Below are 133408 nucleotides of genomic sequence, written 5' to 3'. Positions count from 1 at the left end.
CAGGGGGATCTCAACCTGGAGCTGAGATTTGTGGATAGGTTCTAGGCTGTCTGTGACCTGAAATGGGAATTTTCAAACCATTGCCAGGTCTAGGTAATTAATTTCATCTATATTTTCACTAGCTTTGGGTTTCCTTTGTAACAGGAGGAATTTTAGTCTAAAAAGAAGAATCCACTGGCTGCACCTGACTGGCGAGTTTTGGCATTTTCTCTGTCCCATGTCCTTGCTGACTACATTCTAAAATAATCTAGAAGCAAGACATAAGTCCGTGACAAAGCAGAATATAGGTGGAGATGACAGACCGAGAGCCAGCTCTGCTTAAACAGAACCACATTCATGTTCAAGGGAAGCCGATAGCCCTTCCCCCCCACATTCAGCTTGGTACCCCTACCCTTAACTACCCCAGGCCATCCCCATAGGAGCACATGGGTCTGACAATGGTTTCTATTGGAACTTCAGCCCTTGCTTCAGTACCTACAGCTGCTGCAGGGGAGGTCTTGGAGACCAAGAGACTGTCAAATGCTCATTCTTGGAGGTCTTGTTAAAAGATAAGATCCATCAAGAAGAGGATCCACCCTGTGCTGTGATCATGGACCACCCTCTGATTTGCAGAGGAAATTGTTTATGTCTGTTATCCATCCCCCAATCAGTACAATGTGAACTCCTTAGAGACCAGGGCACCTCCACCGGTCTCCCTAAAATTGTGCACAGTTCTTGTCACATAAACACGCTGTAGTACTTAATTTCCATTCATTCATTTATTCATGATAGACCTCACCTTGGGAGAAATATCTTCCCCAAACCAATTTTTTTTTCTCTGACTTTTCAAGAATTCCTATTTCAATCTGGTCAAACAGCTTCCTCTTTGAAAAAAAAATATATATTCATATATATATGAAAAAATATATATATATACTTTCAATTTCAAATTCTCCCCCTCTCTTTACTTAAGAGCAACCTCTCATGAATGGATTAAATTAGAAGACATTCCCATTCTTAATTTGATGACTTTTAAACAAGACAAACTGAGGGAAGTCTGATTAAGGCTTTGATTCAAATGAGGTGAAGAATTTTAGTTGGGGACATAGTCATGATATTATTTCTTTTTTTTTTTTAATTAATTTATTTATTTATTTTTATTTAATAGCCTTTTATTTACAGGATTTATACATGGGTAACTTTACAGCATTAACAATTGCCAAACCTCTTGTTCCAATTTTTCACCTCTTACCCCCCCACCCCCTCCCCTCGATGGCAGGATGACCAGTAGATGTTAAATATATTAAAATATAACTTAGATACACAATAAGTATACATGACCAAAACGTTATTTTGCTGTACAAAAAGAATCAGACTCTGAAATATTGTACAATTAGCTTGTGAAGGAAATCAAAAATGCAGGTGTGCATAAATATAGGGATTGGGAATTCAATGTAATGGTTTTTAGTCATCTCCCAGAGTTCTTTTTCTGGGCATAGCTAGTTCAGTTCATTACTGCTCCATTAGAAATGATTTGGTTGATCTCGTTGCTGAGGATGGCCTGGTCCATCAGAACTGGTCATCATATAGTATTGTTGTTGAAGTATATAATGATCTCCTGGTCCTGCTCATTTCACTCAGCATCAGTTCGTGTAAGTCTCTCCAGGCCTTTCTGAAATCATCCTGTTGGTCATTTCTTACAGAACAGTAATATTCCCATAATTTTCATATACCACAATTTATTCAGCCATTCTCCAACTGATGGACATCCATTCAGTTTCCAGTTTCTAGCCACTACAAAAAGGGCTGCCACAAACATTCGTGCACATACAGCATGATATTATTTCTTAATATGTTACACCACATACACTATTATGATAAAATTTTATTGTTCTATGGTAAATGATGAGCAAGATTCTCTCAGAAAAACCTAGAAAGTCCTCCATAAACTCAAGCAAATGTCAATGTTGTAGGATGATTAGTTGTGAATGACTTTGCTATTCTCAGCAAAGTCCATGATTTCTTTCAAGGATATACGATGAAAAATGCTATCCATAGCCAGAGGAAAAACTGATTGTGTCTGAATACAGATCGAAGCATACTTTTTAAAAATTTATTTTTCTTGAGAGTTTTTTGGGGGTGGGATAGGGGAGAGCTATATTTTCTTTCACAACATGACTTTTATGAAAATGTTTTTTATACCTTTACATATGCCTTCTTACAAGCTCTATCCACTGGGCCTTAGGAGGAGTGGGGTGGGAATCACTCTGAAAAAGTTAGGACCACACTAGTCGAGCCTAAGTCTTTACCGTTGTTATCGCTTATCCTTCTCTTTTGAATAGGTCCTAACTTTTTTTAGAGTTTTGGACTCATTGGGACATCTGATAAAACTGATGGATCCCTTCTCAGAATCATACCTTTAAATGTATTCAATAAAATACAAAAGATTGCAAAGGAAACCAGTTATATTGAAATATAAATGTTCAAAGAACCCACAGATGGCAGGTTAAGAATCCCCCGCCTTAATTCTCGATGCTTCTTGAGCCCAAATTCCCTGTGCTTTAACACTACCTCAGGTAGCTTGGCCCAGGTGATATGGCTCAGTAACCGTAAGGTGGCACATGTGAGCGCCTCAGAGGAGACACTTCATTTTTGGATACTCCCATCTTGGGTAATAATGCTTACTCACCCAGGGTGACATCATGCCCAGGACTTGTGCTGTCAACAAGGGTTGTGAAGTGGGTGAGCAGTCTGGCCAGATGATTGAGGGCCATGAGTAGGTGGCCAGAGCCCGGCCTGGAGCCTGTTGGAGATCCAAGGCAAGGCCCAAAGGAGACCAGGAACAAGGGTCCCAACTCCTCTTCCAACAGCCAAGAGGATGACACCAAATCCAGCAGCCGGCAGCTTCCCCCCTTTCTGGTTCTCCTGGTTTACGGCTTGTCCCGTTCCCTATGGGTGAATTTCTACGTGCCCCTGTTGGGCCTCTCCGTGGCCCTGGCAGACCTGGCTTCCTCCTACCTGTCCCTCTCTGTGGTGGGGTTTTACATCCTATGGCGCGGCAGCCTGCAGACGGCCGGAGCCCTGGTTCTCATCCTGGCCCGGAAGCTCTACGTGGAGGTGGCGGTCCCCATGTACCAAGCTGTGTGGCAGCCCTGGCTGGAGATGAAGGCTTGGTCTCTGGCCTTCCTTTATACTCTGGTCCGATGGGCCTGGGGCTGCACCTGGGATCTGCTGAGAAACCTGAGCCACAAGGTAGGCGGAGCTGTGCTCTCGTGGGTTGAGGGGGCTTACGGCAGCCTTGTCAGCTTCTACCAAGACAAAGGCCGAGCCTTGGAGATCATCTTGGGCAGCATTCTACAGCAGCTGGTCTTCACCTTGCTCATGAGCTGCTTCAAGGGCTGCTGGGCTGTTTTTTCCCAGTGGGGAATGGTGCTCCGAGAGAAGTGCTTTCAGCTCCTGGACAGCGCCTGGCACTGGTGGAGTCACCACTCCCTGAGATCCTCCCTGGAGTCCTGTGCCTCCAGCCTCTCCAGCAGTGGCGTCCCCCTGAGCCAGCGCTTCCCGGGACCGGACCCGTCCACCTTCAGCTGGCTCTCCCCAGATTCGGTCAGCCTCCATTCCCTCGTGGTGCAAAGGGACGCGGAAGGGGGGGCCTGGGACTGCCCCTGGTGGGGCACTCCTCGGGGGCCTCTGAGCACCAGGTTCCAAGGGAGGAGGACCACCTCCTGGCCATCAGGGCAGGCCCTAGCTCGGCAAGTGAAGACCGCCTGCATCCTTGTTATCTTACTCTACATCTATGGCGCCACCCTCTTTATTCAAGTCTTAAAATAAAGTGACCCATATTGAAATGGCTTCATTTAACCCTCTGCCTCCAGGAAGCCTTCCTTCCCTCACTCACTTTGTTGGCTATAACCGGCACCTACAGAGTTTCCCAGCCCCTCTCTAATGCGCTTAATGTGATGATTTACTTTGCGTACCATGTTTATCATCATTTGTCATTGGTCCCCATGGTAGAGAACTAGCTCCATGAAGGCAGGGACGTGATCTTGTTTTGGGGGGTAGAAGAGAAACCTGACCTGGAGAAAGGACAGCCAAGTAAGTCTGCCGATCCTGGCCCTGACATTCTTCACGGGAGTGATGAGGGACAGAAGGGTGTTGGTTTGGTCAGACTCCCAACTTTGCTTCTGCTCGCCTTCCTGAAACTGGCCAAGATCCTTCCCTTCCCTCTGATGACTTGGTTTCCTCATCTGTAAAATGAGACATTTTGGCCAAATGACCTCTCAGGTCCTTCCAGTCTTCAAGCCCTCTGACCTTAGGGCTAGCTGCTCCCCCTCAATTTCTTCATCTGTATACATGCTCTGGGTCTCTTCCTATTCCTAGAGGCTATTATATTTGGTAAACCACTTCATCCTGATGAGACTGTTCCTTTATCTGGAAAATGGGTCTAAAAGACACTATAGATCTACTTTACAAAGCTATCATAAGAAGAGACTGCACAAACTGGAAATCACAATGGAAGCTTGGGCTACAGTCTGAAATTTGTATCCCCTTCTCTCTCCCTGTCTCCTAGCCCCAAGCTCTGTCCATGTAGGCTCTTCTTAAGTTCCTCTCCATTATCATGTCTCTCCAGAATGGGAGCATGGGCTGGTGAAACAACAAAATCAGACATATCATGACAGCCTGGAACTACTTCTAAGATCCTTCCCTGCTTGGATCCCATCCCCTTCATGCCCTATCTCTAGAGAAGAGTATCAGCAGTGGCCGTTATAGGCCATTGGAGCTAATAAGCTGTATAGCTGACAAACCTCAGCAAAAAAGGGCACCGTGGCGGTAGCTGCGTCAACAACTGGCTAGGGGATCTTAACCTGAAAATTTAAACCATGATGCTTTGTCTGGATCAACCTTAGCACCTCTTCCTCTTCCACCATGTGGCTCCTTTCTGCCTGACTGTATTTAAAGGATCTTTGCTGATCCCTAATCACAAGGATCCTTGATGTCCCAATCAACCAGAGAGGAGCACGTTTCAAGGCTAGATTGGAGCTCTTCAAATCTCTTCCTTCTTTTTCCCTCCCCTTGAGACAATCTCGAATTTGGGAGGGAAAGGGACTTCGCTCTTAGGTCTCAGTCCAGTAAAAACCAGATATCTGGGAAGCAGCAGGTGCCAGGAAAGTTGAGGATTTGCCAGGGCCTGCACCCCACATTTCAGGAAGGACTTTGACAAGTCTGGGCAAATCTAGAGGAAGGGTTGTCTGAAGCAGAACTCCTTTTTCCTAGGCTTTCATAGAGAGCAGAAATCTATCACTGTTCAGAAGAATTCTTTGGTAGCAAATGGAGACTTAAGGTCTGATTTACTATTGGTTAACATTATAAAGCACTTTGAGGTTTGCAAGGGGATTTATTTTTTTATTTTTTTATTTTTTTTTACATGACCAAAACATTATTTTGCTACAAAAAGAATCAGACTCTGAATTATTGTACAATTAGCTTGTGAAGGAAATCAAAAATGCAGGTGTGCATAAATATAGGGATTAGAATTCAATGTAATGGTTTTAGTCATCTCCCAGAGTTCTTTTTCTGGGTATAGCTAGTTCAGTTCATTACTGCTCCATTAGAAATGATTTGGTTGATCTTGTTGCTGAGGATGGCCTGATCCATCAGAACTGGTCATCATATAGTATTGTTGTTGAAGTATATAATGATCTCCTGGTCCTGCTCATTTCACTCAGCATCAGTTCGTGTAAGTCTCTCAGGCCTTTCTGAAATCATCCTGTTGGTCATTTCTTACAGAACAGTAATATTCCATAATTTTCATATACCACAATTTATTCAGCCATTCTCAACTGATGGACATCCATTCAGTTTCCAGTTTCTAGCCACTACAAAAGGGCTGCCACAAACATTCGTGCACATACAGGTCCCTTTCCTTCTTTATAATCTCTTTGGGATATAATCCCAGTAGTAACACTGCTGGATCAAAGGGTATGCACAGTTTGATAACTTTTTGAGCATAGTTCCAAACTACTCTCCAAAATGGTTGGATTCGTTCACAACTCCACCAACAATGAATCAATGTCCCAGTTTTCCCACATCCCCTCCAACAATCATCATTATTTTTCCTGTCATCTTAGCCAATCTGACAGGTGTGTAGTGTATCTTAGAGTTGTCTTAATTTGCATTTCTCTGATTAATAATGACTTGGAGCATCTTTTCATATGACTAGAAATAGTTTCAATTTCTTCATCTGAGAATTGTCTGTTCATATCCTTTGACCATTTTTCAATTGGAGAATGGCTTGATTTTTATAGAGTTAATTCTCTATATATTTTGGAAATGAGGCCTTTATCAGAACCTTTGACTGTAAAAATATTTTCCCAGTTTATTGCTTCCCTTCTAATCTTGTCTGCATTAGTTTTGTTTGTACAAAAACTTTTCAGTTTGGTATAATCGAAATTTTCTATTTTGTGATCAGTAATGATCTCTAGTTCTGCTTTGGTCATAAAGACCTTCCCTTCCACAGGTCTGAGAGGTAAACTATCCTATGTTCCTCTAATTTATTAATGATTTCATTCTTTATGCCTAGGTCATGAACCCATTTTGACCTTATCTTGGTGTACAGCGTTAAGTATGGATCAATGCCTAGTTTCTGCCATATTAGTTTCCAATTTTCCCAGCAATTTTTATCAAACAGTAAGTTCTTATCCCAAAAGCTGGGATCTTTGGGTGCAAGGGGATTTATATAACTCATTTGATCCTCAAAATCACGTTGGGAGTTTAGGGACTCTACTTTACAGAGGAGAAAACTGAGGCAGACAGAAGTAAAATGATTGAATGAGGGTCACACAGGAATTATCTGAAGCAGGATTTGAATTCAAGTGCTATATAAATGTGTATTCCCCTTCCTCTTCCTTCTAACAAAAATAATGGTTAATATCCATAGAATATTCATTCTGTGATTCCTGGTATTTCTGACATTCTCCAAAGTATGCAACCCCATTAAAATTTCTCAAATCAATCAAATGAGCTAATATTTATAAAAAGAGCTTCTCCCCAGCATGAGAATTATCTCTCCCAAACAGACAGAGATTTTCAGGTATATGCAGATAACTATGTAAATGCTTACTTACATAGGGTGACACTCAAAGCATGGCAGCTTTGGGTTGACCACAAATACATAAGACAGAAATTGGGGTATGATAAAATAGAATTTATAAAGAGTAAAGAACTTTACATATTTTATCTCCTTTGATCGAAACCAAGGTGCTGCAGCAGAGGTCAAGTACTTAATTAGGTCCATCTACAAAGTTCTCCATCCCATGAATCAAAAAAAATTCTCAGGGTTAAAAACTGGGGGACAGAGCAAAAGTGTCAGGTGTAGAGAACTCTGAACAGTTTGTTTTTTTTTTTTTAAATAAGAGCTTTTAATTTTCAAAATACATGCAAGAAGTTTTCAGCATTCACCCTTGCAAAATCTTGTTTTCCACATTTTTCTCCCTCCCTTCCCTTCACCCCTCCTCTTCTAGACAGCAAGTAATCTAATATAGCAATCCACAATTCTTCTATATTTCCACATTGATCTTCCCCGTTTTTCCAAAGGACAACTTTTAAAGTTATACTAAGTGAAAATTATTTCATTCAGTAAATAAGAATATTAAGTAAGCAGAATATTTAACAGGGAGTTAAAAGGAATTTCTAATTCTAAAGCAGACTGAAGCTTTTGAGAGACAAAGTTCTTCATGAGAAGACTGAGAAATGGGAGGGATACGGACAATTGACTCCTGACGAAATCAAATTTCAGGGTTGGAAGTGGGAGAAGCCATCTCCACCAACTTCCTTTATAGGATCATAGGATTTTAGAACAGGAAGGAACCTTGAAAAATATCTAGTCCATAAGGAAACTATGGTCCAGAGAATGGAAGTGATTTGCTCAGGATAACATAGTGTGCGAGGGACAAGCTGATCCACATGGAAATAAACATCCTACCATTTTGAAAGCCAACCTTCCCATTTGGGCTGACAATGTTCCATACTGACATCACTCCTCAGGCCTTTATGTTGTCACTAATTGTTAAAATGCCCCTCCTCTGATTGGGTGTCCAGATAATTGGAGGTTATGATCTGGTAGCCAGAGCCCATCCCTGTGACTGGTGGAAACCACAACTTGGGGGCTCAACTCCCCTCTTTCCCAGCCAAGGGAGTGATGCCCCAGGGAGCCTGGGCCCCAGGGACTGAGAGCCACCTCACTTTTTGGTCAAGGTCTTGATTACTTGAGTGCTTACTGTATACAATCCAGTCCCTGTGGGGGAAAATCTCCATGTTGTTGCTGGCGCTCTCTGCAGCCATGATGGGTCTGGCTTCCCACTACATCTCCATCTGTGTGGTTTGCCTGTATATCCTGTGGCGTATCCAGCAGGCAGCTGAGATACTGACCATGAATACATCCAGGAAGCTGTTTGAGGAGGTGCTGTCCCCCATATTCCAGGCCCTGTGGAGCCCCGTTCTCACTGCCAAGACCTGCTCTCTAGGCATGCTCTGTGCCATGTTCCACTGGGTCCAAGACAGCAGCTTGAGGCTGCTGAAACATCTGAGGAAGGAGGTGAGAATTCCGCTGCTGTCTTGGGCCCAGTGGGCTTATTATGGTCTGGTCAACTTCCACCAGAAGACCAAGGGCACTGATATCATCCGGCAAATCATTCTCCAGCATCTCTTCTTCACCTGCCTCTGGGGCTGCCTTCATGTGTGCAGGGAGATGGTCATCCAAGGGATCCAAGCCATGTGTGCTCATGGCTTCTGGCTCCTGCATGATTCCAGGACATGGTGGGCTCCCCTATCTACCTATGACTCCTTGGAAGCTTGTCCTTCCAGCCTCTCCAGTAGCAGCATCCCCCTGAACCAGCGCTTCCCAGGACCAGACCCCTCCACCTTCAGCTGGCACTCCCCAGGCTCGGTCAGCCTCAGTTCCTTTGTGGTACAAAGGAATATAGGAGAGCAGACCAGGACCTGCAGCCTTGAGTCCCCAGGGATGCTTCCCACCCTCAGGTGCCAGAGCAAGAGGACCAGAATCACCTCTCCCTGGAAGGAGACCTTGGCTAACCACCTCAAGAGAGCCTGTCTCCTGCTGCTGCTGCTTTTTGTCTATGACCTGATGGTACTCCATGGTCAGGTCAGAAAATAAAGTGGCCAAGTGTGACATGAACCAAGAATCTCTTTGTCTTTATTCAGACTTGACATGGACAGACAGACCCACTGGCAGATAGAATTCTGCTGAAATTTCTTTTTTTTTAAATTCGTGATGCTGTATTTACATGGTATTACCCATTTCCCACCTATCCCATTATTGAAACCCTCCCTTTGATCAAAGAAAACAATTTAGCAAAGATATTTGATAAACATTTTATGACAAGGTATACAGTAATGGCTTAGAGAGTTACTATGTCTTTAGACCTAAGAGAGCTAGACAGACAGAAATTTGTTGAAATCTCACTAATCCTTTACAATCTACTAACCCTTTTTCTGGGAAACCTTCCCAGCTTCTCAGTAGAAGTGACCTTTTCCCTTATATCTCTGGAAAGTTTTCCCAAAGTAAACTGTGGATGGAGACAAAATAAGCAAAAGAATTACTGATTTAGGGGATTGATCTGAAGCCTGAAAGCAATCCTAGTAAACCTCGACCTTTAATTGGATTATCTCAAAATTCACCCAACATTTAAAACTTCCTTGTAAAAATGCCTTGTATTTTCACACATTTGCCATTTCTGTATAAACCTTCAAGCCCACTATCTTCTTTTTAATGGAGAAAAACAGGTAAGTGAGCAAAATTAATCGATAAAATGATCTCGTCTTAAAATGTGAACAATATGAAATCTTCCTGCCCTGGCCTCTTTGAAAGAGTATGGAAGGTGTTTTTCTGAGGAAGTAATTAATGACCTGTTCTCTGAAACTAAACTGGTTTTTCCTGGTCTTGTCATCTACAGGATTCTCATCATTGTTCCTATCATTTTGATGAGGGTATGGTCCCTTTAAGAATTGATTATTCCTTTCTTTTTGATTCCCAACCCCACCTAGTTGATGCATTATCAATCCAGGACCTTTTGATTCACAAATCCTGGTCCCTTTGAATTCCAGTAGATCTGGGCCTGTCCCAGCCCCACCCGGATCTAAGCCAACTTGGGACTCCACCCACAGGCTCCTCCAGCTGAATCTCTCATTATAAAAGAGTTAAACTGGAATCCTCTTTGCAGAGGTTCCAAACATGGCAGCCTTATTCCTGCCATGCCACTTCTCTGTCCACTGGAACCCTGTTTCCAGTGCTCTTCTTATCTCTTTATGCTCACCTATCTCCTTAACTATATTTTAACCTTACTTCCAAACCCCATAATAAACCTCTTTTATCAATCTAGCTTTTTGGGCCAATAAATTCCTTTATTGGGGACTCGCGCCGCTTCTAGACCGCATTTAACTCCATATCCTTGCACTGAATCCAAAGGGATTGCAGGGGAGCTCTATTTGACTCCCCGTACCCCAAATCTGCCACTAGATCTCAATTAAACCTAATTTCATTTAGGTATGCCATATCTAGACCTCATCAGTTTTTCTGGTTTTGTTCCTTCCATCCTGATGAGTCACTTTATACAAACCTTCCCTTTTTGGGTCTGAATTATTGTTCTTTCATGTTTCTTATTGCACAGTACTCCGTCATGTTTATATACCATAGTTTGTTCAACCATTTCCCAAAGAATAGGTGCCTTACTTGGTTTCACCAAAAGTGATTTTGTAAATGTTTTGTACAACGTTGTTTTTTATCAAATTTATTTTCAATTCTCAGAACAAAAGAAACATTTCCACAACATAGTACAATTAAAAAAGTGATTGTACATGAAACTACAAACCTACTAATTACAACTTGCATACGACAAACCTACAAAGTTATCATATACATTTCTTTTTTCTTCCTTCCCTCACCACCCTAGAGACGACTACCATTAGACACAAATAAGAATATATATATACAGTACATGTGTATGTGTATAAATGCTTTTATGGATACTTCTATTTATAAGTTCTCTGGATGGAAATAGTATCTTCATGTCTTTTAATTTTTAACTTTTAATTTTAATAGTCAAAATGACTCAGTTGTTCAAAGTTCTTTTTTTCTCCAGATTTTATTTAAAGAAACAGAATAGGAAAAAAAAAAAATCAAAAGAAATACAAAATAAAATAAAACAAAAGAGAACATTGTCATGTCCCTAGCAGAACATCAGGAAGGATTCAAAATATATTACAACAAATACCAGTTCCAAAAAAAAAAAAATATATATATATATATATATATATGTAAAAGAAATTATATTCATGAGTGTCCAACTTTTCTTTACTTCATTGTAAATTGTTCTTTTGTTCTCTGCTGTGCACCTTTTTTATTTTATTCTTGCCCCCTCTTTCATCCACCCCTCTCACTATTCCCAAGCAGGCTATAGTTAAGAAAGGACGTGTTTATATATACATATTTAGATATATACATACACACATACATTACCCTCACACATAGACACACACATATCTTTCCTGTCTCTGGTGACCCTTTGCTTTAATTTGCTCCTAATTTGTTCCTAACTTAACCTCCTCCCACCCATGGATCCTTCCCTTGTTTTCTCTCACTCTTTGCTTCCTTATTTCTTTATAGATTTTGGAAGGTGCTATATCCTTCATAGCATATATATATATATATATATATATACTGCCTATTTAACCCATTCCCGATGTGAGGTTTTCAGAACTATGAGACCTCCTTCCTCTAATGCCTCTGTGTCTATCCTTCCTCTTCACCTAATTTGATGACATCATTACTATTTTTACCTTAACTCTGTCCCAATCTTTCTTTTGAACTGTTGTATTGTTGATGTCAATCTTAAACATATGCTATAAATTTCCCATATTAAAAAAAAAAAAAAGCAATTTATGCATGTCGAGTTCCTTGAAACTTTGGTGTTAAATTTTTATTAACTTCCGGTTTGGTTCATAGAAAGTCCTGAAATTCTGCAAGTTCATTGAATATCCATTTTTTTCTCATTCAATATTATAGATAATTTTGCTGGATATGATATTTTTGGCCTCAGGCCTAGTTCTTTTGATTGTTGGTAGATATGATTCTAGGATCTGTGGTCTCTTACTGTGGTTGCTGCTAAGTTCTGTACAATTCTAATTGCAGCTCCAGCATATTAAAATTTTTTTTTCCTGTTTCTTGCAATATATTCTCTTTGATCTGGGGATTTCATAATGTTCCTATATTTTTCACGAAGGATCTTGTTGAGGTGGTGATTGATGCATTTTTTCTATTTCCACTTTCTTCTTGTGTTTTATCACTTCAGGACAATTTTCTTGGATTATTTCTTGCATTATTATGTTAAGGTCCTTTTGTTGGTCACAATTTTCAGGTAGTCCAATTATTCTTGTATTTTTTCTTCTTGATCTGATCTCCACATCTGGAATTTTAAAAATAAGATGTTTCACATTCTAATTTTTTATTCTTTATAATCTGTTTTTGTTATTTCTTAGTCTTTCATGGCTTCCCCTTGCCCAATTTTAATTTTCAAAGAGTTATTTTCATCTTTGAGACTCTGTACTTCTTTTTCTAGTTGCTTAACTTTTTTTTTTCATAATCTTTTGGTTTTTCTTTTCCTTAATGTCTCTTATTTGACTTTTAAATTCTTATTTTTAAGTTTTTTGATAAATTCTCTCTGGGCATGAAGCCATTTCAGGTTATTGTTTAGGTGCAAGCTTTTTTTACTTCAGTGTCGTCCTCTGAAGATGAACCTTTCTTCTCTGTTCCCATAGTATGTTTCTATGGTGGAGTTCGTTCACCTTTGCTAGTTCATTTTTTTTTTTTTTTTAATACGAGGTATTATTGTAATCCCTTCTAATCCTGGGATAGGGGGGAGGTAGTGTTTTTAGCTTCCCTTCAGCTCTTTCCTCTGACCAGGAATCCCAAACCAAAAGCTCCACCTTCCAGCAAGTGCCTGCCGCCAAGAGCATTCCTGCCCCCACTGCACTCACTGAGTGTGCTGGTTCCTTCTTGCCCAGGACTGCGTCTCAGCAGCACAGTTGGTTCTGGCATTCCTCATCAACGGAGATTCCCTCAGTCTTCCCAAACTCAAATCCGTACTGGACAAATAATCTAGGAGGTTAAAGTTCTGTGGTTCCTGCTGAGACTCTAGCCACACCCAGCTAGCCCTCCGGGTCCCCATTTAGTGTTTCTGCCAAACTGGCCCGTAGGTGTTTGCATTTCACTTGAGGTAATCTGGGCCCTAGGTCTTTACTCCGATCTTCTCTAGTCTTTCCTCAGATCTTTTCAGGTTGTATCTGGAGGACCACTGTTCTACCTCTAGTCTTCATGATTTTTCACGAATCTATGTTCACCTTAAGGCACAAATTTGTTGGGGAAGTGGGGAGAACTTGAAATTTACCAATCTACTTTACCATCTTCCCAGAATCCTCTCCCAAAGTTGTTTTTAAAACAATATCACCATTGTGTTATATGAATGTTATGGAATATTATTGTTCTGTAAGAAATGACCAACAGGATGAATACAGAGAGGCTTGGAGAGAATTACATGAACTGATGCTAAGTGAAATGAGCAGAACCAAGAGATCATTATATACTTCAACAAAGATACTGTATGAGGATGTATTCTGATGGAAGTGGATTTCTTCGACAAAGAGACGATCTAACTCAGTCTCAATTGATCAATGATGGACAGAAGCAGCTACACCCAAAGAAAGAACACTGTGAAATGAGTGTAAACTGTTTGCATTTTTGTTTTTCTTCCCGGGTTATTTTTACCTTCTGAATCTAATTCTCCCTGTGCAACAGGAAAACTGTTTGGATCTGCACACATACATTGTATCTAGGATATACTGCGACATATTTAACATGTATAGGACTGCTTGCCATCTAGGGGAGGGGGTGGAGGGTGGGAGGGGAAAAGTCGGAACAGAAGTGAGTGCAAGGGTTAATGTTGTAAAAAATTACCAATAAAAAGTTATAATTATTAAAAAAAAAGAAAAAACAATATTACCATTAGTGTATACAATATTTTCTTGGTTCTGCTTATTTCACTCTTCATTTTGTGCAAATCTTTCCATTCTTTTTAAAGAAGGTTTCATTTCTTATAGCATAGTAGTATTCATCACAATCGGGGATATCCCTATAATTTCCTGCTCTTTGTCACCACAAAGAGAGCTGTTATAAACATTCTATTCACAATTAGAGTTATAATTACAACTTGTGAATTTCCCTCACTATTTTCTTTCTCAGCCTTCATTTTTACCCTTTGTTTTCTTATCTTTCCCTTATCTTCCACCCCATCACATCACCCACCCTTCCAAGAGTCCCCCATTCCCTTTCCCATCTCCAATCTTAATCCATATAGCCTTCCAAAAATCCTCCCTCCTTTCCCCTTTTTCTCTCTACAGAAGTCATAATACTTCTACCCCCTTCCATATTCATACCTTGTTTCCTCTTCATATGAGTGTAAAGTTCCAATATTACCAGCCCTCTATCCCTACCTGCTTCCTCTCTATCAGTTCTTCCTTTTTCACTCCATTTTTATAATATATTACCTTTCCCTACCAATTCCTTTTTCTAGAATCCCCCAATTCAGCCTCAAACTACCTTAGTAATGATAGTTTTAAGAATGCTAACATTCGCAATCTGGAGTTATGCCCAAAAAGTTATCAAACTACGCATACCCTTTGATCCAGCAGTGTTTCTACTGGGCTTATACCCCAAGGAGATACTAAAGAAGGGAAAGGGACCAATATGTGCCAAAATGTTTGTGGCAGCCCTGTTTGTAGTGGCTAGAAGCTGGAAATTGAGTGGATGCCCATCAATTGGAGAATGGTTGGGTAAATTGTGGTATATGAATGTTATGGAATATTATTGTTCTGTAAGAAATGACCAGCAAGATGAATACAGAGAAGCTTGGAGAGAATTACATGAACTGATGCTAAGTGAAATGAGCAGAACCAAGAGATCATTATATACGTCAACAACGATAGTGTATGAAGATGTAATCTGATGGAAGTGGATTTCTTTGACAAAGAGACCTAATTCAGTTTCAATTGATCAATGATGGACAGAAGCAGCTACACCCAAAGAAAAAACACTGGGAAATGAATGTAAACTGTTTGCATTTTTGTTTTTCTTCCCAGGTTATTTTTACCTTCTGAATCCAATTCTCCCTGGGCAACAAGAAAACTGTTTGGATCTGCCCACATATATTGTATCTAGGATATACTGTAATTTATTTAACATGTATAGGACTGCTTGCCATCTAGGGGAGGGGGTGGAGGGTGGGAGGGAAAAATCGGAACAGAAGTGAGTGCAAGGGATAATGTTGTAAAAAAAATTACCCTGGCATGGATTCTGTCAATAAAAAGTTACTATAATAATAATAATAAAAAAAAGAATGCTAACATTCATATTCATATATATATATATATATATACATATATATGTAAAGTTTGACCTTAGTGAGTGCCTTATAATTAGTCTTTAATGTTTTCCTTATATTTCATTTCGATCTTTTATGTTGCTTTTTGTTACAAATATGTGAAAATCTTTCATTTTGTCAAATATCTATTTTTTTCCCATTCAGGATTATGCCCAACTTTACTGGATAAATTATTCTTGGATGCAACCTTAGTTCTTTTGCTCTTTAAAACATAATATTCTGTTTGTGGCAGCCCTCTTTGTACTGGCTAGAAACTGGAAACTGAGTGGATGCCCATCATTTGGAGAATGGCTGAATAAATTGTGGTATATGAATATTACGGAATATTATTGTTCTGTAAGAAATGACCAACAGGATGATTTCAGAAAGGCCTGGAGAGACTTACACGAACTGATGCTGAGTGAAACGAGCAGGGCCAGGAGATCATTATATACTTCAACAACAATACTGTATGATGACCAGTTCTGATGGACCTGGCCATCCTCAGCAATGAGATCAACCAAATCATTTCCAATGGAGCAGTAATGAACTGAACCAGCTACGCCCAGAGAAAGAACTCTGGGAGATGACTAAAAACCATTACATTGAATTCCCAATCCCTATATTTATGCCCACCTGCATTTTTTGATTTCCTTCACAAGCTAATTGTACAATATTTCAGAGTCTGATTCTTTTTGTACAGCAAAATAACGGTTTGGTCATGTATAGTTATTGTGTATCTAATTTATATTTTAATATATTTAACATCTACTGGTCATCCTGCCATCTGGGGGAGGGGGTGGGGGGGTAAGAGGTGAAAAATTGGAACAAGAAGTTTGGCAATTGTTAATGCTGTAAAGTTACCCATACATATAACCTGTAAATAAAAGGCTATTAAATAAAAAATATATATATAATATTCTAAGATTGCCATTCTTCTAGAATATAAGTTGCTAGATCTTATGAAATCCTCAATGTATTTCTGCAGTATTTAAATTGGCTTTTTTTTTTTTTTTCTTGTTGCTTGCAATCTTTTCTTCTTAATCTGGGAGTTTTGAAGCTCAGCTATGGCATTCCTGTAAGTTTTCCTCCTAGGATTTCTTCAAGTGATAAATGCTAGATTTTTTTTTTTTCTATGTCTACTTTACTCTCTTGCTCTAGAACTTCAGGGAAAATTTTCTTGCTATTTTCTTCTAATATTGTATCCAGATTCTTCTTATGATAATAACCTTTAGGTAGTTTGACAATTCTTATATTGTTTCTCTTTGTTCTGTTCTCCAGATCAGTAGTTTTTCTAAAGAGTTGATTCAGAATGTCTTCTATTTTTTTTTTCCTCGTTGATTTCTTGTTGTCTTATAACATCATTCAATTCCTCTCTCCTAATTCTAGTTTTCAAAGAATTTTTTTTTTAAGATTTTGGACCTCTTTTTCCAGCTGGTTGATTTTCTTTTAATAATCTTCCTGAATTCCTTTGTTTTGTTTTTTTTCCTTAATCTTCCTTATTTGATCGTTTATTTCCTTTTTAAGTTCTTCCAAGAATTCTTTTTGGGCTTGTGATCATTTGATGTTACTCTTTGAGGTAGGAGTGGCTATTTTTTAACCTCACTTTCTTTCTTTGAATATAAATATAAATCTTTTACATCAAAGCCCCTTATCATATCTTTCCCCCACTCAGCCATCTGCTGTTCTTTGTGAGGTGAAAGTGTGTGAGGTAAAATTTCTTGAGTCTTAAAACACTTCCTGAAAGACTAGCCTGCTGTTTGTTGATTCAATGGAATTAGTCTAGAGGTGTCTACACTTCAATTAAGCTAAAGCTCAACTACAAGAGACTGGTTTTTTTTTTTCCCCCAGAGGTCCTCTCAATTTATCTTATAAGAACAACTGCTTTATCACTTTATTTTTCCTGCTCTATGTTCATTTCATGGCAATTTTTCTGTCTGTTTTTGGAGGAAATCTGGAGAGCTTGGAAATTTCTGCCTTACTCTGACTTTACTTCCCAAATGCCCTACAGTATTTCGTTTTTATGTCTGTCTGTATTTTTCCCAGGAGCAAATAATATTCCCCAAAGTGAAATTGATCATTACACAAAGGAGATGAAAATTTTCTAAGATCATTTCAGCTCTAAACTTCTGTTTCTGGGACTTGCACAAGGATATATGTAGTGTAGATAGATGATAGTAAGGTGTTAAAGTCAGATTCAATAGGCTTCTTTTCATCTCAGCTACAAGCAAAGACAAGGACTACTTGAACCTTAGCATTTCTTTATTTCTTGTAATTTATTTTCTAATTTAAACTCAAAGTACTACCATATTAGAGCTATAGAATATGTCTTAGTGTCTTTTTTTCTGTCCCTACCCCATTAGACTGTGCTCAGGGACCAGGGAAACTATCTTGCCTAAATTTTGTATAATCCCCAGCATGAAGTGCTTGCACAATATCAGGGGTCCTCAAACTTTTTAAATAGGGGCCACTTCACTGTCCCTCAGATTGTTGTTTTGTGGGCCTTTTAAATAAAGAAACTTCATAGCCCTGGGTGAGGGGGATAAACATCCTCAGCTGCTGCGGCCCGTAGTTTGAGTATTATTAATGTAATTAGGGATAAGGCAGGTTGGGAACATGAACACTTGGTGAATCTGAAGAATGATAGACCTTGGTTTTCCACTTCAGAATATGTGTAGGAATATTGAGACAATTTTGAATGGGTTTACTCCTTGTTTTGTTGATTGGGGGTTGAACTAGAAGTGAGAGCATACAAAAGACAATTGGCTGGCTGTAGTGGCAAATATGCCTTGGAGGCTGAAATTGTTGATTTCTTAAAAACTAGAGCTCTCAGACATTTAACCTTGGGCAAGTCACTTAACTCAGCAAAAAAACAAAACAAAACAAACAAAATATCCTGAGCTCTGAGCTTCACTGGGCTTTATTAATCAGATATTCATATTAAACTCTATTATTAAACTCTAATATGATGAACTCCACTGAGCAGAGAGCCACCAGCCTGCCTAAGGAGGTGAATTGACCAACTTTGGAAGAGAGAGCCAGTCACATCTCCCAAGCCAATCAGTACTGGGGTTGATTTGTGACTAGTAGCTCCTGTACTTCTAGTGGGGTTAAGATAATGAGACACATACTCAAAAAATGAGCAAACAAAACCAAAAGACTCCCTTGGTTCCAGAGGACCAACCAGAACCCAGGTTCTACTTGAGGGTTGGACCTAGTGAATTGCCTACATCGGAGAATTGTACGAGAGGAGAGAGAAACTTTGTTCATTTAGAAGGGGATTTAGCAAAGTGGGCGCTTTGTGGAAATCACTCACATGCCAGAGACCAAGAAATGAATGCAAAAGATAAGGATGTGATTCTGGGTGCTGGGGAAATGGTTTTGACTTCTGTCTTATCTGTTACTTCTCAGTAAACATCCTTTATAAAAGTTAATTGATGCAAAGTAAATGATTGTAGCATGGATGATACAGGGGAAGATACTTTGTTGGGGATGGATGATGCACAGGAAAGAAGGCTTAATCAAATAATATTAGAGTAGAATCACTCCCAATGCCTGTGGAGTAGCCAGTCAACTCTGTTGACCTGACTATCAGTGCAAAAGAGACTTTGGTTAAGAAACTGAACTTTAGAGCAAGGAACTGGAAACTGAATGGATGCCCATCAGTTGGAGAATGACTGAATAAATTATGGTATAAGAATATTATGGAATATTATTGTTCTGTAAGAAACAATCAGCAGGATTATTTCAGGGAGACCTGGAGAGAGATATATGAACTGATGCTGAGTAAAGTGAGCAGAACCAAGAGAACACTGTACACAGCAACAAGATTATGTGATAATCAATTATGATGAACGTGGTTCTTTTTAACAATGACGTGATTCAGGCCAGTTCCAATAGAATTGTGATGAAGAGAGCCATCTGCCTCTGCCCAGAACTGAGTGTGAATCACAACACAATATCTTCCCCTTTTTTGTCATTGTTTTTTGCTTTTTTTCCTTTTTCAATCTGATTTTGTTTTGTGCAGCGTGATAAATGTGGAAATATGTATAGAAGAATTGTATATGCTTAACATATTTTGTTAACTTGCTGTCTAGGGGAAGCGGTGGGGGAAAGGAGGGAGAAAACTTTGGAACCCAAGGCTTTGCAAGGGTAAATGCTGAAAACTCTTTGTATATATTTTGAAAATAAAAGGCTATTAAAAAAGAAAGAACCCACACTTTATAAAGGATAAATGTCTTTACCTACTTCACATAACATTATTGGGGAGGGAAAATCCTGAGCTACAGAATATGGTAGCTGGAAGAGACCTGAAATGCCATATGATCCCACTTTCGGCCTAATAATTAGATGCTAGGGCTCACTAGAGCTGGAAGGCACCATAGATGGCAACCGATTCATAAGGAAAATAGTCTGAGTAATGCTGGCTCCATAGGGAACCAGATAAGCTTCCATTTTGAAAGCCATTTAGGTTTGAGCTGACACAATGCTTGCCCTCCCTGAGGGTGACATCACTCTCCAGGCCTTTGTGTTGTCACTGACTCTTAAGATGTCCTTTTTCTAGCTTGCTGTCCAGCCAGAGTCCAGCCCTGTGGCTGCTGGAGACCACAACTTGGGTGCTCAGCTCCTCTCTTCACCAGCAAGGGAGTGATGCCCCAGGGAGCCTGGGCCCCAGGGACTGAGAACTACCTCCCTTCTTGGACAAGGTCCTGATCACTTGAGTACTTATTGTATGCAACCCAGTCTGTTGGGGGAAATCTCCATGTTGTTGCTGGCTTTTTCTGCAGCCATGATGGGTCTGGCTTCCCACTACATCTCCATCTGTGTGGTTTGCCTGTATATCCTGTGGCGTGTCCAGCAGACAGCTGAGATACTGACCATGAACATGTCCAGGAAGCTGTTTGAGGAGTTCCTGTCCCCCATATTCCAGGCCCTGTGGAGCCCCGTTCTCACTGCCAAGACTTGCTCTCTAGGTATTCTTTGTACCATGTTCCACTGGGCCCAATACAGCAGCTTGAGGCTGCTGAAACTTCTGAGGAAGGAGGTGAGAATTCCGCTGCTGTCTTGGGCCCAGTGGGCTTATTATGGTCTAGTAAACTTCCACCAGAAGACCAAGAGCACTGATGTCATCCGGCAAATCATTCTCCAGCATCTCTTCTTCATCTGCCTCTGGGGCTGCCTTCATGTGTGCAGGGATATGGTCATCCAAGGGATCCAAGCCATGTGTGCTCATGGCTTCTGGCTCCTGCATGATTCCAGGACATGGTGGGCTCCCCTGTCTACCTATGACTCCCTAGAAGCTTGTCCTTCCAGCCTCTCCAGTAGCAGCATCCCCCTGAACCAGCGCTTCCCAGGACCAGACCCCTCCACCTTCAGCTGGCACTCCCCAGGCTCAGTCAGCCTCAGTTCCCTCGTGGTACAAAGGAATATAGGAGAGCAGACCAGGACCTGCAGCCTTGAGTCCCCAGGGATGCTTCCCACTCTCAGCTGCCAGAGCAAGAGGACAAGAATCATCTCCCCCTGGAAGGAGACCCTGGCTAACCACCTCAAGAGAGCCTATCTCCTGCTGCTGCTGCTCTTAGTCTATGACCTGATGGTACTCCATGGTCAGGTCAGAAAATAAAGTGACCAAGTATGAAATGACTCAAAAAATCTCTGTCTTTATTTGGATTTGATATAGACAGCCAGAGGTAAATCTGTTGAAAGCCTTAGTCCTTTCTAACTCTAATGATATTTTCCTCCTCTGAATTCAAGCCAGGAATGATCATTTCCTTTAGACCCCACCTCTGTCATGCTTCTCTTGGTTTGCCCTGTTTATGTCCCATCATTCTTCTTGCTTATAGGTTCCCAGAGAGCTTGGGACATAGTCTATGTCTTTTTTTTTTTTTTTTTTTTTTTTTTTCAATAGAGGCTATGGAAGAATAGTGACAAGAGCCCCTTGATTGAGAGTAAGACAACCTGGATTCTGAATTTGGCTGTAACATTGACTGGTTATGTGACTGAGTAGTAATAGACCTGGAATGATCCTGGTAATCATTTATTCCAAATACCTATTTTAAATTTTTTCTTCTCTAGGTTTTTATTTTCCTTTGGACTTTTCCTATAATAAGTACTATAGAGAATTGAAAAACAATTTGACAGATGAATTGTCATTAGTATTTATCACAACAATCTTTGACATATTATATATTTGAAAAGAGTTCCCAAATCTTTACAGAAAGAAACCAGAGGTGGAAATGGGAAGATTGTGGGTGGGAAGGGAAAGAGTTTGGAACCACCCCTAGGCCCCTAGAGGCCACTCTAGTTCAGTTAAGATGCTACAGCATCAAGGAAAAGATCCTTGAAAAATGGTCCCTAATCTGGAGGTAATCAGAAAAAACTGATTCACTAGCTTCACCAAGTGAATTTTTAACTAGCCCATCAGTTGGGGAATGGCTGAATAAGTTATGGGATATGGATGTGATGGAATATTATTGTTCTTTAAGAAATGATCACCAGGATGATTTCAGAGAGGCCTGGAGAGACTTACAGGAACATGAGTGAACTGAGCAAAACAAGGAGATAATTGTACCCAGAAATAATATTATTCAATAATCAACTGTGATGGACTTTGGCTCTTTTCAACAATGAGGTGATGTGATTCAGGCCAGTTCCAGTAGACTTGGCTTGGAAAGTGCCATCTGCATCCAAGGACAGGGTGTGTGGAGACTGAGTTTGGATCATAACATAGTCTTTTCACTTTTTTTTTTTTTCTGAGGCAAATGGGGTTAAGTGACTTGCCCCAGGGTCACATAGGTAGGAAGTATTAAGTGTCTGAGGTCAAATTTGAACTCCGGTCCTCCTGACTTCAGGGCTGGTGCTCTATCTACCGCAGCACTCAGCTGCCCTATTTTCACCTTTTTGTTGTTGTTGTTGCTTGTTTGTTTCTTTTTTCTCATCTTTTCCTTTTTTTGTGCAGCATGATAAGTGTGGAAATATGTTTAGAAGAGTTGCACGTGTGTAACCTATATTGAAGAAGTGTGGAGTTGGGAAGGGAGGAAGAAAAAATTGGAACACAAAGTTTTTCAAGGGTGAATGTTGGAAACTATCTTTGCATGTATTTTGAAAAATAAAAAAGCTATAAAATTTTTTTAAAAATTGAAGAAACAGACAGTGAAGTATCCCTGAGAACTGTCATATGGGGAAACTCCTCAGACCTTGATAATAGCAATGGGATGCTACACTCAACACTATAATGTTTTGGTTTTAGTGGGAGTTTTAACTTTCAAATTATTCTTTGTTCTTCTCTACTTTGTTGAATTTGCATCCTAAAATGCACCCTAAGCTATCCATGAATAAATATTCCTTTCAGGTCATGTGCCTTTGAAAATGAGATAAGAATCTCAGTGGGATGGGGCCTGACCCATGATACATGTGAGCCATTATTACATCCCCTTTTAACAAAAACACATGTGCAGTCTAGAGACTAAACAGTGAGGGCTGAAATGGATAGCCCCTAAGTTCCCTAATTGACTCTTTCAAAGGTCTCAGTTGGACTGTTTGGGCAGGACCAGATTCATGCTGGAGCCACAGGACTAGACCATTATGTGATAGGGCACCCGCTGAAAAGAGGTCAAGACTGTGGTGCCCCTAGTAGAGGATCTATTGTCTCTCATGGTATTAAAGATCTTAGGAGTGCTGTCCAGGGTGCTAGAAATATAATCGCTGTCTAAAAAGAGAAGGGGAATTTTAGGAGAGAATGCTATTGATGAATCAACTTATGAGCCAAGTAGATGGCAGTGAGACAGTAGATTTAGACCATTCCCTGCCTCTGATATTGGGGAGGGGAATCAGTAACAACTGGTCTCCTTTGTCAAAGGGAGGGGTGTGTGTGTGTGTGTGTGTGTGTGTGTGTGTGTGGTGTGTGTTGTGTGTTGTGTATGTGGGTTTTCAAGTTCCAAGTTCATTACATATAAAACTCAAGAGAAGGGGCAGCTAGATGATGCAGTGGATAGAGTACTGGCCCTGAAGTTGAGAGAACCTGAATTCAAATTCAGCCTCAGACATTTAACACTTATTGTGTGAGCCTGAACACAATTGCCTCACAAAAATATTAAATTAAAAAGTAACGAGTCCTGGGAAGCCATCTCCTTCATCCCCCTGGACTTGATCATAGATGATTATGGAATTTTAGAGCTGGAAGGCAATTTAGAGATCATATGAATTCATGTGCCTCAGTTTACAGAGGAGTAAATCAAGGTCCCAAGAAGGGCAGTTCCACCCGTCGTCCATGGTGCTTTACTGGCAGAGGGCCAGGTATGGATCCCAGGGCATTTTTCATAGGCAGTCTTCCCGTTGCCAGCCAACAATTCCTCATACTATGGCATGACATCACTTTCTGGGTCTTTGTGCTGCTGGTGATTGTGAGGAGATGTAGAGATAAGTTGAGGGGTGTGACCTGAGCCAGATAGTCTTGTGCCTAGTGGGAATCATAACTTGAGGGTTCAGCTCCCCTTGTACCAGCCAAGGGGATTAGATGCTCCATGCAGCCTGAGCTCTGGGAGCTGACAACTTCCTGGCTTTTCAGGCCTGCTGTGTATTTGTCCCGGAAGTGTTGAGTGGAAAACCTACATGCCATTGTTGCTGGCTTTCTCCACATGCTTGGAGGACGGCTGGCTTCTCCCTTGTTCTCCATCTCTGTTGTTCACAGTTATATCTTATGGAGCAGCACTTGAATGCTACCGGCAGCTCAGGAATGGGCAGGAGGCTCTCCATGGAGTTTCTCATCCCCATGCACCACACTCCGTGGCAACCCTTCCTAGAAGCAAGTTCCTGCTCTCTGGGCTTCCTTTGTGTTCTGCTCCACTGGGTCTGGAATGCCTTTGACTCCATGCTGCAGCTCCTGAGACACCTGAGTCACCGTGCAGGGGACACAGCCTTGCTCTCTCCTCCCCGGTGGGTTTACTCCAGGCTGAGGATGCTCCATATCCCCATCCAGGAGAAAGGCCCCATTAAGCTTGTCTTTGGTGCCATCCTACAGCACGTACTCTCAAAGTTTCTCCTGAGCTGCCTGATCGGGTCCAGATCAGGTCCACTGGTTTGCCAGTGGTTGAGATCAGCCAGGCTCCGGGGCCGTTGGCTCCTGGAACACACTGGCCTAAGGGTGGGGCCCCCTTTCATCCTGGCCATCCTCCAAAGCAGCAGCAACATCCCCCTAAGCCAACGCTTCCCAGGGCCAGATCAATCCACCTTGACTTGGCGTACTTGCCCCTTGCTCTGCTCCTTGGTGGTGCATCTCGATGTAGTAAAGGGAACCAGATGCTGCTGTCTTGAGGCTACAGAGAGGCCCCTGAGCTCAGTCAGGTCCCAAGGAAGGAAGCCTGGCTTGTCCCCATTGCTGTGGTGGTTTCTAACTCAAAAAGTCAAGGCTGCTTGCTTGCTTTGTGTGCTACTCTTCCATCTTTGGCTCAAAGCTCTTTGATTATATCGACAAATAAAGCAGTTGAACGTGAAAATTAAAATCATAGGAGAACCCTATGCCTTCCTATCAAGCAGATAAAGGTAACCTGTTCAATTTCTTCTACCTGTCCTTTAAAGTTCAGCTCAAATGGTATTTCATGGAAGCATGAAGCCTTCCTGGATAAGCCCTACCCAGATTTGGGTCTTCTCTTTCCCTTTAGATCTTAGAGCATAATGCTTTTTTTTGCCCACCTCACTGCTCTTGATTATATGAACCAGCCCTTAACCAGCTCTTCACTTATTGACTAGGAAGCTCTTACCCCTCCTCTTTTCCTTAATCCCTAGATTGAGGGAATTATAGACTAGTATTATTATAGTTAACATTTATATAATGTTTTAGGTTTACTGAATACTTGACAAATATTATCTTCTCCTCACAATCTCCTTGGGAAAGCAGGTGCTGTTTAGCCCCCCATTTACACAAGTTTTTTAATATCCAAGACAGGATTTGAATTCAGATCTAGTGTTATCTCCTGGACCACCCAGCTGCCTAACTATAGAATGCATTGCTGGAAATTCCTAGCCTTCTGTCCCTAGGCTCTCTCATCCTTGCCAAGAATCTAATTCTCTAGGGCACAGGAAAGAGCTACTAAGAATAAAGAAGGATTCCCTTATGGTTCTTGCCAATTAGACTACTATATTATAGCTTTGTTGCTTGTTCAGTCATGTCTGACTCTTCACCATTCCATTTGGAGTTTTCTTGACAAAGATAACAAAAGTGATTTTGCCATTTCCTTCTCCAGCTCATTTTACAGATGAGGAAACCGAGGCATAACTTACCCAAAGTCACATAGTAAGGGTCTGAGACAGATTTGAAGTCAGGAAGATGAGTCCATTCTACTATAATTGCTTCACATCCTCCTAAACTGCTATGGAGATCCCAAGTGAACACATTTGCATTCTACTCTTGCCGTACCCCTCTAACCATTCATCAGAATCCTTGGGAACTGGAAAAACAAAATCATTTTAGACCATGCATGATGTGATTAAGAAATATGTGATATTGTTATAAAATAATAGCACTTATGTAAGTGCTTACTATGTGCCAGGTGCTTTATAATTACCTCAATTGACCCTCACAATAACCCTGGGAGACAGATGCTATTATTATTCCCATATTTTGCAGATGAGAAAACTGAGGAAGACAGAAGTTAAATAATTTGCACATCTAGTAAGTGAATTGAACTCGGGTCTTCTGACTTCAGATCCAGCACTCTGGGTGCAGTATTACCTAGTTGCCTAGAAAAAAGGAAAAGTGGACAAGCCATCTTAATATGCCAAAGCTGGCATCCTGCCCAGAATGATGCCGTCTCATGAATCCTCATGACCCATAAGGGAAGTCCTATTGCTAATACCCAACCAACTGCTGCCTGCCCCAGCTTCTGTGTGCGCTATAGCCCAGATGGTGAAGGGAAGGGGAACAGTAAATCCCCTTTAATGCTTCTACTCAATCTGTGGCAGTGCAGACCCTCCCCCACTGCCCACCACTGGTCTAATCTGACAGCTCAAAACCTCTTAGGCAGAAATTGGAGGTGAGTTTCCTATCTCCTTCCCAGCCCTAATACTGCAGGGTGAAGTATTCTGCTTGTGCTCCATCCCCACCTACCCCACCCTAGCCATTGTGCCTATCAGCTCTTGAGGCTGATGGGATAAACCATCTCCCCATCTCCCCATGGTGATACAAAATGGAGTCCAGAGTTTGAGAGAGCAATAGCTCAATCAGGTGGTTGTGAGATTCAAATTAGATTAAACATGTAAAAGAGTTATTTTTGCATACTTTAAAGCACTTAAAAGCCAGCCATTTAATAATGTTGCTTTATCATTCCTCCTCTCTACACCACACAGACAAGGGCCAAAACTCCCCTGAGGCTCAGCTCTGGATTCTGGCCTAGCTCACCCAGCTCTGGACCTGGCTTACAGTTCTACTTGTCCTTATTAGTGGTTTAAGTTGGAGATTGGAACAACCTCCCCTCCTCTCAGGAGAGAGTCGAGACCTCCCAGAAGAGTAAACATCACTTACTTTCATGCTTAGATGAGAGAGTTTTATTGAATCAATTTGTTGTTTTTTTTCTTTGTTACAAGAAAATGGGTTTGATTCTTGGAAATGATCCAGAAATGACTTATAAAAACTAAAAGAATATGTGTCTGTGTATACACACATATATACATAGGTCCATTTATATACACAATGATATTTATAATATACATACATTTATGTATAGAAATTGGAGAAATATTAGCTTAGAGACAGATAATTTAAGCCAATCGTTCTTTAAAGTGAGCATTAGCTCAATCAGATAACTAAATTTAGCTTGAATAAATTCTAATGGTAAACTCAATTTCAATCTAAAATCATTCAGCTGACAACCATGTGCCCAGGGCACAAATACAGAAGGGATAGAGATGAATAATGGGATAATAAGCTTAAAGATTCCAGGTAAGTAAAGTAAAAACTAAGCAAGATATGGAGTATTGGGATATAGTGGATGGAGGCTAGAAACCTGAATTTCTGGAGAATCACTCCTGGGATGATTAGGATCAGACAATAAGAAAGCTTTCCAGGACCTCACTAGATGAGTTCTTGCTAGGCTATATTGCAGCAATTAGTTATTAAAAAAAAAAAAAATCTCCCAGAGTCCTCAGAAAAGGTAATAGGAGTCTGAGGGGACTCTCCAAGCCAGAGAGAAGAAAGGGAAAAAACAAACATGACATAAAATTACTCTTCTCAAAAGTAGCAACAGCAGGAGAGAAACAGGTGGAGAAGAAAGGTGTGAGGAGGATCAGAATAAGGCTGCCTTTATTCCTTGGCATAGATCTATTTTTCAACCTGGTGTGCTGGTAAATATTGGTAAAAAAAAAAAATGGTAAACCAGCTTCTCCCCACCCCCAAAATGCTAGAGAGACTTTTATGTTTAATCAGCCCCATTACATTTTCCTCCATCACTAAAGTCTAGACATCAACGAGACAATAGATCAATTCTTTATTTGTATCATTTGCTGATTTTTGGGGTGGAAATACTCCCACTGAAAATTTCACACTCCAGATGTCTAGAGTTAGAATGAGCCAATTCTAGCACGTGGCTGTTATATAACTGGGTTATCATCCCTAACTTTCCCATAAGTTTGTTGTTGTTCAATTATGTCTCATTCTTTGATTGTTGGCAAAAGATCTCGACGTAGTTTGTCACTTCCTTCTCCAGATCGTTTTACAGATGAGGGAACTGAGGCAAATAGGGTAAAGTGACTTGACTAGACTCATACAGCTAGTAAATGTCTGAGGCTAGATTTGAACTCAATTCTTGATGTCAGGCCTGATCTCTCCTATAAGTTGGAAACGTGTCTTCTTTGTTGTAGTATTTATCTCTTCAGCTGTCTGATCTTGCAAATATTTAATTTATTTCTATTAATACAATTAGATAGCATTTGCACTCTTTCTGTTGTTGTTTGCTTGCATTTTTGTTTTGCTTCCCAAGTTATTTTTACCTTCTTTCTAAATCCGATTTTTCTTGTGCAACAAGAGAACTATATAAATATGTATACATATATTGGATTTAACATATAAAAAACACAATGAATTTAGAAAGTCACACAAAAGGCCTTTCTAGATTACTTTTAGGGATCTTCTTAGCCTTACCAGCCCAATAGTGTGGGATGGGGGAAGAGAAAAGAATTCTTTCTATAATAGTTTGTGTACCACACAATTGTCTGGTCATCAAATTACAGCATCTTTGAGTATTTGTCCAACCCCTTGTTTCTTAGACAAAAATAAAAAAAAATTTCCACAATTGCTAAGACATGCAATGTTTATTCATTTTAATCAAAGGGTATGATGGTGAGCAATTAGGTGGTGCAGTGGATAGAACACTGGATTTAAGAGTCAGGAAGAGCTGAAGTCAAACCTGGCTTCTAATACTAGCTAAGTGATCCTGGGAAAATCAGTTAATTCCTATTTGCCTCAGTTCCTCATCTGTAAAATGGGGATGCATCGAAGAAGGAAATGGCAAATCATTCCAGTATTTTTTTTTCTTTGCCAAGAAAATCCCATTGGGTCACATAGAGTCAAACATGACAAAACAACATAATATTGAAGCCTTCGGTCAATCCTGACTTCAGGGCTGGTACTCTATCTACTGTGCCATCTGACTTCAGGGCTGGTACTATCCACTGTGCCATCTAGCTGCCCTCAGCAGGGCAGGGAAGTCAGGGAGGGAAAACTAGGAGCTCTTTAGCAAAGTCTTACAAGTCATCTCCTCCAAAAATCCCAAGGGTACTACTAGAATCCTTTTTCTGATTTCTGTGTATCATCTGGAACTAATTGTTTCAATGAAACACAAAGATCATGGTTGTGGTGTGTCTTTCTTGAGTAGATTCTCCCAGGGGAGGAAGTATGATAGCATGAGGTTAAGAATGAATTATATGACAAGCAATAAAAGCTAACAAAAGACAACAAAACTAATTTTTAAAACTACAAGAAAAGAGGAAGATCAGAAAATGTGATTGTGCCATTGTTCAGGGAGGGTGGGATGTTGATGGATATATAATGGAATTAATTCCAATCTTCTCAAGCATCTTCTGGCCATTCTGAATCCTAAAGGTTGGAGCCAAAAAGACAAAAAGAAAAAAACTTCTCCCAGATCTCAGAGGGGATTATGTTCTATAAGAGGAGAAACCAAAATGGTTTTCATATAGAACAGATCACACCAGATTAACCTGCAAGCTTCCTTTTTGGATGAGATTACTATTTTGAGATGAGTCCCTATAGATAGTTTACCTAATCTAAGAAAAGGGAGATTATTCCTCCCAAAAGTCTCACCTGTCCATCTCTATGCTCCAAGGAAAAGACTTCAGGCTCCCACAAAGGAGCTCATGGGCAAAAGAGGAACTGTGTGCAGGATTATGAGTCCTTGATGTCTACATGGGGCCAAGCAGAGGGGATGATTCAGCAATAAAGTTTCTGTCTCAATTGGCCCAAGCCATCCAGAGGCCCCTTTTTCTTTTCTGTTCTTTCTTTTTTTCTTTTTTTTAAAATAATCCAAGTGCTTTTATTGTTTTTACTATGGAAAATCCACTATTTCCTCTTTTTAAAATTTTTTTTTGTAATTATAGCTTTTTTATTTTCAAAATATATCTTTGGCTTACTTTGAGCTCTGCAGCTGCATCTGGCACTTCCAGCTTCCAGCTCTGAGAGAGAAGATGGAAAAGAGAGAGTCCGTTTCAAGTTGCAGAAGGAAAAGACTTTGGGGAGATATGAAAAAAGCCCACAAAGTCCATCTTGTCCCCAAATGCAGCTTGCTACACTAAATACTTTGGGGAACTTAACTTTGGGTAAGACAGAATCTTTGATAGATAGGAGGGCATTGCTAAGTATATGGAGAAAGGAGGAAGCTCAGAAACCAGAAGCCAGTGTGGTGGCCAGCCTTGGGTGCAAAGCAGGGTCTCATTTTTAATGTGTCTCCCAGGCAGCAGAAGAATCACCGGGATAGCAATCCCAAACCAAAGGGGGAGCCTGCAATTCTGCCTCTCGGAGCCACCAGAGTTTGGCTTGTAAAAACCAAATCCAGCAGCATCTATTGTTGCTCAGATCCAAACCCACATTAGGAATCTGCAGACCAGCAGAACAATGATTGTCTTGGGTCAGCCACTTCTGGGAGCACTGAACTGTCCTTGAGACTCTGGAATAACATAATCCTCAATCTCCCCCCAAAATAGCAAGGGGACAGACCCAAACCTTCCCTCCAGAAGTGTGCAGAGCTTAGCCCTAACATCATCTGAAGTTCAGGAAGCAGGCTGGAAGAAGGAACAAACAAATATAAAGAATACATCATGATGAGCAAATATAAACAAGAATACTCCATAATGGTGACAGAACACTCAAGACACAAACACAAAACAAGGAATGGCTTTAGAATATCTACAAGTATTGATTTAGGAAAAAATTACAGTTCGAGCACAAAGTCAACTAGAATTTTTGGAAGAGATGAATCGAGAGTTTAAAAAGATTTTTAAAAAAGGAACAAGAGCACTGGAAGAAAAAATGAAAAAGAAATGAGAGCAATGAAAGAAACTTGTAGAGGGAAGTAATGACTTGGTCCCTCTGCCCTCAGTTTCCCCTTGCCATCTGAGGGGGCCTGTCCTGTTTAAGAGATATACCTGGAAATGGGCAGGACTAGTAACAGGAAAGACCCTGAAGAAGGTCTCTGGATGGATGGGAATATTGAGAATATTGGGAATATTGAGACCTTAGAGAAAGACTGGTGGTAGCCAGCAGAGAAGCCATGCCCTTGAAAGATGGCAAGCATCTAGGGGAGGGGGATGAAGGGAGGGAAAAGTTGGAACAGAAGTGAGTGCAAGGGACAATGTTGTAAAAAAAATTACCCATGTATATGTTCTGTCAATAAAAAAAGCTATAATTAAAAAAAAAAAAAGATGGCAGGCAGTTCCAATGACCTTGTGATGACAAGAGCCATCTACACCCAGAGAGATAACTGTGGGAACTAAATGTGAATCACAACATATTTTCACTCTTTTTTTTGCTTGCATTTTGTTTTCTTTCTCATTTCTTTCCCTTTTTGATCTGATTTTTCTTGTGTAGCACAATAATTGCATAAATATGTAAACATATATTGGATTTAATATATATTTTAACATATTGATTTTTCTTGTGTGGCATGATAATTGTATAAATATGTAGATATATATTGGATTATATATATATATATATATATATATGTATTTAACATGTTTAACATATATTGAATTACTTGCCATCAGGGGGTAGAGGAGGAAAGGGAAGGAAATCTGGAACAATTTTCAAGGTTTTGCAAAGGGTCAGTGTTGAAAAATTATCCATGCCTATGTTTTGTAAATAAAAAGTTTTAATTAAAAAAAAAAAAAGAAAAAGAAAAAAAGAAAGATGGCAGGGAAAGAACAAGATTCTAATCAAATACTGGGGATTCAGCAGCTGTGCTAACAACCACGAGGTGGTGCCAGAGTGTTCAGAGCACAGCCCTGGAATCATGAAATTATTGTTCAGGCCTGATGTTCTGTACACTTATACATCCAGCCACTTTGCCGGGAATCAGGAAGACTTGAGTTCAAATTCAGCCTCAGACGGTTATAGCTGTGTGACTCTGGACAAGTCACAGCCTCTCAGGGCCCTGGTTCCATTAAGGCTATGAGTTAGAAGGTGCTGACTTCCTATAGGAATACCATAAATGACATAAATGACAACGTCCAGTTGCTAGCCTTATATTATTGTGGTTTTGAGTAAGAAGTCATATGAATAATTATTGATGATAATAATAATAATAATTAGTGTTCTATCCCCACATTTCATCCAATTCTCTGGGTGGGGGCTATAAGCTGAAAGAGTGAAAAAGTGAGAAAGTCCCCCAGACCATCCTTGATTCTTGATCATAATATGTTTACTTTTTTTTCTCCTGAGACAATTGAGGTTAAGTGACTTTTGCCCAGAGTCACATAGCAAGGAAGTGTTAAGTGTCTGAGTCCAGATTTGAACTCAGGTCCTTCTGACTTCAGGGCTGGTGCTCTTATCACCAACTAGCTACCCCTAACCAGCCAGTTCTTTTTATTTTATTTTTTATTATAGCCTTTTATTTACAAAACCTATGCATGGGTAATTTTTCAGCGTTGACCCTTGCAAAACCTTCTGTTCCAAATTTTCCCTCCTTTCCCTCACCCTCTCCCCTAGATGGCAGGTAGTCCAATACATGTTAAATATGTTAAAGTGTATGTTAAATACAATATATGTATACATATTTATACTGTTATCTTGCTGCATAAGAAAAAGTGGATTTAGAAATAAGGTAAAAATAACCTGAGAAGGAAAACAAAAATACAAGTGAAGAATAACAGAAGGAGTGGAAATGCTATATTGTGGTTCATACTCATTTCCCAGTATTATTTCACTGGGTGTAGCTGGCTCTCTTCATTACTGAACAATTGGAACTGATTTGAATCCTCTCATTGTTGAAGAGCCACGTCCATCACAATTGATCATCATGTAGTATTGCTGTTGAAGTGTATAATGATCTCCTGGTTCTGCTCATTTCACTCAGCATCAATTCATGTAAGTCTCTCCAGATCTCTCTGTATTCATCATGTTGGTCATTTCTTACAGAACAATAATATTCCAGAACATTCATATACCACAATTTATTCAGCCATTCTCCAACTGATGGGCAGCCACTCAGGTTCCAGTTTTTTGCCACCACAAACATTTTTGCACATGTGGGTCCCTTTCCCTTCTTTAAGATCTCTTTGGGATATGATCCCTGTTAAGATTCTTATAAGGTACTAAGACAGTGGAAGACAGTGATAGACATGATAATTATCTAATTTAGCCTGGTTCAGTATGATTGATCTGATCCTACAAGGAGATGTTATGGGCCAGAACTTGAAACAAGGTATTAAGTGGAATTGAGGAGACAATGTTTAAATCTAGCTTGGAACTGATTTAATCCTACAACAAATAATGGTTTCCCAGTGATATAATGATTGGTGTGTACTCAGTGAACAGCATATAAGCAAGAAGCTCTCAGGGCCACACACACAAGCCCACTAGAAGCTTGGAGCCTCAGCAAGCGAGGAGATTCAGAAGCCAGAGACAGCAGTCGGACAGAACGAAGGAAGACAGAGAAATGGTGGCAGGCTGTCCTGTGGAGAACACTGAAACCAAGATCTGGGAGGCCTCCAGAAAACTAGCCGAGCCCCAAGTAAAGGAGATAAGATTTTGGAAGAGACAATAAAGGATTTGGACTTTAACTCCTGGCAGCATCTGAATTGAAAGAAAGGCCCTCCCAAGAAACCTGCTCCCAGAGAACATCACATTTTAGAGAAGAATATTACAAGCCCAGTTATAACACTGCTGCATCAAAGGGTATAACTTTTTGAGCATAGTTCCAAATTGCTCTCCAGAATGGTTGGATCCGTTCACAGCTCCACCAACAATGTATCAGTGTCCCAGTTTTCCCACATCCCCTCCAACATTCATCATTATCTTTTCCTGTCATCTTAACCAATCTGTGAAGTGCGTAGTGGTATCTCAGGGTTGTCTTAATGTGCATTTCTCTGATCAATAATGATTTGGAACACTTTTTCATATGACTAGAAATATTTCAATTTCTTCATCCAAAAATTGTCTGTTCATATCCTTTGACCATTTGTCAATTGGAGAATGGCTTGAACTATTATAAATTTGAGTCAATGCTCTATATATTTTGGAAATGAGGCCTTTATCAGAATCTTTGACTGTAAAAATGTTTTCCCAGTTTGTTTCCCTTTTAATCTTGTCTGCATTAGTTTTGTTTGTGCAAAAACTTGTCTGCATTAGTTTTGTTTGTGCAAAAAAAAAAGTTGATATAATCAAAATTTTATATTTTGTGATCAATAATGATCTCTAATTTTGGTTATAAATTCCTTCCTCCTCCACAGATCTGAGAGGTAAACTATCCTATGTTCTAATTTATTTATAATCTTATTCTTTATGCCTAGATCATGAACCCATTTCAACCTTATCTTGGTGTATAGTATTAAGTGTGGGTCAATGCCTAGTTTCTGCCATACTAATTTCCAATTTTCCCAGCAGTTTTTATCAAATAGTGAGTTCTTATCCCAAAAGCTGGGGTCTTTGCATTTGTCAAACACTAGATTGCTATAGTCATTGACTATTTTGTCCTGTGAACCTAACCTATTCCAATGATTCAACTAGTGTATTTCTTAGCCAGTACAAAATGGTTTTGATGACTGCTGCTTTATAATATAGTTTTAGATCTGGTACAGCTGGGCCATTTTCGTTTGCTTTTCTTTTCATTAATTCCCTTGAAAGTCTTGACCTTTTGTTCTTTCAGATGAATTTTGTTATTTTTTTCTAGGATAGTAAAATCGGTTTTTGGGGAGTCTGATTGGTATAGCACTAAATAAAATAGATTAGTTTAGGGAGTATTGTCATCTTTATTATATTCACTCAACCTATCCAAGAGCACTTAATATTTTTCCAATTATTTAAATCTAATTTTATTTGTGTGGGAAGTGTTTTGTAGTTTTGCTCATATAGTTCCAACCATCCAGTTTTTTAAGCCTTGGCTCTATTATCCACAAAATGAGAAAGCTGAGATATACAGTCTCCAAGATCTCTTCAGATTCTACATTTTTCTCAACTAGAAAGATACTTTGCTTAGCAGTAACAAGAATTATCTCTTACATCAGAGCTTTCCCCATTTTCCCCAGAGGCAAGTTCCAAACCTCCCAAGTACAGCCTGAACCGGATTAGAAAGTAATTGAGAAATGGTGAGCAAAAGAAATAAAAACAAAATACAATGTAGATAATGTGAATTTGTTGTTTTCTCAGTAAATTTTGGGTTTCTATGCGAATATGTGTATAACACTTTCTTGCTTAAACTGTTCTTGGCTGAGAAATTGGACCAGGTTTGTCCTGGATTCCTCAAGAACTGCTCCAAACCAGTTATTAATGACTGGTCTCATGGTACAGCTGTATTTACACTGCAAATGAAAATCTGGTCGGTCTGGGGAGGAGAATGACTCACCCTCATCCGGAGAGGCGGCCCTCCTGTCCTGCCCCAAGCTGATGAGACAGTACATGCAGCAGAGTTCTCCCCAGGCAGACTGGAGAACAGAAGCTGCACAAATACCAGAAGAAATGGTGACTGATTGCCGTATTCATCAACATTCTACCCAATTAGCTAATCTATGTGTAAAGAACCTATGATACCTGGGTTAAAAAAAAAAAACAAAAACAAAAACAAAAAACCTCACTGGGTTCTGCTGAATAAAAGGCCCATAAAATGTTGGAGCTGGGGAGACCTCAGAACTGAGGATGTCAGGGCTGGGAGGGAACTTGGAACCGGGGATGTCAGAGCTGGGAGGGAGTTTAGAACAGGGGATGTCAGAGCTGGGAGGGAGTTTAGAACAGGGGATGTCAGAGCTGGGAGGGAGTTTAGAACAGGGGATGTCAGAGCTGGGAGGGAGCTTAGAACAGGGAATGGTGGACTCTAGAATGCCATACATATCTGTCAGAGGCAAGGGAAATGGCGATTATGACTCAAAATGTCATCTATAAGAGGCTTTTAAAATATTATTTCCATGTATAGAAAAATTGAACATGTTTAACATATATTGAGTTACTTGCTGTTTAGAGGAGAGGGTAAGGGGGGAAAATGGAACAACATGACTAATGTTAAAATATGTTTGACATGATTGTATGTGTATAACCTATATTAGATCTCTTGCTGTCTTGGGGAAATAGGAGGGAAGGAAAGGAAGGAGAAAAATTTGGAACTCAAAAATCTTACAAAAACGAATGTTGAAAACTATGTTTACATATAGTTGAAAAAATAAGATACTATTAAATTTTTAAAAATTTCTGCATCATTTAAGTTTACAGAAAAGTAATCAGTTCTTCCTTGTGAGGTCAAAGTATTCACAAGATCCCAGAATTACAGTGTTGGAATTGACCCCATGTACTGATTTATCTGACTTATGCTTGAATAAGGGTTCTGAACATCAAGGTCTGTAGATTTGTTTCTCAATATCCAGATAATTTTATTTCAGTATCATTAATTTCCTTTGTAGTCTTACATATATCATTTTGTTGTTGTTCATTCTTTTTAGTCATATCCAACTCTTTACGATCCCATTTGGAGATACAAGAGCAGTTTGCCATTTCCTTCTCCAGCTCATTTCACAGATGAGGAAACTAAGGCAGACACTGTGAAGTGACTTGACCAGAGTCACTGGTAGGAAGTGTCTGAGGCCAGATTTGGACTCAGGAAAGTGAAACTTCTTGACTCCAAGGGACTCTGTCCACTGTGCCATCATGCTGCCTGTATTTTATTTTAAGCATTTAAAATGATCATTTTGATGTTACAGAGACAGAGAAAGAGAGGAGAGACAGACAAAGAGACAGAGAGCAGAGAAAGAAAGACAGAGACAAAAAGACAGAAAAGAGAGAGGCAGACAGAGAGAGAGACAGAGACAAAAAGACAGAAAACAGAGAGGCAGACAGAGAGAGAGACAGAGACAAAAAGACAGAAAACAGAGAGGCAGACAGAGAGAGACAGACAAAAAGACAGAAAACAGAGAGGCAGACAGAGAGAGACAGAGAAACAGAGAGAGAGAGAGGAAAGAGAGAGGCAGACAGAAAAGAGACAGAGAGACAGAGACAGAGATAGGGAGAGAAACAGAGAGAGAGAGGGGAGAAAGAGGAGACAGTTTGAGAAAGGGCTCATTGACTTCTATGGATCACCCAAGTAATCCAAGACAACAAAAACATCAAAAAGCCTTGCTCTAAAGACCTGTGGCGATAGCTCAACACCTATCGAGGTAGCCCATTACACCTTGGCAGAGTTCTGGCCAGCTTTCTCCTGATACTGAGCTGAAATCTGCTTCTCTGAAATTTATACCTACAGGTCCTAGTTTCTGACTCTCCAGGATAAACATCCCCAGTTCCTTTCATTATTCCTTTTCTTCTTTTTTATGACATGGCACTATACTTGTCACCTGTTGCCATTAATTAAACAAAGATAGTTTGACTCTCTTATTTGCTTTGGACAGAGAACCACTCGAATCCTTTCAGTCAACGCCTGAAGTTACAGACAACAGCAAATGTACATCCGGCCCATTTAAAGGCAGCTTCTCCCCTCAGTCTGTGGAGTTAGCTTCTCTTTTTTCATGACCTGGCCATTTTACAGTTCATAAGCATCTCTGTCGAGGGGAAGAGTATTTAAAGAAACGTGATCTATGAATATACGTGCAGTTCCTGGAACAAGTCCTCCAGCTGCTCCACCCAATTATTGCAGATCATCAGCTATTTTCTGCTAATTGTATATTTAACACTGTGCTGGGCTGTGTGGGCCAGAGGAAGGGGCCTTCTATTTAGTTGAGTAGGTGACTAATACACAAGTCAATTAAATTCTCCAAGATCTAGAAACATCATAGACTTAGTTGAAGACATCAAAATTCAGTCCATTTTATATATGAGGGGCATGAGGAAACTAAGGCTCAGGGAAGTTAAGTGACTTATCTTATTTTTTTTTTTTTTAAGGGATATTTACTGAGAAGATAGAATGAGAATGACAGTTATTGCCCTCCCCACAAGAGGGAGGGCATTCCCCATACTACCTCAGTCCCTTGGGAGAGTGGGTTCAAACTTAAAGCAGAAGATACAAAGCATATCCTTCATTCAGTCAGCCAATTAGTCAATAAACATTTATTAAGTATCTAGTATTTGCTGGGCAATGGGAGTACAATGAAATGTAAAATAGTCCCTGCTAGCAAGGGCCTCATAGTTAAATGAGAGAGACAACATGGAAATTGAATACAAACAAGCTACAGGCAATAAATTGGAGATAATCAGCAGAGGGAAGACTTTAGAATTAAGTTAAATCAGGTAATTTGTTCAGGATCATATTCTGGCTTAGTGGCAGGTCAGTTCTAAATGCTAAGCTTCTTTTCCCATTACTTTTTTTTTTTTTTTTTTTTGCTCAGGCAATTGGGGTTAAGTGACTTGCCCAGGGTCACCCAACTAGGACTTGTTAAGTGTCTGAGGTCAAATTTGAACTCGGGTCCCCCTGACTTCAAGGCTGGTGTTCTACCCACTTCGCTATCCAGATGCCCCATTCTCATCACTCTTAAATTCTCATTCAATTAAATTCAACAGGGTGGGAGGATTTGTACAGAACTGGCGTTCCCACCTAGATTTTCTGACCAGTCCTGAAGAAGGAGGCCTAGATTCGACTCATCTGTGTCTGTGTATCATTAGGCAGGTCACTTAACCTCTTAGAACCTCAGTTGTAAAATGGCTGGACAAAATGATCACAGTTTTCTCATTTGTAAAATGACTGGACAAAATGACCCTCTGAGGTCTCTTCAAACTTAGAATCCTATGATTCAATAACCAATCAACAGTCATTAATTAAGAAACTGGGATGTGGCAAGACTGAACCCAATCTTAGATATCCACTCTACTGTTTTGTCTACTCCTTGGAGAAGATACTTGGGTGACTATAAATACAGAGGAAGTGGTAAAATGCACTAGAAATCCCCAAAAAGGGAATTTCCTAGAGAAATTCCTCAGGTTTGGATGCAAAGAAAGTACTTGGGAGAAGAGCTGATCTTGCAAGTAGTTGAGTCAGTGCTCCCTCCACACCTTGAGGGAAGCATCCTGGGCTGCTGCGGAAGTCAGCTCTGAGCTTCGTATCTGCTCCAGTGGCAGTCTGGGAGAATGGCCACTTTATTCAGAGCTGTGACTTATCACTGCCCTTCTTTTTGTGGATATTAAAGGCTAAAAGATGGTGTTTCTTTTTTTTTTGCTTCTTTTCAATTTGCCTTTTTTCCTTAGTTGACATTTCCGCCACGTTTCTAGGAAAGAGAAATGGGAAGTGGGAGAAGTTCCTTCTTCAGCCTGGTGGAATCTCTGGCTCTCTACAAAGCAGAGCCACCCAAGCTGTCCACCAACTGCCTCCTGCTTCTGTCATCCAAGCAGAATTTCTAATGAGCTCCCAGATGTCAACCAAAGGCCTTACTCAGGGCTGACGCTGAGATGACAAAGAGCTGGATTCGAGTCGTGCTTCCTGAATCATCTTAGCTTCAGATACTGGGCAAGTCTCTTCACTTCTGGGTGCCCCAGGCAACTCCCTGACGGTAAGCTGTAAAGCATGTGGCGACTTGTTTTATGCAAAGGAAGCCCCTCACCTGGAGCCTCCCTAGGGCTGTTAAATGGTGCTATTCAGGCATTTCAGCCCTACCCGGTTCCTCCTGACCTTATTTGGGATTTTCTTGGCAGGGGAACCGAGCACTTTAATCAGCTCCTTCTCCAGAAGGAAACTGAGGCAGAGTGAAGTCATTCGCTCAGGATCATCTAGCTATGAAGTGTCTGAGACTGGATTTGAATTCAGCAACATGAGACTTTCTGATGTTATCTACTTCACATCTTGCCTTGCCTCCTATGTGAAATCATTAAAAAAAAAAAAAAAAAAAAAAAAAGCAACAGTCTCTTAGGTTTCAGAGAAACTAACGGTTTCTCTTGCTTAACGTTAGACTGTTATATTGCAGAGACAGTTGGTGGCCCGATGGTTAGAGCGCCGGCTCTGGACTTAGAAAGACCCAAGGCAAGCCACACTCTCTGACTCAATTTCCTCTGGTGTAAAATGTAGATAATAGCACCACTCAGGAGTTGTCAGGAAATTCAAATGAAATAATACTTGCAAAGCCCTTGGAAACGCTTATTCCCCGCCCTCCCCATGCAAAGCATGCTTATCCCCATCAAATACAGTGTAGTCTCTTTTTTTTTAAATTGGGGCTTTTATTTTCAAAACATATGCAAGGATAATTTCCAACATCCACGCTGGCAAAAACCTTGTGTTCCTCCCTTTCCCTCGCCCCGGCTGGCAAGTAATCCAGTACATGTTAAACATATGCAATAGACTGTAACCTTTTTTTTTTGGGGGGGGGGACTTTTTTTTAGTTTTGCCTTTGTATCCCTAGCACATCAGGAACCCCTCCCCCCACTCGGAGGCGACGGACTGCTTCAGTCCCACGAGATGAGGGACGGCGGGCTTGGATCCCGCCTCTGGGGCCGCCACCCTCAGGGAGGACGGAGAGCATCGGCGCGCTCGGGTCCTGGAGGGCAATGGCACCTCAGCGCCCCCCGCCCCCCCGCCCGTACTTTCGGGGCTAGCGCCTGGAAGGGAGCTTGGAATCGGGGGCCTCCCAAACGGGCGCGCTCAAGGTCGCGGGGGCCTGCGGGCGGAGGGAAGATTCGGGGACAGACTCGGCCGTTCGGGGACCGAACCTGCGTCCCTCCCGAGGACCGGTCCTTCCTCTCTCCATCTGCACTGGAGTCTGGGGGGAGGGGGGGACACGGGGCTGACGTCACCCGCTGCGGGCACGCGCCCCCCTTTGGGCGCCTGGACCGAGCCCGGGGGCGGGGGGGGGGGGCAGCGGCGAGAGCCCCCGCTGTCCCCGGTCCTCCCCCTCCCCCGGCCGCAGCGCGGCACTGAGGAGACCGGCCCCGGGAGCCTGAGCGTGTGGGACATCCTCACTCCTCCCCCACCCCCTCCTCCCACCGCAGCCGGCGGCCCCGGAGGCACGGGCGCGGGCGCGCGCGCGCGGGCACGCTGACCCCGCAGCCGCCGAGCGCGCGCGGCGCGCGCCCCTTCCCCGGCTGGCACGCGGGCCGGAGTGTGAGCGCGAGGGAGAGCGAGTGCGCGCGCCGCGCAGCTCAGCGCTCGGGGCCGGGCCGGGCCGGGCCGGGGGCAGCGAGCATGGAAGGCGGCGCGTACGGAGCGGGCAAGGCCGGGGGCGCCTTCGACCTCCAGACGTTCGTCCGGCAGCCGCACACGGTGCTGCGCCTGGTGTCCTGGGTGAGGCCCGGGAGCCCTCGGGGCGGGGCGGGGCGGGGGCGCCTTCGCTCTCCCGCGGCGGGGAGCGAGCAGCTCCTGTTAGAGGAGGAGAGCGCGGGGGGCGGGACCCCCGGCCGCGCTCCGTGGGCAGGTGCGAGCGCCAGAAGGTCACGGGGACGCAGGGGGGCGAGCGCCCCGCAGGTGCCCGGGGCGGGCCCACAGCGCCGCGCCCCCCCCCCGCCCGGCGCCCGGCGCGGGCTCCGGGCTCGGGAGACGCACCGAGAGGGGGCGGGAGGGCTCGGCTGGCCGGCCAGCCTGGTGAGGGGGGCCCGGGCCGCGTCCCGCGTTAGCCCAGAGCTTTGCCTGCGGGCCCGGGCGCGGGGCCGGGCCGCAGTGCCGAGCGAGCGTCAGGCGCTGTGGCCGGGGCCGGAGACCCCCTCCCCCCGCGGCCGGGCCGAGCTTTCTGCCGGAGAGCGCCCGGCTCCGGACAAGCCCGGGCGGGAGGCCCGGCGAGCCTTCCCGCCGCCCCCCCGCTCCGAGGAACGGCCCGCACCGCCCTTCGGGCGCCTCTTGCCGGGGCTGGGGTGGCCGTGGCCGGACCGGAAGGATGCTCTTCCTCTTTGTGGCAGTGAAGGGACCCCCTCCTCTCAGGCCTGATGATTTGGGCCAGGACGCGAGTCGCTCCGCTCTGAGCCTCTCCCTCCCTGCGGGTTGGCCTGCTGAGGGCAAGGTGCGGGAGTGAGGAGCGGGGGGAAGGAAGCTTTCCCGGCCCCTTCTCAGCAAAGCCTGCTGCCGAAGTCCCGGGGAAAGGAGGGGAGCCGAAAGCCAGAGCCCAGCAGGGGGCAGGGTGAGCTCCCTCCTGGAGACCCGGCCACACAGAAAGTCAGTCAGGAAAACCAGCTATTCTGCCCCCGCCCCCTTCTAAATGCAGTCCCGCTGGGCCCAAAGGGCCCCCGCAAGGTTTGCTGGAGAGAGGAGACTGGGACCTTTGGTTAGATGAGACTCGGCTGTTCTGAGGACGTCCTGAGGATCTGTGCAATCTCTGTTCCACTGGGGACGCATTCAGGTTTCCAGCCGTTCTTACTTGGTTCGATTGGGTCCCCCTCTTGTTGACCCCATTTGGGGTCGCCAACTTATCTTACAAAGGAGGAAACTGAGGCAAGCTTGCTTTAAGTGAGAAGGGATTTGAACTCTTGCCCCCCTGACTCCTGACCCCATCCACCGCGCCCCAGTTCCGAGCCTTTCAGCAAGAAAGTATTAAGCTTCTGCTGTGTCAGAAGTCCTTTGCAAGATGCCCGAGGGCGATAAGCGAGAAGACGGTCCCCGTCCTTATTAAAAATCTAAAAGAGGATATTAGTCATGGCCACAAAGAACCCAAGATAAAAAGCGGGCAAGATGTGGCAAGGCGGGTTTGATCTGGAAGGATGGGGCTGAAGTGAAAGTCATGGGAAAACAAAAGGCACCCGTTGAAAAGGAAAAAGAAAATTCAATAAATATTTTGGCCGTGGCAGAAGGGAATGGAATACTGGACTCTCAGGCTCCGAATTCCATTTTTAATAGTCCCCGAGTGACCTTGGGCAAGTAGATTTTTGCACTTGAGTTTCTGCAACTTTTCTAGGACTATAGGACTCCCTTCTGGGGGGCTTGCTGCCCCAGGAGGTTGCCATGTAATCCATCCACCGATGAATATATCCACCCAGGAATATATTATATGGTCAAGCACCAAGACAATACTGAAAATCTGTTCACTTATTTGAGCATCTACTCTGCAAGTCCTAATTCTAGGCACTGTGGGAAATACAAAGGGGAACTATCAGGTGGAGCTTGTCTTCAAAGAACTTAGGCTAATAATAGGGGTGAAATTAATGCTATTCCCCCATTTCTATGGCTTTTTCTGTGAGCCTTACTTCAGTCAGTCAGTTAATTGGCATTTAATTTTTTTTCCTTTTTTTAAAAAACTGGCATTTATTAAGAGTCCACTCTATATTGTGCTAAACGATAGCATCTCCCAATAACCAAGGGCTTGACCCCAGGTCTCCTCATTCTCCCTATCCAAAAATTGTCAGATCACACGATGTGCAAAGGATATTGAGAGTGGAAAGTGAGTCCAGATCAGGCTCTCTGCTAGCCTGGGGCTCCTGGGAAAGGCTTCAGACAGAGTCTGGCACATCTTCCTCCCCACCCTCTCTCCATCCAAAGGACAGGTGGAGGTGGGAAGGAAACAAGTCAAGTGCGGGAACAACATGAACCAAAGTTACCTGCCCTATTCCGGGGATGGGCTCCATCCTGTGAGGGTAGGGGACAAAGAATGAGAGATAGGGCTGGTGATCATGGGTGGGCAGGAGCCCGGCTCCCCGGTGGCCACTGTGGCCAACCCTTCATCTCACAGAGGAAGAGCCTGACTTTCCCAGGGGTGTCTGGGTAGTAAGTGGCAGGCCCTCTCTTTGAACCCAAATCTAGCACTCTAGCCTTTTTCCCAAGGCAAGGACGGCAGGACTGTACTTGTCTCAAAGCTGCCAACTTCTGATGCAGCATGGACTCTATAAATAATGAAAGCGTCAGTCAGACAATGCTGCTCTTGGTTCCCTGTTTCCATCTTGGCTGCCAGCTGCTACTTCCAGGGATAGCGACCTATTCGGGTAGGGAGAACAGGCAAGAAGCGAGGAAACTTGGGGGGTTCCTTTGGTTGCAGGGAGCCATTTAGGTTGTTTGGCGGCACATCCTGGCAAGCAAAAGTGACAGATATTCAGAAGCACCCGCCTTCTGATAAAGAGTCATCCCCCAGGCGTCCTAGTGGGAGTCAACTTTCTCTTGCAGGAATTCCCCAACCTCTTACCTGACTGCCTCAATTCATAGTGAAAGTGATATTCAGAGTCATTCTTTTAACACTTTAAGCAAATATTTGCAGAGAGCCTGAAACTAGGGTCTGGCTCCGCTCAAGAACTTTGACCGGCTCCCTATTGCCTCTGGGATAAACCCAAAACTCCTCATTGTTGGGAATATCTTTCCAGATTGGTTTCACTCGACTCCCTCTCATTTGTTCTACTTTCTTGCCAAACTGGTCTTTTTGCTTTGCCTCTTTCCTCTGGGCCTTTGCAATGCTAGTTCCCTGGAATGCCTGGAGTACCCTCCCTCTTCACTGGAGCCTTCTGGGTTCAGGTCAAGGGTTGCCTTCCACAGGCAACTCCCCCATTTATCTCTCCCCCATTTATTGCTTACCCTGCCTGAAGTTACTTTGTTATTTAATCAATTAACCAACAAGTACTTATTAAAGCCTGTTATGTGCCAGGCAGTGTGCTAAGGGAGAGAGGCAGATATAGACAGAGACAGAGAAAGATAAACAGAATCAAAGAGAGACAGAAACAGGGACAGAGAAGTGAGAGGGGGAGAGACTGGGGAAAGAGAAACACAGAGACAGATATAAAGGGAAAGAAAGGAAGAGAAGAGAGAAACAGGAGAGACACAGAGAAGAAGAGAAAGTAGGGAGAGAGGGAGGGAGGAGGAGAGGAAGGAAAATAGACTGAGGAAGAGAAGGGGAGATGAGAGACAGGAGGGGCACATAGAGAAAGAGAAAAGAGGGAGGGAGAGAGACAAAGACAGACAGAAATAGGGATAGAGACAAAAAGGAACAGAAGGGAGGGGGGTGGAGAGTGGAGAAAGACAGAAACATAGAAGGAAAGAAAGAAAGAGAAGAGAAAGATGGGAGAGACACAGATAGAGAAGAGAAAGTAGGGAGAGAGGGAGGGAAGAGGAAGAAAATAGTTGAGGGGGAAGGGGAGATGGGAGGAAAGGAGGGCACAGAGAAAGAAAAAAGAGGGAAGGAGAGAAAGGCAAAGAAACAGAAATAGAGACACACAGGGACAGAGGCAGAAAGAAAGGGAGACACAGAAGGGAGAGGAGGAGAGTGGCGAGAGAGGAAAGAGCATCACAGTCAGATAAAGAGGAAAAGAAAGAGAAGAGAAAGACAGGAGAGCCGGAGATAGAGAAGAGAGGGAGGAGGAGAGAGGAAGGAAAATAGACACAGAGAAAGGAAAATGAGAGACTGGAGAGGGACATAGAGATACAGAGAGAGACAGAGAAGTTTGCCCCTCTGCAAAATGAGAAGCTTGGAGGAGCCTTTCCTAAGGTTCCTAAGTCTCTGAAGGGCTGTCAAATGGAAAAGGGATTAACCTCATTCGGTTTGACCCCATTGGACAGAAGTAGGTAGGAGCAGTGGGGGAGGAGTGGGGTTGCAGAGAGGCAGATTTCAGCCTGATGTTCAGAAAACTGCAGCCTTCCCCTGAAGAGCACCAGGAGTTCCGGGGGGAGGCTTCTTGGCCAGGGGCCTTAAGCAGCTGAACTCCGAGCTTCCCAGCCGGGAAGGACTCCCCCCCCGGCTTCACTCAATTGGCCACCGACCACTGGCCTTTGAAGGGGGGAAATTTTAGGTCTCAAGAGTTAGGGCTGACTTCCCCTGGCAAGGGGGCTCATCTGGCTGTTTGTAGAAGACTAGATAGAGAAGAGAAAGTAGGGAGAGAGGGAAGGAGGAAAAGAGGAAGACAGAGGAAGAGAAGGGAAGATGAGAGATAGGAGGGGCACACAGAGAGAACCGGGAGGGAGAGAGAGACAGAGACAGAATTTCTAAATTTTCCTAGTGCTTGTCCTGGCCGTGCCAGCCCCAGATGGGCAAAGGGCTGATACCCTAAGCCCCGGATGTGGTTCATTACTCCCTTGGGAGATCATGGACAAGTCAGTTTCCTTCTCTGTAAAATGAGGACTGAATGGAACGAGCTCCCTCCTTGCTCTGTGGTCTGGGGTCTGGGGTTCTCACATGGTCTCAAAATGACCAAATCACAGAATTTCCAAACTGAAAAGGATCTCGGGGCATCAGTTCACCAGCAGGCATTTTACTGGTCAAAAGCAAAATAGCCTCTGCCCTCGTGGAGGTTACATTCTATAACATGTACTCCTTTAAGTTTTATCAGATCCAAACATGCAAAGTACATTTCAAGTAAATGCAAGTAAGCTCTGCCTGAGCAGAAATCCTCTCTCCCATATCTGGGAGGAGGAGCCTCAGTGCTTCCCCTAGCAGACCCTCCCTTCCCCAGCCCTAGCCAATTCCGCAGTCTGCCCATTCCCGGCCTCCACTGCTACTCTGCTGCCTGCGGGACAATAGAACCCTCCCAACAATGATTTTGGCACAAAACTGTTGGGAGACGCACATCTCTCCTTTCCTGTCCTGTCAGGAGGAGGCAGAAAATCTGTTCTCATGGCGTTCATCAGATCGTAGCATTTGGAGCTGAGATGGACCAGGAGACCAGTCCAATCCCCTCATGTTATAGAATTTTATAGGCCCGGGGCAGCTGGGTGGTGCAGTGGATAGAGCACTAGTCCTGGAGTCAGGAGGACCTGAGTTAAAATCTGGCCTCAGACACTTAACTCTTCCTGGCTATGTGATCCTGGGCAAGTCACTTAACCCCAATTGTCTCAGCAAGAAAAAAGAATTTTATAGGCCCATCGAGGAGGGACCCCCCAGCTCACCACAGAAAGCGCTCTGACCTCTTGCTTTGCCATTTTGAGAAGAAAGCAGGAGGAATTCCCCCCTTTTCCTGGTTATGTCAGTGTGATTATTGGGGCACTGTGGTGTATGGCAAAGACCATGTGCCTTGGAATTATAGGATCACAGACAGAACCTCATCGGCCCTCTGCCTCCCTTCTCATTTCACAGGATGGTTTCAAATACTTCCTAGCTGGCCAACTCACTTAATTCTTCTCAGCCTCAGCTTCCTCATCTGAAAAATGGGGGCAATAATAGCACCTACTTCCTGCCCATTTCCTAAGGTTATGAGTATTTCAGAAGAGGGTATTTAGAAGTGTCTTGCAGTCCTAGAGTGTCACAGAAATGCTATCTATTATAACAAAGGCATTGACACAAATAATAAATGACAGGACTGGGATTTGAACGGAGGTCCATGATACCAAATTCAGTGTCTGATTCTTGCCTCTGGCACTTATGCCCTGAGAGACTTTGGGCAAAGCATCCCTCCTGTCTGAGCCTTAATCTTTTCATCTGTAAGATGGGGATCTCTGCTGGGATGATTAGATAAGAAAATGTGTATTTGTAAGTCTCAGAGCTGGGAGGATGGATTCTCCTCTCGTCTGTCAGTCTCACTGACCCCAAAGATGAAAAACCTGCAGGGTAAGTGACCAGGGGAAGGAGTTTGTCTCCAAGAGGAAATGTGCTTCTGGAGGAACCCAGGTTTAGAAAAGAGAAGGGGGTTAAGGACATTTTAAGACTTAAGGAAACAGAAACACCTTGCCAAGGGTTTTTTATTCCTCCCCTAGGAAGCAGGAAATTGCAAAGAGTCCATCTCTAAGGGTTCATCATGTGGTCCTCAAGAGGCTCCTGCGGGCCGCTGAGTGTTGGCTGAAGAAGTTATGTTTCACATGACCCCCAGAGACCAGTATCTTGGCTGGGCGTGGAGGAGGGGAAGCCTAGCTCTTTGCCCAGTGAGGAAGGATCATGGGGTTTTAGAACTGTCGGAGCCTTTAAAGTAATCTAGTCAAACTTTTGTTTTTACCCAGAATGCATCTAGAATCAGATTTAGTGTTGAAAAGAGACATTAGAAATCAGGGATTCTCAGAGCCCTGGATTGTAGCTAGATTTCAGGGAGTCTACTCCCCTCTGAGTAAAATAAAGCATTTCCTTCAATTATTTAGAAATATGATTTAAAAGAAGGTGTCCTTCAAATTCACCAGACACAAGACAAAGAACTAGCTCTCCTCTCCATTTAACAAATAAATAAACTGAGGCCCAGAGTGGTGAGCTCCCATTTGGGGCCAACTTGGTTTTTCTGATTCCTGAACCAGGGCTCATTCTATTACACTTCTCCTATCTCCACTATTCCTACTCTGCTTGACCAGAAAACAGAGCTAGGTCCAGTGGGGGGATTTACAATCAAGCTCAGTAGAATAACAACTCAAATTTTCTGTAAACATTTTAAGTTTTACAAATTTCTTTATGTACCAGAATATTTGTATATGGAAACAACAACATTGTGCCATGATCAACTGTGATAGATTTAAGTCTTCTCAATAATACAATGATCCAACACAATTCCAATTGACTTGTGATGGAAAGAGTCTTCTGAGAGAACTATAGGGACTGAATGTGGATCAAAACAAAGTATTTTCACCTTTTTGGTTATTTTTTTCCTTTCTCTTTTTTCCCTTTTTTGATTTGATTTTTCTTGCACTTGGCGATATATTTAGAAGAACTGCACATGTTTAATCTATATCATGTTGCTTACTGTCTTGGGGCGGGTGGAAGGGAGAGAGAGAGGAAAAAAAATTGAAACAAGGTTTTGCAAAGATGAATGTTGAAAACTATCCTTGTATGAATTTGGAAAAAGAAAATACTATTTAATAAACCAACCAGATTCCTTCATGTGTAGCCCTACAAAGTGGGCAAAGTGAGTGCTGCTCTTCCTATTTTCAGACAAACAAGCTGAGGCACAGAGAGCCGAGTGACTTGTTCAAGATCATCCTACAGGGAACAAGTGACAGTGGCAGGATTTGAATTCAGACCTTTCTTCCCTATGGTCCTATTCAGTGTCTGTTCAGATTGATGAGGGTTTGTGAAGAGAAAAGGCGATTTTGTCTTTGATTCTGGATGTGACCTCAGCCCTAAAGCTGGAAGGTTCCTTGTTCAGTTCCAGTGTTCCTGGCTCCAGGCCTGGGCTCTATCCATTGCATCACCTAGTGCCCAAATAGGCTGGTATATGGCGCTATAGAGAGTGTTCTTGCTTTAAGGGGGGGACTGAAACGATGGAGCAGAGTGGGGGCTTGGAACAGGAAAGACCAGAGTGATGGGAAAGGGGAGGAGGAGAAGCCAGGTGGTCCTGTGACGGGCATCTCAGCTGCTCGAGGGCTCTAGAAAGCCCTCCCGACCCATGCTGGCAGCGGGGCAATCCCAAGGCCTCCTATGGGGCCTCCCCTCCCAGACTGCTCCTCTTGGTTGCCCTTCCGGAGCCTCCTGTCCCCTCTGCCACTCTGCCGGCCCCCGCCTTCCATCTGCAAGCCATGTGTCTCTGCGATTGGCTCCCAGAGCCAGGGGCTGCTCCGCCTGTCATCTCTCATCCACCTCACTCCTTTCATTTCCTGCCCGGCCCTCTCCCCTCTCCCATCTGGCTCCGGTGGAGTCAGTGTGTGTTCGCCAAGTCCCTTCCCTATCCCAGCACTGGCCGTGGGAGGAGACCAAGGCGTCCAGACACGGCTTCTGCCATCAGAAGGTCTATAATCTAGCTGGGGAGACAGACATAAATGGAGAGATGTAAATGGCAATGTGAGATGCTCTGTGTGACCCTGAATGTGTCATTGTCCCCTGGGCCAGATGGCTTTGATGGTCTGTGGCCGGCTGAGTGAGTGGCTCAGAAATGGGTATACACATATATCTATATCAGTGACGATATACATATATGTAGGTTTGTTTGCCTTGCTAGAGAGCTAAGATCCCCGAGGGCAGGGCCTGTCCACTTAGGTCTGCACATAGTAGGCACTTATTAGACTCGGTCTGCAAACATTTTATTCTGTACTGGTCCAGGTGCTGGGGATATACAGAAAAACAAAAGTTGGCTTTGCTTTCAAGGAACTTACAGGTTAATGGCAGAGACAGGATGCAGACAACTTTGTATCAACAGATTTTGATGGGATAAATTACCTCTACTAGGAGAGGAAGGGCTCTGCAGGCTGTAAAGGGGATGAGAAAAGGGATCCTTGTAGAGAGTGTGATTAAAACTGAGACTTGAAAAAAGGGGAGAAATCAGGAGGTGGATCAGAGAAAGGATGGCATTGTGGGTGTGGGGGACTACCAGGGCAAATACCTGGAGTCTGAAGATGGAGGCTTTTGTTGAAGGAAGAACCAGGAGGTCAGTGTCATTGAGTCAAATAGGCCAGATTAGGGAGACAGCCTGGAAAGGTAGGAGACCAGATTAGGAAATCTGGCTTCCAAAGCCAAAGGATTATGTTTGATTCTGGAAATGACAGGAAGCCACTGGATTTATTGAATGTAGAGGACATGGAAAATCCTTTTGACAGCCGATTGGAGGATGGAGTCCAGGCAGGCAGAACCACCCACAGGCCATTGCAACAATCCAGGCGTGAGGTGATGAGGGTGACAGTATCGGACGAGAAAAGGGGACATATTCGAGTCATGTTCCAAAAGCCTTGGCCACATATTGGATCTGTGGGGTGAGAGTAAGTGAAGAACCAAGAATAGTAGTCAGATTGTGAGCCTGGATGATGGGGAAGATGGTGGTACCCAATGACATTCATGGGAAATTAGGGAGAAGAGAAGGCTGGGAGAGGGAAGATAATGCTTGCCAATTGGCTGACCGGTAATACAGACAATGCTTCGAGGTGGGCAGGTGAGCAAAGCAATCTGGGTGTAGCTGGGGCCCCCAGGGGGGGCCTGGCAGTGGTTCCCCTCTCCCCTGCCCCAGAGCTTGGGTTCCATGATGTCTTAAGGGCTCCTTGGATCTGACATTCTCCAATTATGAAATGAGACAGGCAGCGTGGGGATGGGAGTCAGAAGAGAGGAGAAGGCTTTGGAACTTAAGAATATCTGGGTTGTCAATGCTGCCTTCAATACAGGTTCTGATCCTGCCAGGCTGCAGATGAACCACCAAATGAGGAAGAGCACCCTTGAGATTGAAATAAATAAGGTGGGACCCATGTCTTCTGGGTGAAAATAAGATAGGTGAATATTTTATAATCAAAGATACAAATACCACCTCCTCCCAGAAGCCTTCTCTGATGCTCCCACCTGGAAATAATCTCTTCATCATAATAATTGCTCACTTGTTGCTTTATGGAGCTAAGTAGTCTTTAGGAAGTATTTTTTTTTTTTTAATTAAAGCTTTTTATTTACAAAACCTATGCATGGGTAATTTTTCAACATTGACCCCTGCAGAATCTTCTGTTCCAAATATTCCCCTCCTTCCTCCACCCGCTCCCCTAGATGGCAGGTAGACTAATACATGTTAAACATGTGAAAATATAAGTCCAATATATGCATACATATTTATACAGTGATCTTGCTGCACAAGGAAAATTGGATCTATAAAGGAAAAAGAAATCCTGAGAAGGAAAACAAAATGCAAGCAAACAGCATCAGAAAGAGCTGACCAGAATCTTGAGATGGGCAAGATGTTGAGAGTGGAGGGAGGTGGGCTTCCAGGATTTCAGGGCTGCCACGTGCCAGCCACTGGAAACCCAAGCACTAATCCAGCTGCTGCTGCGTCCTAGCTGTGTGACAGGGCCTCCCTATTCTTGTCTGCAAAATGGGGCTGATGAATTCATTGGGCAGCACCTGCTCTTCAGGATTGTGGGTTCAAGTGAGATAATGTCTGTTAAAAAAAGGCTTTGCAAATCTGAACTTAAAGGAAACTCAAAGAGTAAGGAGGCCGGCCTTCTCCCAGTAAGTAGAAGAGAGTTGTTGCTTGGGTGGAGGAAGATGATCAGACCCAAGGGCAGCATGTCCGGAGGCTGCTGACAAAATCTTGCGTGGGCCTGGGAGGTCCCTATGAGAAAGGTGTGATGGGAGTTAGTAGGGGGTGGGGTAGGAAAGACTCTTGATGAGAAAAGTGTCTTATTCACAACTTCTGGGAGTATTTAAGCTGCTTGGGGAGTTACTGAATCATAAATACAGCCACGAGGGCATGACTGGGGATGTTTCTAATTAGACAGAGAGGAACTTGGTGATGCAAGAATGGGGGACTCAGCACCAAGGGAGGGCCTGCCCTGGAGGGCTGTCTTTCCAGCGGAGAGGAACTGATTGGGACCTAGAGACTTCCCTAATTAGGAGAAGGCGTGGGTTCAAATTCCAGTCATATTGCTTACTACCTGCGGCCTGGGAGTCACAGCCTCCTCTTAGGGAAAATGTACGAGATCTCAGATCCTTTCTGTGATGTCCTATGAGTGGCGGAGGCTGCCTGACTAGACCTTATGGGAAAATGTGGCTATTCTAGTGTTCGAGAGTGATGGAAAACATGAAGGGGGGGGGGGGGGGGTGGAAGGCTGATTGGTCATCTTGGGACCAGCTCAGGAGCTGTCACCATTCTCATGGGGGATGATGGCTGGCGTGTGTGACCTTGGAGAGGGCAGAACTGGAAAGTGCCTTCCCCAGCAGCCATCCCCAGGGGCTTCACTAGGGACTCTGGGGAGAGACGTCAGGGGAGGCCACCCGAGATCAGGCCAGAGGAGGTCTGGGTGAGTAGCCTGGACAGGAGATGTATTTGCAGGGATGGCAGTGGAAGGGAGGAACCAATAGGGGAAAGTTATGGGAACAATTTTTAGCCCAATCCAGGGAAGAACAAGCTGTAAACTGGCACTGTCCAAAAGAGAAGAGCTTGGACTGTTCAGGGATGGAGTCAACATATCACTGTTCTTTGGGGGTCCCTGATCAGACCAGAGGGGAAAGATGGGAGCACTCTGATGGGCCTAATACCCAATGGGCATTCAGTGATCATGACCACCCAGCTCTAGAGCAAGAGGCATCCCTACAAGTAGTAATAATAATGTCAGAGGAGAAAACACTGGATGTATTGGGAGAGTGAGTAAAAAATCCAGTCTTCATTGCTTTTCTGAGCCTTATGATTTAGACCATAGATTTTAGGTTTAATTCAGCCCCATCATTTTACAAAGATGGAAACTATGGCCCAGAGAGAGGAAGGTACTTGTCCAAGGTCACAACAAGAATAAGCATCAAGGCCATTGTGAGGACCAAGTGAGGAAGTGCACATGAAGGCTGGGGGGGAGGCCTCCGGGGCTCTCTGTGTCAGCGCAGTAACAGCGCAAAGCTGAGCGCCCACATCGTGACTAATGCTTTCCTCGTCGGCCATGTTCTGTGACACACACTAATTACCACGGCTGATTCGCCTAACAGCCCTGTCACATAATGAGAGCAAGGTGAGCGTCCCATTTTACAAATGGGGAAACTGAGGCTCAGAGAGGTAACCGGGGTCACACAGCCAGCAAAGGAGAGGAGGCCCCCTGGAATCCCAGCCTTCTGGGTACCCCACGGATTCAGGCCGGGCGGACGTCACTGCTTGTTTTAAGCTTGGAATTATCCCAAGAGAGGATGGCAAGGGTGGCAGATGCCGTGGGTTCTCCTGGCAGATTCCTGTGCAGCTCCACAGTCTCCCAGTCCTCTCACTGGCTGCAGATGGCATTTTCCATCCCAAGTCTATCGGAGTTGTCTTGGATCAGTGTATTGCTGAGAAGGGCCAGGGCTACCATGGTTGATCATTGTGCAGTGTTGCTGTTACTATGTACAATCTTTTCCTGGCTCTGCCATTTTTTCTGAAGGGACCTTAGAGGGGATGGTCAGAATGGGGGGTGGAAGGGCAGGCCATGCAGGGATCACTGGGAGGTCCTGGGGACAAGCCTGGAGAAGTCTTAGGGGAGATGTGATCACAACCGACAGGGGGAGGAGGCTCTGGCCTGGTGTACTTGGCCAGAGTGGGCAAGACCAGTGGAGGTTGGGAGAGGGGTGGAGAGGGGGGTGTAAAGCCAGCTCCTCTAACAGTATGGGTGGTGGTCCCCCTTCTCAGAGGGGAGCAGGCAGGCAGAGAGTCAACAAGCTGAGACTGGGGAACACTAGCCAGGACGGAAAACCAAGTCTGTCTCTGATGCATCTCCCTCTGTCCCAGGGCATGGAGCCTTCTCTGGCTGCCTGGATCTCCAGAGCCTTGTCTGCATCCTTCATCTAACATGTCAGGTGCATATAGTGATACCCAGCTGCCCAGCCTCCTGGGGAACAGCCATTCCCACGTCACACCAGTGATTTTTCAAGATAACCGAAGCAGATCCCTTGAAGTATCCAAATATGTTTGCCTTCCCCCGCTTCTTTTTCACGATTCTAGATGGAAATTTTCTAAAAACAGGCAGTGTGTTTCCCTGAAATCTGAGCTAAAGTCTAACAAGCTGTGATGCTGTAAGGGCTGCAGCCCTTCCTGGCTCTGACCTTCTCCAGCCTCCCAGCTTCTCCTAGACGTGTCCCCTTCCCTTCTTTCACAGCCACCATCTTGGACCAGGCTCACTTCTCCTCCCCTGGACTATTGCCCTCGGTTCCTAGTTGGTCTCCTCAAGGCAACCTCTCCTCACTCCACTCCAGCCTCCATGCAGCCCCCAGGGCACAGCTCTGACCATGCTGCCCCCTTTCTCAATAAATTCCTGGGGCTCCTTGTTTTTCTTCTGGATGAAAACCGCCTCTGGCATCCAGGGTTTCCCAATCTGGTTCCTCCTCATACACTCATGCTCTCCATACTCTCTAAGGCCCGGCTCCCATGGCCTCCTGGCTATTTTTCACACAGGGCCATCTCCCCGCAGCCATCTCCCATGCCTAGAATATTCTGCCTTCTCATTTCTACAGCCTGGAATCCCTTGTTCCTTCAGGACTTAGCTCGAGCTCCCCTTTCTGCGGAAAGCTGCCTTGATCTGTCTGTCCTTGCCTTGCTTCTCACCTCCCAATCGGATAGGAGAAAAAGAGACAGAAAGAGAAAGAGACACACAGAGAGACAGAGATAGAGAGAATGAGACCGATAGGGAGGGAGAGAAAAAGAGAGAGGGAAAGAGAGGGAGGGAGAAACAGGGAGAGAGGAGAAATGAGAAAAGATAGAAAAATATCTTTTGCAGCTCAGCCCTCTCACATCATCCCCACCATTTCTCCCTTCAAATTTTTTTTTTTAATTAAAGCTTTTTATTTACAAGATATATGCATGGATACTTTTCAGCACTGACCCTTGCAAAACCTTCTGTTCCAAAATTTCCCCTCCTTCCTCCCACCTCCTCCCCTAGCTGGCACGTATCCCTTCAATCTTTGATGAAGAAAGCTCCTCTTCTTCCTCCCCCTCACCAAGACCACTGTGTCTCTGTGCACTTTCCCTTCAGCAGATTTATGCCCTCTCTCTGATCTTCAGTCTCTCCATCTATTAGCTCCTTCCTGGCTGCCTATAAACACACCCACGTCTTCCCCATCTTCAAATGCCCTCTCTTTGATCCCACCATCCCCGTGAAATACCATTCTTCATCAGCTGATGCCTTTACTTCCTCCTCTCTCCCGATGTTCCTTGCCCACAGCCTAGCTTCTGACCTCAATACTCAACTGTATCCCTCTCTCCAGTTAGCAGCGATTTCCTGCCCCCCCCTTTCCCCGCCCTCAGGCTAACAGCCCCTTCTCAGTTCTCATCCTCCTTGTCTGGCCTGGACAATTAATCATCTCTTTTTCTGAATCCCCCTTTACACTGGTGCCCCCAATTCCTGGAAATCACTCTTTCCTTATCTTTATTTCAGGGAGCCCCTTTCTTTCCTTAAGATACAACTCAGGTAGCATCTAGTGCACAAATGAAGCCTTTCCTAGGCCCCCCTGCTAGGGCTCTCCCTACACACTACCTTGGATTCATCTGTTTATCCTATACACACACACACACACACACCCCAATGGCTCCTTCTTGCCTATGTCAAACATAAGTTTATCTGCTTGAGATTTAAAGGCTTCACCACCTGGGTCCTTCCCAGGTTTCCCTTCTTCATCCATCCACCTCCCCAACGCTCCGGCTCAGTCTCCCTGCCTCAGATCCAGCTCCCATCCCTACCTTTTAGATCCCTTCTAGCTCCTGGGCCTCCTTCTGCACTTGCAGGGTGCTAGAGCAGCCCCCCTAGAACAAAGGACTTGATTCCTTCCATGTATGTTTTGATCATTTTTAGTTAACCATGTCCATGTTTGCTCTTCCACTAGAAGATAAACCTGGGAAAGTACAGATTGTTTCTGGCTCTGATTAGATCACTCCAGTGTCTAACCCGGCGCCTGACACATATGATCCATGCTTAAGGAATGCCTGTCAATGGACTGATTGATTAAAACACCTTATAAAGCATCAAAAAATAATTGCCCCATAGGGCAGGATAAGGAAAGCATGATGTAAGCTACAAAAGTCACCTTATTGTAAGCTATTATTATTATTGTTATCATTATTATTATTATTACTATGATAAGACACTGAGGGTCATGTTCACGGTTGCTTCCTCCTGGAGCCCTAAGTTTAGGAGCATAATATGACCCCTCTATAAAAGGAAGGTCACATGCTGGGTCCAAAGAGTTCACTATTTGCTGGAGACAATGTCGTTCCATTTTTTGCCTTTTTTGCCTCTTTACTGTGCCATCCTCAGCATAGCCCCAGCCTCCAGTATTTGTCCAGTTTTCTCAAATCAGGGTAAGAAAGTGGGGGCAGCTCCTGGGTGCCAAGGTACCAGACCCTGTTCTCAATTTGCCCTCTGTCTGTCCCCGCCAGGTGTTTGCCATCGTTGTCTTTGGCTCTATCGTGAATGAGGGCTATGTGAACGATTCTAAGGAGAGTGAGAAATTCTGCATCTACAACCGGAACCGCAACGCCTGCAACTACGGAGTCACTGTGGGCGTCCTGGCCTTCCTCACCTGCATTCTCTACCTGGCCCTGGATGTCTACTTCCCTCAGATCAGCAGCGTCAAAGACCGGAAGAAGGCTGTGATCTCGGACATCGGTGTCTCGGGTGAGTCTCAGGGGATTGGGCGGGGTGGGCCTTCTCGGCCCCCTCCACATCCTCCCACCATCTTTAGCTTCTCGGGGCCTTACGTTCCTTCTCATTCAGGTGGAGGTGTGCGTCATAATCCTTGGGGTTGTGGAAGGGAGGCTTGATTCCATGAGCATTTATTAGCCATGTTCTGTATGAAGAGAACAGACTGGATGGGGAAAACTTTTGGTCTCGTTGGGAGGAAGAAGTCTACACTCAGATAACTAGTCCCCAGTATTTCATGACCAGTTCCTAAGAGAGGGGGCAAATAAATGATAAAGGAGATTTGGGGACATTGTTACTGAGGATCAAGGAAGGCTTCTTGGAGGAAGCATTTGAGTTGGTCTTTAAACAGTGATCTGTGGTATGGACCTGTGTTGTCCTGGGACCCAAGTATGGGATTTAGCTCCAAAATTCTTATGTCGTTTAGTTTTGGATGTAGAGCTGGGAGAGACTTTGGAAATCATCACACTCTCATTTTACAGACAGGGAAACTGAGGTCAAGCAATTTGCCTAAGGCCACCCAGGTCTGGAATCCAAGTCCGAGTCAATGAATCTCAATTTTAAAAGACCATCTGTTCCAGGCTCTACCCAAAACTAGAACTGCCACTGTGACTATACCTGGCAAGGGCTCAGCTACTTTCAGTCACTACCTTAATCAAGTATTTCTTGAGTGCCTGCTATTTGCCAGACACTGGGCCAGGTGCAAGGAAGACAAAGACAAAAAGCGATCAATACCTGCCCTCAAGGAACTTACCTTCTTACAGACTTGTCTTGAAAACTCGAAGTGATGGAGATCCCATTCTCTCCAGAAGCTGCCATTCTCCTTTCAAAAGGTTCTGTTGGTAGATTGGCTTCTTTGCAATTATAACACATGGCTCCTAGTCCTGTTGTCCAGAGCCAAGCAAAGTCTCATCCCTTTTCCATGTGATACCCTTGTGACCAATGTTGCCTTCTCACTTTTCTCTTCTTCAAGCCAAATGTCTTTAATCCCTTGACCCAGTTCTCTTGCAGCGTGAACTCAACATTCTCGCCATCCTAGTCTTTCATGGTCTTCAGTCTTTTACTGGTCTCTCTACGCATGGGGGGCTCTTTTTTAGGAATACTAGGATGGAACAGTCACTCTCTCAGAATTCCCATCATTTTGACTACAGCTAACATGTCTTCCTTGTTGGTGATCATGAGTTTCTATTGTCAGTTCTTCTACCTTCTGAAGGATAAAATTCTCATTAAAACATTTGCCTTCGGCGGAGAGAGTTCCAGCAGATATCCAGATAAGTGAAGCTAGCCCCAAATATTTTGTCACAACCTATGCCAGACTTCTGAGCCATTTCCTAAGATCTTCATCTATTTCCTCTTTCTATTGAAAAGGTCTGTAACATATTCTCATAACAAAATTATGTCTCTTTCTCTATTGACTTGTTATCCAACTGCTTTCCACTATGCTTTTTCCCTCTTGGTGTCCTTCAATATCCTTATAGTGAATACATAAACACACATATATATATTTGTGTGTGTGTGTATTTGTTGTTCTTGTTTGGTCTTATTCAATCATGTCCTCTTCTTTCTGACCCCATTTGGGATTTTCTTTTCTTTTCTTTTTAAGATTTAAATAACTTTTTATTGACAGAACCCATGCCAGGGTAATTTTTTACAACATTATCCCTTGCACTCACTTCTGTTCCGATTTTTCCCCTCCCTCCCTCCACCCCCTCTCCCAGATGGCAAGCAGTCCTATACATGTTAAATAGGTTACAGTAGATCTTGGATACAATATATGTGTGCAGAACCAAACAGTTTTCTTGTTGCTCAGGGAGAATTGGATTTAGAAGGTATAAATAACCCGGGAAGATAAACAAAAATGCAAGCAGTTTACATTCATTTCCTAGTGTTTTTTCTTTGGGTGTAGCTGCTTCTGTCCATCCTTGATCAATTGAAACTGAGTTAGATCTTCTCTTTGTCGAAGATATCCACTTCCATCAGAATACATCCTCATACAGTATCATTGTTGAGGTATATAATGATCTGTTCTCTTTTCTACATCAGTTCATGTAAGTCTAAAATCCTCTTGTATTCATCTTGCTGGTCATTTCTTACAAACAATAACTTCCAAACATTCTTAAAATTTACTCAACCATTCTTCAGTTGATGGGCATCCATTCGTTTCAGCTTCTAGCCCACAAACAGGGCTCCACAAACATTTTGCACTGGGTTTTCCCTTCTTAAGTATCTCTTTGGGGTATAAGCCCATTAGAAACACTGCTGGATCAAAGGGTATGCACAGTTTGATAGCTTTTTGAGCATAGTTCCTAATTGCTCTCCAGAATGGCTGGATGTGTTCACAGCTCCACCAACAATGTATCAGTGTCCCTGTTTTCCCGCATCCCCTCCAACATTCTGCATTATCTTTCTCGTGTCATTCCCTGTCATAGCCAATCTGACAGGTGTGTAGTGGTATCTCAGAGTTGTCTTAATTTGCATTTCTCTGATCAATAGTGATTTGGAACACTCTTTCATATGAGTGGTAATAGTTTCAATTTCATCATCTGAAAATTGTCTGTTCATATCCTTCGACCATTTATCAATTGGAGAAAGGCTTGATTTCTTATAAATTCGAGTCAATTCTCTATATATTTTGGAAATGAGGCCTTTATCAGAATCTTTGACTGTAAAAATGTTTTCCAGTTTATTGTTTCCCTCCTAATCTTGCCTGCATTAGTTTTGTTTGTACAAAAACTTTTCAATTTGATATAATCAAAATTTTCTATTTTGTAGTCAATAGTGATCTCTAGTTCTTCTTTGGTCATAAATTCCTTCCTCTTCCACAGGTCTGAGAGGTAAACTATCCTATGCTCTTCCAATTTATTTATAACATTTGGGGTTTTCTTGGCAAAAATACTGGAGTAATTTGTTATTGTCATCTGCAGCTCGTTTTACAGATAAGGAAACTGAGACAAACAGGGTTAAGTGACTTGCCCAGGGTCACACAGCTAATAAGTATCTGAGATGCAATTTGAACTCAGATCCATTTTCCTGACTTACTCAGAATCACATATTCAGGAAGTGTCTGAGGCCAGATTTAAAGCCAGGTCTTCCTGACTTCACATTGACATTCTATATGCTGTCCTGAACACACACACATATCCCAATTCATATTAAATATATAATGTTCATGATATGTATACAATGTTGTTCAGCTCTCTTCTTAACCTTTTATCTTGGGCAATCTGATGGCCCTCCACTCTTAGTGACTCACCATATTGATGCTGGTCTTAGTGTAGATACTTGCTTGGCTTTAGCCCTATATAGAACTCCTAATATCTCTCTCTCTCTCTCTCTCTCTCTCTCTCTCTCTCTCTCTCTCTCTCTCTCCTTTTTTATTTGCATTTTTTTTATTTTGAAAAAAAATTTCTTTACAACATTATCCCTCGCACTCACTTGTGTTCCGACTTTTCCCCTCCCTCCCTCCACTCCCTCCTCCAGTCGTATACATGTTAAATAGGTCATGGTATATCCTAGATACAATATATATGTGCAGAACCGAACAGTTCTCTTGTTGTACAGAAAGAATTGGATTCAGAAGGTAAAAATAACCCGGGAAGAAAAACTAAAATGCAAATAGTTTACATTCATTTCCCAGTGTTTTTTCTTTGGGTGTAGCTACTTCTGTCCATCATTGATCAATTGAAACTGAGTTAGATCTTCTCTTTGTCAAAGAAATCCACTTCCATCAGAATACATACTCGTACAGTATCATTGTTGAGGTATATAATGATCTCCTGGTTCTGCTCATTTCACTTAGCATCAGTTCATGTAAGTCTCGCCAATCCTCTCTGTATTCATCCTGCTGGTCATTTCTTACAGAACAATAATATTCCATAACATAGAACTCCTAATCTCATATGGTTTGCCAGCTTCAGCTATAGCCCAGCAATAGGGATTACAGATGGGTACCACCAAGCCCAACAAGACAATTGATTCTTCCCAGCCCTTTGTAACTATATTTTAACCCTCTTCTTCAAGAGGCTGTCATTCAATATTTAAAGCCATGGTACTGGAATCTAATTCCTGTTCTCAAATACTATTTTTTTTTTAAGGATATATTTTTTACATCACCATTGTTTCTCAATATATATTGTTCTCCTTTCCTGGAAGCTATTACTAATAAAAAAAAAAAAAAAACAATTCAGCAAAATCAGCCAACACATGAATTGAGCCTTCCAGTGTGTGCTGCATCCTATCTCCTCAGCCTCTCACTTCTGCAATTTAGGAAGTGATGGGTGAAGATTCTCATATTTTTCTCTCAGGGCCAGGCTTGGTCATTATCATGTCACTGTTTTGTTTTGATCTTTGTTACTGTTATTCTTTCCATCGACATTATTGTGGTCATTATAGATATGGTTTTCCTGGCTCTACTTATTTCACTTTGCATCAGTTCATTTAAGTCTTTCAATGCTTCTCTGCACTCATCATATTCATCATATTTCTTACAGCACAGAAAAATCACCTGATATTCTCCTACCACAACTTGATGGGTTTCTACTTTGTTTCCAATTCTTGGCCATTACCAGAAATGCTACTCTGCCGTACTTAGGACTTTTCTTCCTAATTTTTTTTTTTTTTTTTTTACCTTCTTGGCCATGTGCCTGGCAATGGCCTATCTGCACCAAAGGATATGAGCCTTTTGGTAATTTTCTTAGCATTATTCCAAGTCATGTTTTAAAATAGTCGTCCACAACCAAAGCTCTATCAACAGCAAAATCGGGTGCCTGTCTTTCCACAGCCCCTCCAGCATTTACTGCCATTTTTGTCAATTTTCTGGGTATGAGGTGAAACCTCAGAGTGGCTTCAAATGGCATTTTCTTATTATTAGTGATTTGGCACAAAAACTAATTATTTGTAATTCTTTTTTTTAAGAAGTGCTTGTTTATCACCTTTGGCCATTTATCCAGAGGTGAATGGCTTTTGGATGTCATCTTCTTGTTAACTTGCCTCTTCTATTCAATAGTAATCAAAACAAAACAAAACTCAAATCACCCGTGCCCCTAAAATCTTCAGTTTCATGACTGAAATTCCCTTTGTTGGGGAACAGATTGTATTAAGCCAATAAGGAGCTAACCTCCACCCCTTTCCTCCCAAATTGTAACTGTCATTCACCCTTGGTTCTTTAACTCTAAGATCCAATGTACTTCCCACCAAGCTGCCTCTTCCAGTAGGAGATTGTTTGACCATGGGAAAATCTTTTCATCTCCCTGAAACTCAGTTTCCCCGTCTGTAAAATAAAGATAGTAGTACATTTGCTAACTATCTCACAGGGTGCTGAGAAGAGAGTGTTTTGTGAACTTCAAAGTGCCCTGGAAATATAAAAACAAGCAATGTAGCTTGGTGGCTTAAGAGATGGATTTGGAATCAGGAAGAGTTGGATTCAAGATCCTGCTTCTGAGACATAGTGAATTTTAGAGGAAGGCTTCAAAATGGAGTGATCTGTATAACAACAGAATGGCCGATGGGTTAGGTAGTAAGTTACCTGCTTCCTCAGAGGAGAGGTGAGACTTCCTTTTGGGTCTCCACGGGCATCTGGGAGAGACAGGGACATAGGAATAGCATTTCTAGTTCTGAGGTATCCTAAGGAGAGGGGATGGTGAGCTCTGCAAGGACAGAGCTGCTTCTACAGTCTGTGTATAGCAGTGGGAGGGGGAAGTGGGCTGAGGCTTTGGTTGGTCTTTGGACCTCAGAGCACGTGAAAGAAATGCAAGAAATGTGACTCTCTCTCTTTCTCTCCCTTCTCTCTCTCTCCCTCTCTCCTTCCCTCCCTCCCACCCTGTGTGTGTTTGTCTGTTTCTGTCTCTCATCTCTTATCTCCTGACCCTGATTTGTATCTATGCCTTTGTCTTCTACCCTTTCCCTCACTGATCCTTTTCTATTTTCCTGGGTCTTTCTTTCTTTCTCTTATACGATTGTTTCTTTCTTTTGCCTTTCTCTTCCTTTTCCTGTGTGTGCCCATGTGTTGTGTACACTTCTCTCTCCCCTTCTCATCCCTCCCCACTGTCTCTCCTGAACTCCTGCAGCCTTCTGGGCATTCCTCTGGTTTGTTGGTTTCTGTTTCTTGGCCAACCAGTGGCAGTTCTCTAAACCCAAAGACAACCCTATGAACGAGGGGACAGATGCAGCTCGAGCGGCCATCACCTTCTCCTTCTTCTCCATCTTTACTTGGGTAAGTTGAGACCCTCTGCTTCTGATCCAGCTACCAGAAATCATGTGTTCCTTCCTCTAGGCTGATTTTAGCAGGAGCCAACTATTTGCAGGCAGAGCATACTGGGCTCCATGGTACTTGAACTAGGAAGTCTGGTGAGTAGAGGGAGGAAAGGGGCCCAGGATTTTACCAACGTCTGTACTCAGTTCTTAGTTTATCCAACTACCCACACTGCTGACCCTCTAGAGATAGAGCTCACTTCTTCCTCAGTGCTACATTAGGCCCCTCTGTAAAACGGAGAGAGAGCATCCTATTCCAAGGTTAATGAAGGAACGTCCATAAAATCCAACGAGGACACAACAATGCTCCGTGGATACCATCTTATGTATGAGTTAGTATTTGGTGCTATGAATTAGTGGCTGAAATAATATAACAGCTGAGGGCCCATCTGCTCTTAGTCCCCTTGCCATTAATAGGCTAGTCTTTGGTTGCCAGACAGTCCATCACTGCCCCTGCCTGCAAAGTCTTTCCAGCTTGGTGAGTTGGTCTCTGCTGGCAAAGCCTTTCAGAGCCAAAGGTCTTTCTGCAGTCCTCTGCAGGAGAAATAATTATAATAATTTGTGTTTTCACTGAGCTTTACTAAGTGTTCTCTTCCCTATGAAGGGAATGGGAAGAGAAATCTTTTCATCGCCTATGAAGGAGGCGATGAAAAGATTTCTCTTCCCATTTTACATATGAGAAAACTGAGACTTAGACAAAAGCATTTGCCCAATATCACCTAGTGAGCTAGCTGACGGCAGAGCCGAGATTCTTAGTCTTAAGTAGTCTTAGTCCCAGTCTTCAGAGGCCAAGTCCAGTGAACATTTCCTGCCATGTCATCACCCATCCACCGGCATTTGGTCAGAACATGTCTCTGCACTAACTGCGGAGATGAAGGAGCCAAGCATTGAAGCTCAGGTCTAACAGAAGGACTAAAATTGTAGCCAGGGGGTCCCAGTGATCACCAGCTCCTTATTGCCCTTACTGGCAGGTACCACAGGTTAATGTCTTATTCTGGCTGGATGGATGGGATAATAGGACTGGGCAAACTGGTCAGTGTTGCCATAAGACAGACAGAGAGAGACAGAGACAGACAGAGACAGAGCGAGAGAGAGATGAGACACACAGAGAAACAAGGAGAGGGAGAGGGGAAAAAGGGAGAGGGAGAGAGAGAGGGAGGGAGGAAGAGACAGAAAAAGAGAGAGACAGAGAGGAAGAGAGAGATGGAGAGAGAGAGAGAGAGAGAGAGAGAGAGAGAGAGAGAGAGAGAGAGAGAATATAGATATGAATGAGAATGTCAGAAAGTCTTTGAAAGGGGAAACCAAATGATCTGTTTCAAAGGGGGTGGTGTCCTATAGAAAAGGGTGGGCACTCACAGTTCAAGGTCATTAAGCCTTTAACTCTGGCCATTAGTTTGAGAAACAAGACGCTGTTGATCTCTAGATTTTCCTGATCCAAACCCAGTTATATTCACTCTGTACCCCAGTGTTTCATGTTCCAAACATACAAGGCACTGTCCTTGGTGCTGGGGCTGCAAAGACAAAAAGCACCACAGTCCCTGCCGACAGCCGAATGGAGAAGTTGAAACATATACAGAAGTCAGAATAGTGTCCCTAGCTGTGCCCCAGCCAGTCGTATGCCCTGCCTGCTCCTGACCCTGACTCCTCCTATCATTCTCCTCCATCCCCGCTGAAACCAGAGGTTCTTGTTTCCCCAGAAGCCGTTGGCTAGCAGTGACCAAAAGCATAGTTACTACAACCTCATGGGGATGTGAGGCGAGGGAGACAGCTCTCTAGCTACCTGCCTTTAAAAACAAGAAACCGAGGGGCAGCTAGGTGGTGCAGTGGGTAGAGCACTAGCCCTGAAGTCAGGAGGACCTGAGTTCAAATTTGACCTCAGATACTTAACACTTACTAGCTCTGTGTCCCTGAGCAGTCACTTAACCCCAACTGCCTCAGCAAAAAACAAACAAACAGACAAGAAGCCCCTGGTCAGATCTGTGTTCTAAGGCTTTATATTTGAGCCTCTGGAAGGTCTGGTGGGGGCATCCATCCCTGTGCTGGTGGAAAGATCACAGGATCCAGAGGCAGAAGACCTGGTTTGGATGCCTGCTTCCTATAAATTCCTATAAATCCTGGGCAAGTCCTTCCCCTCCCCTGGGCCAAGGACATTCTGTCCTCCAGCTAAGCAGACAAGCCTGGCGGGACAGTGGAAAAAGTCCCACGTTTGGCAGAAAACTTGCCTTTGAACCCCAGCGCTACCATTTATCGCCTGAGGGACTCTGGACAATTTGTCTTCTATTTGGCCTCCTTTTCACCTTCTGCAAAAATGGGGTCTCTAAGGTCCCTTTTTCAGCTCTAAAGCTTTGGCCTTTCCCCACCCACTCAACCTTGCTCTCTCCTTACAGAGCATACTTGCGTTCCTGGCCTCCCGGAGACTCAAGGATATCACCTTTCAGGAGGAGTACAGCACTCTCTTCCCCACACCTCCTCCACCTCAGCCATAATTCCCCTTCTCACGGCTGTCTGACCTCCCCAGGCCCCAGGACAGACACTGTGGATCTTATCACACAGACCTCTGGGTCCCCTCCTTGGGCTTGGAGGGGAGGGCGTAGGGGAAGGGCAGGGGCAGACAGACACTAACCTGCTCCTTTCAGTCCTGAGCCTGATTTACAGGGTACTCACACCTGCATCTTGGGAGGGTCAAGGGTCTAGCATCCACCCCTGCTAATTAAGGGATTCCCTTTCTTCCTCTTACCAAGCTCTGGAGAATGGATTCACAATGACTTTATTCCCAGAAGGACCAAAGGACCAATCTGTCCATTTTTATAGATCAGCAGAAGAGCTAAGCAGTGATAGCTGGTCAGCATATTACCTTCCCAATAGAAAGGTCTACTTGGGAGACTCGATCCAAATCAGAGAGCCACTTGGTGAGGTCGGAGGGAGTCAGAGCAATGGATTTAGGTGCCAAAAATAGGTGTTCCTCAGCCTGAGACACTGTGAGCCTTTCCTTATTCTGGCAGCCATCCCCATGTGGGTGGACCAAAGGCCTTTCTGTTCAGCATTGGATAAACATTAATGCCTTCTCTTCCTCCAGCTCTTTTTCTTTGCGTAGACTGTGCAGACTCTCCCATCCTTCTGGGTACAGGTACTTCTCATGTACCAGAATCTCCATGCTCCCTTCCGTAATTGGTTCATTGATGGGTGTTCCCCCGAGATTCCCACTGGGATTTAAGGGAAGCCCCTTTCTCCTATCATGGACACCCCTTCCAGGTTCCTCTTTGATTTAGTAATTTGGGGTGAGGGGGAATGTTTTCCCTCAGAACGACAGTAGCAGGTACACACTCAGGGCTTTCATCACTAATCAATAACTTTGATTTGCCATCTCTTCCAACATAAACTGGGTGAATGTAGGGGGGAAAGCAGGTTGTGATCTCTTTGGGGATTATGGAAGCTTACATCTAGGAAGGGGCTAAGGCACAGAAACAGAGAGAATGGGAACCTATATTCCATGAGAAGGGCTTCAGCCCCCACCGCCCTCTGGATGAAGGAAAGAAGATCTAAAGGAAGATGAGTCACAGTCACTTAGCCCATCCTTGAGAATCATGGACTACAGGGAGCCCCCATCTCCTGAGGCAGCCCATTCTGCTTAGGGCCAGCTCCAAGGTTCAGTCAGATCGCCTTTGGCCCGTTCTACCTCTGCTCCTCTTCCATAGGAATGATTTATGTTCTTCTCACATCCCCTTTTCTCTAGGCTAAACAATCTTGGTTCCTTCATTTGACCTGATGATTTCTTGTTGGCTAGTGAAGGGATCCTCTTCTGCACTTGTCACACTGGCTCTTTCTGGGAGTTTGACCATGACTCAGGAGCATGCTTTCTCCTATCCCATTCACACACTTTTTCCCTCTCCAACCCTTCAGCTATGGCCACTGCTCCTTGTTCTGTTCTTCCATGTTTTCATAAGCTTTTAGAATTCCTGCAGTCTCTCTCCTTTTTGTCTCAGATTTCCTGCCAACTCTGGCTGAGCCTCCTATCGGGGAGAGAGGGAGTTCATGCATGATACTGTGCCCATAAAACTCCAGCATTTCTTCTTCCTGTCTTAGATTTCCTGCCAATAGGTGGGCTCTGCTTGAGCCTCCTAGCTGGGAAGGAGGAACTTATTGTGCCTTAAAACTCCAGCAGCATCTCTCCTTCCTGTCTCAGACTTCCTGCCAACAGGTGGGCTCCTAGCTGGGAAGGAGTTTACTCATGATACTGTGCCTTTAAAACTCCAGCAGCTTCTCTCCTTCCTGTCTCAGACTTCTGCCAACAGGTGGGCTCTGGCTGATCTATCTTCCTTAACCATGCCTGGCTTGCTTCATGTACCCGTTCTGGGCCTGGCTATCCAGAGTCAGGTGGACTGATGTGGGGCTTTAGTGGCGTCCCCAAGCCCTCTAATTTCCCCAGAAGTTGCCCCATTTCCCAGCACAGGACCCTCGGGGCCTGGAACCTTTGCCATGACAAAGCTGTTAGACATTTTCTTAGTCTAATTTCTTTCCAGCTCCCCGGCTTTCCAGCTAAGAGCAAGGCTCAATGTGCTGCTGTTTCTCAGCAGCATGTTTCTCTCTCATGGTTCAGCTTGTCCTGGGGACAATTCCCAAGCACCTACGTAACCTTGTGTGGCCTCAGGAAAAGCATCTCCTGAGCTTGTCTTTAGACCAAGGCCCCCAGGCCCTGGGCCATCTGCTCTTGGGCAGCACGAATGGGCCAAGGGAAGGGCAGTGGTATTGCCCCTTCTTGGTCCCTTGGGAAGGAATAGCAGCAGGTCCCAGTTGTAGAGTACGGCCAGGTTTGACAGTCCTGCAGAGAATGGGCCCCCATTTTACAGAGAGGCACCAGGGACCTGCTGCCCAGGCCCAGGAGCTGGCTGGTGGCAGCGGGTCCCTCCCAGAAGGTGGGCTCCTTCCCCGTCACCTCCGTTCCCTCTCGGTGCTAACCGGTTCTGGGCACTAACCCCGCAGGGCAGCATGGTGCACGTACTAACCATTAACACTGACTAACCTGGCTTTTGTCTGTGTGTCTCCTACTCTCCCGGTATCCCCTCCCCCCTTGCCTTTGGCCATCTACCCCTTCCCAAGGTGGGCCAGGCGGTGCTGGCCTTCCAGAGGTACCGGATCGGCGCTGACTCAGCCCTCTTCTCCCAGGACTACACGGACCCAAGCCAGGATTCAACCATGCCTTATGCCCCCTACGCCAATGAGCCGGAGGCTGGGCCCGACATTGGCGGCTCCTACCAGCAGCCTGCCAATGCCTTTGATGCCGAGACCCAGGGCTACCAGACACAGGGGTACTGAGCCAGTGACGGCCCCTCGCCAGGCCCCTCCTGCCCCCCCCACTCCGCCTCCGTGTCCAGAGGCAAAGACACCCCCATTGCCTTCTCCCTCCCCAGCCCCCCAGCTGTTGCACACTCACGCACACGCCGAGTCCACACTTACTCTCCTCTCCCAGCCCCGTCCTCTAGCTCAAATGGAGTCTGTGTCCGTCCTCTCCCTCTCCAATTTTATTAGAAATGTCTCTGAATTCCACCGGGTCCTAGGAGTGGAGAAAGCAACAGAACATCCAGGGAGGGGCTGACCATCCAGGAGAAGAAGCCAGGGTTCATCCTAGGGGCCCGTGGCTGAGGGGGGCAGGGTGTGTGTGTGTGTGTGTGTGTGACACGTGTATCATCAGAAGGTGGACATACTTGAGAAAGTGTAAGTATATTTGGTGTGGAGGGGTTCCACTGGCAAAGGGCCCAGTGTGGGTGGAGGGCACTTGAACGATGAGAGCACTGGATTTGAGTGAGTTTCCCCATCGGTTCACAAAACACTGATCCCGATGCCCCCTCTCCACTCCCTCCCACCCATCACAGCCTTCCTCCTCGGACCCTGGGCTCCTTTGCCAGGCTCCTGGTGCTGCAGGGCCCTTTCAGTGTTATTGCCATTTCTGGGGTCCCCAGTTGGCTCGGACGGGCAGGATTAACAGGTGCCAGGGCTTGAAGGTCTGTTGGCCTGCGTGCCCTCTTGGTCCCAGTGCTTTCCAGATCAAAGAGAAGGCGCTTGTCGCCTTCTCTGGCTCCTTAATTCAAGGGTGCAGGGATATCACGCTTCCTGTCCAACAATGCCCACACAGGAACTCTCCTTCCTCCCACTGGAGATCAGCTGAGTAGTCCCCAGGCCGCTGAGTGTCCCTCAAAGAGCTCCCTTTCCTTTCTGTCCTGTGCCCAATTTCCCCGCAGTTGCTGGCTCCTTTAGCCTCTGTGGAACTGCAGTGACCCAGTTGTGAATCCCAGCATCCTATGGGGACAGCCAGCACCGGAGCAGCCTCCTGCACTCCGTGCTCCCACCAATCCCCAACCTCTTCTACCTCCCCCACCCCCCAAGTCCAGCCCAAGGACCCATCTCTGTCGCCCTGCCTCATCGTGTGTGTCCCACACACACGATTTGTGCAAGTAGGCTTTTATGTGGTCCAGCCTTGTGCGAGATAACAAGTGTGAGATTCAAGCTGAGGGAGCCGGGGTCCTTGTCCTCAAGGAGCTCACGGTTCCACCTAGAACTGTTTGATACTGGATTGGGCTGGTGATTTCTTTGGGGGAAGGAGAAAATGTAGACAGGTCCCTTCTTAGTCATTCAGCACTCCTGAGGTCCTTAGAGGTGAAATATTTGCCCTGGATCACAAATGAGACTGAAAACGGTCTTTGACTCTGAGGCTGGCTGGCTGGCTATCCATTATGCTACACTGCCTCTCGCTGGAAAGCATGGGGCCTTTGGCTGGAGTAAAAGGAATGAGAGGTGGAAGGGGAGAAAAGTCTGGAAAGGCAGGTTGGGCCTCCCAGAGAGCCTTGAATGCCAGCTGCACGCCCGGTCCCAGCTCCCAGAGTACCTGCTCACACCCTCTGCCATCCCCCTCCCCTTTTGTTAGGACCTTGCTGAAGAATATCCAGCCTCATCCTTCCCCCCATATCCGGAGGGTGACGAAGTAGCCTTAGGTCCAGAGAAAGGCACGAGAAGCATCAAGAGGCAGGTTAATGGGCAGGGCTGGAACTCCCCCAACCCCAAATCCAGTGTTTACATTATGTTCCTGTTGCTTCACATAACTGTGTGCCTGATGTCACACAGCAAATGACAGAGGAGAGAGAGGGGAGCCCGGACTGGCTGGCTCCTTCCAGACCACTCTGGCTCCATTATCCACAGAGAGCCCCTTGTCTCAGGGAAGCCGCAGGGTCCACTGGAGAACAGATTTCCTTTAGTAACTATAGGAACACTATATATGGGTAGGGAAGTCCAGTTGTAGCTCCCCCCCCCCCAACACACACCCCACCTCATCCCTATCAAGGCTGAAGAGATCATGGAATAGGCTATGGAGGAGGATGCTAACTGTCTTATTTGGATCAGATGAAGGAACTGAGGAGGAGAGAAAACTTGGGACGGGATGAAGCTTTTCTTTAGTATCTGAAAGGCCATTATGGGGAAGAGGCATTAAAGGGCAGTAGTGAGAAGAGCTGGGGATCTGGAGCCAGAACATGGGTTCAGATCCCACCACTGGCTTGTGTGTGACCTGGGAGATACCCCTTTCCCCATGCCAGTCTTCACCGATACAATGACAAGGTTGGACTGGACAGCCTCCAAATCGATGATCTCATCAGTAGGGACCTTAATGGTCCCTCTTCTGTTGGCATTTTGTGAGTCTATGACCTAATTAGCAGCAATGAATGGAAATTAGAGGAAAGCCCATTTGGGCTCCATGGAAAGGACAGAATTGTTTAAAAAGCATGGTCGATTTAAGGAGGCAGTGAGCCCTCTGTCACTAAAAGCCTTCCAACTGTGGCTGGGTATAAAGACTTTGACAGAGGCAGGGAGGGGACTAGATAGATACCTTTTGAATTCCTTTCCAATTCAAGGATTTGTTCTGTTTCACTGCTAGTCAAGTCAGTTCCCCTCTCAGGTCCAGTTTCCTCATCCACAAATGGAGGGTTTTGATCTCTGTCTGCCTTGCCTCATGGAATGTTATAAAGTCCAAATGAGGGAATGGGGGTGAAAAAAGAAAACCCACTCAAAATGATATTCATCTGTGAGAGATTCAAGGAGTTCTATCCCAGTAACCCTCTTCTGCACACATCCCACCCCATGATCACCTCCACTGAGGTCACCAGAACCTCATATTTGGGGACAAAATTCCTGGGCTTTGAGCCTCCTGATACTGGAGAACTTGGACAAAGCCCTTAGGCCTTGGGGGCCTCAACTGCCCTTCTGGAAAATGGGAGTGCATCTTACCTACTTGAAGGCAAGGTGCTGGACCAAAACACCTCAACTCAGGCTGGTGAGCTGGTGTGTATGGTAGAAGAAGGGGATGCTCATGGGGGATCATTTTCTCTCTGCTGGATTCCAACTCCAGCCATTCAGTCATATCCAATCCCATATATTCTGCCCCTGCTTTGATCCTAATCATGGATTTCCCTACCCCCACTTGGCTCCCAGGAGGTCCATGATGGGACCTGTAGATTTTCTGGGATGCCTCCAGCAGGTCCCAGCTCTGTTTGACAGGACTGTGATACTTTTACAGCAAGCATCTAATTTTCTTCAAGATGAGCCCAGGGTTTTTACCTCCTAGTCTGATCCCCCCCATTTATTTCCCAAGTTTCTCACTATTTCTAGGTCCTTACTGCCCCCCAGATTTCCTTCAGCTCACCAAGGGCTCCTAATTCTTTTTCCTCCTTAGATCTTGCCTTTCTGCCTGGTCCTGGTCCTGGCTAAATCTGGGCCCAAGAATCCTTCATGGAAAACAGAGGGTGGCCTAAAGGGCCACTTTGGGTCAATGCTCCCCACATCAAGAATTATCCTTGTCCCTCTGCCTCTCAACGCTGCTCCCTCTGACTGCATCCTTGGGGTGTCTATAGACCTAACTGGGTGTCCCATTCTTCCCTCTCCCCCCTTCCCGCAGCATTACTGCCTGTGTATAGTATAAATATATATTTTATATATATGATGTATAATATAAGGCTATACAAATATCTATGTGTGTGTGTGTGTGAGTGAATGTGAGAAAGTGGTAAAGGATGGTCAGCTCCAGGCGGACCACATAGTAGGGTGTTCATCTGGCTCTCCCCAGTGTATCCAGACTCCTCCCCTGCCCACCAGCCCTTGGCCACCCCATCTGGTTGCCTGAGAGGGATTCTCAGAACCTGTGTTGGCTCCGTCCTCTATATTTGTGCTGAACCAAGTGAAGGTGGTGACTACTGGTGATGTATCAATAAAGTGGTGTTCCAAACCCAATGGCTGGGCCACAGAGTCACTGTGTTCTCGGTTTTCCTGGATACGAGGGGAAGGGAACAAAGATGGAGTACTTGATTTGGCATTGGAGAGATCTGGGCTCCGAGGACCACTTTTTACCTGTGAACAAATCTGGTCATCTATAATGTCCTTTCTCCCATCTCGGTCTGATCCTGATAACTGAGCAGAAGTTTCTTCAGGATCTTAGCTCATTCACACATGCACCCTATGCCCATGTTCTCTTATCTGGAAGATAATGGGTTCTGATGAGCCTCCAAGCTTGCAGTTAGTTGGGGAGATGAGATATAAACACTCAATTATGGTATAAAATATTACAAGGCGCTACATTACAAAGTGTCAAGATAAAATGTTCTGTAAGGCCTGAAGATGTGAGCAAAAGCTTCCTGAAGAAGCCAGTGTCCAAGTTCTGCAGATGGCCTTGCTCCAAGACCCTTAAAGTCCAGAAGAGACTTTTAAAATATCTTCATAGGGGAAGGAATTGAGCTGGAGAAGTTGGGCCAGCTTCTGGCTCACAACATAGGGTAGAGTAGAGTAGAAGCAAGCTTTGTTCAGGAACACAAGTGACAGAATTCAAAAATCAAAAGGAAAAATCTCCCTGAAATCAGCATGTTACAGGGTTTTTTGTACCCAAAGGAAAATAACTGTTGCTTTTGAAATTATGCGACAGGATTTTAGTGCAGAACAGAGTAATTTGTTTCTCTTGGGAGAGGAACAGGGCAATCTATTGGCCTTGGGAGACAACCAGGAGCTCGATATTATCTTCGGCTGGCCTCGGACCACGGACCAGGCTGTGGTGTGGGAGAAAGCTCCCATTTCAAGAGCCTCGCTTGCTTTCTCTGATAAGGAGTCACTCATGTCAAGAGAAAGGTGCTATACAAAGATCCTTCTCTCTGTGGGTCCCCAGTGCCTGTGTCCAGAACCCCCCCAAGTGCTGAAGGTACAAACTGAGTAAGACAGTTTGCCCTCTTACTCATGCCCTCTTAGGAGGGAGAAAGCTGGAAGAAAGGAAACAAGCATTCATTAAGTACCTAATATGTTCCAGGCACAAAGCACTTAACAGATAAGATATCTCATTTGATCTGCATAATAAACCTGAAAGTTATCATTTTCCCCATTTTTGCAGTTGAGGAGACCCAGGCAGACAGAGATAAGGTCATTTGCCCAAGGTCTCACACCTAATAAATATCACAGGTCACTTCTGAAGTCGGGTCTTCCTGACTCCGGGCCCAGCTCTCATTCCACTGCACCTTCCCCACAAGCCTAATTCCTACACATCCCTTAGAAAAAGTGTTTCCAGATCCCTCAAACACTTCTCGATAAATCTTTTCCCTCTAGGCTCACACAACACTTTGTTTTGGAACAGCTCACAGCACAGTAAATGAAGGTTGACATACAAAGAAAACTATAGTAAGAAATGTAACTGGAGAAATCCAACCAAAATGGGAAATTTGAAAATATGTATTTGGGGTTCACAAAAATGGGGGGACCATTACCAGTTTACATGCAGTACAGTAGGCTCTTAAGTGTTTCTTAAATGAATGTTGACTATACAGATATAGTAAGAATTTTAACAGTGGAGAAATCCAACCAAAATGGGAAAATATTTTAGGGTTCAAAAAATGGGGGGAGGGATTCAGTTTATATGCCTGGTCTCGGCTTCTGCCAGCACACTCACACGCCCATATAGCTTCTCCCCCATCCCATCAAGGTGGGCTGTGAGGTCTGAGCAGGAAAGGGAGGACCATAGTAAACTTTTCCCAACTCTTTAGAGGGGAGATATTGGCTCTTGACAGCCAGGTGGAGGAACAGATCTGCCGACAGATGGGAAACCGTATGGGGCATCAGACCTGCCCTTGGGAAGGTGAGTGGTCTCTTTGAAATCTAGTGGAAAGGGGGAAGAAACAGAAGAGAGGGCCTGATTGGGGTGAGGGTATCAGCCTGATCCCTGGAAGCTCTGGGTACATACCCAATCTGAGAGGGAGGATGGGGATCAGGGAGGAAGGACAGAACCTCTACAGCTGACAGATGGAGATGTCAAAGGGAAGAACATGGATTTTGCACATATTCCTCTAAGGCTGCTGAAGTCAGAGTTCTTGGGCCCAAACAGAGGCCTTTCAGGTAAATTGTTCCTTTTCAACTCTGATATCCTGTAAATTCTATACATACCCTCCTGGCAGGAAGTCATTGTGGGGGATCAGGGAAGAGTATGAACCCTGGGCACAAAGCTAGGAAAGGGGAAGAGGAGAATGGAGGAAAAGCAAGTTTAGACAGACTGGAGAAAAAGTTAAAAAAAAAAAAAAATTAAACCAAAGCTGGAAAGGTAAGTTGGGACTAGAGGCTTTGAACAATAAGCTAAGGGTTTCAAACTTTTATTTTGGTAATCAATGGGCATTGAAGATAAAGGGGTATACATTAGAAAAATTATTTAAAAAAAAAAAAAGAAAAATTATTTTGGTAGCTATATGGATGAGGGATCAAACAGAAAGGATACAAGTGGCAGGAAGACCAGTTAGTAACCTATTAAAATAGTTCAGAAGAGAGATAAAAGAGGCTTGCATTGGAACAGCTGTAGGGGGAATGGAGAGACAGGAATGAACAAAAGCAATATGGCAGACATAGAAAAGTAGGACTTGAATGCCTCAATAGGAACACCATTTAACCTGGATGAGATTCATGACAAAAAGTCTAAAAGGGCCCTGCCAGAAAAGATAGTTTTTCCTTTAAAAGGCAATAAAAACATTCTTAAGACTTAATCTAAGGGATTTTGGTCAATCTGCTGACCTAGGGGTTAAAAACCCAGCCTCAGAATTGAAGGATTTCCCATTGGTACATAAGTGAACATATTGCAAACAGAAAGTGCCCAATGGGACCAATACTATCTTTGCTGAATATGCTTTCTATTCTTATTAAATATTGGAGTATCTTATTCTGACTTATTGGAGTCTGAGTCAGATCTGACCCCAAAAGTGTCCAGGGTGAGGAATTGAAAATTAGTTGGATCATTGCTGGGAACTGAGAAGATGGTAGCAACGGCAAGAGAGACAAGTCAGAGTCTCAGACTGAGATCCTGAGCTATTGAATTAAGTCTGGGATAGATTTGAGGTGCAAGGGAGGCATTCAAGTTGAAATATCCTGTGGAAATGTGGGCTTAGGGCTTTGAAGAGAGGCTGGATTAGCCATAGGTAGAAATGTGGAAAATCTTAGGATTTATAGTGCTGTCAAATTTGAAGTGGCTTTAGGAATCATTGCTTTTTATCTTGATTCCACTCTGAAGAAGACTGAAACCTAGAGGGATAAGGTAACTTTTCCTCTTAAGCTACTAAGCATAGTGCCAAGTTTGGACCCAGTTCCTATCTAGTCACCTGCATAAAGGTGATACCTGATACCAAGGGTAAATGAGAAAAAAGATAACTGAGGCCAGAAACTGGAAGATGAGGATCCAGCAAAAACAGAAATTTAATTAAACCCAATTTAACATTTATTAAGTATGCCAGACTCTATGCCGGATGCAGGGAATTTGAGAAAAAATGGAAGTCAACCCCATGACCTAATGAAGTTTCCAGTCTATAGGGGATACGACATAAATATAAAATCCAAAAGGTTATATGCAAAATAACTCCAAGAGAAGACTGACCAGGGGCCTGCTGTTATACAATGCTGTCTCTCAAGGGACAATTATAATAATAATGCAAATTAGAAAGGAGTGAGTAAACCAGAGTAGGGTCCTATGGGACAGCTCTGAGTAGGAGGGGAAGGCAGCAGGACTCTGGGGAGTCCTGGCACGGATCTTAATGGGAAGAATGTGAGCAGACCGGACCATCACAGATGCCCAAAGGCCTGTTTCTGAGTCATGCTGATTAGATTGGATAATTGCTCCCAACCATCCTAGTTGTCAATAGAGCCCAGAAGTTTTTATGGACAGGGGTTAGTCCTGTACTCCAGAGGAGGGGGGAGATACCTGCCCAATATGATAGGAGGGTCCCCCTTCTATCTCAAAACTTCTCCTCCCCTCCTGGCCTGGAGCCTCTCCTAGAGGTTAGACCCAAAGTCCTCATTTCCAGAAGATAGTAAACACATTTTGTTTTTATCATACAAGAGAAAATGTACATGTAAACTGATAGTTGAAGGCCTTTTCTGTTGGGAGAGTCTTCTATCAGATTAATTCAAAGGATACAGATCTCAGAAGCCATCTAGTCTACTCCAACCTTTTATAGATGAGGAAACTGAAATTGAGAGAGAGTAAGGGACTTGCCCATAATAATACAAAAAGCAGATATGAGATGCGAACCTAGGTTCTCTGACTCCAGTTTAGTGATAAGGTCTGCCATGTCAGATATGGAATTGATAAAATTGAGGAATTGATAAAAACTAATCAATCCCTGAGGCAGGCAGGGAGAAGACACTGATAGAGGTCAGTTTAGCTCCATGGTCCCACCACTGGGGAGGTCCTCCAGTCTGAAATCCAAGCTACGTCAAACCCCTGAGACCCACCTTTTGTAGTCTCACCTTGCCACGCCCTGACAGAAATCCCAGTCATGTCTCTGAGGTTAAATTTTCCCTATAATATCTCCTTATGGGCTGTCCCATGGCTGCTGCCTTCCTTTGCATCAGTCCTCCATAGCACTGTCTCCTAGTGTCTTTCCCCTTCCCCTTCCCCTATGATCCGTGGTAATTCTTAACTCTACTATGTTTCCCAACTCCACCTCTCCTTACAGCTAACTAATTCTTCTAGGGTGGCGAGTCCCTTTCAGGATTTAGCCTGCCCCAGCCTCATGGGATGCTCCCTTTCTACTTTCCTATGCTCTCCCAACTATGTCATACTAACCATTCCTATTATCTATTGTTTTCCTTCATTTTGTCTGTAGCCTCTTCCCCTAAATAAATCTACCTTTCACCCAAGAGAACGGCCATCGTGAATTCTTAACATGATTGAACTGCAACTTTTTTTGCCTCCCATCATTTGGTGTCTACATCATATACTTCATTTTGGTGCTTGAACTATATCACTTGTGTTTACACATTCTTAACATATTAGTCTTCAAGATGCAGGAATGAGAAATTAGACTTCCCGGGAATTCTAGGGAATTCCCCAAACCACAAGTTATTCTGTATTTTTCATAACACTTTATTTGCTTGTTTTTAAACGAGTGGCTGTAAAAATAATCAGTGAATCATTTTCTGTGAGCTATACTAAAACTTTGGAGGTTTTCTGTAGAAAAGATACTATATGACATCATCATGGACCAATATGTTATGACAAAACTAGCTATCTGATAGTAGAAAACATTTAAAATGGGAACATTATGCAAAATAAATGCCAAAGAGATCATTTAAAAGTTAAATGACATCACAAATATTTAATATTCAAAAGTTATCATTCTTAAAATGAAATTTCAAAACACACAAAGCCTTCAGCTGGTAATCTTGAGCTTTGTTTTGCGACAAATATTCCACAGGAAAAAAAGACGGTAAATTCATCAAATTTTTAAATATGTATACAAAAACAATTTCTAGTTGGATGTTAGGGTATATGTTGCTTTATTCATACAAGCTCATTTCTTTTAATGAAAATATTTTGTCTACTTGACTCAATTTTAGTTTTGCCACTGAAACTGATATTGCTTGTGATAATTGTATAGGTTTCTGACGTGACACTGGAATACCCCATACCTCTTCTCTTTTGCATTTTCCTTTAAAAAATCTCTTCATTAATGATTGTGCCAATCAAAATGAGGGAGAGAAATCTTTTTCCCTACATTTAATCAGTTTATTTCTATTTTTTTTAAAAATATACTGTTGAAAGCAAAAATTTTTTTCCAAACGACTGAAACCTAAAAAATACCTTCCCTTTTAGAGAGTTGCATGTTTATTTAATGCCTCAATTACCAGTTGAAAGGACTTTAAGCATTTTAACATATCTCTCATTTCATAATATTCCTCTTTCACAGAGTCACCGAGTGTCAGCCGTCTATCAGACTTAGGATGGTTAAAAACCTTTCTCCAATTCTTTCTAATGTGTCTCAGCTCAAAGTGCCTTGTGGTTCCATTTTTTCTTTCTTATTTCCTGTTGCAAAACAGAATTTCTCACTTGAGAATATTTAAACAGTCGGACAATTTTTCTCGCACTAAAACTGGCTGGAGAGCCAGGACCTCTTACGGACCCTTGGATGGGCTGGCTGGGGCTGCTTTCTTGTGCACGTGCATTTATACACATTTACATTTATATACCCCAGACTCTGCTACTTGTTTTTTGAACCGTCCCTTTAACTCTTGGAGATAAAGCACTTCCGGCGTGTCCAGAGCACTTCCGGCGTGTCCGGGGACTTAACTGCTTCAGTACCGAGGGAAGGAATACCGCACTCCCAGAATCCCCGGTGCTCTATGCACAAAGCTAGCCAATACCCCGGAAGGCACAGCGTTGGGCCTCTGAGCCGCGGGTCCCCACAAAATGAGGGAAATAGTAGCACCGACCTCGCTCTCCCGTTGTGGGAGCCAAGGAGGAAACCCTGCACTTAGCGCCGGGCCTAGCATGCAGCAGGCGCTCAATAAATGCACTCCCCTTCTCTCGGACGCTGACTAGCTGCGTGCCTCCGGGTCCCCATCCGTAAAATGGGGACAAAAACAACCCCTGCCCGGGCCACAGGGGACATGTGTAAGGCGCCAGGCGCCTGCAACACACAACAAAAGCCTGATCATTGCGCATCAGGGAAGAGGCCCGTGACCAGAGCCATCGCCTGACGGCCGCGGAGAGCCCCAAGTTCGGATCCCGCTCCTGTCCGGCCGACGCGCGCTGAGACTCGACCTTCTGATCTATAAAACGGGAGAGACAACGCGGCCTCCGTAGGTCTACCAGTGGTTAGGGAACCAAGCGAGGAGGAGCAGCGCGAGCCGGCGCCTGCGCAGAGCCCGAGCGGGCGCGAGGCGGCGGCACGCGCATGCTCCGTAGCGGGAGACGCGCCGGGTTTCTTCCGGGCGTCTAGACGCACGCGCGTGAGGAGCCTCTCTAGCCTTCCCTCGCCTCGTCGGTCGGCCTCGCTGGTGCAAAGGGAGGGGGTTGGTTCCCTCCAAGATGGCGGCGCAGAGGAGGAGCCTGCTGCAGAGTGTGAGGAAGCCGCCCGCGGACCGGCGCCGTCCGGCCTCGGGGCTAGGGACCGGGACGGGCTGGGCCTGGGGGAGGGAGAAACCGGCTCGTTTCAGCCCAGGGGGGTGGAAGTCCTTTACCCTGGCCCGACTAAGCTACCTCTCTCTGTGTTCCATCCCGTCCCGCGGCCCCTCCCCCTCGCGTGCGCGTGCGCGCTGCGGCCTTCCTCGCGCCGCCTCTGAGCCGGTCTCGCGCGCCCTCTCGTGGGCGGCCGGGAGCAGAAACTTCGGCACGTAGACGCACTCTCCAGCAGCGGGAGGGGCGGGCTCGCGCCCCTGCGCCGGGATGCGCGCGTCCCTCGGTGACGGGATGGGAAGCATTAGTGGTGCGCAAGTTCCCCCCCTCCCTTCACCCCCGGCGGCGCATGCGCTGTACGCTGCAGCGTCTGCCAGCTCCCAGCGTCACGTGCTGCTTTCTGGGAAGAGCCGAGGGGGAGGAGGCTGAAGGCAGGTAAGCTCCTGGAGGGCGGGGCCCGTTTCCGCAGGCAAAACGCCAGAACTAATAATGATGATTTGCCTCTCCTTCCCGCTGGTGAGATGCCAGCCACTAAGAAGGGCGGCGCGCGGCCTCTATTTCCTGCTCACTACACTTAACTTGCGTTGTAGAACGGGGCGCGGGACGCGCCGGGAAAGACTAAGGGCTCCCGTTACCGTGAAGCGCCTCTTAGGTCCGCTTTTACCCGCGAAGCGAATTTTTAAAAATAGTTTTAATGAAATAATAAAAATAAAAGAGTTCAGAGAGAAAGATGTTTACGGAAACTCCATCCCACCTAGTCAAACCTAAACAAATCCAAATTTCTGAGTCTCTGAAGCTTGCCACTTGTCCCCTGAGGATCCCGCTCCATTCAAGGATCTTGCTAAAAATTAAAATATTATTAATGTCAACAATATTATTATTATTAATTATTATTTAATAAATTATTTTAAAATATAAATTGCATAAAATATTATTTAATAAATATTGATTAATTAATTATTATATTAATAATAATAATAATAATGATACAACCAGCATGAATGGCAACCAGGGAAAATTTACTATTTTTTCTTTTTTCTTTTTCTTTTTTTTTTTTTAGGAATAGCTATATGTCTAGAAGGGACTTTAGGTGCCATCCAGTCCATTGGTTCCCAAGCTTTTTTCTCTCAGGACCTCTTTACATTCTTAAAAATTACTGAAACACCCTCCCCTCCAAAGTTTTTGCTTATGTAGGTTGTATCTATTGATATTTATCACATTAGAAATTTAAACTGGTAACATTTTAAAAACTTATTTTCATTTAAGAATCAATTCACTACATATTGATGTCACATTTTTTATGAAAAATAACTTCCAAAACAAAAATTTTAATGGGAAGAGTGGCATTGTTTTACCTTTTTGCATGTTTCTTTAACATCTGGCTTCATAGAAGACAATTAGATTCTTCTCTCTGCTTTGGTATTCAGTCGACTGCAATCAGTGGTTTTGGTTGGAGTAGATAAAGAAAATCAACTTCGCGTGGAGATGTGGTTGGATAAAGGAACAGTTTCTGAAGAGCAGTTTTAGGTTTTTGTGGATATTCTTTGAGATTACACCAAAAGTCAACAAATGATAGTTGCAATGTGCCTCCTAAAACCAGACAAGTGAACTTTTCACCCTCTGTTATCCTAATACCCATTGATTTAGCAGGGGTTCTCAAACTTTTTAAATAGGGGGCCAGTTCACTGCCCCTCAGACTGTTGGAGGGCCGGACTATAGGAAAAACAAAAACTTTGTTCTGTGGGCCTTTAAATAAAGAAACTTCATAGCCCTGGGGGAGGGGGATAAATGTCCTCAGCTGCAGCATCTGGCCCGGGCTGTAGTTTGAGGACCCCTAGTGTTTTAAATGGAAATTACTCACGACTGAAGTTGTAACCTTTCACTTTGGTCGTTTGGATAACATTGGCTTACTGATGATCTGCCAGTCTTCCAAATGATACATTTTATTGTATAATATCCCAAAGTCAGATTTGTTCAATTCACCACCCGTCTTATCCAAAGTGTTTAAGTACCTGGAAGCTGTCAAATTCATGGTAACAGATTCAAGTTTTCTAAAATTCTGTATTTTTTTTCTTAAAACTCAAGTTTTATCATTGGCAGCATATACTATCATTTATTTTCCTTGAAATGACAGGCTTGCTGTATTCATTTTTGAGAAAACATTTGCTAGATGCCCAAGTCTGAATAACCATAGTTTGTGGGTCTTTCTTTGAAGTAAAAATGGCAATTCAGAAACAAGGGGTTTCTCTGCTCACCCAGTTTCACGAACACCTTTTCTTTCCATGGCCACTGCCTGGGGTGTGATACAAACAAGGGTTATTTGTTCTTTTGCTTTCTTTGTGCTCCTGCTTTCCTCACGTGCAGCATTTTTTTAAGTGTGTACTCAAAGGTCAAGATTTGATAAGATTAATAATTTTTTTGCTTCAAGGAGGATATTCCTAAGTGAAACTGGCTTTGTTCTTTATTGTGGATGTAAGGCGAGGAAGAACATGGTGGCAGCCAGGCCAGGCTGGTGCTACTGCCCCTGTTTGTGCTGCGGTACCAGCACTTTTGCCCACCGTGGCCTTTGTACAGTCGTTGTAGACGTCAACTCAGTTGTACCGGTATAAATCATGAGGGTTCCTAGAATTTGTTCAACACTAGAATATTTCAGCACCTTTTACGTTCGTGGCTGAGCATTCCCAGGAAAGTTCTTTTGTGATCAGGTGGTCCTCATGCAGGATGAAGACAAGCAAGCAGCAAGTCTAGCCACGTTCTTAGGTTTGTCTGTCAAAAAGGCAAAAGGACAATTCTGCAAAAGAGGTAGGAGCGCGTTCATGTCCTCCGCTCACCCTTTAATCCGCACATCTTGTTGCCTCTGGAAGACTCCATTTCACGCCTGTGAGAGAAGGAGAATGAAAAAGGCAAATGATGTCTTGGTACTATTATGAGTACTTTAGCTTCGTGGATCCCCTGAAGCGTCTTGCAACCTCAGACCCCCTGTAAGAACTGTTGATCTAAGCCAAACCCTTGTGCCACAGACAGGGAAACAGGCCAAGGAGGTTCCTTGATTGGCACAGACCTACAGAGTTCGGAGAGGTGGGATTTGGACTCAGGCCCTCTGACTCCAAGGAGCACGCTTTCACTCTATGGACTCGGCCATTGGGAATGTTTGAGAAGTGGAAAGCGGAGAAAACCTTGTTCAGTTGAGATGATGTTCTTAGGGTCACACAGCAGAGCCAAGTTTGATATAGCTAGCCTTCCCCAACTGGGCCCTCGTGCTCCCATCTGAAAATGAAGCCAGTGAACTAGAAGATCTCTGAGGTCCCTTCCGGCCCTAACTCTGTGGTACTTTATGGCAGGACCCTGTGTGCATCCCTCTTTTGAAGAAACCCCCCAGTGCTTGGGATGGGTATTAGCAGGTGCTAATTCACCATTGGCAGGGTGACAGACATGCTGTTGTTGGAGCTGGGGGCCACTAAATGAAAGCATCTGGGCCTTTTGTGAGCCAGTCTCTGCTCGTACCTGGTGATGATACTTTAGTATTTTGGGAAGGCCTGAGTTCTTCCTCTACCAATGTGGATTTCAGCCTCTATCCAACCTTCAGGAGTTCCCATGGCCAAAAAGAATTCATCACCTGTGACACAGAGTCATAGGTTAAAGGTTGAAAAAAGCTTTACAACCCCTCTATTTATGGATGAGGAAGGTTATATCCCCTAGTGTGTCTTGTCCAAGGTCACAAAGGTGGTGAGAGGCAGAACCAGGATCTGGGCCTCTCAGGGCTCAAGACTCCACAAATTCACTGCTCTTTCCACTATGTCTTTTCTTTTTGAAAAAGTATGTTGACTTTAATATTTTATTTTTTCCTAAGTACATATAGAAGTGATTTTTAACATTCACTTTTTAAAATTTCAAGTGCAAAATTCCTTCCCTTCCTTCTTCCCCCCTCATTGAGAAGGCAGTTTGATATAGGTTATACATATGCTGTCATATAAAACATATTAGTCATGTTGAGAAAGAAAACAGATTAAAAAACTAAGAAAAATAAAAAGATTTGCATTCAGACTCCATCATTTCAGAAAGCAGTGTTCCCTGCCACTGGAGCGGCAGTGTGAGGACCCCTGGGAAGGTGTTTAAGAGTGGTCTTCCCTACAGGTGTGAGGGGATGAGGTATCCTGGCCTTCCTATCAAGTCCTAGCTGTGAGGCGCTCCCAGGGCCAGAGCACTCCTTTCTTGTAGGCTCCCTGGAGTGGCCTCAGTATATCCCAAGCCGGGTTTTGTAAGGAATCTGCAGAATTTTGCTTAGGAGGGGGGATGGGAGTGGGACAGCAGGAGGAATTGCGATTCTGTAAAGCTCCTGGCCTGGAGCTCTGTCCCCATGCCGGCTGTTCATTCCCCTTTCCACCTTTCTTCCTCCGCCCCCCAGCTGTCTCTGAATTTGGGGTCCTACATACACTGAGGGGCCACAGACTCGATGTTCCCCGCCTCTGCCAGTCAGGCATTTGGGTAGCGTGGCCTTGGGCTGATCAGTTCTGTAAGTGATACCTCCTGTGGCAACCCCATCTGGAGGGAGGCGGCCACCAGCGGTGAAATCGGGGCTCCCTGAAACAGCGCCGTTAACGAAGATGTACGTAAGGAGGCGCCTCTGAAGCGGATATTTGAGGGGCGATCTTCACTCCCAGGCATGCGGTGTAATAGCGAGCTGCTTCACAGTGACACTCGTAGCTCAGATTTGAGTTTGAAACCTTCATTTCCCAGACAGATGAGACAAGGAAGCCAAAGAGGTAAAACGGGCTGTCCATAGTCAGGGGCAGGGCTCCATCAGCCGGGCTCTCTGTATCCTGTGCATCGCTGCTGGCCCGGGCTCCAGCGGGGAGGACTGAGGAAGCCTCCGGGGAACAGTCCCATTGCGTGGCCCGTCCTCCACCTTAAAACATGACTCCTTTTTAAATGAGCGTATGTATGTTTACACTCCAGCTCATGGGTGACAAGACTATGATTAGTAGAGACTCATCATCACTTTACACATTCGGAAGTGCACACACATGTCGGTTTGTGCTCGCGATGTGAGGATATTTTGTATGTGGGCTGGGGTGAAGTGGTGGGTTTGTGTGAATACATGTGTGGAAAATAGAAGAGCTTGCCCAAAAGTATTAAGAAATTTGAGAAAGGGGGAAGCCAAAAGCCACTTGGGAGCCTGTAGCAGCCAGACACTCTCCCTCAGTTCTACAGCGTCAGGGAAACTGCCCTGCCCTGTGCTGTGGCCCAAGGCTAGGCCTTGACTGGACATGTAACTTCTGGGGCTACTTACTTGTCCTTCTCCCAGCCCAGTCATCATTGGGGGTGGAGGAAGGACAAAATGCCGGCCATCCCCATCAACTACCACACCCAGGAGAGGCAAGCCAGCCTCCCTGAAGCGGCAGGGTGCCCTGGGAGAGAGAGGACACAGCCAGGGCCAACTATGTGTCCCCCGCATCATCTCTCCTCAGACCCTGATGGAGACAGCTCAGGAGCCCGAGCCCGAGAAGCTCGGGGAGCTTCCAGTCCAATACCCTCCACCACCTTCCCGGGGAGATAACGCCTGGGCTGCAGTGACAGCTCTGGCAGACCCAGAAAGGACATCTCTCCCAGGTCCTCGGCCCTCGTCTACAGTCCAGAACGAGAAAATGATGTGACTTCATCGTTGGCAGTGACGTTAAAGCGACCATCTGCTTTGCCCTGGCACCCTAAGGACCGTGGGACGTGCCCGGCTCACTGACAGCTGAAACCTTCCCCATTTGTCTCTTCCATTAGAATGGGAGCTCTTTGATAGAGACAATTTGGCTTTTCTGTTTGTATCCCCAGCATTTAGCACAGTGTCGGTGTTTAATAAACGCTTCATTTATGCTTATGATCGTAGGCCCCTTGTGTGCAGATCCTCCCCCAGGCTGCCCTCCCCACTCTCTCTGTTTCTGGCTTTTCAGATCCCACCCATTCTGTTTAGGCCCAGACCCAGTGTTACCTGTCCTTTTGTGAAGACTCTGATTCTCTCAGATGGATTTTCCATCCCATGACACCACGTAACACTGGGCACTTGGCATCGTCTTACAGCCCACTTTGCCCTAGGTAGTCTATCATGTTCCCTGTTGGTGTGCGCGTCATGTACCCCTTGCCAGAAGGAGAAGTTTCTGAAGGTGGCAAGCATGTCTTGTGTTTTGTCTCCCTCGGTACTTAGGGTAGCGTGGGTTCTGTTAGTCTGTCAGGCCACAAGGACTGGGTCAGTAGCCACGTGCTGGAAGCCCGATGGCCGATGAACCCACTGGGAGCTTGGGGAAGCAGCACATCCGTGTCCGTGTGGAAGCTGAGGAGAGGCTTTGGCTGCGGGCAGAGGTAGGAGAGGCACCTGATCCTGCTTGGAGGTGACAAGTCCTCTCCGGGCATGGAGGTCTCGAGGAGAAGGTCCAATGGAACAGTTGCGAGAGTGCCTGCTGGGCTGGGCCACGGAACGTGGAAGGGGGTGGCTGTTAGTGCCGGAGAGAGAGGCTCCATCCTGTGGGCAGGAGGCGGCTGCTGCCTAAGTCAGACCAGAGCTTTTAGGAATGTGCTTTAGTATGGATGCATCAGAGTGGAGAGAAGCGGGGTCACCCATCAGGAGTGATGGGGGCCCTGGAAACTGAGAGAGGGCCGGCCATGAGAGTGGAGTCACTGACTGTCTCCAATATAAAGGGGATAGAAACTTATACCCGTGCGTGCTTTATTGCCCGTCCACAAAGGCCTCGACAGGCTAGACCGGCGAGTCTCGTCAATTGGGAAAGGGCCGTGTGTTGGGGATGGGCCCGCGGTGTCCCCGGCAGCTGCGGAAGCCAACAGAGTCTCCGGGCTGCACACGAGGGCCCGGGGTCCTGGGAGCAGGGATGTAGTGGTCTGGCATCTCTGCTCTGTGTCCGTCCCCTCCAGAGTCCGTCTGGACGAGGGGCCAGGACTGTGGGGTGCTCTTTCGGGATCACAGGGTCTCACCCAGGCTTCATGCCCCAAGTCTGATTTAGTTACCTCGGCACAGAATTAGCCGGACACAACCACCAACGGCAATAAGCACAGGGCCCTTCTTCGGGAGTGTCCGCCACCCCTGAGGAGAAAGTCCAGCAGAGCCGACTCCAGCTACCAGAACTGGTTAAGAAAGTCTGTTGAAAATTGGTTGTCAGACTGCTGATTCTCGATGCCCACAGTGTTCCCATTCTCTTGATGACTTAGTGCTATTGTAGTAGCTGTTGGGGGGCCGGCCTGCCTCAAGACATCCTCCAGTAAAAGCCACTAGAGATTTTCCTAAAGTGAAGATGTGATAATGTGAGAGCAGAGATGCCAGACCACTACATCCCTGCCCCCCCACACACACACACTCTCTGGACACTTAGTGGCTCCCGTCGCCTCCTGGATCAAAGACAAAAGTGCTTTTGGCATTCAGAGCCCTTTGACTTCTCCCTTCTCCCCTCCATCCTTCCCAGTCTTGCACCTCACTCCCCACACGTCCTCGGATCTGGTGACCCCATAATGGGACCCTTCACCTCCCGGCTCGCACATGTCTTTGGATCCAGCGACCCCATGACTGGATCCTTCGGCTCCCGGCTCTGGACCTTTTCTCTTACATTTCTCCATGCCAGGAACACCTTCCCTCCTCTGCTCTGACTGTGGACCTCCCCAGCTTCCTTTAAGTCCCAGCTAAGATCCTCTATCCTATAGGAAGCCGTCCCCAACTTCTCTCACTTCCAGTGCCTTCCCTCCTTAATTATCCCCTGCTTATCCTGTCTGGAACTTCTTTGCACACGTTTGTTTGCTTGTTGTCTCCCCTGTAAGCTTCCTGCCCTCAGGGAGCGTCTTTGGCCCTTTTTTATATCCCCAGCACTTGGCACAGGGCCTGCACCTGAGAGGCCTCAGTGTTTCTTGATCAATCACTTGTTTGACAGGATTTTTAATCATTTTCAAACTTCTGGATCTTTTCTTTCCCCCTCCCTCCCCCATTTCTCTTAGGTTGAAAGTTTAACTTTGCTTATGTCAGGTTTGTCTCTTTTTTGAATCTCCTGTTTTTCTAACTTACCCTAGCCATAAAACCTGAGCTGGCATTTGTACAGAGATCTTCCTGCAACGTCTGAGGTGCACTAAAGAGCAGATTTCTCACTCAGAGAGCTTGTTGGGGCCATCTGCGTTCATCTGTCCATCAAAGTCATTATTTTGAAGAGGGGATGGGAGATGTTCAGCCCTCTGGGTTGGCTTTGGGAAGAGAAATGCCAGGCTGGGTCATGGGAGAAAAGGGGGGTATAGCTCCTATTGTCTCGTCTCCCCCAGGAGCAGCAGCCAAGTTGGACCGATGATCTGCCTCTCTGCCAGCTGTCTGGAGTCGGCTCTACGCCAAACCGAACCTACTCTGCTGATGGCAAGGGCACCGAGAGCCACCCGCTGGAGGATAACTGGCTCAAGTTTAGGTGAGAGGCGTGGGGCTGCTGTCCTGACTGGGCGGGGGGCTCCCAGCTGGTCTCGTGGCTTCCTGACAGTGTGAGTCTCTCAGTGACGGTGACTGGCCCCAGCACGGGGAGTGTAGCACAAGGGCACCCCTGGAACCTGCCCAGGGGTCTCCAGAGCAGGAACAGGGTGGAGGAGCACAGACTGTGCAGCTCAGAGCACCTTTGAGTAGGACCCCCTCATTTTACAGAGAAGGAAACTGAGGCTCGGGGAGGGTGGAAGGGTTAGCCAGGATTATACATCACTAGTGGGAGCTGAGCGCACAGCAGCCCCAGCTGGGCTGCTTCTCCGTGCAGCTTTCTCCTCCCTGCCCCATGCGGTGGCTGCAGCCGGGTGCAGAGCCGGAGTGCTCCTCCATGGCTGGTGTCCCCCGGGCTGGGCGGTAGTAACCGCCGGCCCAAACCTCTCCCTCCTTGCTGGCCCTCTCTGTTAGGAGCGAGAATAACTGCTTCCTCTACGGAGTCTTCAATGGCTATGATGGCAACCGGGTGGCCAGCTTTGTGGGCCAGAGGCTGTCCGCAGAGCTGCTGCTGGGCCAGCTGAACGCTGACCACAGCGAGGCCGACGTGAGGCGCGTGCTGCTCCAGGTAACGACCCGCTGTGCTGCCCCAGGGCGGGGGGGTGGATAACGGGCCGGGGGCGGTCGGTGGGGCTGCCATCACATTCTGAGGGAACACTCCCCCAGTGTCGGAAGGGTCTGTGGTGCCCTCCTGCGCCTCCGGGCTCCCCGCTCTTCCCCAAGAAGGGGCAGGCCTGGGGAAGCCTGGGAAGGCCCGCAAGAATCAGGGCGGCCCCTCAGCCAGCGGCGCCTGCTGTGCGCCAGGCCCGGGCCCAGATGCAGAACGGGGAGCACCATCCCCGCCCTGAAGCAGCTTCCGGTCTCAGAGGGAGACAGCTGAAAATAAGAACTCACCCACAGAAAGGGCCGCTGGGCGGGCAGAGGTGGGTTCTGGTGGCAGCGCAGTCCTGATGGAGAGCTCGCCACCTGCTCTGGCTGCCCTTTCTAGTCTCGGGCAGTTTTCTTCCCTCGACGGGCCCCAGAGCCCCTCTGCAGCAAGTCCTCTCCACAAGCCCCGGAGGCCGTCGCCTGCTCCAGCCTTCTCTGCGCCAGCCCCGCGCCCCACTTCTCTCAAGGCGTTCAAGGCCCGAGAGGTGCTGGTGGTCCTTTTCTGGTCACTGGCCTCTGACCTGGAGCGCTCAGCACTTCCCCGCCCGCGAGACAGGGGAGACGTGGGGGTGGTGGCACGGGTGCCAGGGCGTCTTTGCAAGGTCAGGCAGGTGGTTGGAGGAGGGGCAAGCCCCTGCTCTTCCTTAGGCAGGGGCAGCCCTCCCGGCCCCACTTGTCCCCTTCGTTCAGGGCAATGGGCCTGTGATTAAGTGACCTGGACATTAGGCTCTTCCTTCTTATGCTACCCCTGAATATTTCATCCTGCTCGTAGCTGAGCAAAGAATTTGGGAAACAAGGTTGGGAGGCTTTAGAGGCAGACCAGGGGTGCTCTGACTCGCCTTCCTGTCCTTTGCCCCCAGGCTTTTGATGTTGTGGAAAGGAGCTTTCTGGAGTCCATCGACGATGGCTTGGCAGAGAAGGCGAGCCTCCAGTCGCAGCTGCCGGAGGTATCCACTTCCACCCCACCCCCCACTGTGGGGGCGAGCCTGGGTTCCATCTCCCTGGGACCTGCGGGCCCCAAACTCCTCGGCTATTTCCCATCAGCAGCCTCTCCTCGGTGACAGGCTGCTTGGCTTTTAGAATCTAAGGGCCCTTAGGGATCATCAGCTGTCTATTCCTGCCGAGGGAGAGACGGAGGCCCAGGGAGGCCGAGGGCTTGGGAGCAGGGAGGGTCAGACCCTTCACCCTTTCCCATCCCCCACATGGTCTCTCTTGGTGACCCTTGAAAGGCCCTGGGTGGGTGGCCAGGGTGGGTGTGCCGGGGATAACCCAGGCTCCGGCCAGCCTCGGCAGCCGCCATGACAGATCCTGAAGGGCAGCGGGGCTGATGAGCCGCCTCGGGCCTCGGGGGCCCTCTCTGTTCTGCAGGGGGTCCCTCACCACCAGCTGCCTCCTCAGTACCAGAAGATCTTGGAAAGGCTGAAGGTGCTGGAGAGAGAGATCTCCGGCGGCGCCATGGCCGTGGTGGCCCTCATTCTCAGCAACAAGCTCTACATCGCCAATGTGGGTGAGTCCCTGCCTGGCCGTTCCAGGCAGGCTGATGGGCCCAGAGCTGCGGAGGCCATTCGGGGGCACTCCGAGCGTCTGCCCCAGGCCGAGGGGAGGGGCGCCCTCTGGGAAAGCTGGGGGCGCCTTCGGTGGGAGGGGGGCTGCAGGCGTGGAGCGGGCCATCAGCCATCAGAAGCTGCCTGGCTTGGGTTTCCTTCTCTGCCGCGAAGGGGAGAGTTATATTAATGTGTGACCAATAGAAAAACAAGACCTCAGCCTAACTTTGTATTGAAAGAAAGAGAGCCACGGCCCCTCAAGTTTGGGGACCGGTCTCTCTCCAGAATGGGTCATGGGGGCAGCCTCTGCCCCGGTAAGGCCAGTCACCCCGGCCCAGTTATTTCTCCCTTTGCACACGGCGGCTGCGCCCCCTCCAGTCTCTTCTCTCTCTCCCTCCTTTCTGCTCGATCGTTCTCCTTCAGTTCTTCCCCCTTCCCCTGCTGGCTGCTGACTCTCTCTCTCGGTCCCAGGTACAAACCGTGCACTCCTCTGCAAGGCCACGGGAGACGGGCTGCAGGTGACCCAGCTGAGCTCTGACCACACTCCCGAGAATGAGGACGAGCTCTTCCGCCTGTCCCAGCTGGGTGCGTGCCCCCGACTCCCTGGCAGCTGGAGGCTGCCCTTCCCTCTGCCCGACGCTCCATGGGCCCCAGGCCGACACGGGCAGGAGACGGCCTGGGGGTGACCAGCGGTGTTAATGCCCCTCATGGGGGGTTCCTGGGGGGAGGATTCCCCTTTCTGGCAGATCCCTCTGGGACCCCGAGATTGAGGCTCCGCCCTTGCCCATCTCAGTGTGACTGGAGATATTCTCCCCAGTAGCAGCCCACTCCCCTTCCCTCTGCTCCAGCTGCATCTTGGAGGCTCTTCTGCTCTTCCTTAAGAAGGACTAGACCATCATTTGCCAGTTTTTGGTCTCAGGACCTCATTATACTCTTAAAAATTATGGAGGACCCCAACTTTTTTATGTGGGTTATACCATCAATATTTGAAACAAAAACATCTTAGTATTATTACAAAAATAGCTTTGCCCTCACAGACCCGTGAAAGAGGGTCTCTGGAACCCCTCCAAGGCCCCAGACCATTAGAGGGATCTATGGGATTTTTTTTTATCCTTGGCAGGTTTGGATGCGGGGAAAATCAAGCAGGTGGGGACCATTGGTGGCCAGGAGAGTACCCGCCGGATCGGGGATTACAAAGTCAAATATGGCTACAGTGACATTGAATTGCTCAGGTGAGAACTGCCTCTGACCAGTCTCTGGTCACGGCCTGGATGGCAGGTAAAGGGCACCTTTGGCCAATGTGGGCAAGGCCTCCGGGCTGTCCTGTCCAGGTGCTGACCCCGAGGACAGAGCCAGAGGGGCGCGGCAGAGCCCCCTTCCAGCCTTGGGAGGAGCAGGACTTGGGGAGGGGGCCAGTGAGGCAGGGGCCAGGAGTGCCGGGCGGGAGGCCCAGGGCCCTCTGAGGGCAGCCCTGCCTTCGGCCTCCCAGGTCCATCTCTTCCCCCTGTTGCTTCCTTTAGTTCCGTTTGGGGGATGACCAGCACGAAAGTCCACAAAGTGACTTCTCAGAATTAAGCATTCCCCACGACTCTCTCCCAACAGCACTGCCAAGGCGAAGCCCATTATTGCTGAGCCAGAGATCCACGGAGGGCAGCCCCTGGAGGGCGTGACGGGCTTCCTGGTGCTGATGTCAGAGGGGCTCTACAAGGCCCTGGAGGCAGCCCATGGGCCGGGGCAGGCCAATCAGGTAACCCACCTCCCCCTCAGGCTGGTGGTGTCCGGCCTGGTGCTTGGCAGAGCTGCCTCAGGGCGCTGCCGGGCCAGGATCACAGGGACCCTTGAGCTTTCAGGGCCAAGCGATGCTCGGGCCAACTTGGCTGAACAGCTCGGTCCCCCGTGGCCAGCAGAGAACCATGGGAGGGGCTTTTGGAAAGTGGGCCTCCTTTCCAACTCTGGACCAATTTTTAAAGCGACACAACTGGGCTCATTTTCCATGTTCTCTGTGGCCAATTCCCATCCCCTGGCTGGTCTTGCATATTCAGGAAAACAAAATGAAACCCGCAGCTCTAGGGACAAGGGGGACATGGGGGACCAAGTAACGGGCACTTTCAAGGCCTGAAATGGGCAGTAACCAATACTTAGAACTTAGAGAGCAAAGAGAGAAACCGCAGGCCTATTTGTGTCTGAAAGGCCTAGAGCCCCAGCTCCACTGATGGGCAGTCCCCCTCCCAGCCTCGACTTCCTCAAATGTAAAACGGGCTAATAGTGCTCATGCTTCCTGCTTAAGGAGGGGGGTCTCTGCAGGGCGGCCTGGGCCCCAGCCCCAGGGACAGCAAAATTCCTCCAAAGAGGCCAGGGGCAGCTGCTCTACAGCTGATGGTCCTGGGGAGCTCCTGGGGCCCTGGGAGAGGGGGGCACTCGGCCCTGCAGCACTCTGGCCCTCCCACCTGCCACATCGTTAATCAGACGACCCCCTCGGGGCGAGAGTCCTGGGACTTTAAACAGAGGACCAGTGTCTGTCTCTGTCCCTTGGTTTCCAGCTGTAAAATGTAAATGCGAAATGTCACCTGAGAAAATAATAACCCTCCTTCTCTAAGTGCTTGTTATCTGGTTATCCCTGTGGCCTTGAGATGTGGGACAGGGCAGGGCTGTTACCTGTTACTGCTGGAGAAACAGGCCTTGAACCAGGAAGGGCACAGGGTGGGGCCCGAGTGCAGGGAGAGCTGTGGGAGGTTGGTGTCGGGTGCCGGGGCAGGGCTTTGGGGAACCCTTGGGGTCTCAGTGCAGGAGGAGCCAGTGGGGGCGGGGGCGGTGCCCAGAGGCAGGGCCTGGGGGGTCGGTGCCAGGAGGCAGGGCCAGGAGGCAGGGTGGGGCCCGAGTGCAGGGAGAGCTGTGGGGAGGTTGGGGTGTCGGTGCCCGGGGGCAGGGCTTTGGGGGGGAACCCCTTGGGGGCCTCGGTGCAGGAAGAGCCAGTGATGAGGAGGGGGTCGGTGCCCGGGGGCATGTTTGTGGGCCTGGGTTACAAGGAGCTGGGTGGGTGGGGACAGGTCCTCACCGTGAGGAGAAAGCTGATATTTATATAACACTTACTGAGAACCAGGCCTGTGCTGAGGGGCTTCCTAGTTGTGATTTCATTCCCATTTCCTAGATGGGGAACACTGAGGGTAAATGACTTACCGGGGCCCCCTGAGGTCAGGTCGGACCCCCGGCGCAACCTCTCCCCAGCAGCCACTGGGTCTCTTCTGACTCCTCTGTGCTTGCCGGGGCCGGCACAACCCTCGGGCCCCTTTCCAGGAGATCGCGGCGATGATTGACACAGAGTTTGCCAAGCAGACCTCCCTGGATGCCGTGGCCCAGGCCGTGGTGGACCGCGTGAAGCGCATCCATGGAGACACCTTCGCCAGCGGCGGGGAACGGTCGGCGTTCTGCCCGCGGCACGAGGACATGACGCTGCTGGTGAGGAACTTTGGGTACTCCCTGGGCGAGATGAGCCAGCCCACCCTGACCCCGGCCCAAGGTACGCCCGCCCACCCGGCCACCCTCTCTCCTGCCCCTCCCAGCTTGCCCTATGCCTTCCTCGGTTCTGTCCTGCAGCCCCCCCCCCCCCCCCAAAGCCTGGGGCGATTCCCAGTGGGTGGGCTTTTGACAGACCCTTAGAAGGTGGTAAAATATCAAGAGGTTCTGGTTACTTTTCTGCTTGGGGATTAGGGTCAGGGTCAGCGACACTGGTGGGAGCCGGGCTCTCCTGTGGGCTATCTGTAGTGAGCCCTGAGGCTGTGAGGGGGGCCCTGAAGTGGGGGAGGGTCCTGCATGGAGCAGGTCGTACCGGAGACCAAGTGCTCCCTGAGGGGCGCCCTTCATGGCTTGGGGTCCTCGCACTTAAGGCCAGGGGGTCACGGGCCTCGCCCCCACTTTTATAATTGGGGGGCGAGGTGGGATATGGTGCCTTGACTCCTGCCAGGTGGGGTAGGGAGAAGCAGCCCTTTCCCAGACAAGGTCACTGGTGACCAGGGCTGATGGGGCGCATGAACCCCGTTACCCTTGGGGTCCCCCCAGCCTGGGGCTCTCGGGAGTGGGGCTTTCCCCTTTCCACCCCTCCCAGAGCTTACTTGCCTTTACTCTTGTGTCCTGCCAGGACCTGTCTCCTAGGAGCTCTTCCCTCCAGGGCCCTGGCCCAGGGTCCCCAACCCCGGGGGGCCGCCCTGCAGAGGGCACAGCTACTGGCTCTGGCCCCTCCCTCTCTTCCCATGACCAGCCCCTCTGCCCTGCCCCCAAGTCCGCCCGTTATTTCTGGTCCAGCTCAGACCCTCTTGGGGACGTGCAGTTTTCTCTTTTGGCCGTGGGCGGGCGGGCATTCCGCCTTGTGTGGGAGGGGCTGCGCCAGCGATGCCAGCTGGGTGAATTCTCCACATTTTTGCCCTTTTTGTGAGAATCCAGCAGCCACATGAAGGGAGAGCTCAGCCAGCCCACAGGTGGCCCCTCTGACCCCGAGGGGCCCCGCCAGTAAAACGGGGATGCCATTGGCATGTGTGCGTGCCTTGTAAGGTGGCTGTGAGAGCTGTGGGTGCTCGGGCTGGGGAGCAGCCATTTGAAGAGCAGATCTCGTAACCCCCCGATTTTCCATCAGCAGTGGCTGGGGCTCTGGTCCGGCTCTCTCTCCTCCCTGGTGTTCCTGCTGGGTTCAGTAGTGGGTGTGAAGTCCCCCACTGTGGGTAGGACCCGACGCTGGGGGCCGCACTGAGTCCTGTCCTCCAAAGCTACCCGCATAGGGGCTGAGGGGGGCAGAGGTCCTGAGTGGCTGCTGCGGGAGACAGAGAGGAGGGCGCTGGGGAGGTTCACCCAGGTGGGGGCGGGGGTGCAGCAAGTGCCGATCCATAGGGGGGCTCAGGCTTGGGGCACCCTTGTTCCAGGAGGACGCGTGTACCCTGTCTCGGTGCCATACTCCAGCGCCCAGAGTACCAGCAAGACCAGCGTGACGCTCTCCCTAGTTATGCCCTCCCAGGGCCAGATGGTCAACGGCGCCCACAGCGCTTCCACACTGGATGAGGTCACGCCCACCCTCACCAAGTAAGTGCCAGCCGGGATGGCTTCCTCAGAGGCCTTCCTCCCGGCATCCCCCTCCCCCCCCCCCCGGCCCTCCCCCCCCCCCCCCCCCCCCCCCCCCCCCGGGCCTCTGCACTCACTCCCCCCATCCCCTCTGACCCGGTGGTCCCTGGGCTGCTGCCGGGGCCGTGAAAGGCCGAGTCTGCTTCCGAGAAGGGAGGCGAGGAGGGCATTGAGAGGGCAAAGGAGCCCGACTCCTCCCCACTGGGGTCCTCCAATGAAGGGACCTCCATGAGCTTGCCGAGGGTGCGAACTGGGAGGCCTGGGGAAGCTGGGGGGAGGAGGGATGGAGGAGGAGGCTGGGAGGCCTGGGGAGGCTGGGAGGCCTGGAGAGGCTGGGGGGAAGAGGGATGGAGGAAGAAGCCGGGAGGCCTGAGGAAGGGCTGCATCCCTCCTTGTTGTCTTTTGCAGCCAGAGCCCGACCATGACCCTGCAGTCCACCAACACCCACACCCAGAGCAGCAGCTCCAGCTCCGATGGGGGGCTTTTCCGCACCCGCTCCTCCCACTCCCTGCAGCCCGACGAGGACGGGCGCGTGGAGCCTTATGTAGACTTTGCAGAGTTTTACCGTCTCTGGAACATGGACCACGGGGAGCAGGGAGCCCTTCCGGTATCCTAGCACTGCCTGTGGATGGGCGGCTGAGGGGCCCGCTGCCCGGTGCCCCTCCCTGGCTCCCACCCCGGGGGGCCCTCCTCCCCAAGCCCTGCCCCTCCCTTGTGCAGCCGGGGCCTTGTCTCAGGGCTCACCGAAGGACTCTGTGGGCTCTCCTGGCCCTGAGGCCCCGAGCGGAGGCTGGGCATGGGCAGCAGGAGCCGGCCCGGCCCCTTCCAATAAATGTAGCTTGTATCACCTCCCACTCGTGTGCTCTGGCTCAGCCCGCTCAGCCCTCCCAGCCCTCATTCCCCAGGAAAGCCGCCGCACCTGGGATTTTACCCGCCCAAGGCAGCTCTCCCTCTTCACTTCCAGGGGCCGGGGGAGCCGTGTCTGCCCTGGGGTGCTGGGAGAGGAAGCCGGGAATGCTGGCAACAAGGGACAGGAACAGCCAGAACTGGCCTCGGGACAGTGACCGGGCCGCCTACCTCGGGGTTCTCGGATCTCCCCCTCCCTGCCCTCCCACATCCGTCCTGGCCAGGGTTATGGGCTCTGCCCTGCAGCAGACCCTGCCACCACCTCCCCTCTCTGCTCAGGAACCCTCCGTGGCTCCCGGGTGCCCCCCTGGCTCCCATTAACCTTGGGCCCCTCCCAGCCAGACTGGCCTTTGGCTGGGCGTCCCCAGCTCCACGTTCCGCACAGGCTGCTCCTTCCGCAGACCTCTCGGTCCCTGCCTCCATCTCACCTGCTGCGGGCACGGCCTCTCGCCCACTAGAGATAAGCCTCGGGAAGCCTCATGCCCACGGCAGCCACCGAGCTTTGCCCTTTCCCTGGCCCACGTACATGACTTTAGTGTGGAGCAGTTTTTGAAAACTTTTTGAAAGTTTTTAAAGGAGAAAAACATTTCTCCTTTAAGTTGTGTTTTCTCCCTCCGTCCCCGGCCGTCCCCCACTGAGATAACAAGAAACACGACCCCATTGTCATGGGAGCATTTCTGCTGGGCTTTGTGGGACCCTCCCTGATGGGTCCTTGTGTGCTAAAAAAGACCCCCCCCTCCGGCCAGGGCGTGTGTGTCATTCATCCACCATCTTCCCAGTTACAACATATTCTTACAAGATGGACATAGTTTTGACCCTGAGCGCTCCCAAAAGCTCCCCAGGTAAGCCCGAGGGCTACACGTGGAGGGAGCGTCCTGCAAGGTGGATGGGGAGGGTGCCCTGGGCCTGGCTTGCCCACGTCACCCGCCCAGACCGGCTTGCTCCAGCACTGGGCGGCCCTCTATGAGTGGGAGCTGGCAGCCCTAGGGCCTGATACAACCCAGGAAGCCCACAGCTGTCCACAGTGATGGAGGTGGGGTAGAATTCCTCCTTGGCCTCTTCCCACTGGGGGTCCTTTCCCCCAAACTCTCGGTGGGGGTGCCCAGAGGGGCTACTGGACAGCGGTGAGCGCTCGCCCTGGCCAGTCTCCCGCCTGGGAGCCCACAGACTTGGCCATGTCCCGAGGGGTGCCCTGGGCTTGCTGGGCAGATGGGCACGGGCACCCCTGAGGCCGATCCCTTTTCTTTTGGAAAGCAGGAGGCACTTTTCTATACTTGGGGTCACAATACTTTTTGTGACAGTCGCTGACCTCAGCTCCCATGTGTGAGTGTTCTAGCTTTGGTGTTCTGTGCTTTAGCCCTGCGGGTGTCCTGCTAACTTAGGGAAGTACAGATTGACACCACCTGTATTGTGCTATGGGGACGGCCAGGTGTCTCCCCTGTCTCCCCAGCACATTGCCTGGAGGGCAAGTCTGGCCTCTAACACTAGCAGTTGCCTTAGTTTCCTCATCTGCAGAACAAGCTGGAGAAGGCGAGCCCACCGGCAGCTTTGCTAAGAGAACCCCAAAGAGGGTCAGGAGGGTGGGCCACGACTGAAGAGCAGCAGGGATGGTGGTTGCGCTTTCCCAGTTATGTGGAGTGTGATTTGGGCCGCACCGGGGCGTTCTGTGGCCACTTCTGGCCGCTGCACCCGGGGCCCCTCCCAGGCCCTGAGTTCTATGTTCTAAGGGTCTCCCCCACTCTGACCCCTGTGGCAGCCGCTCTGAATGAGGCTGAGTATGACCCACTGAGCGGGGAGGACAAAGGTTAAAGCCCCCAAATCCCAGGTGACCCACTCCCGAGGCTCCCTGGGAGACTTGGAACCTGGGCCCCGGCGGCGTTCTGAACCTACTAAAAGACCATTATTGGTGTGCTGATTCCTGGGGCTCCTGGGAGCCTGCGTGCTTTGTGCCGTCTGCCTCCCTTCGGTTGTGTTCGGTGTACTTCCTACAGGTGCCGGGACCAGGGGAGGGGGCACAGAACGTTGAGAGTCAGACCATCTGGGGAGGGTGTCCCGCTGCATTCCTCCCCCCATCCCTGCCCAGAAAGCTTTACTGTGTCCTGAATGCGAGAGCCGCCTCCAGTGACCAACGAGTGGACGGACTGCTGGAGGAACGGAACCGTGCTAAAAGAAAGAGCGACCTGGCAGCTCTGGGAAAGATGGGTCGCGGTCCTCCTCGGAGAGAGGAGCAAAGTCTCACTTACCCAAAGGCAAGAAGCCTTTCCTGGGACATCCGTCTGGTGCCCATAAACGTTACACAGAGCAGGGCGTTTCCACTCGACTGTCTCGCCACAGATTTAACTTTGCATCGAGTCTTTCAAGTCGGAAGGGCCTGAGTCCCACCCCTGGACTCTTCCTGAGTTCAAATCCAGCCTGGAACAGCTGTGAGACTCACTTCCCTTACCTGTAAAACGCTGGAGAAGGAAGACTGCCAAGAAAACCACAAATGGAGCCCCAAAGAGCCCATAACAACTGAGTGACAAAATTTTAATTTATCAATTATTTCCAAATTCTGTTTTAATCTGGATCGGAGCTGCACACTAGAGTGTGGCAGCAATGGCTGCACCTGACGCCTCTGGTGTAGCGGACGGTACCTTTGACTTTATGTTAGGAAGATTTGAGTTTGAATTCTTCAAAAAACTACGAGCTGTGCGACCTGGGGCAGCTCATTCCACTCTTCTTCCTGTTGTCTTGACCCAGGGTTGTCAAGGTTGGAAAGTTGCAGAGCCAATCTCAGGTCCACGTCAGGAAAAACTCCCTAAGAAACAGCTGTCCCCAAGAGGAATGGGAGTCCTTTAATCCCCCATGTACCACTACAAGGCCTTGGGGTTCACCTTGGCAAGGCCTGGGCCAGTGTCCCTTTTCACAGACCAGATAAAATGGACCTGAAGTCAAAGAAAGAACTGAGTTCAAATTCTGCCTTGGACACCTACCAACTGTGTGACCCTAGGCAAGTCACATGATCTCTGTAAAATCATCTATAAAATGGGGATAATAATTGTATCTACCTCCCAAGGTGTTTGTGAACAAGTCAATCCTTTTGCAAACCTTAGAGCATTATATAAATATTAGCTCAAATTATTAAGTATGTTAATAGTGTTTAAAGCAATGATATGATTATTATTACTATTAATTTAAAGTGATAATCAAAATGCATTATTTATTATTTTGATCATCACTTTTAAATTGTTAATTAGTTAACTCATTAATATAACTATTGATATAGCAATATATCATTGCACTATTATTAAATATAAATGGATATATATATATAAGTTGATTTGAAATGTTAGATATCTTGAATGGAACCAGTTAAAAAAGGGAAATGCACCCATTAGGTTAGGGAAAGCACCGATTTACTTTGGGAAGTATTCAGCCTGAAGCTGTCTGGAATCATGGAAGGAAAGGCTAACGTTCTCACTGCGGACTGTAGGATCTGCTTTGCCACATGAAGAAATAATTATTTGCAAGTCATGGAGCCAGGCTGGAGAACAGTCGAGAAATCTGACCCTAGTCTGGCCTTCGATGTCCCTGATCCAATAAAAACAACCCTCAGCCCTCCCCACTAAAACACTCTCAGTGTCTGTTTACCCAGATGGACCGGCCCACCCGTTGAGCGGTCACTGGGCTTAATCCAGGGGTACTGATGCCTGGGAGGAGTAAATATATGTAAATACCAGATCATTTAAGAAATAGTGCATGCTCACAACTAGGGTGATACCAGGAAAGGCTTCTGGAGGGAGGAAGTGTATGATTCCAACCTTAGTCCTAGAGGGACCCAGGGATTCTAAGCTCTTAGCACAGGTTGTAAGTGGCCAGGAGGTGGAACGAGGCGGCTGTGAATGCTTTCCTTCCATCTATTCTGTCTCCCTAGATTGAAGGCAAGAGTCAAGGAAAAGAGAAAGACCGAGCCAGGGACTGATCTTGTTATAGAAAGAAGGGCAGTCTCCTAGAGAAACAACAGCTACCAGAATTTTAATTGAGTAGAATATATGGATTGAGTGATTCTTCAAAAAGCAGAGGTTACTGAGTGATGTGGGATGGAGACGGTGGTAGGAAAACCAGCAAGGTGTAAATGAAGCTGTTGGGCTCCAAGATCCCATTTATCTTTGTATCCAGGAGGCTACGATTCTGTGTCTTATCGAAACTGTGCATCTCTCCCTGTCCACTAGGGACTTCTTCACACAGTAATTTTTTATGATTGTTGACTGAAGATATATGCTCTTCCCAGACAAGAAAACGTGGCAGAATGTCCATAGTGTTGGTAAAATTAGCATCTTTCCTTCTGCTACCTAGAAGAAAAAGTGATGATCATAGAATCATCATCGTGGCTTCTTCAAGAACAAGGTTCTGAAGCTCTTGGTTGGAGTAAGTAGATCAGCTCAGCAGAAGTGTGATTCCTGTTCCAAAATTCATTGCTGTGAATTATTATTATTATTATTAGTGAAGATGAAGATTCTTTCCTGCAGAAGGATGGGGCAGAACTGGGAAAGAACCAGGGGACTCCTGGTGTGACAGTCTTTTTAAGGACTTTTCAAGCAGTGAATTGCTTTGGGTGTTTCTGGCTTACAGTTTCAAGAGGGAACATGGAAGAGACCAATCTTACTTTCTATGCTTTCTCTATATGTGAGACCCTCTTTTCTATTACAGGTGGGGGCTCTTTGGCTCTACCTACACCTTTTTTTAAATTTCTTTTTTTTCCCCTGGTTATACCTGTATATTCATTTTTTAAAAACAAATTTCCTTATGAATCATGTTAGGGAAAAAAAAATCAGAACAAAGGGGGAAAATCATGAGAGGAAAAAAAAAACAGAAGAAAAAGAAAAAAAAGCAAACATAGCTTGTGTTGATTTGCATTCAGTGTCCATAATTCTCCCTCTGGGTGCACATGGCATTTCCTTCCAAAGTTTATTGGGATTTCCTTGTATCACTGAACCACTGAGGAGAACTGAGTCTTTTATGATCTATCATCACGCAATCTTGTTATTGTACATAATGTATTCCTGGTTCTGCTTGTTTCACTCAGGGTCCATTCATGTAAATCTTTCCAGGCCTTTCTAAATCAGCTTGTTCATCACTTTTTATAGAACGGCAATATTCCATTGCTTTCATATACCATAATTTATTCAGCCGTTCCCCAATTGATGGGCATCTATTCATTTGCTAATTCTTTGCTACCATAAAAAGCCGCTACAAACATTTTTGCACATGTTCCGCCTACATCTTTACAAAGGCTTTGTCAAAGCCTCTTATGCTTTTCTTAAAAATGAAAGCTAGACCACAATGACAGAATCAGAGCAGGTATTAAAATTCTATTTTCACCAATTTTAGTGCCCTGGGGGAAAATCCCCATCGCCCTACTCTTGTTATAGCACTGGCTTCTTCATTTGTAAAAATATTTGAATGAGGACACATGCTGAAACATGTTACCCACCTTTGGATAGAGAGGGGAAGAATTACAGTGTAGATTGGGATTTTTTTCCCTTCGACTCTTTTGTTTATAACAGGGCTTTTGTTTTCTTTCTAAATGGGGAAAAGGACTTGGGAGGGAGAAATGGTAGAATTTTGTTGATTGAATATATAAAATTTAATGAAATTAATTAGTTTTTTTTTCCAAAAAAGAAAATTATCAGAATCTTTGCTCTTCCACCCTGATGAGATAACAAATGTGCGCGAACTGATTCTGTTACCTGGAAGCTGGTGTACAGATGGATGATGGGGTACAGATGGAAGGTAGCAGCACCTTGGGCGAGGGGCCTGAACGTCTCAGAAAGAGGGTCTGAGATAGAATCACAGCCGTCCAATGATTACCAATGACCCGCTCTAGCTCCCATTGCCCTTTGGCCAACATGGAAGGTAATTAGGCTGCCATCTGCTCCCTGGGAGAGCCCCCAGAGCATGTGGCAGGAAACAAATATCTAAGTGTTGGCTATTGAAAAGAGCCAGCCTGAGTCAGAAATGGCTTAGGTTTCAGTTTGAAAACAAAAAAGCAGATTCTAAAGTGACAAGAATTGGAAAGCCCCTGACATCTTGGCAGGCTAAGTTACAGGTATTAAAGGGTTGGAAAAGGGGCTTTCTTTAACAGATGGAAGACCAGTCTTTTGTAGAGGAAGGGTCTTATGGATTTTGAAAAAAACCGCTTCTTTGGTAAACTGGGGAAACTCCACAACTTGAATAGGATCAAAATAGGTCATGGCAATCAAGGCAAATAAGAGGGCAAAATGATGAGGCAAGAAATGAGCTCTTTGTCTCCAGGGATAGCCAGCCATAGGATGGAGGGAAGGTGTGGTATAAACAATGTCGAATTTGGAGCCAGTTCAAGTTCAGATGCACAACTTGTCTGACCTTCAATGAGTTTATCTCCCAATATGGGCTTAATTTCTTTATCTGTTATAATAATAAAATATAATATTTATTAGAGCACTTCATTGTTATTTGGGATAATAATTTTGATCCCCTTGCTCAAATTAATCCCTATTCAATTTATTTTTATTTGATGGGTATCAGTATTAGTGAATTAAACAGAATAGGATTAAGTTAAAGTTAGTTATGTATGTTAATGCTGTTACAATAAGAATTATAAATAATTAATCAATGTATTAATGATTATATTACATATATTGGCTAAATTCATCATATTAATTAGAAATGTAATAAGGTTCATTTGCTGGAATAATACCTCTCATCCCTATGAATCACTGCCATCTACTTCCTTGAGACCTTTGCTTCCAACCCAATTTCTTTGGACCTTAAGATATTGATGGTCAAACATTAGGGTCTTATGACCTGTGGAAAGTCCTGAGATAAAGTTGAAAGGGACTTTTGGAAAGCCCCTGCTAAGATGACTTGAAGTCGATGATCTGTGGAAGGTCTGTTGACAAAGTCATTATAATTGATGGACATTACCTTTAGCCTTCTATAAGATTTTGCCACTTCTGGAATTGACCAATCAGTGAATTGTAATTCCTCTTTCTATTTTTAGTGCTCTTCCAAGTGTATAAAAGTAGTTAGCTCTCAAAGGGCTGGGGGGGTCAATCCCTAATTGTGAGGAAAATCTTGGACGCATTTAATTATGCTTGGAGTTCTCAGTGATTTTTGTTACAGATTGGCTTTTTTGGGTCCATGCATTGTTCAGATCTATGATTCCATTCATGTAAAGAACTCCCTATATGGAAGTACCATTTCCCAAAGCAGGCCAATAAACAAGCATTTATTAAGCACCTACTGTGTACTAGGAATTAGAGATACAATGATAAAAATAAATTTTCCCCACCCTCAAGATTTATATTTGATTATAATCTCTCTGTAATGATATAATGTTCAACATGTTTAACCTATATTGGATTATTTGCTGACTAAGGGAGGGACAAAGTAGGGAAAGAGAAAAATATGGAACACAAAGTTTTTTTAAATTTTTTATGGTAATCTTTATTTTAAGAGACAGTATATTAGACAAATAGTCAGTCTTAGAGTCAAGAAATTGTTGTTATTGAGTAATTTAGGTCATGTCTGATTCTTCATGACCTCCTTTTGAGGGTGGAACACAAGGTTTTGCAAGGGTGAATGTTGAAAACTATCTTTGCCTGTATTTTGAAAATAAAACTTTTAAAAAAAGAAACTAACATAATGTTCAAGAGTAGAGAAGGCAATCCAGAGATTAGCTGTAAACCCACCTCTAAGTCATTACCAACTCTAAGGCCAGTCTATTAGCTAATAGTGACTCATGATTTATACAAGTTGCTGTCTGGTAGTAGAATAGCAAAACAATGGAAATCTTTCAAAAGAAGAAATTCAAACTATTAACAGCCATATGAAAGAATGTTCCCCCTGATAAGTAATAAGAAAAATGAAAAGTAAAACAATTGCAAGATTTCACCTGAATCCGATAAGATTGGCAAAGAAAACAGAAGATAAAAATGGTGAATGTTGGACGGGCTGTGGGATGATAGGCAAAGTAGTATGCTAATGGTTGAGCTGTGAATTTGGATCCAGTTATCTTGAATAGTATGTAGCCTCTGACCCAGTGATACACTATATGTCAGTCATATACTTTAATGCCAAAGACAAAGAGAAAGGTACCATGATCAAATGATATAATATACATAAGGCTGTAACTGATCCAGAGTTGGTGGTTGTCGTGGGGATGAAGGGGGACATTGCTCCCTTGGTGATGGCTGTAGGGATAATAGCCTGGGAGTCATGGGGTTGCCTTCCTCCCGATGGAAGTTAGTTTTCACTCTTTGGTAAAGGTGGTGACAGACCCTTTCCCTGCAAAGATTATTTCCCCTTAGAGATGGTTAGGGGGGCTAGGCTGGAGGGCTAGGAAGAGACAGTACTGTTGTTCCTAAGACTTCTTGTCTCTATTTCATCCTTGTGTTCTCTATATTGTGTAGTGCAGTGCCTGGCACATATATTTATGGAACAAATATTTGTTAAATGCTTGCTAGTTTGACTGCTATCAAAGCAGTTTCCTGGCAATTGACCCTGTTTCTTACCAGCCTAATAAAGTGTTGCAAGAACTGTAGGCTGGCAACATGGTGCAGAGCAGAGGACCCTGTTCTGAGAGTTTGGGTTCCAGTCTTGACTTTTCCACAAAATCATGACCTCCCATTAGAAAAAAATCTTTCTATCTTTCTAGCTTCCCCTTGAAAGACAGTGGGGTCTCCTTTATTGAAGAGGTAGTAAGGAAGAGACTAGCTAAGTGACATGATCACTTATCCTAACATACTCTATGATTTGGACTTTGAAAGCTGTCTAATCCAATCCCTTTAATTTTGTAGAAAGAGACACTAGGTAGGGTTCAGAAAGATATAGTGATTTGGTCAACATCACAGAGGTAAGAAGTAGCAGAAAAGAGATCTAGAAACTGAAATTCTGAGTCCAAATTCAGGACGTTTTCTATCCACCATCCATTCAGCTTCTGCTTAATAACTCCAGTGACTGGGAGCTTACTTTTATTTTTTTTTTTTAAAGACAGAGTTTCCTTATTTTTCCCAGGCTGGAAGTTCAGGGAATACTCACAGGGCCTCAGTTTCTCCCTTTGTAAGGCGAAACAAGATGTTGAAGGTCCCTCCCAGCTCTAAGAATCCAAGAATGGGAGGGTCAGGGAAAATCACAGGTTAAGTTAGAAAATAGAAGGGCTTTAATGTAAAGTAGGAAGGGCATGTGGTGGGTAAATTGAGCCGAGTTACAAGAACACCTAAGGGAAAAATGTTTTGATTAGAAAGAATAAATAAACAGGCCCTATTCAGCCTTGGATGCAGCTGTACCAACTGTTGATAATGGGACTAGCAGGTGGTAGCCAGGTGAGACACCAAGTCATTTGTTTTTTATTGTTTTTTGTTGTTGTTGTTTTCCACTTAATAGTATTTTTTCCACTCACATGTAAAGATAGTTTTCATTTTTGTAAGATTTGGAGTTCCAGATTTTTCTTGCTACCTCCCTTCCTTCCCCCTTCCCCAAGACAGCAAGCAATCTGATATGGGTTATACATGTACAATCACGTTAAACATATTTCCATGTTGTGAAAGAAAAATCAGAACAAAAGGGAAAAATCACAAGAAAGAAAAAACAAAAAAGAAGGGAACACCCTATGCTTCAATCTGCATTCAGTCTCCACAGTTCTTTCTCTGGATGTGGGTATGCCAAGGAGAAAGAAAGAGGAAGTGACCCAAAGTTTCTGAGATAATGCTCTTGTGACCGAGGGCAGCCATCATAGGATTTCATAATCATCATAGGATTCAGGTTTATCAGAGGAGACTTTGATCTAGAAGGACTTTAGAGCCCCTCTAGCTGAGCTCCTCAGTTTTATAGGTGAGGAAACTGAGATCCAGTGAAGTGATAGAACTTGGCTAAGGAGTGCTTTAGCTTTGCATGATTACACACAGTACTTGGTTCCTTAGGAGTTATAACAGAGAGAGGAGACAGTTTCAGTGTTAAATGTTTTGTCTGCCCCCCCCCCCCCCATTCTCCCTGCCAGGGAGATCAACCACTTATGTGGTTATTTTGGCTGAAGCTACCCCAGGATTCACTGTGTGAGCTCTTCTGCATTCTATTGTAAGCTCTTTAAGGATAGGAACTGACTTTTGTCTCTTTTTGTGTCCCCAGAACTCAATACAGCACCTAGTAGTCACTTAATAAATGTTGATTGATTATTGATTGTGTTACAAAGGTGACTCTTGGTTCTCTAGAGCCACATCCATTCTAGTAGTCTCTACCAAGCTTGAAAGTAAAAGTGTATGTGAGAGAGAGAGACAGAGACAGAAAGAGAAAAGGGGGAGGGAAGGAGGGATGGAGAGAGAGACAGAGAAAGGGAGAAGGGATGGAGAGAGAGAAAGAGAGAAGGAAGGAAGGAAAGGAGAGAGGTGGAGGGAGGAGAGAAGCAGAAAGAAAAAATAGGGAGAGAAAACAGAGAAGAAAAAAGGAAAGAAAGAAAAGACTGCCATTAAACCCTCTTTTTAAAATGCCTAGAATGAATATCTGACAAGTAGGAGAGCTTTAAAAGCTAAATGTTGAATTTGTTTACATTGGAATATATATTTATATGTTTTGTGCTTATTATTCACTCATTTCAGTTGTGTCCAACTCTTTGTGACCCCATTTTGGGGTTTTCTTGACAAAAATTTTGGAGTGGTTTGCCATTCCCTTCTACAGCTCATTTTACAGATGAGGAAACTGAGGCAAACAAAGTTAAGTGACTATCTCAGGTTGCTTAGGTAGTATCTGAAGCCACATTTGAAGTCATGATAATGAGTCTCCCTGACTCCAAGGCCAGTGCTCTATCTGCTGTGCTACCTAGATGCCTACATTTATTTGTTACCTATGCTTATTTATGTTTATTATATACTTATCATATAGTATTTTTTTTAAAAGCAGGCTGTATGTAAAAGAGAACCACAGTCCCCTCTTTTTTCTGTCACATTATGTGGAAATGCTCATTTCATTTGGTTGTTGTAAAAAACTTTAATGTTTGTTAATTGACTGGTTGATCATACCCACTGTCACCCTGAACTCTCGCCTTCTTCAGCTGAACACCTGCAGTTCCTTTGACCCATCGTCATCTGGCAAGGACTCCCAGCCCTCCAAAAGCGCAGTTGCCAACCTCCTTTAAAGGTGCTCTAGTTTATCAATGTCTCCACGTGTGGTGCCCAGAACAGAATCCCACGCTTTCTGAGCCAGCTCATATTTTGTTACAGATCCCTTTTCTTCTCACCTGGAACGTTAGGCTAATCCTCCCATGGTACCTACCTCTCAGGATTGTTGTGAGGATCAGTGGGATAATGGACCAAGGGCATACCCAGCTATGCCCCCCGGAGAAAGTAGATTAGCTCCCACTTCCTTTTCTGTCCCTTGGACTAGGTGCAAATCCCCTTAGGATTTTCCTTGTCTTGCCTCCTTCCTGATTGCTAGAACAGACAAAGCAGTTTCCCTTAATTTTTCCTTTTTACTACAAACTTAACCTTCATGAATAAACAGGCATTTCAACCCAGTGAATGATATGTAAAACCATGAATCTGTTATGTATACTTTTTTTTTTTTTTAATGAGTCAATTGGGTTCAAGTGACTTGACCAGAGTCACATAGCTAGTACGCGTTAAGTGTCTTGGTCAATTTGAACTCAGGTCCTTCTCTATCTAGTGCTCTATCTACTGGAGGGCCCTTAACTGCCCCATGTACATTTTTTTAAAAGTACATATTAAGTTGAACAGAATAGCCACAAAATTGTCCTGCTTTTTGCCTTTCTTTGTATCTCTAGGACTTAGCACAGTGTTGTGTATGGCTCATATGGAAATATATTTTGCATGATTTCACATGTAGGATTGATATCATATTTCCTGCCTTTTCAATGAGTAAGACAAGGGTTGGTAGAAAGAAGAAATTTAAAAAAGTGAATGTTTGTGTATAGGACTGCTTGCCATCTGGGGGAGGGGGTAGAAGGAAGGAGGGGAAAAATTGGAACAGAAGTGAGTACAAGGGATAATGTTGTAAAAAATTACCCTGGCATGGGCTCTGTCAATAAAAAGTTATTTAAAAAACAAATAAATAAATAAAGTGTACCACAACCTAAAAAAAAAAAAAAAAGTGAATGTTTGTTTATTATTATTTATTTATTTTTTGCTGAGGCAATTGGGGTTAAGTGACTTGCCCAGGGTCACACAGCTAGTAAGTGTTGAGTGTCTGAGGCCAAATTTGAACTCAGGTCCTCCTGACTTCAGAGCTGGTGCTCTATCCACTGCGTCACCTCGCTGCCCCTAAAAGTGGATATTGAAAATTCTTTTACGTGCAATAGGGAAATATTTAAGGAAATAAATAAAAATATGTTTTAAAAAATTCTTATTGTAGAAGGCAGATTCAAGATGGAGAACAGTCAGCGTTTTGACTCAGCTCTAACACACCTTTTCCACATTAACCTAGAATATTCACCCTACTGAATCCTGGTTGGCAAATCCAAGAAAAATCAGAAGTGATGGGAAGAAACAGTCTAGTAGTGTCTGGAGATGGATGAAAAAGCCCCCAGGGAAGAAAGCCCTGGGACAGACTAAAATCCCAAGAGACCCCCAAACTAGCTGTGGGAACAGAAACCGGTCCCATCTGGAGGCTCTGTCCCTGCTTATGCAGTTCCAGGTCATAAATCAGTGGTCAGAGGAGAGTGGCCAGGACCAGCACTGGGCCATAGTTATGTATTGAGCACAAACTTATCTGTGTGGTACTGAACACAGAAGGAAAGCGAGAGAAGAAAATGCCAAACTATTACTCAGTTCTAGCTTTTAACCCACAAATCTTAAGTGGAATAAGCAGGACAGGAGATCCAGAAGAGTAGCCAGCAGCTGTGTCTCTCTGGCTCTGCAGAACCTTCCAGCAGACTAACAGTGACTGACTCCAATGGTGCTCTACTGAAACTCAACCACATGCAAGATGACAGATCTAAACCTGGATCAGACCAGAGTTCAGACCAAGAAGACAGTGAACAGACTTCTTCCAGCTTCACATTATTTCAGAAGCACCAAAAACTTTCAGGTCCCCAGAGTGAACTCTAAAAAAACATAGCAGAAGGACATAAAAAATAAACTCAGACCAGATACTATCTCCCAGAGATAAATAGAGCCCAACCCTAACACAAAGTCCATTGTCAAGAAGTAGGCTGGAAGATGAACCCGACCATGAATGATAGTTGATATGGGGCAGGGAAGCAGGGAAGAAAAAGATAATGATTTGAAAACATCTACAAGCAAAGTTTCCATGGGAAAAAAAAAAATCAGACTGCACAGAAATCCAATAAGAACTCCTAAAAGAGTTAAAATAAAACCTGAAGAAAAAGGTTTTTTTTTTAAAAGAGCAAAAAATGATGTTAATAAATAAATAAAAGTAGTAGGAAATTTGGCAAAATAAATGAGAGCTATGCAAAAACATTATGAAAAGGGAATAAGTTTGATAAAAGAGGTACCAAACCTCCCTGAAGAAAATAAATCCTTAAAAACGAAAATTGGCCACTTAGAAATAAGTGACTCTGAGACATTAAGAAATATGAAACAAAATCAAGAAAATGAAATAGTAGAAAAATATGAAACAAAACAACTAGCCTGGAAAATCAATTGAGGAGAGATAATGTAAACATTATTAGACTACCTGAAAGCCATGAACAACAACCCACAAAAAGAGTCTAAACATCATATTTCAAGAAATTATAAGAGAAAACTGCCCAGAATAGAAATCGTAGAACCAGAGGATAAGTTTGAAATAAAAAGAATTTACCAGTCACTTCCTGAATGAAGCCCCCAAATGAAAACTTCCAGGAATATTGTAGACAAAATCCATCATTCTCAGGTTGAGGAGAAAAATGTTACAAGCAGTCAGAAAGAAAAAATTCAAGTACCTTGGAGTCATGGTCAGGATCGCACAAGATTTGGCAGCCACAACAATGAAGAAATGGAGGGCTTGGAATATAATATTCCAAAAGGCAAAGGAGCTATGAGTACAACCAAGAACAAGCCATCCAGCAAAACCAAGTATAAACATACAGGTAAATATATATATTTAATAAAATAGGGGCATTTCAAACATTCCTCAAAATCAGAGCCAAGTAGAAAATTGGATGTCCAAATGCAAAACTCAAAAGAAGCATTTAAAAAGTAAATATGAGTGAGAAATTATAAGGGACTAAACAAGGTTAAATGGTTTACATCATTATTTGAGACATGATTCAAATCACTCGTCGGAACTTTATTATTATCAAGAAAGAGTCTAAAAAGAAGAGCCTAGGTGCGATTTGTGTTTAGTACAATCTCAAAAAATTCCCAAAAGAAGAATGGAATGGCTATAGAAGAGGAAAATACTGGAAGAGGGGAAAAAGAGAGAGAGAAAACATGAAAAATAAATGGGGCACAAAAGGAAGAGTTTATATAATAGTGATAACAGTGAACGGGAGTGGGCAATATTTGAACCTCACTTTTATTTGAACTAGTTCTAGCAGGAAAGAATATACATATCCACACAGTTGGGTACATAAATTCATGTTACCCAACAGAAAAGTAGGAGGGAAAGAAATCAAGAGAAAGGTAAGGAGGATAAATTAAAGGAGACAACTGTCAGAAACAAAACAGATTCTTGAGGAGGGTATAGAATTAAAAAAGACAAGAATAATTATGAGACTAGGATAGAAAAAATTGTTATCAGTCATAACTATGAATGTGAATGGGATAAACACCTATAAAACAAATGAGGATAATGGATTAGATAAAGGATTAGAAACTATTGTTTCTGGTTGTTCTTTACAAAAAGTACATTTGAAACAGATTAGAAATAATGTTAAAATAAAGGACTGGAGCAAAATCTATTCTGTTTCATCTGAAGTAAAAAATAAGCATGTGATAGCAATCATGATCAAAATAATATCATTTATGATAGACAAAGCAAAAGCAAAAGTAGACCTAATTAAAAGAGATACAGAGAAACTACATTTTAATAAACAGAATCATAGACAATGAATTAATATCAATACCAAATATATGTGCACCAGGTGGCATAGCACCTAATTTTTTTCTTTCTTTTATTATTATTATCATTATTATTATTATATATGCATGGGTAATTTTTCAGCATTGAAAATTGCAAAACCTTTTGTTCCAACTTTTCCCCTCCTTCCCCCCACCCCTTTCCCCAGATGGCAGGTTGACCAATACTTGTTAAATATGTTAAAGTATAAGTTAAATACAATATATGTATACATGTCCAAACAGTCATTATGCTGTACAAAAAGAATCAGACTTTGAAATAGTGTACAATTAACCTGTGAAGGAAACCAAAAGTACAGGCGGACAAAAATAGAGGGATTGGGAATTCTATGTTGTGGTTCATAGTCATCTCTCAGAGTTCTTTCACTGGCTGTAGCTGGTTCAGTTCATTACTGCTCCATTGGAGCTGATTTGGTTCATCTCATTTTTGAAGAGGACCACATCCATCAGAATTGATCATCATATAGTCTTGTTGAAGTATAGGATGATCTCCTAGTCCTGCTCATTTCACCCTGCATCAGTTCATGTAAGTCTCTCCAGGTCTCTATGAAATCCTCCTGCTTTCTTACAGAACAATAATATTCCATAACATTCATATACCACAATTTATTCAGCCATTCTCCAGCTGATGGGCATCCACTCAGTTTCCAGTTTCTGGCCACTACAAAGAGGGCTGCCACAAAAATTCTTGCACATACAGGTTCCTTTCCCTTCTTTAAAATCTCTTTGGGATGTAAGCCCAGTAGAAACACTGCTGGATCAAAGGGGATGCACAATTTGATAACTTTTTGAGCATAGTTCCAAATTAGCACCTAATTCTTAAAGGAAAAGTAATTACAGGAGGAAATATACTATACTAATGGGGGACCTCAGTTATCTCTCTCAGACCTTGATAAATCTAAATGTAAAATAAACAAAAAAGAAGTTAAGGATATGAACAGACTTTTCTAAAAAGTTAGATATGATAGACCTCTGAAGAAAATTGAATGGGAATAAAAGATGGGGGGGGGGGCAGGAGAAGAGAGACAAACAGACAGACAAACATATATCATTTCATTTGTATATCTATATGAATATATATATATATATATATATATATATATATATATATATATATTTCTGACTTGTGCATGTCACCTTTACAAAAATTAACCATGACTTAGGTCATAAAAATCTCACAAACAAATGCACGAAAGCAGAAATCTTTAGTGCATCTTTTTCTGATTACAGTAAAAATAAAAATTATATTCAACAAAAGGCCCCTGAAACATAGTTTTAGAATTATTTGGAAACCAAATAATTTAATCCTAAAGAATAGGTGAATCAAAGAACAAATCATAGAAACAATTTCATCAAAGATAATCCAAAAAGAAGATAACATACCAAAATTTGTGGGATATAGCCAAAGCATCAGGGGAAACTTATTTGTCTAAATACTTATATCAATAAAAGAGAAAAATAATAAGTCAACAAACTGTTCATGCAACTAAAAAACTTAGAAAACTAAGTAATCAACTTGTGCCCCCAATTAAACACTAAAATAGAAATTCTGAAAATGAAAGCAAGATTAACAACATTGAAAATTTTAAAAAATTGAACAAGTAGACAAAATTATGAGCTACTTTTTTTTTGTGGAGGAATACCAATAAAATAGATAAACCATTAACTAATTTGATTTTTAAAAACAAAGAAAACCAAATTATCAGCTTCAAAAATGAAAAGGGTGGATTCACAAGCAATGAAGATAAAATTAAGTTAGGAGTCTTTTGCCCAACTATATTCCAATACAACTGAAAGCTAAACAAAATGAATATTTGCAAAAATGAAAATCGACTGCATTAACAGAACAAGAAATGGAACATTTAAATAGCCTTGTGCTAGACAAAGAAATTGAACAAACCATAAATAAATTCCCTAAGGGAAAAAAAAAACAACCATACATACATTTACAACTGAATTCTACCAAACATTTAAAGAATAATTAATTCCCATGCTATATAAATTGTTTGAAAAAAATAGGTAAAGAAGGAATTCTACCTAATTACCTCTATGACACAAATATTCTCTTGATAACTAAACTAATGAGAGTCAAAACAAAAAAGAAAACTATATCAATTTCTATAACTCATGCAATTTTTAATTTTTTTATGTCATAGCTTTTTATTGACAAGTTATATGTATGGGTAATTTTACAATTGCCAAATCTTTTGTTCCAATTTTTTCCCTCCTTCCCTCCACCCCCTCCCCTAGATACCAGGATGACCAGTAGATGTTAAATATATTAGAGTATAAATTAGATACACAATAAGTATACATGACCAAACAGTTATTTTGCTGTACAAAAAGAATCAGACTCTGAAATATTGTATAATTAGCCTGTGAAGGAAATCCAAAATGCAGGTGGGCAAAAATATAGGGATTGGGAATTCAATGTAATGGTTCTTAGTCATCTCCCAGAGTTCATTTTCTGGGCGTAGCTGGTTCAGTTCATTACTGCTCCATTGGAACTGATTTGGTTCATCTCATTGCTGAAGATGGTCACGTCCATCAGAATTGATCATCATTTAGCATTGTTGTTGAAGTATACAATTTTTTAATTCTTAGCAAATAAAACACCGCTAGGGAGATTACAGCAACATATTATAAAAGTTATATACTATGACCAGGCTGAATTTTTATAGTAGAAATAAAAGGATGATTTAATATTATGAAAAGTATAAGTGTAATTGACCACATTAACAGTATGAACAATAAAAATCATACAATTATCTCAATAAGTCCAGAAAAAGCTTTTGATTAAAAAAAAAATACTCATTACTAATAAACCTAGAAAGCACAAGAATAAAAGCAACTTTCCTTAAAATGATTAGTAGTATCTATTTAGAAGCAAGAGCAAACATTATGTCTAATGGGAATAAGCCAGGAGCCTTTCCAATAATATCAGGACAAGGACATCCATTATCACCATTACTATTTAATAGCATATTAGAAATATTACTAAACAATGAGACAAGAAAAAGATATTGGCAGTCATGAAACAAAACTTCACTCTTTGCAAATAATGGTTTATTTATAGAACACTAAAGTCCACTTAAAAATTCATTGAAACAATTAGCTGCAACAATATTGTAGAATATAAAATTAAGTCCCCACAAATCAGTAGCATTTTTGTACATTACCAACAAAAACCAGTAGGAAGACAGAAAGAGAAATTCCATTCAAAAGAACAACAGACAGTATAAAATACTTGGGAGTCAGTGTCAGTCAAACCTCTGCTGAAGAACGCAAGTGGTCACTGGTGATCATCACTCTTGATATAGGATAATTCCCAAACCTTCCAAGGTGGCATCTGGGGAGAACAAAAGGGTTTTTTTGTTTGTTTGTTTGTTTTTTGTGAGTCTTTTGTAGGTGATTATACCAATACACAATTGAGGCAATTGATTCAAAGCTTACATTTGTTTGTTCGTTTATCTCCAAAAGCCTTGGTTGGTTTAAAGACAGTTTTACCTTTCTTTTCTATTTGATTCGGGGTCCCTGAAATTATATGTACATGAGCGAATCTTAAATGACTTAAATAGTTTGGCAACAACAACAACAGGTTGTTGTGACTACATGAGAAGTACATCCACCTTCTCTGGGTCAGTGCTAACACATTGTTGGAAAACAGTGTGGTCCATATACCTAACAGAAGCTCTGCAAAATTAGCATTTATCAGTGAATATCTTCAAACTGGCTTCCTCCAGCTAATCTAACCTTCTCTTAGTTTCTCATGTTCTTCCATTGTTTTCACAAGACCATGATGTCACCAAGGTTGCTAACACTTCCAGAGAATTCATGTCTCCGGATATTTTTTCCATCAGCCTTTGGAAAGTGGGAGTTTACTGACTCACTTTATTTCTTTGTAATTCACATGTACCTCTATCTTTCCATTTTTCTTAGGTTCCACTACTATGGGTGATGCATAAGAGCTGTCGGATTCTGTGATGATGCCATTAACCGGAACTTCTTTGAGGTGTTTCTGAACATTTCCATCAAAGACAGAAGCATCCTCCTAGATCTTTCTCTGAATGTTTGGGAATCGGTGAGCCGGATTTTGTGACTTGCACCTCAAGCTCATCCCATATCCCATTCAGCTTGTCCTTTTGTTGAGCTCCAGCCTTGATCTGTCTTTCCATTTTTATGATACTGGGAAGTCCTCAAAGTCATATAACTCAAGATTCAGCTCTGGCTGAAGAATTGAAGCTTCTATAATATAGACTGGAACTTCTTGCTTCCATCCTCATTTACATGTGTGCTTTTCAGTCTTCATGATGGTCAAAGTGCACAGCTATTGGACCTCAGCTTGTCACTTGTAATATCCTGCTAGAATTTTTTAAAGATTAGAATTACAAGTATCTCCACCAAAAATGTTTGTATATTTCTGTCAAAGTTATTTAACTTAGAATGACCTCTAAACTTTTTTTATCCCAGATTAGACTTTCTTTAAAATTAGTAGCTGATTTCTCAAATCAAATTTCAATATACCTATTAGTCTGAAAGATTATTTTTAAAAAATAGCAACACAAAAATTATTTTACAACCTAGATAAAAGAAAATGTTTGAAAAGAAAAATAAGAATTCTTGAATGGGGGCTATTTAAATGTAGAACTTGTAAAAAGTATACACACATTTTTAAAATCACTTATGAGAAGACATCCTTTATTTCATATAGTTCATATTTTATTTTTGTAAATTGTTTACCACATCAACCAAGAATATTTTCCACTATGTCCATAAGTTAGGGAATGAATGTTATGGTATATGAATATATTAGAATATTATTGTTCTATAAGAAATGATGAGCAGGTTGATTTCAGAAAAACCTGGGAACAGAATTTCAAGGGAATTAATTTAAAAAATGCAAATGAGGGTGAGCTAGCTGTGCCAGACCTAAAACTATATTATATTATATTATATTTTATAGTATATTATATATACTATATTATAAAGCAGAGGTCATCAAAACCATTTGGTACTGGCTAAGAAACAGAGTCTACCCTTAGCTGGAAACACCCTAAAAGAGTTAATTAGCCCAAAGGGTTATCAAACTGCATATTCTTTGATCCAGCCTTGTTTCTACTGGGCTTGTATCCTAAAGAGATTATAAAGGCGTGAAAGGGGCTCACATGTGCAAAAATGCTTGTGGCAGACCTTTTTTGTAGTGGCCAGAAACTGGAGAATGAGTGGATGCCCATCAGCTGGAGAATGGCTAAGTTATGGTATATGAATGGAATGGGATATGATTGTTCTATAGGAAATGATCAGCAGTATGATTTCAAAGAGGCCCAGAGAGACTTACAGGAACTGATGCTAAGTGAAATAAGCAGAACCAGGAGATTACTGTACATGGCAACAAGATTATACACTGATCAATTCTGATGGAAGTGGCTCTCTTCAACAATGAGATGATTCAAACCAGTTCCTCTTGTTCAGTGAGTCATCTACACCCAGAGAGAGACTGTGGGAACTGAGTGTGAACCACAACATAGTATTTTCATTCTTTATTGTTGATCGTTTGCATTTTGTTTTCTTTCTCATTTTTTCCCCCTTTTGATCTGATTTTTCTTGTGCAGCAAGATATTTATGGAAATAAATAGAGAGGAATTGCACATATTTAACATATATTGCATCACTTGCTGACTGGGAGAAGGGAGGGGGAAGGGAGGAAAAAAAAATTAGAACACAGAGTTTTGTAGGGGTGAATGTCGAAAATTGTCCATGTATATATTTTGAAAATTAAAAAACTATGATTTTTTTTAAAAGAGTTATAAAAGGAGAAAGACATGGTGGGCTGTTGAAAGGAGAGATTACATACGGCTTGGGGGAGGGATGAAGGGAAGACATCCCGAGGCAGAGTGCTGTAATGGGCTATAACCCCAAGAGGAATTCAGTAAAAATGGCATGAACCCTGGACAGATTTATAGTGGAAATTTAACCACAGGGGTTTGACATAACTTGGATTTCTTGGCTGGACACCAAAAGGTAGGGCCACCCACAGAGAAGGAACCTCCACAGAAGGTGGGACCATGAAGCTAAAGTGATCTCTATCAGTGCCCCTCTTTACCTGCCCTAAGGAACAATTCTATCAATGCTCCAATTCCTGTCAACCGCACCCAGTTACTGAGCACCTCATCAACCAGTATAATGAATACTATACATTATGTTCAGAACTGTCCATCGTTTCTTTACTTCCTTGTAGATTTTCTTTTGTTCTCTGCTGTGTACTTTTTACTTTGTTTTTTTTTTTTTTCCCTTCTTCTTCCCCCTCCCTCCAAGAAGGCTACACTTAAGCACAGATTTATTTTAAGTAGAAGTACACATACATATACATCAATATCTATAATCATACACATGCATACATATATACATTCATATGCATCTTTGTAAGACTATTGCAGTTTGCTTGTTTGTTGTCCTCTTTCTCTGAAGGTGGGTAATGTCTTCCTTCTTAAATCCAAGTCTTTCCATAGTTTTCTAAATTCACAAATTCATCATCATTTCCTATACCACAGTAATATTTCAACCTTATACTTTCTAGTTATTTTAAATAGTCTAAAACAATATTGATGAATATGGCTGACATACAGAGTAGTTCTCCTGTTTTTTTTTTTCCTTTTGATTAAATCTATTTTAGCTTTAACTTTGTCTGAGATCATCATTACTGTCCTGTGTGGGTTGCTCTTGAGAAAACAAAATACTGAAGAAGCTAAGGACAGGAGGAATATTTAGGAAAGAAAAAAATCAGACAACTACCCCCAACACACATGCACACAATATCTTGCAAAATTAAGCAGCAAGAAATTATATTACTATGGAAAGAGCTCCTATGAGTAGAGAGGACTATTCAACACATGTAGCATGAGGATACTATCGTGTGGCTCAAAGGGAGGCAGAATAGAGATCTATGGCGTCTTCTCCCCCTACCTTTCTCCAAGGGAGACTTGAATTCCTGCTAGGAGGACCATTCTGCTCTCCTCAGAGGGAGAGGCTATCAGGCAATATCTGTTCCCTTAAATATCATTATTCTAGAGCATATGGATTTCAGGTTCCAGTTAGGTTCCGGTGACTATTTCATTAATGGGGGGAAAGAAGGCCCATTATGAAGGACTTCAAAGTCACCATCAGAAGTAGGAACCAGTTATCTGGAGAATGACTTGGCCAGATTTGGGGGCTTTGACCAGATCTCTCTGGCAGAATTTGGTGACCATAGAAATCCATAAGGTTATGCTGAGAGAGTAGGAAGGAAGGATCCACTTCTACTTTGATTCTGTCCTGGTAGCCCTCTGATCTCTCAACACATTTGCTAGGTCAAAGATCTCATCTACTCATAGATAGACATCCATAATATCTAGCTGGAATGGAACTTACATGTGGTACGACCCCCTCCTCGGAGAGATAAGTTATACTCCATAACTTCTATCTACCTTCTTTTCTAACTCTCAGATTTCGTCGACCACTTCATTTAAAGAGACGCCAACTCTTACATCTACTGGATGACATTCCATTGGATTCTGTCTTAGAACACAATTGGGTATATTGTGTCAGATTTGAGACAACATTTTCTAGGAGGAATGTGGAAAAACAGAATAATACAGTGGAAAGAGCAATTTGAGCCAGAGGACCTACATTCAAATCCTAATTCTGAAACTTGCTACCACTTTGAGCCTAAACAACAGTCTTCATCTCCTTGAGTCTCAATTTCCTCATCTGGAAAATGACAGGGTTAGACTAGAGTCTCTAAGATTCCTTCTGCCTTCAGCTATGTTATCCTTTCGTCCTTTGATTAACCTCTAAAATCCCTTCCAGTTCTGATTTGATCCTATATTTGAAAAAATGGAGAATGTCCCCAAAGTAACCAGCATAGGGAGGAAAGTGAGAATGGTGACTTGTGAAGAATATTTGAACAAACTGGGGATGATTGGCTTGGGAAAAAAAAGACTTAGGAGGGACATAATGCTTGTTTTTAATATCTGAAGATTTCATGTCAAATAGAGATTAAATGTGCTTTGTGCATCTAGAAAATAGATCTAAAAGAAATGGGTGAAAGTTACAGGGAGCAAATTTCAAACCAACATAAAGAACTAATAAGTAAAAATGTTCAGAAATAAGGTGGTTGCCTCACTTGTTAAGTCATGAGTTCCCTATTACTGGAAGTATTCAAGGAGAAACTAGGTGATCATCTATAAAGGATGCTGTGGAGAGAGTGCCTTCATTCAGTAGGAAATTGGATTAAATGATCTTTCAAATTCCTTCCAACTCCAAAAGTCTAGATTTTTTTTTTTTTTTTTTTTTTTTTTTTTTACCTATAACTCTTAAATCTGTATTCTAAATCACGTGGGATCCAACATTATCCGATCTGGGGCAGCTAGGTGGTGCAGTGGATAGAGCACCAGCCCTGAAGTAAGGAGGGACCTGAGTTCGAATCTGACCTCAAACACTTAACATGTCCTAGCTGTGTGACCCTGGGCAAGTCACTTAACCCCAATTGCCTCAGAAAAAAAAATTATCCAATCTGCAATAAAAAAGAAATACCTGAATCAGAGCTTTAAACCAAGAATACTTTATTAAAGGGTCCATGATCCCCTTCAATGAAGTGGATCTCAGATCTTCTTCACAATCTCAAATGCCCCCTTACTCCAGAGCCTTAACTTTATAGTGCTTGATGTCCAGATGATACATCTTATTGGTCAATAGATCTTGACCTTTATTTTCTTTTTTTTCCTCATAATTATAACTTTTTATTGACAGAACCCATGCCTGGGTAACTTTTTACAACATTATCCCTTGCACTCACTTCTGTTCCGACTTTTCCCCTCCCTCCCTCCATCCCCTCCCCAAGATGGCGAGAAGTCCTATACATATTAAATAGGTTACAGTATATCTTAGATACAATGTATGTGTGCAGAACTGAACAGTTTTCTTGTTGCCCAGGGAGAATTGGATTCAGAAGGTAAAAATAACCCCAGAAGAAAAACCAAAATGCAAACAGTTTACATTCATTTCCCAATGTTCTTTCTTTGGGTGTAGCTGCTTCTGCCTATCACTGATGAATTGAAACTGAGTTAGATCTTCTCTTTGTCGAAGAAATCCACTTCCATCAGAATACATCCTCATACAGTATCGTTGTTGAAGTATATAATGATCTGCTTCTGCTCATTTCATTCAGCATCACTTAGCATGTCAGTCTCTCCAAGCCTCTCTGTATTCATCCTGTTGGTCATTTCTTACAGAACAATAATATTCCATAACATTCTTATACCACAATTTACCCAACCATTCTCCAATTGATGGGCATCCACTCAGTTTCCAGCTTCTAGCCACTACAAACAGGGCTGCCACAAACATTTTGGCACATACAGGTCCCTTTCCCTTCTTAAGTATCTCTTTGGGGTATAAGCCCAGTAGAGACACTGCTGGGTCAAAGGGTATGCACAGTTTGATAACTTTTTGGGCATAATTCCAAATTGCTCTCCAGAATGGCTGGATGTGTTCACAATTCCACCAACAATGTATCAGTGTCCCAGTTTTCCCATATCCCCTCCAACATTATGCATTATCTTTCCGTGTCATTCTAGCCCATCTGACAGGTATGTCTGGTATCTCAGAGTTGTCTTAATTTGCATTTCTCTGATCAATAGTGATTTGGTACCCCTTTTCATATGGCTAGAAATAGTTTCAATTTCTTCATCTGAGAATTGTCTGTTCATATCTTTTGACCATTTATCAATTGGAGAATGGCTTGATTTCTTATAAATTAGAGTCAATTCTCTATATATTTTGGAAATAAGGTCTTTATCAGAACTTTTAACTGTGAAAATATTTTCCCAGTTTATTGCTTCCCTTCTAATCTTGCCTGCTTGACCTTTATTTTCTGGAGTCTACAAGAGATACAAAATCCCACTGGCTGACAAAATGAGCAGATGAACACATTTTGACCAACCTATTGATCTTTCAGGAGGTCCTATCAAGCATGGGCTGGGCTGATAAGCAGATGTCCAAACATCTACATGAGTAGAAGAGCTGATAGGCAGACCAGAGGAAGACAAAAAAGATCATATATTGACCAAATACTCACAGCCACCTCCCCCTGTTGGAGAGGAGAGAAGGAAGAAGAGGAAATGCAAAAAAAATAGCTGAAGGGTTTTCCATGTTATTGAGTCACCTCCACCAGGCTGGATTCTGTCACTATAACAAGGTAAAGATCCTCCAGCTAACTTCCTATAATTAAGTGAACTTACAATCTGCAGTTCAAAGCTGGAGTCTAATATAAGTGAACTTATAAGCACTACTCCTATGGAATCATATCAAGCTGATTAATTCTGATTAGAATAAAATAGGAATCTAATTAATCATCTACCACAATCTACATTTCATTTCCATCAGTAAGCATTTATTGAGTTTTTATTATATACCAGGCTCTATGTGAGGCACTGGGAATACAAAGACAAATATGAAATAGTTCCCACCCTCAGGAGGCTTCCAATCTATTGGAGGAAACAAAGAGCACACAAATAGTATCCCACAAAGGGGAATGCCAAGGGAATGAACACTAACAGCTGAATGGACATTAAGGAAGACTTCATGAATGAAATTATATTAGAAAGGGTTCATGGAAGGGGCTTTGGAAGCCATCAAGACCTACTTATTACATCACAGATGAGAAAACTGAGGCCCCTGAGAAGTCCCAGGTGACTTGCCCAAGATTATACATGGCCAAAGATACAGACTTAATAGTGATCTCTAAAATCAAATTCTCTTGACTCCCTCAGCTATTTATTTCCAATTTATTCTATTTTATTTGAATATCATTGTGTGATATCTTCCTCAGTAGGCTTTGAGCTCCTTGAGAGTGTCTATTAATTATCTTTCTTTGAATACCCAGTGCTGTGCTTAGCACAGTACTTGGCCCATGGCAGACACTTACTAAATGCTTGTTGGCTTGGCTTGACCATTGGGAAGATTATGGTATCCTCCATAGAAATAGGGCTGTTTAGAGAAGGGCAAGTTTGGGGGCAGAAAAAGATGACTTCATTCTGAAACTTTGAGTTTGAGACACATCTAGGAACTCCAGGAGCTGTCCAGCAAACTGTTTACTTCGAATGTGACTATTATTTGTATCTAGTCAGAAAAACTTCAGAGGACATTAGCCTAGAAATGATAGTCGAGCCCATAAAAACTGATAAGATCACCAAAAGAGTCAACCAAGGGGAAATTATAAAGGAAAAGGAGCTGGGTATTGTTGCTGTTGTTCAGTCATTTCAGTCCTATCCAACTCTTCGTGAGACCACTTGTGGTTTTCTTGACAAAGATACTGGAGTAGTTTGTCATTTCCTTTCCCATCTCATCTTACAGATGAGGAAACTGAGGCAAACAGGTTAAGTGACTTGCCCAGAGTCACACAGTTAGGAAGTGTCTGAGACTGAATTTGAACTCAGGTCTTCCTGGTTCCTACAGAAGCATAGGCACAGAGGGATCTTTTTTTTTTTTTATATAGCATGAAAATTATTTATCTAAAAACAAAAGCAATGGGGATACACTAGAATCTTCCTAATAAAAAGGAAGTGAAACAGCGAATGTCCACTCTCCTCATTACTATTTGATAGAGCTCTGGAAATGTCAGCAATAGCAATGAGATAAAGAAATGTAAGTCATAAAGATAGGTAAAGAAAACATAAAACTATCTTTGTTTCCTGGTGACATAGAGGTTTATCTGGAAAATCATAAGAATCAGCAAAAATACCGATTTAGATAGCAACTTCAACAAAGTTAAGAGCTGCAAAAAAAAAAAAAAAACATTTTTATTTAATAATAATGAAACACAAGAAGCAATAATAGAAAGGGAAATTTTGTTCCAAATATTTTCAAAATGCACAAACTATCTGGGGATTAATCTCCCAAAGCACACACAAGTCTCATATAGGCTCAATTACAAAGTGCTTTTTAAAGAAATAAAAAATAAAAACACTTAAATTTCAATGGCTGGAGGAATATTCAGTGCTCCTGATGAACCCTCGCCAATATAATAAAAGTGTCAATACTATCGAAATAAACTTATACTTTTAATGATATACCAATCGAATTCAGAACTTGATGAAATAACAAAAACCCTTTGAAAAAGCAAAAGATTCAGAATTTTAAGGGAAATGATAAAAAGAAGTAGAGATGGAGGAATGGTTCTTTCAGAGAGCAGTCATCAAAACTATGTGGTATTGCTTAAAGAATAGAGAGTTGGATCAATGGAACAGACTGGACTAGAGAGATTGAGAAACAACCAGTGTGGGATAAAGTGGAGAATATAAATTACCTAAGAAAAACTCCCTTTCTGATAAAAAGTACTGGGAAAACTGGAGAGAAGCCTGGCAAAAAATTAGGCTTAGACCACAATTTATAATATATATTCTAAATGGATACATGACCTTAATATTAAAAATCATGCTATCAAAAACCATGAGAAGAGAAACAGATATATACATCTTATAGCTATGGGTAGGAGATTATTCTATTTTATAATATATCAAAATTTTAATTCAAAAGAATGAAATCAAGTGGATTTTACATTGAATTTTTTGATACAAAGTTGTGACAAAATTTTCTTCTTAAAATGTATATTACATCTTGAACTTTTTCATTATTGTTTATACTAATATAGACACATAATCACAAAAAGTACAAAATTAAAATATTTTGGAATATACATTAATCAGCCATTCTCTAAGATAATATAACAAAAGATACTAACCAAGAAATAGAGCAATCACAAATAAAACTGATTACTTGAAAAAAGCTTCTATATAGACAATTTTAATACCTTTAGGATAAGAAAGGAAGTGGTCTGGGCACCTAGGTGGTGTAATGGATAGAACACCTGAGTTCAAATCTGGCCTCAGACACTTAACATTTCTGAGCTATGTGACCCTGGGCAAGTCACTTAACCTCATTTGCCTCAGGGGGAAAAAAAGAAAGGAAATAGTCAAATGGGGGAATCTTTCTAAAGGATTTGGCATTCAAAATATATAAACAATTAACAAATATAAAAACAATAACCATTTTCCAATAGATAAATTGTCAAATTGTCAAAGAATGTGAGTAAATTGTTCTCAAAAGAACTGCAAAATATGCATGAGACACACATACACACTCACACATATGTTCCAAATCATGAATTAAAGGGAAAATGCAGATTAAAACAACCTAAGGTTTTATTTCATATCCTGCAAATTGCCAAAAGAAAAAAAATTAATGGCAAAATAGTCAATGTTAGAAGAGCTGTAGGAAGATAAGCATCCTAATATTTTGTTGATGGATGTTTGAGGTCATGCAACCATATTAGAAATCATTTGGAACTATGTGAATAAAATGTTAAAATGCCCATCCCTTTGAACTAGAGACACCATTCCCTAAGGAAGTCATAAGGGGAAAAAAATCTCCATGTACTCCAAATTATTTATAGCAGCACTTTTGTGATAGTTAGAAATTGGAAACAATAAGTGCCCACTGATGGAAGGTATGTGAATGTAATGGAATATGACTATGCTATAAGAAATGACGATGAATACAGAGAAAGATCTACATCAACTGTGCAAAATTAAGTCAACAGAGCCATGAGAACAAATATATACAATAACTAACAATGTAAATAGCACACCCATAAGCAAAAGTAAACATAATAAAATTCTATAGGTCTAATAGAGTGAAAAAGAGATGAGAAATTGCCCCTTGCTGGAGGTGGGAGGTCCAGAGGTGTTGTTATGCTTTCCACAACTTTTCAGACTTTTTCAATATCTCCATCAGTTGTATCAACTTTTTTTTTTTCTTTTCTCTCTACAAAAATACTTTTTGTTATATGGAATGTCTCTCTGAAAGGGGAGGAGGAGGGAGACGTGATATACTATAGTGTTGTAAAAAGCAGAAAATATCAAATAAAACGAATAAAGAGAAAGATGACTGGTCTGACATAGAATGCGTGTCTAGACTGGACAAATCACTTAATCTTTAAATGCCCCAGGTAATTCTTAGAGGATTAAGTCGGAAGCAGGTCCTCAGTGGTAGGGAGCTTGCTCAGGGATTTTCCTACACTAATGAAATCACAAGTTCAGTCCAAAAACATCATCACTTAGATTGGCCCACAATTGAGAAGCCCTTTTATTTTATTTTGGTTTTTTTTGGCAAGCACTTTTTAAAATGTCTACTGGGGGTATCCATGTGGCACAATGCTAGGTGCCAGACTTTGGTGATAAAAACAGAAACAATCCCTGATTTTAAAGTGCTAACATTTTATGAGAGAAGAGATGAGAAGATGTACTTTCCTCCCTTATTGTTGATTACTTTTTCAGAATATTTTTGCCTACTGATTTGTCTTTTTAAATTTTTTTATTGCAATGGATGTTTCTCTGGAAAGGGGAGGGGAAAGAGATTTTGATAATAAAGGGCCATTTCATCCAATCTTTTCATTTTATAATTTATATATAATTTTATAATTAGGGAAACTGAGGCCCTGAGAGAGAATAAATGGCTTACCTAAAGTCAGTAAATGATAAAAGTAGGATTTGAATCCAGGTCTTTGGAACCTAAATCCTTTTTTCTACCATACCAGGCTTTCTATCAGTCTTAAGGGTAGCTAGACTTGGGTGTTTTATCATCATTTCAAGCTCAATTCAAGATGAACTCTTCATCTTGACCTCTTAATCTCAGTTTCCCCATCTATAAAATGGAGCTATTAACCCTCCCAGCAGGAGTTTTTCCCAGGGTTGTTGTGTGGAAAGTTCTGTGTAAGCTTTCAAACACTACAGAAGCTGGAGCAGCTGTGTTGTACAGCGGATAGAGCACCAGCTGTGGAGTCAGGAAGACCTGACACTTTCTAGCTGTGTCATTTTGGGCAAATCCCTTAACCCTGATTGACTCCCTCCCCCCCCCCCCAAAAAAAAAAAAAAAAAAACTCAAACAAACCCAACAAAAATGCTATAGAAATGATGGCTGTAGTTCCCAGGCGGGTCCTTTCTCTCCCCACCCCCCTCCCCAATCTGGATCTTAATTTCCTCATTTGTTAAAGACAAATAATTGGGTCTGTCCAACAGGGTGGGTAATGGCAGCGAGGGATGGTCCCCCAACACCTCTCCCAGGGTGTTATTGTTCTTCTTGGCTCAGATATTATTGCAAAGGTTTCCTGCCCCAGACTATGAAGACAGGAAATCTCTCTGACACAGTCCAGGGAGGGAGGGAGGGAGGGGCCAGTTTAATTCTGAGAATGACTATCTTTCCATTCCATTGTGACCTGGAGAACAAAGTTGCATTTGTCATTTGCTCCATAACAAAACTGAGACTGGACTGGAGGGGGACATTGGCCCTCAGGAAGGAAATGCAGAGGGTAAGAGCTTAGTGGTCTGATCCCTTGGCAGTCCAAGGGACCGAGCGGGTCCTGTTCCCTGGGGATGAGGGTGGGGGCCCCCTGAGCTCAGCTGCTGGGTGGCCACTTCGAGCCAAGGTGGAGGGAGGCAACCAAGGACACCCAAGGTTCCCAGCCCTCACCTGGGAAGCCCTCCTTCCTCCCAGAAATGTGCTTCCCCAGGAGGCTCAATAACTGGGTTCCAACCCAGACTTGACGTGTGGGCCTTCACAAGTCCCTTCCTCCTCTGGGAGCCTCATTTTAGCTCCTGTAGAAATGAAAGTGTGGACAAGATGCTCTCGGGTCCCTGCCTCCTGCCAGCCTTTTGTTCTAGTCTGGACGGAAGAGAGTGAATGAGGTGCTCTTCTACTGTTCAATGTGGTCAGCTCCTCCAGGCAAACTTGCTGGGGGAATCACGCTGGTTTTCTTGCCATTGCACCCAGCTCTCCCGGGGACACAGCCTAGGAGACAGTTGTTGCATCCACAAGAACTCGGGACCCTCAGAAAGGCAGGGTTGGGACCCTGCACCTTCCCCAGACCTTTACTCAATCGATCCTGGCTCTTTTTATTTCTTTGGCTCTGGATTCTAGACCTAGAGTCAGTCTCCAAGATCCATTCCCCTATTTCAGCTAAGGTAGGAGACAGGAAGAGATTATGGATTAATTGCCCAATGGGAAGATGGTTCAAATCTTGTCCTTTTGCCTAGCTGTGTGACCCTGAGCAGATTGTATAGTTTCTCTGAGACTTTGATAACTCTCTAGGAATTCTCTAGGGGCTTTGGGGGTTCCCTAAGCCGATAGAATCCCAGCTCTTTAGATTCCTGGGTACTAGGAAGGTAGGATGGTACAAGAGATAGAGTAGGGGAGCTTAGAGTTAAAACACTTGGATTTAACTACCAGCTCTGCCAACCTGCCTCCAAGCTAGTTAAGCTTTTTCTGTTTCTCTTCCTTCCTTCCTTCCTTCCTTCCTTCCTTCCTTCCTTCCTTCTTTCTTTCCTTCCTTCCTTCTCTCCTTTTTTTCTTCCTTCTTTCCCTCCCTTCTTTCTTTTCCTGACCTCCCTGCCTCTCACAAATCAACTTGGGCTTATTTTGCACACATTATACATTTAATTAAATGTGTATATATGTTTATATGTTCATTGTATGTCATTTCCTAGAATGTGAACTCTTTGAAGACAAGAGTGGTTCATTTCTGGCTTTTTTTAATGTCAACCTTCCTTAGAGTGTGGTCCAAGAAAGATAGAGTTAGGTGGTATCCGTGGGTTTATTCCTCCTAAGAAAGCAGACGTGTATACATGGGAGCATAGTTAGTACTGAGCCTGGGATGGGCATAGGCAGCAGGGGTCATAAAGATAAAAAGCAAAGGGGTGAGGGGTATAATCACATGGTGGTTAGATCAGATTATCAAGATAAAAATCAGAGATCCAGGAGCAGGGTAATCCATAGTGGTTTTAGCAGGTTGTCTGGGTTGGGCTGTTTTTCAGAGGGCATAATTTGGCTGATCAAGTTTGGTCACTGAGCAGGGGGGTTGACATGAACCAATGAGTTGGTTCTATAGCATAGAAGAGTAAGTTTCAGCTTCAATCTGCAAATTAGCTGCCAGGAATTTCTGATGGACCCAATTTAAGGAAGTTCTGTTTGCTTCCTGCTTCTGATTCCCAGGTCAGCTTGACCTCCTTTGTATAGTAGGGGAACTTGAGCAAATCAAGGTGATTAATGTAAAAATCAACTACCTCAGTTTCACAATATCCAGCTCTTGGCACATATTGATGCTTAATAAATTCTCTATGATTGATCAATTGACCAAGAATAAATTAATCATTGCTTTATGCCGCAGTTTCCCATACTACAAAAGGAAACGATTGGACTAAATGATCTTCCAGACTTCCCCGCTCTGACATTTACTAATCCTTTTTCCATTGAGCTTCTGTCCCTTAACTCTTGGATGGATAGACACTGCTGGAAATTCTCAGACCCTCTGACAAGGGGTCCCCAAACCATGCTGACAATAATCCAGATTCCTTCTTTACATGTTCCTGGATAGGACCATTGGAGCCAAACAGAGCCCCATATGGAATTGAAAGAAGTTGGGGATAGGGTAGGACTTTGGGAGAGTACAAAGAGAATAGGCCAGGGAAGCAAGACACCTGGGTCCTAATTTCCTCCTCACTCACCTTTGAGGAGGGCCATTGCTCAGGAAAAGAAAGAAGGGAAGGAAAGAAGGAAGAAAGAAAGGAAGGAAGGAAGGAAGACCTCTGAGGAGGGACATTCCTTAAGAAAAGAAAGAAGGGAGGGAGAGAAGGAGGAAAAGAGGGAGAAAGGAAGGAAGAAAGAAAAAGAAAGAAAGAAAGGAGAAAGAGAGAAAGAAAAAAAGGAAGGAAGGATGAGAGGGGGAAGGAAGGAGAGGGAGAAAGAAAGAGAAGAAGAGAGAAGGGAAGGGAGGAAATAAAGAAGGAAAAAGAAAGAAAGAAAGAAATGAGGGAGGGAGGATAGGAAGAAAGAAGAAAAGAAAGGAAAGAAAGAAGAAGAAAAAAGAAAGGAAGGAAAAAAGAAGGAAGAAGAAAAGGGGAAAGAAGAGAAAAAAGGAGGGGAAAAAAGCAAAAAAAAAAAAAAAAAAAAAAAGAAAGAAAGAAAGAAAGAAAGAAATTTAAGGAAGGAAAGACTATCCAGTATATGTTGAGAAAGAAATGGGCCATTCAACCCTATCCATGTACATATTGACTTTAAAAACCACAAATTGACATTATGTTTTATTGTCTTTTTATTTCTTTTGTTAAATAGTTTCCAACTACATTGTACTGTGGTTTGCCCATAAATTGGACTGCCACCTTTCCTCCACTGGTAGATTTGGTTGTTTTTTTTCTCCTTTTTTATTTGTTACAAGAAAAGCTCCCTGGGGGAGGGGAAAGACCTAGTTGGAAATTGAACAGATGTAAAAGCAAAGAATAATCAATCCCAATAAACATAATTTTTAACCAGGAAATAAAAAACCTGATCTCAACTCAATACTGGAAATCAAGTGGGGCTCTAGGATTCACCTTCATTCATTCATGTGATTCATTTTTTTTTTTTTAAGAGAGAGAGAAAGAATTTTAAGAGAGAAAAGAATCATATTTTTAAAGAAGCAGCATCCCAGGCCTGGAAAAGTCATAGTTAGTTAGCTCAAGGTCATACAGTGGACATAGCTGAAGTCCTGGGAAGGGCTTCTCTGTGGGTCTCAGTTTCCTCATCAGTGCTGATTCTCTGGTAAATGCTCACCCTAGCTAATCAGCTCTCAGTATCACACTCGCTGGCTCCAACACACCCTACACCTGATTAATGCTGTGTTTGTCAGGGCTCAGAGCTACCTGCCAATCTTTCCCAGACAGAGCCATGGCTGGAGATTATGGGGTTGAGAAGGTCTCTATTCCCTTCCACCCTAACCCGTCCTGGTCAGGCTTTTAGGTGAATTAAGATTTAAAAGACTTAGAAAATTAGGTTAAGACAAAGAAGAGATCGTTATTGGAGAGGAAACTGAGGTGCCTCTAAAAATGGGAATTTGGCCAAAGTCACACAGCAGTCAGTGGCCTAAATGGGAATCAATCCAGGAGTTTGGGAAATGACAAGATGTGGGCAAGTGATCCATCCCCACCCATCCCTACAACTAATCCTCTGCTTAAAGGCCTCTGAGGAGGCTTTCAACTCCACTGCCTTCTGGGAGAGATCTTAAAGCCCTTTCTCAAGCTTCAGGGTTAGAGAGAGGGGAGGGCTCTGAGATGGGAGAAGAGGAGGACTATGGTCCAGAGTGAGGACTTTATGGTGTCTGGGGCTGTTTCCCCCTCTATAAAATGTGGAGTTTATTCTAGATGGTCACTGAGGTCCCCTACAAGCTCTTTCTATGACCTGAACTGAGTTGCTAGTGCCCCATGACCAGAGCCTGATTCATCTCCTTCCCCTAGCTTCTGGTGGCCATTTGAGAGAGTCAAATTAATGGATTGAAAATAAACTTCCTTCAGTGGAAAAAAAAAATCAGAGAACACGAGTTCCTGGATTTAGAGCCAGAAATCATCTAAACCAGCTCTTGGGAAGGAGATGGAGGGAAGAACTCAGACCCAGTTTATGATGTCGTTGGAAGTCAAAGTTGGAGGTGAAAGTGGAATCCCAAGTCTTTGGATGCCAGAGTTAGGTCTCTCCCATGTACATCACTGACCCCTCATGTGAGAGAAAGAGACCATTATATGCTAGACTAATGAGGAAGTCTTCTCAAAGAAGTGGGACCTCAACTATAACCTGAAAAATGGGTCTAGAGTCTAAACACTCCCAGTTTTTTGAGAAATTTCCTTCAAGATGGCTCCAGTTACACAGGAAACTTAAATTCTTTCAGGATATGCTGTGTAGTCCCTTCCCCTCACTCCTCCACACCTTGTACTTGTGAAGCTGGTGGTTTGAACTTAAGGGTAAGAGTTTTCATTTATCTATGTTAAATTTCATCTGATTCAGTTTGGTTCATTCGTCCAATCGGTTGAGATTTTGAGGACCCCGATTGTCGATCATATTGCTACTAAGGCATTACTGGCTACTCTTTGGTTCCAGCTTCTCCTTCAGGTCTCAATGCACCTGCCCATATTGTTTTCAAGTCCTTTTGATCAAAATAGTATGAGAAGCTTTGGACAATACCTGGCTAAAATCTAGGAAGCGTCTGGAGTGTTCAAAGAGAACTAGCATCTCTAGAGTGAGGGCTGCTGAGCCCTTTTCAAGGGGGCCCCTCCATTTTTGGTGAGAACAATTTGCTCCAATGACCATGAAGACAACTGAAGCAGCACCTGGAAGTGCTTAGAGCTTGGTCAGACATCAAAGACTCCAAGGTCATCTGAGCCATCCCAGGCCATCGCAAATCATCTTGACTTTTGTCCTGCCGTTGGACTGTGATGACTCTGGAAGAGATAGCGAGGCTGATGACTTTGTGCAGCTCTGTTTCACTTCAATCCAATCTGTGCATGAGTCAAGACATCACCTGTGGTTCTCTTTGAAACAAAGAACAAAAAAAAACAGGATCTAGGAAAACCACACCTATGAAAATATCCTACCATCTAGCTTTGTGATTTTTCCTGAATGGAATGAAGATATTCTAGTATGACCTGACTTGTTTTTTATATTTTATTGTTGCCTTTAAACAAACCCCCCTCCCAAAAAAATCAGACATAAACCTTTCCCCATTCTTCCATCATTTCCCTGCCTTTCTCCTTCCTTCCTTTCTCTTGTAATAGCAAAATCAATCATAGAATAATCTCATGTAAATAACATTTCACATCCATAGTTCCTCACCTCTCCCAGGTTTCTCTGAAACTATATCCATCATTTCTTACAGGAGAACAGAATTTCAATTCTACACTCCTCTCCCCCCCCCCCCCCCCCCCCCCCCCCCCGCCCCAATCTCCAGAAGAGCTGCCATTATAAGCATATCTATTCATAAAGATCTTCTTCCTCTTTCTTTGATCTATAGACTTGATAGTTGTATTACTGAGTCAAAAGACAACAACTCTTTGTTAAGAGGAGGAAATGGAGACCCAGGGAAGTGGAAGTAATTTTATCCAAAGTACAACATTGCTTTGGCCTGAAAGGTATCTCAGATGCCATTTATTCCAAATCCCTCACTTTACAGAGGAGGAAACTGGAGTCCTGGTAAGGTGGCAGACTTGGGATCCAAGTTCTGAAGCTTGAAGGGGTCTCAGAGGCTATCTAGGCTAATTTTATAGAGCAGGAAAGTGGGGTCCAGAGAAGCCCAAAGTCATCCCTGGAAACAAGCATCAGATGTGAGATTTGAACTCAGGTTCTCTGACTTACTTCTACTGTATTAGTAATATGCTTAGCACAGGGCCTGGCACATTGCAGGAACTATGCAAATGCTTCTTCCCTCCCTCCCTTTCTCCTGCACCACAATGAATGGAATGGAATGGAAGCTGAGGTCTGGATAGGGGAGAACATGGAACATTCATAGAGTTAGGAGTCTTGGAGGAACAGGAGATGTATCTGTTTGTGGAATTCTGTGCTGTGAGAGAGGGCGCAGACCCATTCTGCTGGGCCCACTGGCTCCCTAGAGCTTGAGCTATCCCAAAGCTGACCAGGGTGCCTTAGTGAATCCCCCATCATGGGAGGTCTCCAAGCAAAGCTCTATGAGCCCTTAGGAATCTGGGCTCATGGGACCCTAGAGCAAGAGCTAGAAGGTAGAGAGCTCTGTATCCGTACCCATAGTACCCATATCCATATCCTCAGCAATAGCTCTGGAGCTCAAGGCCAGTGGGAAGCACCTCCTCATTGTATATCTTTAGGGGACGTTGCAGTAAATGGGAATCTTTCCCAGATGCAGCTGAGGTTCCAGAGCTCTTCAGTTCCTTTGACTCTGGGATTCTCTGGGGGCCATCCCTAATTAACCCTTTCATTTTGCAAATGAGGAAACTGAAGCAATGACATGACCAATATCACAACAACTAGGATGTGGGAAAGCTGAAAAGGCAATCTTACCCCGCCCCAGCCTCCAAATGTAGGACTCCTTCCCTTACTCCTTGGTGGAGGCTGAGAAGAGGGACTTCTGAGGAGGTGCAATTTGGCCTTCAGAGCCATTTCCAGCCTAGAGGC

At 44.4% G+C, this 133408-nt stretch overlaps 2 protein-coding genes across 3 annotated transcripts; both read left to right on the top strand.

The window, feature by feature from the left end:
- The first annotated feature begins 40867 nt into the window (after window positions 1-40867).
- On the top strand, window positions 40868-72454 carry SYNGR1 (synaptogyrin 1). Of its 2 annotated transcripts, none has more exons than XM_031939529.1 (4): window positions 40868-41365; window positions 56674-56911; window positions 63001-63146; window positions 68282-72454. In XM_031939529.1, the coding sequence occupies exons 1-4, from the start codon at window positions 41267-41269 to the stop codon at window positions 68495-68497; spliced, it is 699 nt and encodes a 232-aa protein (XP_031795389.1). In that variant the 5' UTR covers window positions 40868-41266; the 3' UTR covers window positions 68498-72454. The 2 variants fall into 2 exon arrangements, with proteins under 2 accessions (XP_031795389.1, XP_031795390.1); XM_031939530.1 differs by lacking the exon at window positions 68282-72454 and adding an exon at window positions 65572-66254 and having other exon boundaries at window positions 40934-41365.
- A 7087-nt stretch (window positions 72455-79541) lies between these two features.
- Window positions 79542-96266, top strand: TAB1 (TGF-beta activated kinase 1 (MAP3K7) binding protein 1). Its single transcript, XM_031939528.1, has 11 exons — window positions 79542-79574; window positions 87927-88063; window positions 88534-88687; window positions 89628-89714; window positions 90136-90274; window positions 90783-90896; window positions 91432-91543; window positions 91914-92058; window positions 93606-93828; window positions 95222-95378; window positions 95826-96266. The coding sequence occupies exons 1-11, from the start codon at window positions 79542-79544 to the stop codon at window positions 96031-96033; spliced, it is 1509 nt and encodes a 502-aa protein (XP_031795388.1). The 3' UTR covers window positions 96034-96266.
- The last annotated feature ends 37142 nt before the right edge of the window (window positions 96267-133408 follow it).

The sequence above is a fragment of the Sarcophilus harrisii genome, chromosome 5, assembly GCF_902635505.1.
Source record: "Sarcophilus harrisii chromosome 5, mSarHar1.11, whole genome shotgun sequence".
Classification (NCBI taxonomy): Eukaryota; Metazoa; Chordata; class Mammalia; order Dasyuromorphia; family Dasyuridae; genus Sarcophilus; species Sarcophilus harrisii.
Note: the sequence above shows the minus strand (reverse complement) of the source record. Positions and strands in the feature narration are given on the sequence as shown.

Bases quoted from the DNA above. Each gene is read 5' to 3' on its own strand.
- SYNGR1 (XM_031939529.1), top strand. From the start codon at position 41,267: ATGGAAGGCGGCGCGTACGGAGCGGGCAAGGCCGGGGGCGCCTTCGAC. The intron at 41,366-56,673 runs GTGAGGCCCGGG...TGTCCCCGCCAG, and splicing joins TGCTGCGCCTGGTGTCCTGG to GTGTTTGCCATCGTTGTCTT. The intron at 63,147-68,281 runs GTAAGTTGAGAC...CCCCTTCCCAAG, and splicing joins TCTTCTCCATCTTTACTTGG to GTGGGCCAGGCGGTGCTGGC.
- TAB1 (XM_031939528.1), top strand. From the start codon at position 79,542: ATGGCGGCGCAGAGGAGGAGCCTGCTGCAGAGT. The intron at 88,688-89,627 runs GTAACGACCCGC...CTTTGCCCCCAG, and splicing joins TGAGGCGCGTGCTGCTCCAG to GCTTTTGATGTTGTGGAAAG. The intron at 91,544-91,913 runs GTGAGAACTGCC...CTCTCCCAACAG, and splicing joins AGTGACATTGAATTGCTCAG to CACTGCCAAGGCGAAGCCCA.